Below are 144,179 nucleotides of genomic sequence, written 5' to 3'. Positions count from 1 at the left end.
TAGTTTTAATGCACTGTAGAAGTCAGAGTTTCCTGCAACACTGATGCTGTTGTGATCCTGCAGGTAGGTGTTGCTCTTCTTGGAGAACTTTTTTAGTCCTTTGAATCTGAATGAGAAAGAATTTCTTGGAAAATGAGACTTACTGTTCAGTTTGTGAAACAACAATCTCTTATATTTTTTAGAAGGTCACCAGAACTGCATGGCATCTTTTCGAAATCCTCAGTGAATTCTTTTTGCTGTCATTCTGAAGCTGCCGATGGATATTGAAACCAAAAAGCTGATTTCTAAACTTGATTTTGCACAAACTGTGTCTAAGCACTAAAAATGTGTAGCTTAAATTTTGTATATGAAAAACAATTAGCTCTTAATGAGATCTTAACACAACTTTTAGAAGAGAGAATAGAGGGTGAGTTAGAATTGCTGACAGCCGTAACTGTAGTTCTGGCTTCTCTGATTTCATTAGTGCCCACCATTACTGGTGGTCCTCTACCACCTGTGGTTCAGCATAGAGTGCACACCAAGGACTATGCTCTCTCTCAGCATAAAGGTGAAACAATGTTCACTTGGGTGGACAGCAGGTACCAAATACACATCTAGTGTGACATGCAGGGCCTGGAGTAGCACACCTGACCTCCAGCTGCTGTTGCAGATGGATGTGGATCACCTATAGATCTTGTGCTGTACCGTCTCTCCCTGTGTAAATGACACCTTAGGGAATCTCAAACAGCACTGGATGCTTATGCTTAGGCAACCGAATTGAGCCCTTCCCGTTCTTGGAGAATTTTTTTTTCATAACCTAAGTCACTTCTTGGACAGACAAAAATAGTTGGAGTGATTGGGATTTCTCATCCCGGTTAAGAAAACAAATACATTGACTTCAGACAGTGGTTATTCTTCTGTAAATGACTGAGGTGTATTCAATGGCAACATTCTGTTTCTTTGATGTTAACCCCAATTAAATCTATCATTGGCTGATTTGTTTTCACAGATCAAGTGATCTCTGTAAGGCCTTACTCTGTAAGGCTAGTGATTACAAAAATGTTTTAAAAATGTAAATGCTTGCTCCTCTAGTTTTTGTTTTGGTTTGGTTTGTTCTTTTTTGTAGGAATTTAAGTTCTTCACCAAGCTTTTCATGTCCTGAAAATACTTAATGACATGATGGTGCTTTGGTAACCTCCTTAAAATATAGAAAACAAACTAACATGAGAGCAGTTGAAAATATCTACCAGCGTAACTGGTAATAGCTATGACCCCATTGTGCCAAAGGTTGTGCAGGTGTTTAATTTCAAACATACATGCAGAGCTCTTATGATGGCCTCTAACAAGCACATTTGTAATGGGGACAGGGAGCCACAGAAACCTCAGCCAAAATGAGCCTTCTGCATCTTCTCACTTTTTCATGATTTTCTAAGTCTGTGGAGTACTATAACCTGCTTCAGCGAGCAAAGATATCCTCCAAAACCAGCTTCTCTGCTTGGCTGCTCTGTATGGCAATACTTCAGTGAAGTGGGACTCCTTCAGTACTAGCAACCTAGAGTAAAATTGTCTCACACCGCCGCTAAAGACAGATGGATAAAGAACTGCAGTGATTTTTTGCAATGGTTATTTTTTTAGGTGGCTGGTCCCTAAAAATGGAAGCCAAAGCCTTCCATATGCTTTCTCTGCAATGCTGTGGGGAGAACTAGTTCCTTTGGGGAGACAATCCAAAGACCCTGGTATTCATTAGGGAATTGCTAGTACCTCAGCAGTTACAAGTGGGAAATCCTGAGCACGGGAGAAGTCCAGTTTTTGTGTTCTCTCTGTAATTTAGGCACCACAGCTTTGCAAAGGAGATGCCACACAGCCTCCTCAGAGTTAAAACAGATTCATGCAGGAAGATGCCTAATCTGAAAGAATGGGAAAAAAAAAATGTTGTGCTAAAAACATTGTGATGCATTGCTTGTACAGAATAGCCTACTGGTTTTAACACTTAATCAGAAATACTTTTACACTAGTGCCTAATGCCGTGCTTGGGAGTGTGGCGTCCTGGAGTCTCGACTTGCCCTCAAGATTATTTCTTTTCTAAATCTATTGACTGATGAATGCTGTAGCTTGTAGCTACGTACAAAGTGTTCCCTTGTGCTGGAAAGGAGGAAAAATTCATATGGCAGGAGGAGAGTAGCTTTCTGAGAGAGGAGAATATTCCCGAAGCATACAAGTTAGTTCTCAACAGTTTCTGGGTAAATATTGCAATTACTGGACTACTGTAATGATAGATACTGCTGCAGCTGAGTTTTTATTAAAAAAAAGAAACTACAAGTGCATTTTGGCAGCATTTCTCCTTTTGAGCATGTCCCCCCACTGTTCTCAGAAGACATCTTCCAAACTGGGTGTCTTGATTTTTAGGCATTGCTCTATGTATTTTTTGGATCTCGACAGAGCTCATGCTTCAGGCTACTGGGGGAAGAAGACAGAACTGCACCTGCTTGGGAAAAAAAATTTGCCATATTTGTGTACAGAAAGGAGTTACTATAGCAAATATCCTCAGGTTTCTTTTTTATATGCACTTTTCTTTTTAATTGTGCATGAATATTCCTAAATCCTACAACAAACTTAGTTATAAAATTAACTGAAACACCTAGTGAATCTGTTCTCTAAGTATATAAGGAAGGCAACAAATCTCACAATCAATCCTGCAGGAATGTTAACATTCCTACTCCGTCCGCTCCACAGATGGGAAGATGCAGAAAGAAAAACAAACAACATATCTCAGCATCTCCAAGTTAATAATATTTCTTCTCTCTTTTTTTTTTTTTTTTTTTTTTTAAGGAAGGGGATAAAACGTTGGGGTTGAGATATGCATTTGTATTGAAAAAAAACCCACAAAAATAAACAGAAAAAGTATTTACAGACAAGTCCTCAGAGCCCTGGTTGTTACAACAGAAATTCCACGGCATGCAAACTGACAATAAACAATCTGTGTGCCTAATTCATTTTATTTGAGGGAAGACGTGAGGAAAAAGCAATGTACTGAAAAGTACTTTTGTTTTTGTTAAACTAAGGGAACCCCTTGGGATGCCTTCCCCCATTTATCAATTTCCTTTGAGAAGCCAGCAAAGCTCCGTAAGCCTGTGTGTATGTGTGCGTTTCTAATGTCTCTGGAACAACAGAATATCATCACATTCGAGTTTAGAAACAGCTACATTTCTTCATTGTTCTCCTGTCGCCTTTCCCCGGTTAAAAATACTAATCTGCATGATTTATATTTTATAACTGGGTACATTCTAGTTTTCACCATTGTGTTGCTCTGTTCTATGAAAAAGCATATAAATCCAATCATTCTCCAAAGAGTAAATTTTCAAACAAATATACTCCAAGCCTATCTTTTAGCTCTACAGATACTGAATTATCAAAATGGAAGAAATGGACAGCTACTTCCAGACAGTAAAGGTACGTAAGTGCATATTTTCTCATTTTTATATGGAAAAAATTCAATTTCTGTACCTTGGTAAAAGCAAGCGCAGCTTTAGTTAGTTTTAAGGTAATTTTCAGTAATTACGCATCTGATTTTGTTTTCATTGGTGCAAATCAGAAACAAGATTTCACTGTGAATGAAATTAGACTAATGTTAGCAGTTAAATAGATCAGGACAAATACTGCTATTCCTATTTCTAAAAAAAAAATTCTATCCAAAATGCAGAGTATAATTAATTATAGATGAAAGCTTCTACCAGGTCATGACATTGTACTGTACTAAGTTATTAATTACGATGGTTACTCTCTTCATCTGCAAGAGGATTGTAGTTCACAACCAGTCAATGGTTGTTTGTAGGTTTCCACTCCCACCAACTTATAGAAACAATATTGTTCTTCAGGGCAAAAAAAAAGAACCAATACTCAGTTCTGTACAAATTCATGTTCCCAATAATGAAGGTAGATGAGTTTCATTTGGTCAAATTCTGGATTTCTCCGGAACTGTCTCCCCTGGATGGCTTAATTTGTAGGAACAACATTGGAAATAGCATCTGCTCTATGCTGTCTGATGAGCTGCTGGGTGCAACTGGTTCAAGAAACCTGTTCTGGCTGCCTGTAACCCCAGAAGTTGTTTAATAAAATCAATGGAACTGTTTCCTACCTGCAGGTTACCTCTGACATCAAGGTTGAAAATGGCAACTTTTAAAAATGAACTTTCTCTATAATATTGCTAAATCTCATTAATAGAGGAACGAAAACACACTCCAATATCGTCCCAGGTTCCTGAGCGGACTCTTTGGGACTCAGCACTTCTCGTCTTCTAGACGATAAGCAGGGCGAGGGCAGAGCTGCTTTGTAACCACTGACTTTGTGAACCACAAGTGCATGTGAATCCCACATTTAACTTCATAATTTCACAAATTGTTTTTGATAAAGGTGGAAGCAAATGGCTAGAATATTGGTTGAACTTTGTATTTTTTTTTCTTTCTCTCTGGAGTAGAAATAAATGATTGCTCTTTGTTCCCTTTGTCCAGCAATAAGAAATAAATAAATGCATCAAAAGAACAGATGTTTTTCCTCTTCCTGAGGCATGCGAACTCTGCTTGTCCAGCCTACTGCACTTCTGTAGAAGATAGTTCTGAGGACCTCTCTCAAGTATTTTATATGACCCTCATTACAACAATATCAAAGTGCGTGACAGTCATAAATTGATTTATCTCTACAACACTGTGATAATTAGAGAATTAATCTTTTGTAGTTGGAGATCCAGAGCACAGAAAATTGTCCAAAGTTAAGCTGTGAGACAGCAGTGGGTTCTATTTCAGCTAGCGCCCCGTACAACAGACCATCCATCTTTCTCTGGTGTCCTGGTGTATCTTCACAATCTGACCTGGGCTAACTCTGCCTATGTCGGAGCACAGCAGGGTGCAAGGCAGGTGTAAAAGCAGAACTGTTTCATGCCTTTGGCTCAGGTTTCCACTCGAATCCATCATCTCGGGTGACACCCTCTTGCAGGAGCGGAGCTATCAAACCTGGAGCTGATTTGCATTTTACTAGCTTTGAGTGAAAGCAAAATTAAAGCCAGATGTTTCCACCTGCCTGAGCACACACTCTTGGCACAGACAGATATGCCAGGCAACATCTGATATTCCCAGGGATTAACCTCCAAGACTCACTTTAACATTAAAACCTCTTCACTAAGAGGAGTTCCAATTGAGATGTGTATTGTGTTTCTTGCAATGTATTCTGTGTAGCGAGCTAAATAATTCAAACTGTAGTGTGCCTTAAAATTGTCCACTTTGGTTCTTTATAAGTTTTTCTATACTTCAAGCTACCAGCAAATCTTTCTGGGTTAATTGTTCTTGGGCAGTCAAGGGAGATGACAGCACATTTATCAATAATTAGAGGTGTGTGTCTTTCTATCTTCAGGTGAAAAAGGGCAAATATCCTGCATATGAAATATTTTGCGTAACAGCAGAAAAGGAAACTGTTATACGCATGATCAGTTTCAGGAGTTAAACTCTGGTATGTGTGGACCAATGGAGATCATAAGTACTCTTTAAGTTGCAAAAGAATTGTTAACTACATTAAAAAAAAAAAAAAAAAAAAAAAAGATTTTACTTAGGTACATCTGGAAGAAAAAAAAAGTCGAATTTTGTGGACTTCTATTCTGATGAGAGACATTGTAGGAACAGGATGTTACAGGCTTCTGTGTTTTCTGATTTTCATCTGTGCTGCGCGTAGCTTTGTTTCTGCTTTTGAGGTTATAATCGAGGGGGTTGACAGAGTTGAAAATTAATAAAACACAAATTTAAGGGTTTTTGTCAACTGAGAGGAGAGTCACATTAAATCACCACTTTCAGTTTCTTCTTTTGCATAGCAATTTGTGGATTTGAAAGGTAAGTATTCATTCGGTAGCTATTCCTTAATTCCTAATGTACAAAGAAGCTTTTTCATTAGCACATGCAATTTTTCTTTGTTCATTGTATCCCTCTTTTTTGTTATACCATGGTTGTTCAGGATAGAGATAAATGATGCTATGCCCAAAAAAAAAGCAAACCAAACCACTTTAGTCTTGGCTAACGAGCAAAACTTGCACAATCACTTTTATTGCGAATACTTTCAATACTATTCAAGATAGGTACAAGTGCATGAACCTCTAAATATCTGTCCGTGCCATATTTTCTGTACTTTGATGTTCTGCTTTGGAAGTTGACCTGCATCCAAGGCCCCTTCGCTGTGCTTCCCAGCGTCAGGGTCGAGGCCCTGCGGCAGCAGGAGAGTCTTTGGTGATGAACTTGCGAAGTGACAATACTGCCTCCCGGTGGCTTCCTCTGTCCTTCATTCTTGTCGCCTTTAAATTTTAAAGCTGGTTTTTGGCTGAAATAAATCACGTTGTTTCTTTTGTGTTTTGAATGCTGAATGCACACAAGTAAGTACACTCCTTTTTTGCATGCAATAAGATACTGCTGCATCCATATGTGCGTTTGCAGGATGGTTTTTATGACTTTTTCATGTGATTATTCTACTACAGTTGCAGCAATTTAGAGGCTGAAAACCTCAACACGTTGTTTTCTTCTTATTCTGGCTTGGCAAGATTATTTCAGAAGATGCACTAAGTGGTGTGTTCCTGTCCTGGTTTGAGGAAAAAGTCAAATTTGGGTCCGGAGCAATTTCTTTTGCAGCGTACTGAGCGCTCTAATTGCTAGCAACTTCTCATCATTTTTGTAGAAGGTAAGCTTTATTCATGATTTAATGAGTCTGTATCCTTCAACTTAATTACATGCATTAGCTTTATCTTTATGTTGCTTATGGCTTTCCAAGAACACCCAGGTCCACTTGACCTGCCTGCACAAAGACTACTGAGTCACTCGGAGATGACCAGGTTTTCAAAAGCTGGAACTCACTGTGAAAAGACAGGTCAGCCTTTCTAAAGTTTGGGGTACTCGCTCCCTCCATCAGCTCCCACTGGCACATTCATGGCCGGGGCTTTTTTAACACTTCATGTACTAAGTAGCTGAAAACCTTAAAATGTGATCAAATTATAGGCAATTGTGACATATATATCTGTAGATAATGAGGTGAGACTTGTAGCTACGAATACGCACAGGACACGGTTGTGTGCAGAGGAACTTTCTTTGTAACCCCCAGAGAGTGAGATCTCGAAGTTTAAACCTGGAGCTGCTGTTTCAGAGCATTTCCAGGAGTTTGTCTCAGGAGCTGTCAGCTTTACCTGGCATGTGCTGGATGAGGAACGTGACGCTTTTCAAAGGCTGGTACAGAAGTCTCTGCTAGCCATTTCCCTTCATACTAAATGTGGGAAGGAGGAGGACTGATTGGGCAACAACTGGCAAATGTCCTTGGTTTTAATGCCTCATTTAAAACATTTCATTTAATGTTTCATTTAAAAACAATGCACTTCCATTTTGTCGAGCTATAGCCACTGTTTATGGAGGCATGCTGTATTAATTCAAGCAATGACATAAAACAAGCTGAGACGGTTATGCCCTTTTCCATGTATTTTATTCAATTATATGTGAATTACAAAGTCTAATTAAATGTCTGTCTTACTGGATGTAAAACGATTCTCCTTTTTTAAAGGTGAAATAAACAAGAAAACTAAATTAACTGTGTGAATTTAATATTACGGCTGTATAGTTAATTTTGAATTTTTATATTAATATTTTAGTTTGCTGTTGAAATCATAATGTATTTCCATTTGGAGGTGTAGTTTTGGGGGTTGCTTTGTGGTTTTTATTCTTTCTCACCTTAGGACTGTGCTTAGGATCTCATCTGGCCATGTGAGAGAAGCTGCACTGGATGTTCCACGCCCTGTAAAAGTTAGAGCCTATGTTTTTAAAGATAGTTACTGATTTTAGATAACCATTTTAAGCATGTTAGCCTAAAACTCAAGGCCACCATACATCCATACATTCTTGGCTGCACTTTCTTTTTCTGTGTGGAATTCTGTCCAAAAGAAAAAAAAAAAAAGAAGACTATAAGAATATGACCAAGCCCTCGTGTCCTCCAATTAGCAGAGATTTGCAGAGGCAAGCAGAGATGTTGTGGGTTGGTTGGTGTGTCTCATGTTGGGCTTCAGAAACTGAAGAGCCCAGAAGGGATGGTGACTTTTGTATATATGACCCATGACTGGGGTCAGCTGGTAATTACGGATTTAGACATCGCGTTAAAGACAGGAAAGAAATGTGAGCTAGCGTGAATCTGTATCAGCAGCAGTCTCAGTGGAAGAAGAGAGTTACTGGCACGGAAACGTAGTTCTGAGCTGTTTGCGCTGTTGTGTCTCCACGGATGGTGCAGGTGTCGATATGCTGAAGCTGCAGGGCAGTAAAGCTGGATGAGCCTGTGCTCATTCTGACCTCTCTCTGTCAGGACATATGCGTGCATCTTTACTGTGCAATAAAGATGCATTAATATTGCCATGGGAGAACTATTTCTTGCATTTTCTTTCACTGAAGCAATCCCCGATGACGGCTTTCCCGCAGTGTTAAAAACCCATAGTTGTACAATGATATTTATTTTGTGTTCTTCAGCATACGAGTGCCTGCCACAAGGCCAGGTTCTCAGCTGCTTTCTGTACTCAGCTTGCTGTGTGCCATCTTTGTGCGGTGGTGGTGTAAAACATGACAACGAGACTCGGTTTTTCCAACTCCACTTTGCAGAAAACACGGACGGGCGAGATACGTTCACCATGAGCCAGGTGATCAAAGCAATTAGGTCCCAGGTTTTCTTCTTATTATTGAAGCAAGCACTTACCAAAAAAAAGCTACAAAATTCAGGTCCACCAGTCTCTTTCTACATCTTTATTTGTGCAATTTCCTGTTGCCTTATTTCCTGTCATAGGATTGCTTTGTTTTGTACTCCAGGAGGAGGTTTCCTTCCTCGTCGGACTCCTTGGGAGAGGAGAGGCAATCCTTGTCATGCAGCAACTTTTCCTTTGTTAGACACTTTGTCTCTCTTGCACATTCAATTCACTTGTGCCCTGCGGTAAAGAACATATTGCCTGACAAGATAGTGCTGTTTAATAAGTGGTTAAATTTTTCTATGTTCATGATAGCTTGGCTTTGAGGAAGGCAGAAGGAGGGTATTAAAAGCTTTCAGTTACAGACGTGTGCTGGAAGGACAATCTTGGCACTGTACTTTGGTAGCACATAAAGGTTAAGTGTAAGAGGGATGTTGTGCGTTAGTGATTACTCAGTTCTGTTTGTGCAGGAAAGCATTCTGTATCTTCTAATAATCTTTCTCAGGCATTCCTGCCTGACTTTAAGTTTTTGGCAAGCTCTTAGTTTAGAGCAAGTTACATTTTTTTTGCCAGAGTAGGCAGTCCAGGTAAATTATGAATTTTCCCCCTTTTTACTTTACAACACCTGAGCCTCCGAGGCAGTATTTGGTTGCAATCCTGTCCTCCTCCTGGCTCAAAAGCTTTGTAGAATTGCTGTTACCAGTTTTCTGTCCTCTGCCGATATATTTGAAAAGCAGAGATGCTGCAGCCCAGAATCTAGGACCTACAGCATGTTCATGATGTCTATGACATATTGTCTGGAGCACAGCAGAGTTCTGGTAAGCATCTTGGGTTAAGAAAGATACATGCTGTAGCTAAAGCGATATTCTGTTGAAGAGACTGCTATATGTAAGAATCTCGAGTGCTAAAAGTTTTCCTTTCTAAGCTGTTCCAAATTAATTTATGACACTGCGATGGTCTGTGAGTGCTTGCTATGGCTTTCAGGGAGCTGGTTGCTCACATGATTTAGTCTAGATTTTTTTTTTTTTTCTTCATCTGCTGCTCCATGTGTCTCCATTCTTTTTGCAAATGACAGCTCTGAAATGTGTAAAAGTTCCTGAATGGCAAGAAGAGAAGAATCTAGGTGCTGATGACAAGAACAGACACTATATGGGAGCAGGAAGAGCTGTTCTTAAGGTGCTGCTTCCAGAGCTGTCATTTTCCAGAGAAAAAAGATGTCCCATGCAGGCAGGCAAGAGGCAGCCGGGCAGTATATGCAGAGGATGGTGGCGAAGAGGGATTCAGGGGAATGGACAGTATTTCCAGTGAGAAGGGACCATTTAATATGGCAACCTAGCTCAGACAAGATGAGTAGACCACAAGAAACCACAAGAGTAGAAAAAGAGACAAGGATCAGAGTGTGACGAAGCATATTCAGAGGAGCAGAGAGAGAGAGGGATGAACAGATGGATGCGGTATCAATTTTTACACAAAAAAGGGAAGCGAATTGTAGTATTACATTGAAGACATATCTATGAAAGCATACATATGTGTAAATATTTACTTATGCGTATGTATATATATACTTATATATAAAATGCATACATTTTCTTAATACTGTCTGTATGAACAACTGCTGCTGGTATAAAGTGATTCTTACGGTCTTAGTGCATAGTTTGAAAAAGCTGATGAACCCCTTTGCTGGGAGAGATAAGAGAGCTTCTGTACTTCTCAGCAGAGGGAATATTCCGTAGCGGTTTGATACCATTACCTTATTCTAGTCCCTCTGTAATTCTGTGAAGTGTACGTAGAGACTTGCATAATTCAAGTGTATGAGTTAATAAATTACAGTTAGAGTATATCCAGTTAGCATAATTGCTCTTAAATAATTAAACAAAGCAATCTTAAATAGGATACTGCTACACCGCACTAACTAGAGAGGTGTCATCAGAGTTCCTAAAATCCTATCCCTTAAGGTCCCATTCCACCGTGTACATAGAGTACAATTAGTGGCTGCTTTGTGGATCTAAAGAAATTGAGTATAAATCAAAGGCACAGAGTGCTTATAGGGAATTGAGTGGAATTTAATGACAAGAATTGTGTGGGTTATGGAAAATGTGGCTCAGTCGCTGACGACGATGTGTCAGATGAGCCGCCCAGCCTTGCGGCGACTCGGTTGACCTGCCTGTAGGATGACTGTAGCCCACTTACAGGTCGCTGTAGGAATTGATGCTTATAGAGTTCTTTCACACTCTTCAAAGAGGACACTACTTTTTAAGTCAACATCTGGAATAAAGAAGTTATTGGAAGACAGTGGGGTATATTGACCATGCTTCAATCAGGCCTTGAAGTCCTGATGAAAGCAGAAAGCAATGCTCTCGTAATTAGTTCCACTAACATCTGACAATTTACTTGCATAAGTGAAGGATACAAGATTAGTCCTTTGTTAGGACTCTTGCAGGTGCTAAATTTGTACTTGCTAGCAATGAGGTAATAATGGGCTGATTGATCCTTTGTGCAGACCTAAATGAAAATTTTAACAACCAGAAGCCTAAAGCAAAGGAAAAGGAACATTTTTTTTTTTTTTTAAATTCTCATCAAATTCTCATGCACATAAAAAAAAATGAACAGTGATATAAGCATAGTACTTTTCCATGGAAAACTAGAGAGAAAGTGAGTAAGGGCTACAGAGCATATCATCAAAAGTCTGTGGAAGAACTTTACTCAAAGGCTTTTACTGTCTGTGGTATTTCAGATGTTCTCACCGCAGATGGGCCATATATTGTGTTACTTTCTTTGAGAAATTGCAGGAAAGCAGCTGGTGAAATACCAGGTATCATCCAACACTTGTTTCATATAGAGTAAAGCAAAGCAGTAATGCAGGTTTCTATGATTTATGGATCAAGAGCCAACCATGTACTGGAGTGGCCTCTAGACAACTCACTCAGTGCTCTTTTAATAGTAATAACTGAGATTTATATAGTGCCTTTCATCCCCAAAAGCATTTTATGAACTCCTTTAAACACCCTTTTTGTACGAAAATACAAGGCCCATGAAGAAAATGTGACCACGGCTTGGGCGAGAAACAATTGTCTGGCAAAATATGCAACAGTTTGGGGCAGGAAGAGAAGGACAAAGGTGTCAAAACAGAATGGCAGATAGTATATAATTAGATATATTATAAATACATGGAGTTTATCTAAGTACCCTGGTACTGGAATCTAGGTGTTACACTGCAGGACTTCACTTCCCTTAGGAGAGGCATTTGTATTTTTTAAGCTTATAATGTGAAATCAATCCAACGCTGGGTGTTGAAATACTTTCCTATGTGTGCAGCTGCAAGGAGAATGTATTTTTATCACTGGTAGTTGCACTATCATAGTATCCAAAATATATCAGGTGCTGTTCAGTTGCTGTAGATATTGTTCTGGTACTAAAAAAAAAATCACAGGACAAGAAAAAGGAAAGTGAGGGATGCACAAGAAATTACAAGAGGTGATATTGCAGCTTGCTCTACTCCTTCTTTCACACTTTGGGTTTGTCTCGATCATCAAGCCTGATTTGTCATTCTCATTTTCAAAGAAACAGCTTTTCTGCTTCCTGTTAACCGGGAGGTTGTTTTCACCTTTATCTCAATCAACGAGAGCGGAAGGCAAGTGTTCAGTCTACAGTCAGATTGGGTCCAAAGCTGGTTTAACTTGTATGCCAAATAAATCAGCGAGGGTCTGCGAAGCATAAAGCAGGACAGCATTTGACATGCTGTTTTGTTTGTTTGTTTTTAATAAATATCATGATTTTGTCGGAGCAGGCTGCGATATTTTTTTTAATTCCTTTCCTTGCCCTTTTGAGTCTTCAGAAGCCCTGGAGGTGATGCCTCGTTTATTTACAGACAAGGGAAGAGAGGTTTATTGAGTAGTGAAAATATCATCTTGTTTTGTTGCTGTATTTTCCACTTTTATTCTGAGAGATTAACCTGTACAAGAAAAGCACTTTAATGGAATATAACTGCTCTATGAAGAGGGCCTGAAGAGATATCTATGCAGTATTTATATGCCGTCTCAATTACCACTGCAAAATAGTTTGATGATTCAGCAAGGGGCCTTAACAGTATCTTCAATAATTCTTTCCCGTTTAGGTCTCTGAAGAAGAACCGAATCTATACTATTGCTTGGTCTTTTATTCCCTTTAGGTCACACATTTCAGTACAGAAAGCATGCATGTAATCTTCTGTGAGCTGGAAATGCAGAGGAACCAGGCAGCAAGGCTGAGCTGAATGGAAAGCCGAGAGTTGGTAACACGGCAAGCTGCTCTCCATAAAATACTTTGAGGTAAACATTCCTGGTTTGCAGTTACATTAAAAAAAACGTGTTGGGGATATACCCCTTACAAGAACACTCACAGCACTCTCAACAGAAATGCAATGCAGCGAAGGAAATGTTTTCCTCCAAATTGTTTGTGCAGTTACTGTGCAAAGCAAATGTATAAATTTTCATTGTCTCCAAAGGCAAAAGCCCAGGAGTTAAGGCGAGTGAAGAAACCAAGAGCAGAAGTCGGAAAGAAATGGTGCACAGCGCTGTGTGGCGGATGCTGTAAAGAAGAATATTTTTTAACAGTGTCAGAAAGCACATCAGGGGAGTCGGCAGCAAGCGTCAGTCGCTCAGGAATACGCAACGAGCTGTTGTTAAGAATATTGTGACAAGTTATATGGAGCACCAAGGGATACTCCAGACTTTATCAAGAGTGAGGTGATCATTCCCACCACCATAAAAGTACCTTGGCAGGCAAAGACTATAAATGTGATAAAAGAGGGGGGGGGGAGGGGAAATGCTCTCTGTGCCCATAAAAGAGGACAGTGATTGTGTAGTTATAGTGCTTCATAAAATCCTTCAAGTTAGCAGGAAGGGAAGAAATTGGGTGAAAAGATGAGTACAAAGCAACCCGTTATATTTTTGCTGGAAGCTGGTAAGGTGGATGAGGAAAAATACCAATTGGATCCTGAGTCTGATTTTATACCTTTCTATAAAGAGCAGCTACTGGCCGCTGTCGCAGACTCAGCAAGGTGGACCTTTTCTCTCGTTCAGTATGGATATGTTTTGCATTTCTAGCTAAAATAAAGGATAGTAGTAAGACAAGATGATTTCATTAAGCACATACAGTGTTTTTACACAGTCTTAGACAAAGAGCCAGACAAAGGGCAGGGTGGAAGCTGCGAATGAGGTGACAACTCATTTCTGGATATCTCTTTCCCCTCTGGAAATCTGTGGCAAAAAAAAGAACAAGCAACACAGCTGCTTTTCTTGATATGATTCAATAATTGTCCAAATTGGCTTTGCATAAAAAACTTCTTATTACAGGTTTCCTTTCTGACCTAAACAATAACTTTCATAGCTAGCAAATGGATGATATAAATTAGATCGCCAACAATTTTTGAGAAAAACACTTTTATTTCAGTTTGCAAGAAGTATTTTGTGACAGTCCTTTGCTTTTTCCTCATTTTCTTGAAAAAGTCTCTGAGACTGAAATATGAAGTTCAATATATCTTGGATACATCCTAAACACTAACTTAGGTGCTGCTGAAAGATTTGTGGTTTACCCTAATTTATTCAGGCTTTATTCTGCTTCTGTAAGACAAGACATGGTAACGGGTAAAGATTCAGACTTGAAAATACATGCCTTTGGAACAGGAGATTTCAGTTGTTTAGATATAGCAGTTAATGAGAGTTGTGATAGCTCTCTGGAGATACATAAAAGACTACTAATGACTGGTTCATTTATAAGTGATGAAGATCTTTCAAGATCAAAATCCTTCCAAAAATACAATAAATAGAGAGCTGTGAACTTGTGGAGATCTTGACAGTCATTGTCACCCCACTGGTGAGATTTCTTTAATGCACAACTTTTAATTCAATTATTTTTTATTTGCAACATCTTGCAAGACATTTAATATACCTTCCTTCTTCTGCTTCGGATCTCTGCTTTGCAGAGCCCAATGGTTTATGGCTAGCATACATCAACATTTCCTCAGTTACATCTTTTTTCTGCCTGAAAATTTATTTTGAGTGGAGTTAGAAGATTTTATGCAATTCTGTGCAACTGCAATCTGTTCCGTGTCCCTTCAGACACAGGAGGACTCACAGCCTCCACTCCTTGGATGGTCAGCCCGTTTGAGAAATTTCAGAATCGTTGTGTAAACTTAGATCAGCTGGACAACATCCGTGCAGCAGGTCTTACCCGTGCTGAAACGTCAATACAGCTCTGCGTTCCTCTCTAGAAAATACTTATCAGAAATACTGCAGACCCCAGAGGTGAGTACGTGAAATGCACACGGCCCTCTCCAAAACAGCATCTAATCTCTAGGCACAGAAATACATGGCCATATATGAACACCGGAATGATACCTTTATGTATTTGTCTCTTCTCAGATTTTAATTTTATTGATGTGCCAATACTTTTTGAAATTTGATCACTTAAGCATAAAATATAAAACCCAAACTTGGCACTTTTATGGCTAGTTTTACTGGATAAGTAAACTAAATGATTATTTCCATAAATGTTTTGTTCTGTTTTGTTGATAAACAAATAATTTGTTGATTACCTGGAGCCGTGAACTTGGAGCAAAGGCTAACCAAATCTTACAACAAGAGTTTATCAATCAGAATCGCTGGGAGAGTTGGACGTGAAATGTAGGCCTGTGCTGTTTGTAAAGTACTTTTATGACTTGTGTATAGAAACTGTTCTACAAATACAGCTTTACTATTACTTAGTTGCCTTGAAGAATACTCAATGCAATCATGAGAAATAAATCTGTATGATTCTTTGCGTGTGGCTCTCTCTTCCCCACGTGCGATGGGGGGGTCAAAATCCATGATTTGAAAGTGAACTCAAATTACAGCGGACAGCATCAGTGCTTCAGTAGCTGCAGAAGCAGACGTTGGTTCATGACCTGAAAAGTATCAAGCATCTGTAACTTTCACTGAAGTCAAATTATAAATGCTTGAAACACCTCCCAGCACTTGTCCTGCTATTCTGAAATGTAGATTGTGACTAGAGGAGAGAAAACAGCAGTTTAGCAGGAATATTTCTTCAGGGTTAAGTAATCAGAAAATTCATCATCAGCTGAACTGTGCTATGGTGGATGGAGCAAAACTAAAATTTTAATATGCCACACATGGATTAAAAGGATTTTGACCATTATGTCACTATAAAAATTAATGTAGCTGTGAATAATAATGGTAATCCATTCCAATAATAGGAATATTTATATAATATTGCCATATGATAATGACTAGGTCAGTAAGGAGTTGTAATTACCACTATCGATTAAGTCTGAACTATGCATATTGATGACTAATACTGAAATAACATGTTGTTTTCAAAATCCCTTCTTCCACTTTTACTTACTACTTCTTTATGTCATTCATCTCTTCAGTCTTTTCCATTAGTTGGTGTACTTTTGAGGGCACAGACACTCACCTCTTATGGCTTGTCCATTAGGAATTACCTTAATGAGACCAAAAGCTACCATTTAACATATATTAAAAAAATTGAATTCCAGTCTGACTTAATCCTGATAACACAAAAGTAAATAAGATCCTGGATTAATAATGGTGCAAACATTATTAATAACAAGAATAAAAATGGTAAATAACTGAGTTACTGAAGTGTTAAATTATCCATTGGAATATCTGTTTTCATGAGTTGGGACCAGTTTGTTTGTTGCAGATGTACGCAAGGGCCTATTTTTTAAATGATGGTGCAAATAGTTTTCACTTATACAACAAAATACCCATATCTTGGGGGATTCCCGAAGTGTTTTGCACATGCTAACATATATCTCTTTCTCCATATTACTCACCATCTTTGAGCAATGAAGAAGAGGACAATTTAACTCAGACAGAGGGTCGTTAGAACAGTGCAACAGAGCTCAGATCTATTGACTGCGGTTGCCCTGTGGTTACTGGGCCTTGAGGTTTTTTGAACAGTAGCCTATTGACTCTTGTTGAATTAATTCAATATAAGACTTAAGTATCTACAAGTGGAGTTCCCTGATGCCTAGGGTTGCATCCAGATCTCAGAGGTTTGGCTTTCTATCTGTTGTACAGGAAGATTTAGGCCGAGAAAGCAAGTTAAGTATGTGCACTCTGAGGGTGAGGTTTCATGAAAAAGGCTAAACTAAGCCAGAGGTATAGTTTTTTTTCCCCTCCTCTCTCTTTATTCCCTCCCTTATGCTAGAAGAAAACTGCCCTAAGAAGAACGAGTGAACAGTTTTCTCCTGCATTATTGAGGTGCAAGGTCTCTCATGAATGTAAGATGCAATGAGAATATATAATCATAAGTAGACCATTCCTCTGATTATCATGAGCTATTAGATCAACTCAACCATTTCAGAGCTCAGGTTCACCTCTCACCATGTAGTCTGTTGAATCTGCTAAACATGTGGATGCATTTTCAACCCTGACTATCTTCCAGAATTGAGAAGTCTCAACAAAGGTCTTCCAGAGAGATTTACCCCGTTACTTGGAAGCTAGAGCCCAAAGTCTTTAGGATAAGCCCCTACAATTGTTCTCTGAAAAAGGTCGTATGACGGTGATTTAGTCTTGTCATTTAAAGTGGAAAGAGAAGCAGTGGTAGTGTCACTCCTTTATCTTCAAGACAAGTGGTCAGAAGCTCTTACCCACAAAGTGAGACCCTGGCCCAAGGCCTTTCTCAGCCACGGTGGTTTCAAAGGATTTATCTGTCCAAACATCATCCTACCCACCAATAGGGACAGAAATTTTTTTCCCCATCTAGCATAGTCTGCTACCTGGGAGGAATGTACTAAGTGATAACGACATATAGAAAATATTGGTAGTGCCATCAGGTATCACTGAAAATATACACCTTATCTGCAGCTTCCAGACAGCTGTTGGTGTTGCTGATTAGGTGACCCTGAACAGACCAGATGGGCTCGTCCAGACACTGTCGACCTACTTTGCTCACTCTTTTTACCCTGTCACGGCCCTGGTAGAAAGCAAGAGGTGGGGACCTGTCTGCTTAACCAGGGAAATTCTGGGCATGCACTGTGTGTTCACAGCCAGGAGAAGAGACCTGCTTTGCATGACCTGTTTCAGTGGTAGGTATGAGCTGAGCTGAGCCCCATGTTGGATTTACTCCTTCCACTTTTGTTTTATTATCCTTCTTCCCCTTCTCCACCCTCATTTGGCTCTTACACCAGTCATTTAATGAGCAGTGACCTCTGTGAAGCCACGGCCCATTTTCAGTGGTAAGAACCATTGCTCTCCCTAGTACCATCAATTGCTCTGGTGTCCAAGAGAAGTTTTAAAAAAATCCATGAATATAGATTTTTTAAAAGTGATGAAATATATATTTTACTAATAGGGTCAAAATCTTTCTACCTAGTTATCAAGAAATGTTTGATGAATCTAACCCAGATCGTAAGTTATTTAGAGAGAATAACATGTGGTGCAGTAGATATGAGAAGGAAGTGGTATAGACCTGTCTTTCAAACTCTCAACCCTTTAAGAAGTGAGAGGTAAGGGGGCAATAACCCTCTTCAAGCTGTGAAATATTAAAGAGACATCTGAAATGTTTCCCTCGCAAATTTTACCTAAAAAGTTGATTTATTAGTGCTTTAACGCTCAAGCATATTCAGTAAGTAAGACCACAGAGGTGGCCATATTTCTGACTTGATAAGCCTGATGAATTATGGGATATAGGACCTTTTATCCTGCATCCTGTGGTCAAAAGTGAATGCAGTGATCTCAGCCCTGTTTCTCATGGTCAGATGTCTACTTAGTGACCTTAATTGTTGGCCTCTGCAGTTCTTTCAGGTGACAGGATGACAGCTTACTTGTTCTGGAGGCATATTTGTAGAATAAATGGCCTTAATAACATGCTTGTCAATCCACGACAAAGAAGTTATCTTTTTTTATTCCCTGTGCTTTTCTTGTACTGTGCAGAAGCTGGACAATTCATCACCTTTTGTGAGAAATAATTCTGCCTTTAAAGGAAAAAGTTGCATTCCAACTTGAGTTAGCCAGTAGCAGGGTTTGATGTTCTATCACTACAAGGGAAAGGTAGTAAAGATATTTTTTGCTTTGTTCAACTCCCTTATCTCACCTGTTCACCAGTCTCTTTCCCACTTTCCTCTACACTATAGTGTAGGAGCACACCCAGGAACAGAGATTCTCAGAATCACAGAATGGCTGAGGTTGGAAGGAACCTCTGGAGGTCAAGCAGGGCCATCTAGAGCCAATTGCCCAGGATGATGTCCAGGCAGCTTTTGAATATCTCCAGGATCTGAGACTGGACAACCTCACTGAACAAACTGTTTCAGTGCTCGGTCACCCTCACAGTACATTGTACCTGTTGGACCCATCCGTCTGGAATTGTCTTCATCTCCTATATCCACTATTTTTATAAACTGCCTTAATAACATGCACTGCTGGCTACTACAATGGAAAGGTGATTTTTATGATCTATGATGGCTATAAATTTCACCCTTTTGTAAGCATCTCTTTCTTGGCATGTACATTTTCATACAACAAAATCATAGACTACTGTTACTCTAACAAGTCAAAAGTAACCAAGACCATCATCTGCCACTGAAGCTAATAGCTAGTGTCCACACTACTGAAGCTTTGTAGCTTCCAAACCAGGGTGGCTACACCCAAACTTCCTTTTAGGAGTGATCCCTGGTCTGTGCTAACTCCCAAAATGTTCTTCAACATTTTTGGGGGGAGTGCTGGTTGGCATTGGCCAAAACAGCACCAGAGACCGTCTGAATGATTTAGTGCTGACAGAGAATTGAATACCCGTGTCCGGGAACGTCCCTGGCACTGTTTAATGTACTGTATAGACATAGCCATAAATTCTGTGTGAAAGCTACGTTAATGTGGCTATTAGGTAAATAGGAAAAACCTTTGACCTTAGAAAACACTTTCTGTGCTACTCTGTCATTGAAAGTGTGTATCTTTTAAGTAGTTGTGAAAAATCAGCATTTGGGTAGCCAACCTTCTGCTACGTTTGCTGTGAGTGTTACTGGGGGATTATGGGGAAGGGGGAGAATTTGCAATGCAAACCTTCGACCTAAATTTAACCTCACAGCTGAGTTAACTCGATTGATATCGAAGTAAGGCAGAATTTCAGACAAATTCAGTGGAGAATCTCAGCGCAGAGAAATACTTCCCCCTTTTCACGCTTACTGGGCTTACTGCACACTGGGCTTTGAAGGTGAGCTGCTTTGTGAAAACTCACTGCAGTGCTGTGTTGCTGAAACCAACAGTTTGAAAATGTAAACTTTGCTTTGTTATAACTGATCTTTTAAGTGGCTGCAGAGACTGAACGCAAATCACACAGTTTCTTGAGCTATATCTGAAAACAGAAAACAAAACCCCAAACAAAACAAAAAAAACCAACCCCAACAATCTGCGTTGTGTTTCCCAGCTCTTGTATTCACTTTCGGGCCCTGCTCACACTTGACTTCATGTATTGATGAGACCCAGATGCCCTCTCTTTCTTCCCTTTATCCATGAACTGGGAAGGCAAACAGGACCCCAGCAGGACCCAGTAAGGTTCCCAGCCTGGAAGATCAGAGGCCAGGAGAAAATGGATGAGGCCGTGGAGGTTGGACAATGATGCTCAGGGATGAACATAACAGCCCTGCTGGGAATAGACAGGGAGAATTCGGTCTTTGATTGCTTATACGGCTTGACTTTGTTTCAGTCCTCCAGTCCAACAATAGCATCAGACTATGTTTAATGCTCACAGAAAAATATGAATAGATGTTTTGTTGTTGCAGGGGCTGATGGTTTTCCAAGTTTTACTCATTGGGTGTATCAGTACAGAATTGATGTCACACACAGCATGCAAAACGGTTGCATTTCTGTTCAATCTAAGGCCCTGTGCAATGGCATTTGTCGTATGTGCTAGTAATACAATTATTAACTTCATGTTAGAAAAAACTCTTTTGCTGACTTACAGGAATTAGTAAAAATGATTTGGTATAAATTGTTTCATAGTCTTCCTTACTTATACTGTCTCAATTCATCAATATTAAAACTAGCTACCATTTATCTTCATTTCATTTTGGAAATTTCTGTGAATTCACAACGGTTTATCCAATGTCCATTGAACCCAATGGGATATAAAAGGTCTTTTAACAGCGAATTAATTTTTCTGGTGGATTAAACGGCTTTAGGTAAATGGCAAATTAAGTAATGTAAATTTATCATTAGCCTAAAGTGTTATTCTAATATTATTAGTTTTACTATATGCAGATAACTGTTGATTTAGAGCTACTAAACTTTTTTTGAATGTTTACTAATGTAAGATATCAAAATCCAGACTCCTTGTCCTTCTTGGTGGGACTTAAAAAGCAGGTTTCATTTGCTGGTTTTCTAGGTGCTATTTCTGGTGCACTCTACAATAGTCACACTATTTTTTATTAGAGTCAGTCTTGTTGAAAGACACTTTTTTTTTCCCCTTTACCATTCTGTGCTCTTTCTTTGGAGAAGAAAAAAGTGAAGCAGTTGCACAGCCAATAGCTTTTTACCTCACTACTGATTTAAATCCTCGCTTTCTTCAAGAAGTTATTGAAAAAACCCAACCAAAGCCTGAGCTTTTTCTCCAGCTTCTAGTGAAAAGGAGCAAGAAACACGTAATTTCTACCACTATGGAATGACAATTCTTTAATGTCTGTCTCCCTGATAAAATCTAGGGGAAGTTTATTTTCCCTAGGTAGCCTTGTACATGCATAAATAACAGGGTTTATAAACAAGTGTCCTTATCCATATGGTCACCCATCTGGTGGTGAAGAATCCCAAGAGAGATACCAATTAGTGGGAGCGCAAACATAAAGTTAGGAAAAGCTAATAAGACTGTTATTTGTACAGTTTGTAAATGATAAATCCTGATATCCCAATGAGAACTAATGTGTTTCTAAAGTGTCTTTCATCTTGAACAACCCTGATGATGCTTTCCAAGGAGGAATTATTATAAACATAATTATATGATGAATCTTTGATATACAGGGGAGTTAAAAGAACTTTCTGGGGGGAATGCGCAGAGATTAAGGGTTGAGCACCTACATGACCCTGTTGTTAAAGACTTGTCTCCCTCTGCTTAAATTCAAAGCCTTCCCTTGGACACGTATGTTCGCAATTCAACAGGAAGGAGAAACCAAAGTTGTGGGAACAGCGACCACAGGAACCGCGTGCCCCTGTGTGAGTGGGTGAGTCACGTTACAGCAGCAAATCCCGGAGCCCTCTTTTTGATTATTTCTTATCCAATTACCTTTTTACCTTCCATCAGACAACAGACGAAGGAGCAGGGACCTGAGATCAGCATGAACACTTTCTGTGAACACACACACACACACACGCTCCTCCACCCCGTGTTCTTGGATATGGCAAGGCTTGAATTTGCCAAGTTGTTTGGAGTGTGTCTACGCTAATTGCCAGTGTGCTCTGGGAGAGCTGGTGGATAAAGCTTGACAGCCCTTTCTTAAACCTGTCTGCTCTTACATTTGGTTTATCTTTGGATTCTCAGTATTCCTGAAAAGAAACTAGATTGTGTAAGAAACCAGAGCAGAGGTCCTTTTATACTGTTTTAAAGCTGCGACCAGAATTATCTCAACAAAGTTTTTTTAATTGACAACACCTAGGTGGCTGCATTCTGAGCATAAATACTCTTGTCAGGTTTCTGCTCAGCACGGTAGCTGTCCTGAGCTTCATTCTGCGGTACGCTATTCCCTATGTCTCAGACCCAAAGTCCAAACACTCAGCAAAGAGTTCTGGATTCTGCCTAGGGAGAATCCGACCTCTAAATGTCATATATTAGCTTCCAGGCATAGGAGTCTCTTATTGGATCTAGCTTAAGAAGCAAAAAGTACACACTTCGGGGTGCACACTTTGTGGGGAAGTATTCATGTCCTTTTCAATGGCAAATGTAGGATACTGCCACTAATCATTTCTGCCAATTTTTATTACTTAGGCACTATTTGAATGTGATTTGAGAAAATTAACTAACTAAAAGACTCTCAACTGAATATTTTGGAATACAGAATGATTAATCTTCCAGCAGGATCTGAAAGAATTTCTGATGCATAGAGTGTTTTGATTGGCAGTCACGGGGAAGATTTTCAAAGGTCAAGACAGAAGAGGAATGCAGAATTTATCCAGGGAAAGACTGGAGTTTGCTATATAAGCAAGTTAAATTTACATCAACCTAAAGAGAGGTTAACAGTATTTAAATTTTCAGTGATGAAAAACGAATGACTGTAATGTATACTATTCTACCACAGTGATGCACTACATATGCAATAAAGATTAGGGAGCTCAAGCTGTTATTGTAGGTACGTATGGTTATTGCAAAATTTTGTATCATAATTTCAGTCTTTGAAAGATTTTCTGGGTACAGTTAGCTTATATAGAATCATAGAATGGTTTGGATTGGAAGGGGCCTTAAAGGTCATCTAGTTCCAACCCCCTGCCCTGGGCAGGGACACCTCCCACTAGACCAGGCTGCTCAAAGCCCCATCCAGCCTGGCCTTGAACACCTCCAGGGATGGGGCAGCCACGGCTTCTCTGGGCAACCTGTTCCAGTGTCTCACCACCCTCACAGTAAAGAATTTCTTCCCAATATCTAATCTAAATCTCCCCTCTTTCAGTTTAAAACCATCACCCCTCGTCCTATTGCTCCACTCCAGATGTCTGCATTAAAAAAGTTACAGCAAGTCACGTTTGTCCTCTGATTAGTGACTATAAAAGCTGTAACGTATCACTCCAAACGCACAGTGTTTCAGGGGCTTTGAGTCAAATGTGATCACTTTACCAGCGAAAAGAAATGTACTCATTTCTTTTTGTTAGCTGTCAGAGCTGGTAACTCAGTTTGGAATATGGCAGGCAAACCGTGCTTTTCTCTGCTGGCACTTTATTGCCGTCAGTAACAATTCAATAACACCTTCATAACCCTATTGCCATTTGCTCGTCCCAAAGTTACACCAAGAGAAAACTGCTCTGCAGAAAATGTCCTTGTAGGGATGGAAATTAGCATCATGCGGAGACAGTGGAACATAACCTGAAGAGAGTATGGAAAAAAATGTGACACCACCTTTATTGCCAGTAATGACAGAGAAGAACAAAACATCTGAGCCACATGTATTCAGTGGGTCTGGGTACCAGAGCTGGCTCTTGGGGAGATGACTCTGGGCATTTAAATACACACTATAGCAACCATGCCCCTGGAACACGGTCTCCAGGCCCTTGGTGGGTACATCCATGTGGCACTTGCAGTGGGAAACCCCAGCTCTGGTTACCAGTGTGGGCACAGGCTTGACTTTATAGATCTGGAAGAAGTGAAGGAAAAACCCCTCAAATTTTAAACTGAACATATTTTATATGAAAATAGCTGACATGCCATGCTTATGGAGCTCCACAGTCACTGTAAATAGCTATCACAGAATTTATAGGACTAAAATTATCTACAGCAAAACAGGTATAATGAGACAGTGAACAAAAAAGAAATCTGTGCTTGAATTGTCAGGATGGATGAAGGATGTGGATCTGTGTCTCTGAATAGCATGTTATTACTTATCAACCTGAGAGACATGTAGAGATAGCTCAGCTGTTATGACACCCATATTTCATATTGCACTTAATATGAATTCTCATCTAAATGTGTTACCAATTGTGATAATACAGTTTCATTTGGGTTTTTAGTTCTGTTGACTTACATATGACTATTTCATATTTGTTTGTAATAGTTACACATGCAAGCTCTGCTATGTGTATTGTGTTCTACCTCAGAATTTACCTGAAGATGTGAGAACTGTGGAGTTTAAATCTTCAGAGAATGAAGGGGTATTTGGTAGATGAAGAGAAATGCTTATGAGAAATCCAGGTGGATGAATGACCCAAAGAGGAAGGAATCTTTCTGGGGCAAGAGGAACTTACTGAGCTGGATGCTGTTTGTCTGTTATGTATGTCGATTTTTGAGATATTTGTGATTAACAATAAAAAAATACTATTATTGCAGTCTACTAAGGAAATGGTGAAAGAATCATGTTAGATCTGAGGAGGTGAGTAACCTTGAACGGCAGTCTGTACTGCTGGAATAAGGGACTCTTCTCCATAACAGCCAGAAACAAGGATTTTTCTGCTCAAAGGGTTTATTTGTGGGCAAGACATCAATGTGATTCTTTATAATATTGATTTTTCTCTGTGAAGCTGAGACAGTGAGGAGGATATTAGCTGATATGGTGGTAAGGACCTCAGATTACTTGAGTGTTGACACTAGCAGCCTAATTGAAGGAGTCCAATGTAGGGCCCATTTACAACCAGAGATGAGAGACACAGGAGAGCACCTGAAGTGCCATTTCCTGAAGAGAAACAGAGAGGTATGTCCAAAATGCAGTCTCCAAGCATGAACAGCCAACTGTGAGACGGTACACAAAAGGGAGCAGTGGTCAGTTAACTCATAAGCTCTTCACAGCTGTAAGGGTCATGATAATTCCTAATGCCTGGGAAGAAGAAGGGAAATGCCTTCTAAATTACTGGAGTATTAATATAATTTCCCAAGTTTAGAAGGCATAGTCTCCGTCTCATTCTGTCCTATTTTCATCCAAAGTGTTTTGCTTATTTTTAGGAATTACTGCCTTAAGGATCCAAGGGATCCCCACTGCTGACTTCCTACAATTTCACCAGCTTCAGTCCAAAAACTTGGATTAGCGACCTCTGGGCAACTTGGTTTCTCTTAACGATGTTACAGAATTTTGTCAAAAGCCTTTTGAAAAATCCAAATGTATAACGTGTTCTGCATCTCCATTAGCCGCTTGCTTACTGAATCCCCATAAAACTGTGACTGGATTGGTAAAACAGGATTTCCCTTGAGATAAGCCCTGAAAACGTTTCTCCAATGCATTGTGTTCATCCATGAACAAAGTGATCTTGAGTAACTCTGTTACAGCTTCAACCATCTTACAAGTGATAGAAGCCAGACCTACGGTGTGTGTTTCCCAGGACGAATGACCTAGAGGGTCTGTTATTCTATTGCATCTACACTTGCGTTTCTACAATTGTATCACATGAACTGGTGGGACAATCTCCTTGTCTGGAGATAAAAATTTCAAGAGGTGCGCTGTGGAGTGTCATCAACTATTGTTTGACATCCTTATGTGGAGAATACTCTGGGTATACAGTAGATTGTTGATACGGACAGATCTTCCACTTCCAGAACAAACAAAGGGTACAATGTTCACATTCTGCTGGAAAAATAATCGAAATAGTAATGGTGTGTGCTCCAAACTTCTCAAGTGGTAAACAGTACAGCTTCTACAACAAAGCAGGCTGCCTTAGGTCTCATAAGGCTGAAGTTACATTTTCTGGGTGCAAAAGCTCTCCACCAGGTTGGAAAAACGGTCTGAGTAGAAGTCTGTTTCACCTTCCCATGGGACCCTGGCTCTCTTGTCTGAGGAATCATAGTTGTGATGGTGGACAAAAGGAAATTAATACCTTGTTTTATGTACATTTGACTTCAGAGCCATTCTTCTAAGCAAGAAATTTACTGGGCTTTTGACAAAACCCAACCTAAGAGTTCTTAAAAAGAATTAGTTGGTTGGCACTGCCAGGAGCTCTGAGTGCCGCAGCTGGGGGCCATCTGAGCACCAGCGCAACCGAGGGTGGCCCCTTCCCTTGGGTTACTGTGAGGAGAATCTGCTGGGGAGCACCATGGGGAGGCCGTTGCCTTCTGAGAGACAAGGAGAGCTGCTTTACACTGCGGCTCTGGTGCTGGTCCCTGCCCGAGCTACAGCTCCGTTGGGTTGCAGCCCTGCACGTGCTTGGCCATGGGTGCTGCTGAGACAGGCCCTGACCCTGAACCATGGGCTACCATCTCAGCCTGGCCTTGTCCATCCCCATCCCCACAAAGATGTCTGATGGTCTTACCTGGGGCTGTGCCTGACTGTCCACCAGTCTGCCCTGCTTCCTGGCCAGGGGTGGTGGGACAGACTCTGGCTGGTGAGGCCCCGCCCTGCCCACCCCCATGGGGAGCCCACACTGCTACCGGCTTTTTTTTTTTACCCTCACAGCACCCTGACAGTTAATGAAGTAAAGAAATGAACATTCAGCTCTTTTAAGTAAAGAAACAGAGGCATCTGGGAAAAGTTGAGAACAGTGCATGCAGTTTTCAGTCCTCCAGTGCAAGAAAGACATCAACAAACTGGAAGGAGTTTGGTGGAGGACCACTGAGATGGTCAGGCCGGAGCACTTACCAGGTCAGCAAGGTTGTGCCATCTCCATCCTTGTAGGTTTTGAAGACAAAATTGGACAAAGCCCTGAGCAACCTGGACTGACCCCATAGCTGACACTGCTGCACGTTGGTCTAGAGACATCCCGATGTCCTTGCCCACCCAAGTTATTCCAGTTTTCTATTATTATAAGATGTTATTAATCATAAATTTTCATAATAGCACCAACCAAGAATGGGTCTGTTCTAAACAGAGCACAGCACAAATTCAGCATTGTAGACAGTTGCTTTGATTGTCAGCTTTATTTCTTGACACCCACTTGGCTTCTCTTGAACTTTGGTGGAATATTGTATTTCTCAAGTATAAGATGATGCAACTGTTCCAGTTGCAACAACATGTGACAAGAATGGCATACACCCCTTCAAACATTAAGGGAAAGTGTAAATTTTCTTATAGATAATTTAAAAATTAACTTTGCTCAAAACTTTCTGTTCTGGACCTTGTCATAGATCATTCTTCAGAGTCTTTCTTTGAAGAGTCTGATGTAGTCTTTCGTTCATCTGAAAAGTGATTATTTATTTAACAGATGAAAAATGCAGTTTATATATACGACATATACAGTGAGACAAGTCTTTAGCGGCATAAATCAATGTGCCACCTTTGAAATCCATGGAGGTATATTATTATGTCAGAAACTGATGTGACCATTACATATCATCTTTGCGTATCTGTGTAAGGCCTATTTTGGTCACATGCAAAATCTCATTTAAGGCCTCATTTCACTTACGTATTTTAATAGTTGCCAAAATTTATGCATGTCATTCAGTTGATTGCAAAAAGATTCATTGTGTATTTAAGCACCCTGCTGAATCATGATAAGGAAAACAGGTGAAGGATATAAAGGATAATTTTGAATAGTGGAATATGCCTATCAGCATACTGGAATGCTCTGAAGTGTATATGCTCCTTTTTCCCCAAAAAACAAAGAGAAGACCAAAAAGGTGTAACTTCTCTGCAGGGTCCCTGGTGAAGGATGTGTAAAGTCAGCAAATTTCTTTACTGTTTGCTTTTCAGTGCAATACCTTCACTTTTCAGTTGCTTTCCCTGTAACGTAGACCTGTTCTTTGTCGCTTGACCTCCTCTGTTTCTGCTTTTACAAACTGCTCTTTTTTAAAAAGCCCTTCTGCTCAGAAGATTGTCAAGTGCTGTGGTTTCTATTTTCAGCTTGCAGTTAAAAGCTCTTTGTTATTTTCACAATCCTCCCTTCTTGTGACTTTCACACTACACAAAGTCTACCTAATTACTATCGCAAGAATCTTAGCAAAAACACTCATCAAATTACGCCAACTGAACGTAAGAATAAATCCTCTCATTTGTAGTAATATGCTTGAGGAACTGAAAAAGAAAAATGCGTAAGAGGTGCTCAGAAAAGAAGCACAAGGAAAGGGTTTTTTTTATGTCAGTACAATATCGTCCTTCCACAGTTGTGGGAGGCTCCAATTTGCTAATTAAAAGAGCACCAAAGGAAGATTTCAGTGTGTTGCAACAGCACCGTCAGTAACTAAATCTGGAGCCACTTTGAGAAAGACATCTGTAACAGACCAGGAATCTTGTGTGAACATGGACAGAGATATAGTTAAATATATGGTAATTCATAGAATCATAGAATCATAGAATCATAGAATCATAGGGGTGGAAGGGACCTCTGGAGATCATCTAGTCCAACCCCCCTGCCAGAGCAGGGTCACCCACAGCAGGTTGCACAGGAACGCGTCCAGGCGGGTTTGGAATATCTCCAGAGTTGGAGACTCCACCACCTCTCTGGGCAGCCTGTTCCAGTGCTCTGCCACCCTCAAAGGAAAGAAGTTCCTCCTCATGTTTAGGTGGAACTTCCTAGGCTCAAGTTTGTGCCCATTACCTCTTGTCCTGTCGCTGAGCACCACTGAAAAGAGCCTGGTCCCATCCTCCTGACACCCACCCTTTAAGTATTTGTAAGCATTGATAAGATCCCACCTCAGGCATCTTTTTTCCAGACTGAAGAGACCCAGATCCCTCAGCCTTTCTTCATAAGAGAGGTGTTCCGGTCCCCTCATCATCTTGGTAGCCCTTTGCTGGACCCTCTGCAGCAGTTCCCTGTCCCTCTTGAACCGGGGAGCCCAGAACTGGACACAGTACTGGAGATGTGGCCTCACCAGGGCAGAGTAGAGGGAGAGGATGACCTCCCTCCACCTGCTGGCCACACTCTTCTTGATGCACCCCAGGATGCCATTGGCCTTCTTGGCCACGAGGGCACATTGCTGGCTCATGGTCATCCTGTTGTCCACCAGGACTCCCAGGTCTCTTTCCACAGAGCTGCTCTCCAGCAGGTCACCCCCAACCTGTACTGGTGCATGGGGTTATTCCTCCCCAGGTGCAGCACCCTACACTTGCCCTTCTTGAATTTCATAAGGTTCCTCTTTGCCCAACTCTCCAGCCTGTCCAGGTCTCTCTGGATGGTGGCACAGCCTTCCGGTGTGTCAGCCACCCCCCCCAGCTTTGTGTCATCAGCGAACTTGCTGAGGGTGCACTCTGTCCCCTCATCCAGGTCATTGATGAATATATTGAAGAGGACTGGACCCAGTACTGACCCCCTGGGTCAGTATGGGGTCAGTATGGTCAGTAAATATGACTTAATAAGAGCAGGCGCACATGTACAAAGAGATGAACCAAGCCCCGAATGCATGACATTACTCTGTAGGGTTTTGTTTCTGTTTGAAATGACTGGCAGATTATTAACAGTTTTTGCATCCAAGAAAATGAATCAGTTGTGCTGGACCTTTGTGTCCAGAGGCTTCTCCAGTGCCCAGTGAGTCTTGCTGGGTCACCTCAGTCAATCATTTGGGTTTAACTCAATGGAGAGAAGGGCAATTGTCCAAAAAACATGCTTTGTCAAAAACTTTACACTCTGGATGTTTTACAGTTTCTGTTATTTAAAGGACTATACTAATTTTATAGCTCATCCAACTTATATGTGTTATAAGTGTTTTCTCTTTGCAACTATGCACTTCAATAAACAGCAGACAAAGTTGCCAACTGATTGCCTGTGATTCACCTTCCTTTCAAGCTGCTCTTTAGAGTACACAGTATGCAGAAATACACAAAATCTTTTTTCTGACATAGGTTTGTTATGCATTATAAAAGATGGCATGAGGCAGTAACTGTGACATGGATGGGAATTTGGAAGCTCTAGATCCAGTTCTTGGTTCTTCACTAGAATCTATCCAAAACCTTTAAGCCCTTTCATTTCTCTCCACCTCAGGGATGCGCAATAATTGACTCTTTCTTCCCTTCTTCTATTATGCTTTTTGCTGTTGTTGCTCTATTTTTAAGTACATCTATGCAACAGCTCAAATAATGAGCTCCCATCTTCATTGCCTCACTCATCATTGATCAGATCACTCACCAAGTGATGCCAATACTGTGTTTTACTTGCTTTTTATATAATGAGAAAAATATGTGGGAAAAATTAGCACTGATTTATCCTGTGAATCCAGACCACACTTTTAAGACTAGGGTTTCAGCAGATCTGCTTTTTATATTATTCTCTCCCCTATTAACTACCATTTTTATCTCCTGACAGTTATGTGATGTCAGCACTTCGGCCGCAAAGTGTAGAAAAATATTTACTCTGTTTGCTACCTCGTCTTGCTCCCAGTTACAGCAGATGTGTTCGCATCAGTTTTCAATTCAGAGGTGCGGGAGAGCAGATTCAAGTTATGCTGAAGTCGAGACTCAGCTCTCTGCTGAACAAGTTGCTCTGCTTGCTGACAACTGTAGCTGCTTGTGAATGCATGTAAGAATAAAATTGGTATTAAGATTACAAGATTTATGGGGCAGTGAAGATGTCTTTTTCTTCTACTAGAACTTGTGTCTGAATCAAACAGTTCCATTCATTCACAGGGCTGTAATATGACCAGCGAGGAATCTCAGCGAGTACTTACTTTCAGGGTATGGTGGTTGGAAAAGGTTCAATTTTTCTTTGCCTTATTGTTGTTGCAGAGTAGGTTGAAGCAGTTTTGCTGAAATTGTATCAATTGGAAAAAAAAAAAACCAACAAAAACTCATGTGGAAAATATTTTGGAATTCACATATTTGGGATCTGGATTTTTTGGAAAACCTACTTTTCAAATTGGGTTTGGAATTTTCTATTTTGTTATTTTGTGGGCTTTGTGTCATTATTTTGATGTAATTTTGAAATAAATGAGAAAAAAATATCATTTACAACAGCGACACTGCTGCAGCTGGCTATGCTATTTCCCTGGGGGGGTGGTGGGGTTGTGGGGAGCGTTTACAATCTCCAGTGGTCCCACGACTTCAGACTTACTAAAATATATTGACCAGAAGAAGCGTCCCCTGTCTCCTGTCACAGTGAAACCAACTGATGCTTTGGAAGTTGAAGTCACTGTGATTCGTGGTGTAAACCTGCTCCAAAATGTAGACATTTCTACAGAGCAAACACTTGGATTTTTGACTTGAATCAAAACTCATGAGGTAAATGTCAGTCCATAAGTGTGCTCAATGACTAAATCTCACCGTTTCTGTGTACTGGAGGTGGGACACTTGAACTCAGTGGATATTTTGAAAGCCAATGAACTGTCTTATGTGGAGCTTCATAATTAGAGGTGATGCTTGTGGAGGAGATTAGTGTCTGCTGGACAAAGATTATTCCCCTGTTTAGAATTATAAACTTACCAGAATAAGACATCTGGCCATTCACCTTCTTGGCAAAAGCCTCGTGAAATGATTGATGGCTCACAGTCCGGCACAAACACAAGGGTCTGCCAGTGCTGTAAATTCCTCTGTTGTCTGTACATCCAGATTAAATCCTCAGTGCTGTTCCTACAGTCCGTGAACTAATAGCAGGCTCAGTCCATTGGCAGGAACAGCAAACGAACGGACACAAACTAAATTTGCTTAACTAAATTAAATGCATGGCAATGCTAGGAGAACTGAGTTAAGGGCCTTCAGAAAGTGTAAAGAAGGGAAAAAAAATATAGACTTGTTTCCCAGGGGGGGAAAAAAAGACAAGATTTAAAGGGAGACATCAGGAAAGAAAAATCTTTTAAATATAACGTGCATATGAACTGAACGCTTCATGTTTTTAACACATAATCTGGATTTGTTGTTGCATGGAGGGTGGGCAGGGATAAGTCTGAGAAGGATGAAAATAGAAAGCTTTCAAAGACTTAACCATGCAGTAGAGGGGAGAAAATGCCCTTCAGTTTTGTTTTTTTTTCCTTTCAATAATACAATTCTGAGAAACACAAAGTGGCAGAGAAGCACTTGGAAGGAAAATGCACGGTAATTACCTAGGCTTTGAGGTTCCATGGAGATTTTTTGCTGGACCAGTTTCACTGTTGAGACTCAAAGTGAAATTTATCTCTAAACATTAGTGATCCCAGTGTGGCAGCCACTATTGTCTCCGATTCCTTAATTATGCTACCCTTAACCAGAGAGAGTAAATACCCTTGATATTGAATCATAGAATCACAGAATCATAGAATTGCTGAGGTTGGAAGGGACCTTTAAGATCATCGAGTCCAACCTTTAACCTACCCTGACAAAAACCACTTCTAAACCATGTCCCTAAGTGCCCCATCTACCCTTTTTTTAAACACCTCCAGGGATGGTGAATCCACCACCTCCCCGGGCAGCCTATTCCAATGTTTAATAACCCTTTCAGTGAAAAAATGCTTCCTAATATCCAATCTAAACCTTGGATGTAAATCTATTGCCTTGGCTTGGACTGATCCTGCAGAAATTACATAGGAAGGGAAATCCAAAGGGGTCATATTTTTTTCCAGTCACTATAATATTTCTGACAGCTTCTGCAACTTTTTTTGTTCCTTTTCAGCGAGCGGGTCTGCTCTGCAGAGTGGAAGGAGAAGTGGTCCATGCCCCTGCCCCAATTCCCTCAGCACCTCTGCGGGAGAAGAGCTATTCACGGTCAGGTTTGTCTCTGGATTCAGGGTTTCTCACTTCTCCTTGCTGCTCTCCGACAGTCCTGCAGCTGGAATTATGCTGCCTCCAACAGGGTATTTTCCAGCCACAGAGAGTCCCTATAGCAAAGCAATAGAAAATCTGGGTGCACTAATAACATGCCCCATTTTCCCCAGGGCTGAAGGCTGATGGCTCCTTTACATCACTTATTCCGTCTCTTCCTGCCTGCTCAGATCTCCTTCTTCCATCCCATCAGCCTTGCTGTGAACTGAGAGCAGATTTTGCCAAGGACGTGAAGCATGGGCAAGCAGCAAGAGCAGCAACAGAAACCTAGAAATCTGTTGTTCCACCTGATTGTGAAAGTTGTGAGCTCTTCCAGGCTGCTATCTCTGGAAGCTGGCCAATTTTCAACCTGGCCGTCTGAAATGTATTTGTGAAATCATTCACATACAGCTTGTTTGGAAGAGTATTCTGACATGCAGCCTTTCTCCCAGTTCCACAAAGTGGTGAAATGGAAAAAGCTGAAATCTATATTTAATGAATTAAAATTTCACCCGGTGTAAGCAATTCCATGTCTGACGCAGCCAGCTCTTGCCAAGTTTTCAATAAAACAGTCGCTTTCACCTGACATTTGTTTCTTGAATAAAGCCGTACTTGAGATCAGTATGTTTTCATGCTGAGATTGTTAGCAAATGGAAAATAGACAGAAAAGTTTGGCCTTTCCAGCAGGATAGCAATACAGAATTTATTAACAAGAGCAGAGCAGGGCAAAAAGGAATCGTACGTGTACTCCTTTAAATTAAGGGGATTACTGTAATGGGACATCTGGTATTTTAAAGTGCAGATTGCAAACTCACTATGCTGTATCATTTTAATCCCCATAAGTAAATGCTCCCTTCCAGTTTCCACTCCTGCATTAGTTGTTCTCCTGCTTGCTGTCCTTGTGTATGGGAAGAACAAATTCAAGGGCAAAATGTTGAGAAGCGATTTGATTTTGTAGACACTTTGTCAGGCTCTATCCCCAGAACTTCTGCGGATGTGGGAGAGGAGTGAGGCTATGCTGCGTGGCTAAATCACATGCTTTAACATCTCAGCTTCAGTTCAACACGACGTGACTTCGGGCAGACCCAGAATTTCATATGGGAACAGTTAAATAACTGAGAACATCTAAAGCAGAGCAGAACAAAATCAGGCAGTGAGGGGTAAATGCCTACAGGCAGGCCAAGTCTACAGAAGAAAGAAAATTGCAACGCTGTATATTCAGCATAACAAAAGAAATGGGCTTGTGATGAGGGCTGGCTAAACTTACACTAGTTCTGGATAAGGGATAATAATTACTGCCATTGCAATCCTGGATAATTCCTCAGTATAATTATCAGCCTCACCAGAGTTTATTACGCACGTGGTAGCTGCAGATTTGTGAAGTCTGGATAGTTGCTAGCCTCTGGATCAGGCTAGCGTTCCGCTTTTATTTGTTTGTTTAAATCTGTTATTTCAAAAAGCAGATTATTTCCTCTTTTTAATTTTAAAGAGGACTCTTCAGAACAGATAAATAATCTTACTCTGGGCTGATAGTCCACATCTATGTTTGAAAAAAATATTTTGAGTTTTATTGCAAAAAAAAGACAGATTCATAATACTGATTGCTATCTTTATTTCTAAACATTCTTTCTGCTAAACATGCATTTGCTGTATAAGAGAACAACCATCTGTGAATTTCTGAATTTCATTAAACAGATGATAAGTGTTTAGTGATAATGATTTCATTAAACAAATGCTAGTATTTTGTTTTCCACAGTATTAATATGTTTCATACACAAGAATTATCATAAACTAGTATGGATTTATACAATTTGCAAACTGGAAATAGTCCCAGAACTATATTGTTTGTTTAGTCGATTCAGATTAATTAAGAAAACCAGGTTATAATTCTTAATTATTATTAAAAAAATCCTCTGAAATTACAAAAGAAAGAGACAAACAGGGTTTTTGTAACTTTTGCATTTATTTTGGAAATAGCTAGCACTGCTTTTAACATCATTTTGTGTGACTATGAGTTTTTTGTAAACACAACTGTTCTCTCACAAGGATTTAAATGAAACATTTCTTTATGCCTTTCAGGAAAAAGTTTCAGCAGAAAGGCTTTCAAACACTCTGAAAGTCATTTTGATGCAGAATTAAAAAAACGGACAAACGTTTTGGCTTTACTTATTGTGGCTGTTCAGGTGGCAGAGAGGGTCTGTCTGAGCCATCAAATCAGAGACACTCACCAGGTGAGCAAAACCAGAGGTGGGCACTGACGGCTCGAAGTGCTGCCGTGGGCACCCAGCACCGAGCGACTGCGGACAATGAGCATCACCCAGCACAGGGAAGAGGGAACCCTGGGGGCTTGAATAGTTGTCTACTGGTTTCTGCTGCCCACATTTGCAGAATCCATTTCTCTCTTCTACCATGATGTAGCTGCTGTGAGCAGCAATGACAGTTTGAGATGACCTTTGTTCCCTTCCTCTGACTTCTAGCTCTTCTCTCGTTTGCAAGAGCCTGAGTGGGAAATATCTACCTCCCTACTCCTCCTTGCACGTTCCTCTGAGACCACTGCACTAAGAGGAAGTGATGAATAAAACGGCTGAAAATAAATGTTTCCATTTAAATCTTCCCATGGTTTCCAGATGGTTCCACCTTTATTCCCAGTTAATAGCACAATTTTTTCTTGTTAGTCGGTAGTACATGACCTTGCATTTAGTACAAGTGAGTATCACCCCATTTCTAGTGTGGCAGGACTCAGACTGCTCCTCCAGATCCATGCAGTCCTGATCTGTGCTTGTCACAACTTTAGGTCAATAGAAAATTTCAATAGCCCTTTTAGGCTGTGTAGAGTAATTAAAATATTAATGGTAAGTCTGGAGGAGCCCTGGAGAACTTCCCTAATAGCTTCTCTTCAGTGTGACACCTCCCTGCTGGAGTGCAGTTGGCCACCAGCTCCCCTTAGCTAAACCTCTTCCCACTTTACAGATGTTGCGCTGATTCTCCATTTTTCTGCCTTGCTAGTGTTTTCCCATGTGGCACCGTGTCTAATGCCCTAGTTAAATGCAGACAGATTTCATCTTCTGCATTTCCTTTGTCTGGATAATCAGTTATGCTATCAAAGGGAGATATCTGATTATTGGAGCATTATCTACCCTTTGTAAACTATTTAGCATTTTATCTCATTTTCTGTTTACCTCATGTAACTAATGTTCCTCTTTTTTGTTTGTTTTTTTTTTTTTTTAAACTTATTGAAATATTGAAGCTGAAGTTTTGGACCGTAACTTATTCCAATCATTTCCCTTTTCCCTTACTTGAAGATAACTGTTCTGCAGGTGTACTGACATAAACCCCTCCTTGTCATTTAGTGCATCTTCATCCAACAGACCCAGAGTCTGGAGAAGGCAGTGGTCCAGCCTGCCCGCTTGACTTCTTTCCACCAAAAAACACATTGAGGTGCTGGAGCGTGTCCAGAGAAGGGCAACAAAGCTGGTGAGAGGTCTGGAGAACAAGTCTTGTGAGGATCGGCTGAGGGAGCTGGGGTTGTTCAGCCTGGAGAAAAGGAGGCTGAGGGGAGACCTTCTCGCTCTCTACAACTACCTGAAAGGAGGGTGTGGAGAGGTGGGGGTTGGTCTCTTCTCCCCAGTAACAGGTGACAGGACAAGAGGAAACAACTTCAAGCTGCACTAGGGGAGGTTTAGATAGATATTAGGAAAAATTTTTACACTGAAAGGGTTATTAAGCATTGGAACAGGCTGCCCAGGGAAGTGGTTGAGTCACCATCCCTGGAGGTATTTAAAAGACAGGCAGACATAGTGCTTAGAGATGTGGTTTAGTGATGGTTTTTGTCAGAGTTAGGTTGATGGTTGGACTAGACGATCTGAAAGGTCCCTTCCAACCTCAGCAATTCTATGGTTCTATGATTCTACCTCAGAGATGGGGCTTTCCCTTTCCATAACGTCTCATCATCCCTTTGCCCTGTGCACAGTGCCATCTTCCCAGTGGAAAATGAAGACGCTTTATTCCCAGGGGGCAATAAACAGCTCAGACAAATGCTTTCTGTAGGGCTCACCGGGAGTAAGATTTCTCCTTTACAGCTCTCTCCGTAGCTGTAGAGGAACGCGGCGCTGTTTTTCTTTATGTAAACAGGCCATTCTTTACATCCAGTCAAAGTGATCGCAAACAACATTTTGACTGTGAAAGCACAGAGGACTTCCCAGACTTAGATGAAAGTAGTTAGTTGAGGTTTATATAATTCTTGTTTAAATTCATTATACATGCATGGATACATGAATCTTGCAAGAACTTCTCTAACTATGTATTTTGGTGCCTAAGGAATACCATTCTGCAGAGATAAAAGCCCAAATCCAGCAGACCCTTGTAACAGAAATTCTTATCTAATTTTCAACATTTATAGAAAGATAATTACCTTTCTCCTCTCACCCCCCACTGTTTTAACAAGAAGTTGGATAAACTTCTTTTTCTTGCAGAGGATGTAGCAAAAGTTTGAGATCCAGTTCACCCTGACTGGTAATCCCAGTGCCTTCATTGGCTCATACTGGGATTCTCATCAGGTCACTTACATCAGCATTTTTCAAGGGTCTTTGATGGGCTGGTTGCCTTCATTTCTTATTTCTAATGTGAGAAAACAAGAACTTGGTTTTGGTGGCCCAAAGCCGTGTTACTGTGAGATCAAAGGGATGGAGCTGAGAGGATGCCAGGCTCCTGGCTGCCAGCTTATGCCCGCTGTGGGATGTACTGTTCAGAAACCCTTGCTGTACACGTGCACTAAATAACAGTAGTAATAGAAGTGATGTGATACACTGTTCTCTGGGGCATTACAATATACCATACTTTCATGTATCAGATGAATGAAGGGAAGATAGGAAATGATTACTCTGCAGGAGCCTGAATCAATCCCTCCCCACTCTCTACCAGACCTGGAAATATTTGGCTCTTGCAAATAATCTTTAATCAGATAGGTCACGCTATTAAAGTCAATGGCTCCTTCTGTGAATAAGGACTACTCAGCAGGCTAAGCATTTGCTGGACCGATTTCTAAGTCTTAAAATGCTCAGAGAAAACACAAAATGCATTTTATCAATTCTTGTTGCTGTACTTCACATTTGACTACAGAATGAAATTTTATTGCTTGTTGTCATTTATTAGAAAAAAGAAAAAAAAAGAGAGAAATATGAGCAGGACCCAGATGGCATTGTGCTTTTTACATAATTGCAAAATACTTTTGTTACAGGCAATTTTCATTATGTACTAATCAAACTTGTGTAATCCTGTCACTGCACTGCCAGTACGATTACCACATCTGTTTAACAAAAAGTTGAGTAACAATCATAAAGAAAAACAGATAAATTAATGGTTGTCTCAACAGAGACACCAAAGTGGAAAAGGTCCTGCCGCAGTTGTAGTTCTCAGCGTACAAGAAGTCAGGATGAGTTATGGCATCAGTGTGAAATACTCCGGAGAAAAGCAAGCGGTTTGACAACAATCAGACAAGATCACAGGAGCAGTTAAGCCAGCTAGCAAAGATTTTACGATGTCCCTTGTGAACATCTGAAAGTAGCACTCAGAACCTGCTGCGTTTCCTTCCTTTGCCATGCGGAGAACAGCAATACCTGAGAGCATCTTTGTTAGATGGGCTTTGGTTGTGAAGAACTTATGGAACATGAAGAAAGAATCAAAATATAACAGGAACAGTAAGAGATAGGCAGAGTGTTCTCGCAGCATCCCAGAAAAAGACATCACAGATTTAGCATCACGGGCTGTGCAGGAAGGAAAGGGAACCCAATTCGGATCTTGCAATGGCTGCACAAACAGGCGTTGAAACTGCGAAGTGCTGCTCTAGGATTAGCATGCCACAGGACAGAAGCGGCATCGATGGCTGACGATCATCACACAAAACCACTACAGTCACTCTCAAATCATGAAAAACAGTTACGGCTGCAACCTGTAAAAGCCTGCATGAAGGTCTTGCCTTGAATCTTGTTGACAGACTGTCTGCAGACTACAGTGACCACTGTTGGAATCTGGTATCTGGTAAGCATGCCTGCTCGTAGGAGGAATGATGACTGTCCCTTTACTTACACCATGAGGCTTTGTAACAACCGGTCAGAACAGTCTCCAGTTTCAAATTTTCAGTTTTCAGCCGATCTGCTGCAAAGCCCTGAGCTGACCATCTTGGGGTAGTGAGATCCTCTATGTTCCTGCCAGTTTGTGTCCCCTGGCAGCTGGGGAAGAGCAGATCCTCGAAGCTCTCTGTGCAGCTGGAGAAAAGGCAGGCAACTTGGATGCCCTGGCGCAACTGCAGAACCAAAGAAGTCTCTCTTTGGTTTCAGCCTGCCACTGCCCTGCAGTGACTGCCTCCTCCAGGGTAGCAATTTTGGCTGGAACCAATGTTAATCTCATCGATCCTTTGCCTGCTGCTGGCTTTCACATCCAGTCTCCCTAAACCATGCTAGTCTTATAAACCACTGAAGCCTAGGTGGCCTTAAAACACCAGCCTATCTTTTTAAGCATTCAGGACCACGTTCATCTCTTGTATAATCCCCAAGGCACCGAATTTCTGCCTGTTGACATTCACATGCTGCACAGGTCCTTGGCTGTAGGGGAAGCCCTGAAGTAGGATTTTCAAAGGCTTTTCTTCTGATCACAGCCGATATCTTACAGAAGAAACACCTGAATCCCAGGCAGTGTCTACTTTCTAGTGTGGTCACGGTGCCCATTCATGATGCAGGAGGTGTGGATTCGGTCTTTTATTCCATGGAGATCTTTGAACCCACACTCCAGGCAAGGAGCCGACCACGAGGCTACTGGATACTTTGGTGCTAATTTCTCATCTTTTGTTTTGGTGCCATTCCACACCTTTAGGAATGGATAATTTTATAGTGCAGTTAAGTGGTCTAATCATTTGTGTATAGATCTGGGATTTTTATTTCTGGGCCATAAAAGTTTTGTTATTTTTAGTGGGTAAAAAAGGAGGAGGAAAATGCATGGATATTATCTGGAGAGCTTTGGTAACTTCCCATTGAAGATTACAATAAGCTCTTACACGGATTTTTTTGGGAGAGTTTGAACAGGTCTATGTTTCATTATTCACATGCTTTTAAAAGACAGTGTGAAACAGCATGAAGATGATGATTTTTGATAAAACCTGAGCTGTTACCTACTATTGATAGTTCTGAAAATCTCCAATGTGAGTATTCTCAATGATGCCTGAACAAGAAACGTGGGTACAGGAGGAGACTTTAGCAATACACAGATTTTAGAAAAAAATATACCAAGCTGACTATGGATTCTACATGAAGCACTTATAAATAAAGTCACAAAAGAACACCATGGCAACGAAGAAAGAAAAGAGATCAAACTATTCATTATAAAAGACAAATCATATGCTATCTTCATTGCAAGCTTTATAATCTCTCTTTCTGCTGTCTCTTACAGCATCATAACACACAATCTTGGCTGAAGCACTGTGGAGCTGTTATTTTCCCTCCGATATAAAAGCCATCGTCTTGCAGGAAAATTTCACTGATAAAATGTATTCTATATATAAGCAAAAGAAAATATTACTTTTTAAAACATGGGCTTTGGCATATAAGTAGATAAATAAAAAGCATTTAATCCACAACTAACCAAACAACGAACACTTGAAGCTAGGAAACAAAATGTCAAAGCGGAGGAAAATCACCAGAGGTCAATAGCATGCAGAAAATTTGAATTGCTGCAAATTATTAGCACCTTCCTCTGAACTTGCTGCTTTTACTTTCTCATGTCTCTCTTGAGTTACAGCCATGTGCTAGTCCTTATGTATGGGGCATCTCTAATTTACTGCCTTTTTACTCAGAGCAACCTGCCACCTTAGAAGTCTTCAAGTTTTTTCACACATGTAGAAGGGACTATGGTTAACATCTTCTTTTGCTTTATATTCTGTCAGGACTTTCCAGAGCTCTGTGTTTGATGATATACTCAGTTGGACCATGCATGGCTAATGTATAAAAGATGCGTGTCTGGTAAAGCTGTTAAACTCCGGCCAGATCTTATAGATGAAGGTATCACTCCTCAGTTCTGGGAAGAGAACTGAAGAATGGCTGAAGAGATGGTCACCCACTTCTTTAGAAGTGCAGATGATCCATCTTTGTGCCTGGGAACTGCAGGTCTTCATTCCTTGTGAACTGGATGAGAGTGGGGGGCAATTAACAGGTTCTGCCTACTGACATATGACTCTCTTTCAGAACTTCAAATTTGCTGTTGACTACCCAATATAAAGAAAATGATCTTGACAAAATGACCAGGCTATTTTAACATGCTCTGATTATTACCTTTGCAAGTTGAAAGAGAGACGCACTGATAGGAGGTTTCATATTATAGTTAAGAAACATAATTTCTTTATATTGTTTCCCCTAGTTTTCTCACTTCTGTTTTTCCAATTATTTTGATTAAATTTACCCCTATGATTTTATTTTTTTCTTGGACACCTAATAGCAAGTTTAAAAAAAAATCACAGCTGATGATAGGGCAAAGAATTGCTGTGGTTTTTATTGGTTTATTTTTTCTTCAGAAGTTACAGCTTTAGCACTTTAAACACTACATAAAACATCAAAATTACTCTGAAATGGTGTAATAATATAACATAAAAAAACGCTACCCTAAATTAATATTTACATCTATTCTTGCCTCTGTGTGCTGATTCATTTTTAAAGCACTTGCAAGATTTTATATTTTTTTATTTTGAGGTTAGAAAATAGACTCCAGTACTCTTGAGGGAGGACACATTATATTCCTACTGGTTGACAAAAGAAAGAGAAAAGGAATTCACTTTTGTCACATAAATAAATAATAAAAATAATCTCTTGGCGAAATAGCAACGTCAGTTCATTTCCTTACATTGATCAAAGTGGTCACTTTCTCCCTCTTTTTGTCTTATTGGATTATTTTTTAGCCTAATCCTGATGTGTTGTGAGATAGTTCTGTTAGATTCTAAATTGTCTATGTAATGTGAATATCAGCTCTTCTCCGAGGTCACATCTATAGGGATCTATCAAAAAGACAAACATTATTTTTTTTTAAATAAATTTAATTCATAGTTCACGTTTTTTCCACTGTTAAGGGGCTGAGACCCTCCAGTCAGGATCACTCCTCAGTGCAAGATGTGGTGCATTTTCTTCATTAGCTGTCTTATTTATGAAAAATGCAACAAGTAGGTGTCACAGTCAATAGAAAGGCACAGGTAAGAGAGAACAATGGAGCAGGAGGAAGGCTGGATGTTCAGACTGATCATCTTTACACTTATTTGCTTGGAATTTAGTAAGTTAATGTCAGATGTATAGAATGAGAAAGACAGAAATATCCGAAGATCCTTGTCTTCTGACCAGTCCTGGTAATCTGTTACAGGAAACACAGGTGGAGCGCATTCTTGAAGAAACTTTGAAGAGGGACTTGAAAGAGGGACGGACCTTAGAGGTTATTCCTGGGCTATAGGTTAGATGACATAGAGAGTCTTGTTGAAAAGCATATAAGGGGTTCTGTAGGAGAGTATGAACAGGAGACACCTGGGAAGAGGGAGGTCATGAAAATGTACCAGGGCAAGTGCAACTATTTTTGTACAAGTAAAGATGCAGAGGTAACCTCCGTTTGAAGTCAGTGACTCACAGAAGGATTGTGAAGGGACTCAAAAAAATAGGTGTGGTGCCTATAAAAAGCTAACAGCATATCAGAGATCAGATTTAAGAGTGGGGTAGCAATCCAGAGGTCAGGGATGAAATCTAGACTAGCATACTTTCTGCAATGTGTATGGAAAGAATGGCTTGGGTAAGAGGCCAGAGCAACCGATTTTGCTTTAGGTACATCAGTTGCTAGCAAGGGGAGAAGTACCACAGACCACAGTTGGTGGAAGACGATTGAGAAGCATGCTTGCGGGCAGTAGCCTAAATTGGTTGAGCAAATCAGGACCAGTGCAGAGGCTGAGCTCCCGAGGACTCCATAGAAGTGAGGAGGCAGAAAAGTAAAATAGTGAAATCTACAAAATGGAAAGAGTAAAAGCATGAGCAGAAAAGAGGAAGGAGGATCCTGGAGTTACAGGCTACCCACTTACAGAGAGCCAGAAAAAGTCTGATTTTTAAGGAAGAATGTGTCTGACTGCGTGAAGTGTCTGAGGGGTCAAAGCAGATGAGAAGAAAATAGACACTTGAATTTTGTTATGACTAAGAGCTCTCTGAAGACCTCGAACAGCAGAGCAGAAAGAAGGAGACACAGACAACCAGAAATGGTCCAGAATCCAGAAGGAGCTCAACACCTCCTGTAAATACAAATAGATCTGCCTACCACAAATTTTATTTATCCTGTGGAGTCTTATAGTATAAGAACAGTATTTCAAAAATAGTATTTCATGACTGAGAGAAGCATCGGAGTGGGTTCTTGCCTGAGAATACAGCCAGACTCCCTGACATTTACAGGAGATATCTCAAGGTCATTCATAGCACTGGGAGACCGGGCACTTTCAGTCTCTGCCTTTTGACTTCAGCTCTTGTTTCAGTGACATCCTCTGTTGTTTTGGGTAATGGTAAGTGGCAGACTGTCCAGGAGCTCCTGCCTCCTCCCGCGCAGGGGACTCCGTGCGCTTTGTCTAATTACACATCTGGGCCTCCTTCGCTGTCCCTTGAAGTGAGCGTAAATCAGAAGTCAATTGTCTATTCTAATCAGATTTAGCCAGAATATATGCTACATGAAGTTTCAAGTGACTAGAATTAGTTTACACACAGTAAACATTTCAGGTCTAATCTGATCATTTTAAGTGAAAACTAGTGAGCTTTAACTGTAGGGAAGAAAAAGCCACGCTATAATCGATAAACAAGGAATGATCTGAGAGAGGCAACCAGCGTGTCCGATTAATCATCCTACCAGCTGATCAGATTTATGATATGAAGCAAATTAATCACATGCTTTCAAAAAACTTGGGTTTATACTATACAAACCTTAACCACAGCCTTTGCTGTGGTAATTTGATTTGTGAAGATTTCCTCTGAGACAGCAATGGGATACGTTTACAGCTGAAAAATATACAAATATTCATCATTCTTTTCTAATAGCTATTGTATTAGCTTTTTCCTGACCACTTTTTCTTGAAGTGACTCTCTCGTTACCTGGCTGTACGTTCTCTTTCTCAGTGCTTACACATGAATGAGAAGATGTAACGTGGACCCTTCACTGGAATTTAGTTTCTCAACACAAATCATGTTCTCATCACAATAATAAAAACAAGTTTTGATTCCACATTGATTTCATTTTTTTCTTTCCTTTGTTACTACAGTGTCTGCTTGTATGCAGTTTTTAGAAACACTTTTGCAAAGATATTGATTTTTTTTTACATGAAGCCTCAGTTTTCATGGTACGAACCTGTCCTCTCATACCTCCTTATAATGGTGCTTTCAGGGAAGGGGAAACAAGGGAAGGGAATGCCCTTTTCTAACATGATTTTTTTAAAAAACCCTGAAGTATGGACACCCTATTAAAGACCTTTCAGGTTTGTTGTTGTTGTTGTTTAACACAAATGGTATTTCTATATGGACGGAGCTCAATATTTTATTTCCCCAAAAAAGGCCAGAGCTGTACTCTACTAAAGGGTACAGGCAATTTAAGTCCAATAGATAGCCTAGGCAGCATGCATATTGCAAAGGGAATGTTTCAACAAACCCAAATACAACTTTTCCATAAACAAAAATACAATCCTTAATATGAATCAACTAGCAAAAACTCTGTGATCTGCTGGAGACAGAGTGATCTTGTGTTCAAGTTCAGATAAGCAGAAACTCTTTTTTTCTTAACTAAACAACGTAAGTTAATGAAGTGGAGAGAAGGAAGAGGTCAAGCAACTGAATAATTTGTTCCTTATCTATGAACACGTCCGGTTTTCTGCATTGTCCCACGCCATCCCTTTTGGCTTAAAGTCAGTATACATTTCCCCATATTATCCAGCCAGAATGGAAGTCAACAAACTCTTTCCTCCTGAATGCCCTGCAACAAACCAAAAAATAAACTGATAAACCAACGAAAAAGTCGGGAAGCCTCTCAGGCATCGCAGCATTCCTGGCAGACAGCATCCACTTGGGTGTCTGTGCTTCACTGCCGGGACATCCATGTTATGAATAAAGGGATGTATTAGCCTGATGCGGTCCCAGTACTGCATTTGTGCCAGTGGCCTCCTTACAGCCATCATGCAAAACTGGGGTAAAGTTTGCAAAGTGGCTCTTTCCTGTTTTCTCTGTTTAGTATCATCTCCTGCCTTTTCACAAACTGCTTTGGATTTGTCAATATCTCTTTAAAGTTATTATTATTTGGTGCTGCAGTCTAAGTCCCAATTTGATAAAAGGTCAAACTAGTACTAAGTGAGGAATAAACCATGGTCAGAACACTCTCTGCCAAAAAAGAATATCTCCCAACAACAATAACAAGAAGTGTTATTATCCACCTCTTACAGAGAAGGAGCTGAGGCACTGGCAGATTAAGTGGTCTATCCAAGCCTGCACAAGACTCAGCCAGAACTGAACAAAAGAGATACCATCGTCCAGGAACTACCACATTTTCCCTTTCTCTTTTGCCTGGAACAAGCTCATCCATGCTTTAGTCCCCTTACACTGCATTCCCTTATCCATTGTAGTCATGTCTATATTCTTATCTGTTCACATGATCTTGTACCAATTCAAAACACTGCTGTAAAAATTATTTTCCTCTTGTGGCATTTTTGACCATGCCCTTTTCCTCCCTGGTTCTCTTTTTGAGTTTCCTCCTCTCCATCACATCAAGTATCTGTTCTTTCTTCATTTTCAAGGTCCTTCACAGCCTTTCTCATGGTCTATCAAGGTGGCAGCTCCCTCCTTCCCATGCCAGACATGAATTGTCCAGGCACCGTGTTCACTTAGGAGTGTCTCCCTCTCAAAATTTCCAAAGTCATATAATTTCCTGCCTTCAAATCCCACCTTAAAATTCCTCTGGTGCCTATGACAAGCTTGGAGATGCTGGGCTGCAGTTGTGCTGAGACCAGGACCGACCAGAGAGGCAGGTGTTGGCGCCTTGGCTCCTTCCGCTCTCCCATCTGTCTGCACCTCCTGCTTTCCACTGGAAGCTCTTTGGGCACAGACCATACTTTTGTCCCATGCTGGTAAAGTACCCAGAACAAGAGGGTCATGGTTCATGAGAGTGCCACCTATTTCTAAAGCAGTACAAATACTAAATCAGTGTCATGACACCCATGATTAATTTGGTCAGTAACACCAGAACCAAAAGCAGTAAATCACTGCCACTGAGACCTAACCCAAGCCAAGCACAGTGAAAAACCTACTGAACATTTTTAATATATTGGACTTCCATGAATTCAACCCAGTGCAGGTTTTGCCTTTTCATGACAGCATTGCAGTATTGGCTTGTTTTTAATATCACATCCTTTCTAACCTCCAAATACTTCTGTGTAGTATTGCTGTTGCAGTCACTCATTTGAGGGATGATCTATTTGACTGCTGAATATTTTAACAATAAGATAGCTTGTGGAAATAGAAGCCTGGCCAAAAGATTTCTCTTCTGAAGGCATCCCTTGCCAATAAGCATCATCAAAAGCTGTCCTGACAGGACAGATACACGCATGTTGCTCTCTGACTCCAACACATTCAAAATTAAGTTGCCAACTTCACCATTGGAGTTCAAACTCTATAGGGGTCAGTTCAATGGCAGTGATGTCACAGCTCTACAGCACATAGGACCTGTCATTCCCCCATGAGTTTTTTCCCCAGGTCAGACCTATAAAGTCACTGATGTTAATTTAATTAGTTGGTTTTCAGGAGATTAGTCTCACCATGAGTTAAATTATTCTGAACATATGGAGACCCAGTCTGGCTATGAAGTATGTAAAAGGATGGTAGAGATTTGGGAATGCAGACGTTTTGGGTTGAGTGAATCTTGTGTTACATACTTTAACTCTTCAAACCACTGTTGGGACTGGTTTGTTTTTGTTTGGTTTTGTGGTTTTTTTTTTAACCTATGGCAATGCCAGTCACGGTAGTTAACTCCAGGTTAGGTCTGTAACAAGGCAGAATGGAGGCCAGGGTGTGCGTATTTATGAGAAATAGGATTTATACGGAAAACAATAAAACATGGAAGCAGCCAGATCTTGGAACAAATGTAAGCTAATGATGAAGCTTAGTCATTTCTTTTAGCAATACAGGAAACTCTTAGGCACAAAACATATATTTGATATCTGTATGTGTGAACTTCTGACATCAGGGACCACTGAACTCAGTTTTCAGGGATAAAAATCTCAGGTGTATCCAAGTGAGTGAGAAGACTTAAATGAAGGGAGTTTTTTTATTATTTTGTTATTGTTTTAGAGCTCAATCCATGGAAGGAGTTAGGTGTCTGCTTCATTGCCCTCATGGAACTTAGGCTGAGCAGCTCCTCTGTTGCTTAACAAATTCTGAAGGACCTGAAAATTTCTTGGTAGTACCATTGCCCAGGGTCAGACAGCTTGTGAATAACCACTGTCTATCTCATCCTTGTTCTCATTTTAAATTCTCAGTCAAGATGTTGTTATATTGCCAACTCTGTTACCTGTGAGGCCCATCTTCAAAGGCATTTTGGGGAGCGAGCACGACTGCTGTACAGAACATTTTACCCTATAACCTATTGATTAGAACAAATGCCAGACTTGGGAGATTGAGCATCATCTCTGCCCTCTGCCTATGAGATCTCTAACTCTTAGGAAAGAATCTGAACCACAACTGGAAGAAAGTGTATTTGTGGGTAAGCCTTTACAATCTCCATCTCTCCTGAAAGAGCTTTTAAGGAGTAGTTGAGTAATTGTTGAGTAGCAGTAGTAGTAGTTGCTATTATTTGCATCAAACATTAGCATTTGGTTTCTTTCTCTTCCCAATTGGTGACTCAACTTCTGCATTTGCAGAATTGTTGTCATGAGCTTTATCTCTTGGTGGTCCAATAAATATTTAGGGAATCTGATCAAAGTGAAACAGCTTAAATGGGAGAACTTTAAAGCTTCTTTTTTGCAGGATCCAGAGCTTCCCTTCAGGTCCTTTTTCTCTTGCTAGGCCACGGAGTCTTATGGCAAAGATGGGAATGAATGTCCACAGATGGAAAAGGAATATGAGGCTGGATCATCCATGGGACTGGTGATTGCTTAACCATGGGAAGGAAGTGACATCAGATTTCTCGGCACAATCTGGTTTAGGTGCCCAGTTTCCTAAAGTCTGGAGTTGGTTACATGCTCAGTCCTGGTTTGTATGGCTCACTCCAACCCTTTTCCTTGGTTAAGTACAGGGGATGTGAGGGAAGACAGATCTCAATCCAAAATTCTTGAGATCCTCGGAAATAACCAGTTCCCTGCCTGGTAAAAGCAATTTCAGTACCAGAAACTGTGTTAAAGCTGTCTCGCCTTTGGCAAATTTTCTGAAGCCTCACATTGTACAAGTTTTGGATTAGTTCTACCTCTGTGTCAAATGATTCACACTTACTGAAGTCATACAGGTAATTTGTGCTTTAAAGCTAATGATCATAAAACATTACATTCTTCAATCTTGCAAACAGATGCAATTCCATGTACTTCAATGGGCCGCATGTATTTTTTTGACAAAGAATTTGTCCCTTCAATGCTAAAAAGCACTCAGGTATCATGTAGATGTGATACAAGTCATACAGCTGATACTACTGTTTTTTCATCTTCCAGTTTACTTAATGCCTTTAAAATAAAACATAAGTGATTCCTAAATATGCTTTCAGCCAGCAGTAATCTTGGGGGTTGGTGCAAGAGCTCAGGTGGGACAAGATAAAAAGCTTACGATAATCTGCTCTAACTTCTTATTCCCTGAATCTACAGAAAACTGGTATAAGTTAAAGTCTTATGCACAACTATAAGGCAAAATCAAAAGGGCCATTTAATATCTTTTATTAAACACAAGGAAAGCCATTTCAAAAGAGGGAAGAGGCTAAGTCTTCTGCAAGCTCACCACAGGCTCCCATTACAAGGTAGTTAACCAATTATTTTTATTTCAGCATAGATGATAATTAATCAGAGCTATTGTCTGGGTGTGCTGAAGCCTGTCCATTTCACTGGTTTTGCAAGACTTGACAAAGGTTGCCTGCACAACCTGCTATCTTTTCAGTGCATACCAGCGAAAGTACATGCTACCTCAATGAGGAAGCTGTTAGACCCGTCTCTGCTGTTTGTCAGGATAATTCAATTGATGTTCTACCTAGAACCCTGCAGGACCACAGCTGCTGCAGTGGCTAGACCTTCGTTAAGCCCTAAGTTACTGATTTAACAAGCTGTGCTAATGAAACGGGTCTTTAATGAGGTGCTTTTAGCTAGGCTCAATGTATTTTCCTCTTCATCTCAGCCCTACATTTCCTGAACTTTTTTATAATATATCTTAGCAAATCCCTCCATTTTTCAACTAAAATGACCCTTGATATCTCATTTAATAGATGAACATATAATATTCAGCTATCCCAATTAACTTCAACAGTGGCTGTGGCCTTTGAGCAGCAACCACTCACCAGGCTAAGGAACATGATACTGGACTGGAGGGCCTTTAGCCTGACTCACTGGTAGTTCACATGTCCTCTGCTCACAAATTAGATGTAAAATGATACCTTTGATAAGTGGTATGTCTCATCTTCCACGGTGCCATCTTGCAGCATTTAGGAAGCTGTGTCCCTTTTTTCAATGACAAATATTAAAATCATGTTCTTTGACAGTAGTTTGCCAGAAATCAACATGTTTATTTATCAGCTCCTCAGTTTGATCCAGATTCACATAGTCATTAGCAGAGATAATGACAAATTGCCCCATGTGATTGGGATGTGAGCTGAAACCTCAAATAATAGAGAAGTAGTACACAGATCACCCAGCATAACTACCTTACTTGAAAGCTACTCTAATTTTGTAAAGCAAGCTGTCAAATCGATGTCTCTGCTGTCAAACAAAAATATATTTTTAAAGGAATGCCTCAAAAATCCATAGAGGAAACACAAGTGCAGTGCGACATTTGTTTGATTTCATTCCTCAGGCGATGCCGTAAAAATTGATCAGACCACATTTAATGGAGAAATCATTAGAAGTCTAATTCAACCAACTCCAGAAATATTTATGAAGAGCAGTTAAAAACCACTGATATGATACAGGAGGGTACTTGTTGTAGTATTATTAATAGCTAGGAAGACACAGCTTCAACATATGATTTCTGCAGGAACTCTGTCATGCATTTCCAGCAGCTTTTGTACAATGAGTTGTTATCAAAACAGCACAATCTTCCAAATTGCTGTTAGCTAAAGATGGGCTTTGTATGACTTGATATTTATCCATTTTGACCTTTAATGCCTTTTACAGTAATTGTTGATCCAGTAAAAATCTACTTTATCTGTCTTGTCCTCGTAGAAATATGACTGCAAGCTTTCACTAGTCAGCCTTAAGGCAGGCTGTTACTTAGTGTCATGCTTTTATTTAACTCTTTCTTCCCCATACGTTGGTCCTCCCTGGACTGTAATGAGCTGCACTGAATGATTTGCATGTATATGCCCAAGAGTAATTAAACTTGCTGATAAATAATGATTGCCATTCTCTAATACTACAGGTCTCTGTGAAACCTTCTCATCTGGGAAGCAAGTGTTTTCTAGTCAGTGCAGGGGTTTCTGATAAAGGCAACAGTATTTTTAGGTCTTTGAAAGGCCTTCTTGGTGATCCTCCTGTGTGTTTCAATTACTCTTTTCCTCTCCTCCCTTCATCAAAAATTTTACACATCCTTGAAAAAAACCCAAAAACCTATACAAGTGAAAGTGGATTTTTCTCTAAAGGGCTGTCATCGTAGTGAGCTTCTGCCAGGACTGTGGTTCAGCAGAGCATCTCTTGGAGGTGCAACATCTACTGTTAGAAGGGAATTCTCTGTTGTTTGAGGTAGGCTGCATCTCCTGTAATATAAACTGGACCAAGACATCACACTCCTCCTCTTCACAGCTGTGCTAGCGCCTGGGGTTAGACAGGAAGGCTCTGTGGGGTGGAGCTGTGATTATTTCATGCTTTTTCATACCTAACCAGTTCCAGAAGATGCTCATAGTAGAGATAAAGCCCTTCTCTTAGTCCAAGGACTACAGCTAAAAGATGGTTATGTACATTGAAACCTACATATATATACACACAAACACACATACAAAATAAAAATAATTGAACCAGATTCCCAGATTCTTTCATGTGTCTTCACACTCTTCTTAGCAGACTCAGCACAGCAGCTTGCCTGAAAGACGAGTAATATGACATGAAAAAAATTAACATCTAAAATTTAACATTTTAAATTTTATACTTTGATCTTTTGGCCCTAGCTCTATACAATCAGGCAAAGCCCTTGGTATTGGGAGAGAAAAATGGACATTACTTGTCAGGATTTTTATGTACATGGCAATTTTCCATTTTGATTTTTCCAAAAGGCAAAGTATCTCCACACACTTTTCTGTCGGTAACGCAGGGATGCCATGTATCCAAGCGTGCATCTTGCTTTGAACTGCACATAGCAGCCATTATTGCTTTCTTCAGAGAAATCTCATCTGTGACAGAGCTTTGCAGCCCTCTGGAGGAGCTGCAGCCATGTTCTGTAGTGCTGTATGTTGGGATATTCCAGTTGTCCCTATCTTATATCCTCAATGCTAAAAGAAAAAATCAGGAAGAAGGCACCAAACCTGAATTTACAGACTGGTGACTGAAGGGTGGTCTATCAGATCATCTTCTTGGAGTCACTAAGAAAAAAAGATCTTGGAGCACGCCAGGTGCAGCAGAAGACTGAGAAGACGGATAAGTCTGAGCAGATACATGGCCATCATCACATTGCATGGCCCAGATTGTATATGTTGCATAGGGTGGTGAAAACAGGACATGGCTCTCTGCTTTCCCTCACCCCATAAATCCCTTTGTCCTTGATTTGATCCTAGGGCTGGCAGATTGTTGATTAATGAACTTCTTCCAATATTTTTCAACAGCCCTGAAGGAAAGACAGAATGGAGGGCTTCCCTTACCAGAATAACACTGGTGATTTTGACACAAATATTTGCTAAAAATAAATACAGCATGGGATCTGCTTCCTCAAATGCATTGGAAAACTTGCCTTTCATCCTCTCCCCCTTTCACGACCCCATATCAAGTGAAGGCAGCTGCTTCTGTCCACTACCTTTGCAGAGCAACAGGTACCTACCCTCATCAGCTGAACTTGGCTCTGCATGCAGAAGGGCAAGCAGACATCCCACATGGACCACTACTGGTAAACTTAGCAGTCCAGATAGAAAGGCAACTCCTCAGAGGCCAACAGTTGCCTAAAAGGTGGTAGAGAGGGCAACGTGTCCCTAACCAGGATGCTGGGACTACTGCAACTCTTTGGGATAGCCCAAGACCCAGAAGCTTGTTGGGAAGTGAGAGTGCAAGGAGAGGAAAGATGCGGAGGTTGCATTAAGGTGTGAGGCGGAAGGAATTCCCTCTTCATGGGATATCCAGGGAGCTGAAGTCACTTCAGAAAATGAGGGCGATAAACTCCGAGAGGACTGTGAGGAGAGTAGAGTGCAGAGAGCAGAACGTAAACAGGGTGTCTGCTCGCTGAATGTTCACAGAGTGATGACAAATTGGGGACAAGTAGCTGCTCTGTGTGACATTGCAGGGAGAAATACTTTTCTTAGCCTTTCTGTACACATGTTGTTATTTGACCTTAGTTTTTCCTCCCCAAAATCACTCTCTGCTGTCCTCACTCTCTAAAAATGAAAATCCTCCTTGTCTTAGTAGGAAATACATCCATGGTAAAGGAATCAAGAGTCAGAGAATGTGGAGTGGGCAGGTTTGTTCTGGCCATGTGTCATGGTGAGGGCTCCAAGCAAACCTGTGAAGTTTACAGAGAACCCTCATATACCTCAGTGTGGCCCCTTCTGCCACCAAGGTCTCTCGTGTGTGTATGAAAATACATATAAACCACATTTATTTGATTGGGCTAATTTGAAGGAAATTGCTGGTCCACAGAGATAGGTCATACAGGATTTATCCACCTTGAGGTGACTGCCTGTTTTTAGCGTAACTGGATAATGTTGAGTCTTTGGCAAGAGATTCTCAGAAATTTTAATGCTGAAAATCATGTTAATGTGTGAAGGGCTGAGCAGACAGATATACATGTTGCAGGTATAAACAGGTACATGTGAGAACGAGAGTCTCCCTGCACCTCTTTAATATGAAGGATTTTGAGAAGAAACTACTCCCAGGAATCTGATGTAGTCACCTTCTAACTGATCATGCTGTAAATATTAGAGACATCTGCGAGTTTTTCTGTAGAACTGAGAAACAGTTAGGGGCGGATTAATGGACTGAATTAAATGTTGTCATCACTTGTAAAGTCAGGTTACTTAGGCTGTAATTATAAACTACCTGAAATGATAAGAACTGCAATGTGGTTTTGTGCACCCAGGCTGGGAAAGCAGCTAGCAGAGGAGAGAGTGGGAGGGAAGCTTGGATTCTGACAATGCCCATCGCCGCGGTGTGGTATGGCACAAAAGGGAAATTCTCCTTGAGCACAGCCAGAAGCGCATCTCTCTGAAGCATGAAGATTTGCAGCTCTTCAGATTTTAATGCCGATGAATACTTAGAATAGAACCAGCAATTTCCTGACAAATACTGTAAAATTGAGGTTTTGGTAAGGGGGAGAAAAAATAATTCACAAATGCTTGTTGAGTTTTGTACTTTTTTTTTTTTTCTTTTAAAAGCCTGTATTACATTGGAAAATGCAAAGTTTTATTTTCCACCCATACTTTCTATGGCAATAATGATTTAAGGAGATCGGCAGTAAAATTTCATAAGAAATAAATCTTTTGTCATACCGACTAGTACATCTAGAAAAAACTTTGTGGAGCATATAAGTGTTATATATTTTAGAAGTTTTAGATTAAAAGAAAATTATTTTAGATATCACTTTTGTTTTGCCAAGACCCAAGATGATCACATTTCTTTTTCATTTTGACTCAAATTACTTTTTACAATTATTAAATTCAACGTCAAATGAGAAATAAATGTACTTCATCTAGCTCCATACCTACTGTTTAAGTTCCATGTTATTAATTCATAAATCACTGAAAAAAAGGATTTAAAGAATACTTGTTTGTAAACTTGCAGTGCGTTTTGTTAGCAGTTGCAGCCAAATAAAAAAGACAGAGAATTAAAAAGCTAAACAGATAATTTCTAATAGCATTTTAAAAGTTTTGACATATTAGGATAAGCCAAAATATTTATTTCATGTAGATTTCATTAAGGAAATGTTAAAAAATTCTATTTCTTCCACAAGAGGCAATTCTCCCCCGCAGCCAATTTTCTCCAAACCAGATGAGTAAGAAATTATTTTCTTCACTACAGGCTAATACTACTGGTTTTGCTCATTAGTATCTGATCTAAAGTCGTTTAGCTCTGTGCAGTGCCATGTTGAACATGATGAGTGGTTTCATGTCATGTTTCAGCAGGAATTTTCAGAAACCTGGAGGTTTTTTCTTAATTCACCAAGGTAACGTTTTCAAAAAATATCTTAAGCTACTTTTTGCAATGAAACATAGTAGCCCTGGATGCACCCATTACCTTTGGATTTTTTCTAGAGCTTTTTTTGTTACTCTTATGTTATTTTTCAGAGGAATCAAACCAGGAAGTTTCGTTCCAGCAGCCCAGATTCACTGTTTCCTTCCATACAGATAAGCTGAAATACTTCAACTTTGCTTATGAACTGAGAAAATTGTTCAATTATAAGGCTAAATCAAACAAGAAAATATTTAGAATCATAGAATCATATCATAGAATGGTTTGGATTGGAAGGCACCTTAAAGATCATACAGTTCCACCCCGCCTGCCCTGCACAGGGACACCTCCCACTAGACCAGGCTGCTCAAAGCCCCATCCATCCTGGCCTTGAACACTTCCAGGGATGGGGCTTCCACAGCTTCCCTGGGCAACCTGTTCCAGTGTCTCACCACCCTCACAGTAAAGAATTTCTTCCTGATATCCAATCTAAATCTCCCCTCTTTCAGTTTAAAACTGTTACCCCTTGATCTCTTGCTACACTTCCTGATAGAGTCCGTCCCCATCTTTCCAGTAGGCCCCCTTTAGGTACTGGAAGGCTGACACAGGGTCTCCCCAGAGCTCTCTCTTCTCCAGGCTGAACAGCCCCAACTCTCTCAGCCTGTTCTCATAGGAGAAGTGCTTCATCCCTCTGATTATTTTTGTGGCCCTTCTCTGGACTAACTCCAACAGGTCCATGTCCTTCTTATGTTGGGGGACCCAGAGCTGGACACAGTGCTCCAGGTGGGGTCACTAACTGTAATGTTTCCCTCTCCCTTTCTGCAGTCTTGTATGTTTTTTTGGAACATCACACCTGGGGCAACACAGAAAATCAGAGTTGGACCTGCTTCACAGTAAAGAGTGACGTGACAACTGAAATCAAGGCAGTGAAGTGACAACTGAAGCCAAGGCACTGAAGTCTGAATGCCAAACCTTTGGCAAAGCAAAGGAAAACCAGCTAAGACGTAAGCATCTTGTCCCACATCAATACAAATGTATTAACGATATTGAATAATAATATATTTGATTTTAATTTTACTACAATGGAGACCAATTATGGGCTAAGACCATGTAATCAGACACCAGCTTTATGGGTCAGTTGGTGCTAGGGACAGTGACTCAATCCCTGACACTTGGTACAATTTTTTTTACCTACAAGTCAAGAGTTCAGCCTCTGATCATTTTATGTGTATCCTGCACCTGCACCTATACAAACTCTTTATTGTTCAATGCAGGGATACTGAGATCAGGGAGCAATAATTTGTCATACAAGCATTCTCTAAATGTTTTTCTAAAAGAACATTACAATATTTCTTCTGGCCTTTAGCAACGTAGACACAAAGTGTAATGGAGAGAAGAATACATTGGCTTGCTGCTTTATATTCACTGTTACAGCCTCCAACCCTTAGAGTATATTTGCTCAGTTTCCTTAGTTTTCTAGTAGTTGAGGACATTAACGAGTCTTATCTAGCCTAATTAAAATATTGCTGACCATTGACAATTCATTGTTAACTAGGAACAAAAGAAAGACTGCTATTGGTGGGATCAATAGAGATTGCTGCCCTGTCTTCCTTTCTCATGAAAGAGGATGACAGGAAAGTAGGAGGATTAGGGAAAAGGGCTGAAAAAATGTGTAGGTGAATGAATCAAGTAGAGATCATGGATTAAATATATGGATTAAAGAGATCATGGAAAAATAACATCATTAAAAAAAAATATAAGTATATATAAATATATACTGGGAAGTTGCTCCCCTCCTTGAGATTGATGTGAACATGTGTTACATGGAACTTATCCTTGGAGAGGCAATGAAATAGTCCTTGTGCCTTCAATTTCCAAATAAAACCTACCTGCTATTAAAGAGGCTGAAACCTGGATTGCAGTACAAGGCATCCCTCTGCCTGGAGGCATTGGAAGTGGTTTAGTGAAGCAACAGAGTGCATCTGAACTGTTGCAATGTCTAGGCTCAGACTGCAATTTCGAAGGAGACCCAAGGTAGGGTTAGGTCAGCAGTTGACTAGCTGAGGGGGTGACCCAAGGAAATGTGGGAAGCTGCTAAACTACAAGATGTAAATCCTCTACCTCTCTGTGAATCTGTGTGAGAATATTATTTGGAGATGTAAAGTGGAGGGAGGGAGAATATCAAGAACTATCGGTAATGCATATGGAGAGTCTTGACTTCAATGAATTTGGCCAATGATGTGTAATTTTTCTGTTTTGTCCAGGATTGCTTCTCCTGTACGCTTTGGATTTCCATCTGGGTGAAACATTTATCATAAGCCCAAGCTATGAAGGCATTTTGCATTAGAAATACCTAATGACCTTAAAAAATAAAGGAGAGTTTCAGGTAAGAAGTCACAGGATCTCCAAGAGGTGACTTCTGTGGAACAGCTATTCCAGGCAGGCCTCTGCAGGCACCCGTTCCTTCCATACTTATCAACCAGTAAAACAGCAATCTCAGCCCAGTACCTGGAGGCAGGACGACTGGTAGACCATGATGTGCAATGCAAACTCTTCTTCTGAATGAAGCTGGCTGCACCATGCCATCATTTTTGTTTACGGACACACCAAGGTTTTCATGAATATTATTTGTTGGGTGTTTACAGCTGAGGTTTAATATGTGGCTAAATATAGTCTAATAGTTCCTTCATCCTCACTCTGCATCATGACATGGCAAGGCTTTTGAAGAGTAAGTAGGCCATCCAAAACAAAAGCAGAAAATTAAATTCAGCATCCTTAATGCGTGGTGTTTTCCGAAGCTTCTGTTACTTTCATGACATCTTACCAGAGCTATTTATGTCTATGGGGAGGTAGGAAAAGGATCACATATTGTACAGAGAGCACAGTGTTAAATTTATGCAAAGTGAAGAAAAGTGTTATCTCAAAAAGTATTTATTTCATAGTTTTTGCCTCGAGGATTGTGCTTTGTTATATCTTTAAGGACAGCAGCGCTATATTAGCATCTGGTTTAAAATTCTTATAAATATTAAGAAGAGGTTTAATCTGTAACATTTATACAAAGCCGTAAATCAGGCTTACAATATTGTGCAGAAACACCTTTACTGCACCACTGCCAATTCTTCAGCCAGACTCAAAAGTTGGAAACAAAAGATACCTAAAAGAAAAGAAAGATGTTGAAAGGAAGAAGAAAGATGCTGCACTAGCTTCTTCGGCATTTTGTTTGCTTTCACATGAAATTTAATTACTTTGTGAGGGGCTTGAATAGTTATAGCAAAATTGTGGTAGTTCAGAGTGCAAAGGAAAAACGTCTGTACCTGCAGCAACAATAGGTTGTTGGTGTGTGAACAGCTACTCTCCTTGGATGGATCCCTCTACTTATATTTAAAATACTGCCTTGCAAAGGACCTTTTGCAGAAATGTTCAAGGACAACAAACAAAAAACCAATCTTGTCTCCAAGGATATCTAATTACAATGCACGTATCATTTTAACAGTGGAGTGGTTTGGTCTTAAGTAGCAACTCGCTTTGCTCTTCAGGGAAGTGTTTTAAAGGGGACTCACAGCGATAGGCTGACCTGAAGTGAAGTACCTTCCCCCAGTCCTCCCCGCAACCGTATGGATGCCAATGGCTTGAAGTGATTACTAACAGTGGGAGCGTTGGTAGGTGTCAGAGCAGAACAGTTTTATTTTCATAGCCCAAATTATCTGCACGTAGGCATAATTTAACAAGAAGCAGCCAAAACAATTTCAAAAAATATTAGTTGTCTAAACCTTCTTTTTTTTTGTTGGATTTGAGTTTGTTTTTTTTTATTTTAATCTCCATCTCTGGAGACACTCAAAACCTGCCTGTACGCGTTCCTGTGCAACCTTCTCTAGGTGACCCTGCTTTGGCAGGGGGGTTGGACTAGATGATCTCCAGAGCTCCCTTCCTACCCCTACCATTCTGTGATTCTGTGATTCTGTTATTTTTAGGAGTTTTCATTTCCTTATATGTCCCTTTGTACAGCTTCCATTAATGTCAGATGAATGGTTCATGCATAATTCCTCTGGTTTTCTAAATAGAAGCAGAATTCTATGTTGAGACCAGTTCTCCCAATGACTTTCTTTTTAGGAGTCACTGAAGGTTGGTGACCCCTGCCTCTTTGGGGGTCACTCATGTGTAGGCATCTTCACATAAAAAGATGCCAGGGTGTAACCTCTACCCATAGAGGATGCCTCAGAACATTAAATATGAGCGAACTTGGATTTCTGCTTGATCTAGGCCTACTACAGTCCTTCCTCTAATATTCACTTTTCTCTCAATAGAAATTATCATTTTATAGCAGAAACGAGGCTCTTCGTCCTGCTTCTCTCTCTCTTAATGGAATAAAAATCATAGACCCTACCTGTATATTTTCCGACAGACAGTTCACTATATTTTGTTCTTCAGAACCAGGAGGGAGCTCCCACATCTTCCTTGGCAGCCTGTGCAGGTGCCTGGCAAAAAAATAACCACCAACACAAACTCCAAGAATTTTCTTATGATTCAGTCTGCTCAGAAACTACCCAGGTTTTCAAGCCCGACCTCAAAACCAGTGGTCACTCCCCCTTTATGCATGTACAAAGACTGTCAAATGCCCAGCTGCCACACAGTACTGCTAGGATTTAGTTTATTGGACTGCTCTCTCTTCTTTTTTTGATGGGTAAAGCCTGAGGCATGGAGGAGGGGTGATCTTTGTATTCCGTTTATTTTGTATACTGTGAAAGAAGGATGTCATCCATCTTTCCTCCTTGTCCCTAGGCTACGGATGTATCATGGGAGCTGCCCTCCAGTACGTTAGCTGGCAATCAGCTGAGGAATCGTACCCTTTTCTGGCTACTCTTTGGCCCCATAAGCTTCCTATCCTGATGTTGCTCAGCCCCACATAGAAGAATAATGTTTCACTCATGGTGTTTGCTGAGTTTAAGTGTGGAACTACGTTTTTCCCGAGAGTAAACAGAAGGCATGAGAAATTTTCCTCTAGTCTAGTGTGTTTTGAGTGTTGTTCTTTCTGTTCACTGTGAGACCTAGTCACCTCTTGTACTTGAAACCATTTCAGCTCCTCACTCTTGATTTTTTAAAGCAGTATACATTCCTTCTCTCAATTATTTTGTTTTTCTGCAGATGCATTTATAACTTCTATTATTATTTTTTTATGGTTCATCACTCAGGAGAAGAAATAATCCCTTCTAGGCTTTGTTTTAAGAGTTTCAGAAACTCAGAAACGGCATAATGCCCCCTCTCTGTGTTTCACCGTGGTACCTTTTTAAATGCTAAACCTTTAAGGGGAAAGATCAGCAGCAGTCCTAATGCAGATGCAGACCTTTAGGAAGCACACCAATGCAAGCTATTGCTCTCAGGGCTTGCAGATTTGAACCCTGTCAGAGTTTATCTGCTGCCAGCTTCAAACTGTGGTTTGACATTTCTGGTCAAGAGGGGTGCCCTTGTGAGTCCCGAGAGGGGATGAATCTGAAAAGACAGAGAGGAGAATATTGTCTCCCTACAGCAGTACACTGCCAGCTTCCACTGCAGAGATACCTGTTACCAGCAAGACATTGCTTTGAGGAAGCTCATCACAGCATGATCTTACTTGTGCCTGCAGTAGCAAGCCGTCAAAGCACAGCCAGAAAGAGAGAGATGGCAGGAAGCATCAAAGGGGAACTGCTAAAGACTGAATAGGAATGAAAATAAAAGCTGCAGCCAGTGTAACTCCCTTCGCAAAGGGAGGGAGCAGAAGTGCAATGTAAGAAGGAGTGGTCACAGGAGACCTCAGGGCCAATTCATTCCTCCTGTAACCCAGCTGTTACAATAGGCTGGGAACTCAAGTGAGAAAATCATGAGAAAATTGCTGTGGTGCACAAAAGATGCTTGTAAAACACTGCAGCGCCATGTCTCAAAGCTGCTGGGGGGCTGAGATATTACATTGCATTTTTCCTGCTTTAACAGATGAGCTGTGGACCTCAAACTCTTTAGCACTGCAAAATCCACATCTGCTTTCATACGTAATAGGATAACGATCCCGTATGAAGCCAAGCCTATCAGGCCAGGCACATGGACTTGAAAGGGGCAAGGAGACTGCTGGCAGCCATAATCCACGTCATTGTCACCACCAAGCTGGGCTGCCCTCACTGTCTGGGAAAACAATATGAGGACTATTTCTCACTGGTATAAGAATGCAACTGTTTGTCTTCCTGTGGTTTAGGTATCCATGAGGGAGCCATTCCCAGAAGTAAGTTCCTTACTACTTTCAGTCCATCCTAGGGGCAAGCTTTCATACTTAGCTCTAACCCTTAAGCCAGTCAAGGACTCCCACCCCACTTACATCAGCCTTCAAGCTACGCATCCCTGTGACAGGGATTGAACTGCACCGGTATCATGCAGATGATCTAGGACCAAGACCAAGGCTTGGTACAATGGGACTAAATGTACTCAGCTGCAGAAATTGAGAGAGGGTCACCGGTCAGGTATACCCACAGAAATGAGTCTCAGAACGTTTTTCGCATTGCAAGTGCCACACCACAGATGATCCCCCCTGAGCCTGCCAGGAATTTGGACAAAGATCAGAAAACATGCCTCCTTCTGACCCTCAGCTAGAGCTTTGATTCCAGAAGACTACACAAAATCCCAAAGAGACTTTGTTATTGATATTGGTTATATGTGAGAAAGAGTCAAAATTTGCGGTGGCGATTCTTCTAGGCAGACTGAAGAGATTACCTGCAGGGTTATAAACCATAATATAGGCATAAATAACTCCCAGCAAAATAGAGAAAATGAGAGAGCTTGGTATGAGCACTTCGGAAGCAGGGGGAAACAAAAAATCATTGGGATGCTAAGGGAAAAATGACCAAATAGGAATGTTTGGAAAATGTGGGAAATATCTGAGAGTCTGTGGATTTGTCAGAAAATGGATCTAAAGACATTCAGATAAGAAACTAGGGGTCTCACAGGGAAGAAGAAAGAGAAGCACATAGCTATGCTTCTTTAACTTTTTCAACCCTAACAAACAGGCAAGAGAAGGCGTTTCATATTGCTGCCACAACAATATGCTTGAGGTTTTCTGTTGAAAGCATTTATGCACTAGTTCTGCAAGATGCTACATATTTATTGAATGTACTGCAAAAATAACTCACTTGGGCTAGTGCTTGAGATTTTAGGACTTCCCTTTGCCCTGAAGTTACAGAGTGTTAAACAGGAACTTTATGGATTTGACACGGTTTACAAACATGACTGTGGCGTGGCTGCTGCATCAGTGTGGACCGACATAGACTTTAGTCCTAGACTGACCTAGCTGCTGCCACATGTTATGGTTTACCATCTCTTTGCCAAGATCTTCTGTGACTTCACCATCACGATGTAATTCATTGGTCATGGGATCACTGAGATAATCTTCAAACTCAGAAGCACTTTCTAATTAAGGAAAATTTATAAGTGCTTGCCTGATTTCAAGAGGATTCTGTTATCAGGATTGTATACAGAGGATGTATTATCTTAGACTTCATCCTACTCTTCCCATATCAAGAGATTTGGATTCCATAGCAGGAATAAGTTATTGGGACAGTTTATGGAGCATTTCACAGAATCACATTTACATCATACAAATTTGGTGCCCTTTATCAGTAAGAATCAAAATGTATTCTTCACTTCAATGAAGCTGTATTCAGGATGAGCTGGCTGTCTTAATTCCCCTATACTGATTCAAAACTGTGTGCCTTCTGTGAAGTCCCATACATGTATGCTTACGTTTAAATGTATGTTTAAACTCTATTACAATCAATGGAGATTAAGCACCTGCTTAATGTAAACACACATTTAGGTGCTTCCTTGAATAAGGGCAAATTTGCCTCCTCTGTTTCAGGAAGGAATGCAGCTTAACTCAGGACAGGACTGATATTTCCCAGCACCAGTTGTCATTCTGGCCCCTTTCTTAAAGAAAATCTGCAGAAATAGTTCACCTGCTCTTGCAGCAGATGCTGAATCTCTGTAATTTGTTAGCTAGTGTTCTGAAGTAAATCAGGACCAATTTTAGCCTGTGAACTCTGGCAGTTAAGCAGCTGGGGCAGCCCAGGTAGTGGTGAGGCTGACCAGAGCCACCCCCAGGTGTACAATCCCTGCCTCAGACTCCTTACAGTACCCTTTTCCTGGGCTCTGTCTTGAATCAGAACTGTGAGTTTTACACTTTTGCATCTAATAAGCCTGAATATTAAATCAAAATGCACAGTCACTTTTAAAAGAAAACTCTGGTCCTGTTAGGTCTCATCAATCTTTTCAAACTGTCTTTCTATTGAGATCTCTCTGCTCTGATGTGCAAAAGTCAGACATAGAAAAAGATGGATGAAAAACTACCTCCCAAGTTCTTTTATCACTTTGAAACTATAGTTTATTTTTCCACCTTATTCTCCCACTTTGTGATAATCATTATTATCTCTTTTTCCTACATCTTTCTAACAGAATGACACCATTAATAGTTGAGTAAGTTTCCTGCTACCTATTATTCCTCTGCACTTTTTAAGGAACAATGCTCATTTAAAAATTAAAGGTGGCAACCTCCATCTGTGGCTCTGTGGGGCTCAGGGCTATAAACATGGAAGTTCCACTTTGCTTTTTTCATTTTTAAGTATGATAAAATACAGCTTATTTAGGTCATTGCACACTTTTTTTTTTTTTTTTAGTTTTCCTTTTTTGTGAGGGATAGAGATTCAAAACAAAACTTGCCACTGACTTCAGTCTTTTGTGCTGTATTGCACATGAATTACAAGCTATGTATCAAGGTTTTTCTAAGGTTAGCTATCACCCTGGTATTTGAACACCTTCTATATGATCCAGAAACCCGGTAAGGGTTAATCTAGGTCAATCTACCCAGCATGAGAAAAGCTGTCGTCTTATCGCAGGTTAAAATAGCAGTGAAAACCAAAAAGAAACAAATGGCAGTAAAGGCTTTTGTTTGGTTTGGCAGGATACTCTCTAAGGGTTTTGTCATGAGCTGCAACTGCTAGTTCAAAAGCAAGTGTCCTTGTCTATACAGTTGTTTTTTTTTTTAACTGGACTTAATAAACTGTATTAAGTCCATCTTTGTTTATCAATTTATGTATAACGGTGTAGATGTATCCCACCTATGCCAGCGTCGTCATGAGGAACAAAGCGGAAGGTTATTGAGGAGAATTTCTTTATTTACTTTGTTTCACAAGCAAGTAATAAGCACAAGTCAGCTTGCACATGTGGGGGAGTTGCCATGGGGGAGCAAAGTCAAACACATCAGTTTGCATTTTGTTTGGAAAGAGACTCCGATGGTGCTGGCCCTCCTCGTAGCATCCCCGTAGGCTTAGGGCGGCTCTTGGAGCCTATGTACATCCCCCCTGCTCAGTCAATGGACCATCGTGCCCAGGCTGCGTGACAAAACCCCAAGGTGTACACAATAACAGCGGGAACATTAGGCAGAGGACAAATCCCAGCCCATGGAGCATCACGTCACCTGAAGAAGACACAGGAAGAAGCAACATTCTCCAAGTCAGGTAAGTATGGCCATTAGGAGGCAAGGCCCGGAAGACCCGTACAATGATATATTTAAGGCAGAGGGGATAACTTTAGACCGTTTAGCTGGCAAACCAGCTGCATTTCTCACCAGCCTTTCAGCCTGCAGGGCACAGAGCTTTATTCCAAGGTGTTCAAGTTCAAAGGCTTCATAGCAAGACCTGTTTTCCTGTGCTCCCTCCCTTTTTTGTCTGCATTGAGGTATTATTTTTCATTGAAAAACATGCTGTATTTCTGCATTATCTTTATACTGCCAATGATTTTTTGCATTGATATATGTTGGAGCTGGTCTTTAAAGTAATAATAGCAAGACTTGGCAACAGTAAGTGTTTCAAAAGCAACTGGATCTGCCTTGGCACACCTCTAGTTTAAAAGATACCTCGCTGCAATTAATTAGCTGGAATCTAAGAGCTTCCAGAAGGAAAGTTTTATGAGTTACTTCTTTCCTCTGGGAAGGTATCATTCAAGCCAAATAGCTGTTAACTGACATATTCACTCTCGAATTCTTTCAACTCAGCATCCACTCAGACTGTTTTCTCTCTTCAGAGGAGAAGTGCCTGTGGAAAGTTATGCACTTTTATCCATTGCTTTCTGATTCTTTTCATTTATTTATTTTTTTTTCTGAAAAAGAGAGAAAAAAGTACATTTAATGTTGATGTCACTGCTCTTGACACCAAAGTTTTCACTCTGCCTGCAGAACAGATGGAGAGTTATAATGCCAGCAGGGCAAACTTCCCTCACTGCACAGTACATCTTCTTTTCTTCATTAAAGCCAGTGGAAAGAGTCTCCTGAATACCAGATGCGTAAATGGATGTGCTGGCATCAAAAGCATTTCCCCACTGCCCCTCCTCAGTGGGAAGCAGTGCCCCCTCTATTACCCACACATGAGAGTCCTCTCCTCAGTAGTATCGGCATTAGAGGAGTCTCCAGTCATCAGGACTGGTGCTGACTTCCAGCTAGCACCTCTGTGAGGTGTCTCATCCAGCACCTCTTCTGTTCTCCTCCTTTGCTTCTTCTGATCTGTAGGAAACTTGGAGCAGGTCCTGAGAAGATGGGTTAGACTCCAAGCCCATTAATCCATCTCCTTGCCCACCTGAAAAGAGGTGAACGGCCTGGGAGCAATGCTACGACAGCTCTGCCAGGACCCCATGTGAATTCAGGTGAAGAACACCAGTGCTGTAAGGGCTGAACCAGGTCCTCTTCTCCAGGAAGAGTCACTGAGCTCCTCTGGGCACTGATGTTTAGAGAATTGCAGGGGAAGCCGAGAGAAACCTTTCTGCTTTCTTCTCCTGTTGCTCCTCCCCTGATTTATTACAGCAGGCGCAAGCCTAACCATTATGGCCTTAATGGTAGTTCCATATTTTTCTCCTGACCCAGGAAAGCAAAGGCTCACGTGACTTATGTGAAAATTTAACGTTTCCTTTACCCTTCAAGGATCATTCAGGGCTGTTTAAGTTCAAGGCATGTAAGCTATGGTTGCGGGGAGATTCATCGCTTGATAAATAGCCATTCTCAACAGAATGATTAATACTAGGATTGATATTGTCAGTGGTTCTGTTTCCTGCTGCACACTGGCAATCGTGTTACCATTTTGCTTTGGGTATAGGAGGCCTCTTTATCAAACCACGCTTTTTCCTCTAAACCTAGGGAGTATAAGACAGCGTTGCATCATAAATTTTTAAATATACCCTGTTTGAAAGCAGACTGATTTCCTGTCTGACTTGCTCATCTATTACCTAGAGAGGATGAAAGTGAAGTTCTTCCTTGTTATGTAACCTTACCCCCGTCTGATTATTATGCATGAAACCACATTGCAAGCGCTTCGGTGTGAAAAAACTTGGGAAACTGTGATAGTAAACAAGGAGAAGCTAAACGCATGGATTGGATTCCATCAGGAACTCTTAACTCGAAAAGCCGCCACACGTGGTCTGAAATGTCACACAATTAATTATCGTTTAATTTATGCAGGAACTCATTATGGGTATGAGCAGGAATGAGCAAACTGAACAGAATTAAGTGATTCCCTTGGTTATAGACTGTATTATCAAAGAACTTTGGACATCAACCACAGCTCCAGAATTAAGCTGGGTTTGAAATTTCCCGGTGCAGCAGAGAAATTACATTTTTTATTTTTGTTTTTACTCTTTTGCCTTGAGAAACTGGAAAATTAGGAAGGATCAGCAGGCAAAGAAAATATTTTCAAGCTGAAAAGTAATGATTTAATATGCTAAACATCCAGAGACACCTCTTTTTTTCCCATGCCCTTGTCAACATGCAGCCATTTATTTACCCCAGGGTTAATGAGTAAAAGAATTACTAGATGAGAGCTGCTGCAGCTCATGCTCCCTTTGCGCCACATCAGAGAGGGACGGAGAAGAAAGGATAAGTATGACCTATATTCTGCAAAAGCAGGTGTTTGAGTCTTCTCGGGTTGCCTCTGGCTCCTCAGCATTTGTCCCTAGTCAAAAAAAGGCAGGAGAAGGACTAATTCACTTTTCTCAGGGCAGTGTACGTATGTCCTGGATGCCATTACTTTGCAGGAATGATGTGTCAAATGAGGATATGCTCCATATTTTATTTTAAAGTATGTAAATGTAACGAAATGTAATCACTTCATTCTCTATGTTATAGGTCTGTCAATGCACTCCGAAGATGAGTTCAAAGAGAAGGGTCTGTGCACTGATCTATAAACAGAACGGGAGACGTGATTCGGCTTCCTTTAAAGTCAAGGGGAAACTTTTCACTCACTAAAATGAGAGCTGCCTTAGGCAGGAGTACACATTGCTCAAAACAGGTTAAAATATCTTCCAGCTGGTTTCATACTACAGGTACTGATTAGATTTTCATTTTTGTGATGCCTGCAGCTTAGTCACCCACTACAGATAACTACATGTAGATGTCTTAAATTTGAGTTAAGCCCTGCCTGTGAATTGATAACAGTTGTTATCCATGGCTAATGGGATAAACTAAAGCACTTTAGCCATAAACCAACTAACTGATAACAGGAGCACCTGCACCTGCAAAGAATAAGCAACAGTAGTGAGGGCATAAAGCAATTATCAAACATTTCCGGCAAGATGCCTATTCCTTCGCTGCAATCTACCAGTTGTTTTTTTTTCACTTTGTTCTTCAAGGAGTATGATACGGTCTGCTGCAGCATCAACTGATCGATTGACTTTAGAGATGATATCTTGATTATTTTTGAAATGGCATGGAAAGTATATTTCCAGTTTGAATGTTTGTCTCCTGGTAAAAAATAATTAAATCTTTTTTTCTTTTTTTTTTATATTGTGGATTTTGAGAGAGAAACTTCCCTCCACACATCAATGAACATGCACCTTTCTAAAGATATTTGTACTGTATTTAAAGATATTATTATTATTATTATAGTGATTTCACAAACATCACCAAAACAAGCGTGCCAAATCTGTGCAATTTGAAAATAAGATAAAACTGAAAAGAAAACTAAGCGGTGCAAAAAAGAGGGAAAAAAATGGCTGCATAGTTATGATCAGTCTATAACAGCGTCTCTAGTTCTCGTTTGGATGAAATTGATTCCCAAGGATGTACGCTGTAGCTTTCAGTATTAGATAGACAGACTTAGTATAATAAGATTGATAAGATACCTTAGTTATGGCTGTTCATATTTAAACATATTAGCTTATTTTGAAAATTATACAAAACTTAATAGTGAGCAGCAATAAGCAAATTTTCAGATAAATCAACTTCCAATTTAGAAAGGCCTACGTTCATGGATCATTGAAATTAAAAGTTTCTATTCCTTTTCCAATAGTTCTTCAACAAGGAAATGATTTTTTGTGAAGAAACGGGGATTTCAAAAACTCTAACCAAATCAGTTAGCTCAGCTTGCATTGGGTTTGCCAATGTGTATTTAGGAATTAGCACTTAGCAACAAAGCAATATTGTTCCATCACATGCTTCTTTAATGTGCTAATATCAACAAAACAAAAATGCAGATTAACAGCAACATTTGCATTTCACACAAAGTTCACATGAAATTGTCAACAGGATGGAAATCTCTGAAAAAGATCATCCGCTAGACTGTGTAGATTGCATCAGAGTTATTTGTGGTGACCTCTCTGGTACTCTCACTTACCAGTGGAAGTTCAGCTTCCTTTCCACACTTCTCTTATTGCTGTGAGCTGAATGTAAGGACAAATTAACAGATCATTATGTTAGATAATTTACATCAAGTTTTTCCAGTTGTGCTCTTTCGGGGAAAGAGAATGTAGGACACTGAGAATCCATTATTCTGCATTTTAGAATAGGTTTGGAAGGCCTTAACCCTGGATTTCTCTGTGGGAAGAGCATGGTGGCTGCTGCTGAGCACTTGGCTGCAATCGAGGTCGGGTGAGTGCAGAAGAGATCACAGCCAGCAGATCAGGGATCAGCAAGAGTCGCTGACACCACAAAGCATAACTTAGCATTTATTTATTGGTTTATCTTCACTAGGCTTTGAAGCTGCCCTCTAGATCATGCCTGCTGTCCCCCTTTAGCTGCCCTCTAGATTATGTCCCCTTTGACAGTAAGCCTGGAAGTGAGGACTGGAAGGTGGCTCTGGAGAGGAGAAAACCCCATGCATGTGAGCAGGCTTTCAGACAGGAGCCTGCCCTCAGACAGACTGTTGACTTCACAGACAGAGAAGTGAAGATGAGGAGATCATGCTACACACACGACAGCCAAGTAGCTGACTGCGAAGGGTTGCGTAGACATCACTGCTTGTAGCAGCATGGTCACAGCAATACAACAAAGTCAACGGTGACTGAGGAATGTGCCAGCATGCCAGTGCTAATTTAATTTAGGTCATGTGGGTAAAACAGAGTCAAAATGTGTCTTTATTTCTTTTCTCTGACATTTTCTGCTCTGTCTTCTTTAACTAGAGCTGGGTGAGACCTTCTCACTGGAGCATGCACTGGTACAAACGTGCCTCTAAGTCAGCCCTGCACTGCTGTGGGAACAAAGTGAAGGATTTGTATGTGAGTATAAGCTTTTGAACACCCTTTTGGACTCTGAAAGAATAAGAAAATCTTGGTAAGCCTTAAGGGAAGATGAGGAGTATCCTGAGAAGAGCACTGATTTCACCTTTTAACTTGGTACCGTAACGTGCTCTAGGTGACCCTGCTCTGGCAGGGGGGTTGAACTAGATGATCTCCAGAGGTCCCTTCCAACCCTATGATTCTATGATTCTATGATATATGGGGAAGGATCCAAATGTGAATTTGGGGATTTTTTGATGTGTCTGAATGACTAGGTTGAGACTTGAGGGAGAAAGGTACAATTCTGAGTCTGTCATAAAATTCCCGTGTGTTTTAGAATGAGCCATTCAGTCTCTGTGGCCCAGACCCTTACCCGTAAAACAGAAACAATACTGGTTTTTGTCATTGTGTAATTTCATTGTCAGTGTCATGAGATCAGGACTAGCTCTTACTAACCTTTATACAGCTCATTGCAGAACGAATACACAGCACATTCATTTCCACGTAGCCTTGGTCTTTCCTGTGATGCATATAAATAGCTGATAAACATAGAGAGGAAGGAGGTTTGGCACCTCTTGTAAACTGAAATTCAGGATTCAGCTGTTGAGCTGAGCCCCTGGAGCCGAAGTCTTTAGCATGCTTTCAGGTCTACTCTACACTTGCTGTCTTTTTAATTCAGGCTCTTTAATCCAAGCACTGACTGATGCAAGGATATGTAGAATGTAAGGACATCTGGTTAACAGCTATCAGCATGAGACAAAGATAACAGACAAGGATAAGAGGCAGGAAAAATATTAAATTAAACACCTAGATATACAAGCCCTAAGGAAAACAAGAGATAATAAACAACAGCAAAGACATGGGCTCTTAAGGTCACTGGCTGAGGGGCCATTGAACAAATGACTCAAGCCTTTAGAGGGTTCAACCAGAATTTTCTAACTGATAAAGAAGGAAGGAAACAAGTCTCCCACATGTCCCATAGGAAAGAGCAAACTGATTATGGGCTATTTGCGGGGGCTTGTGGGGTTGCAAAAAGCTGCTTATGGAATGCTTTGAGGGAATTTTACAAATGCATGAGAATTATTAGGGGACATTTAGGGGAAGAGCCATATGTGAGAAAGGGAGGGATCAAGGTGGATCAGGAGGGAACAGGCATGGCAAAATGGACATGCATGGGAAACTGCAGTCTGTGGTCTCCTCTTATGAAATCCTATTCCCATTTTCTGTGTGACCTCGCTCTCTGTGTGATTCACGTATGAACATCAAGATGGACTACACAGCCAGCACCTGGAAAGATTCAAGCACACAGCTGACGGCTGAATAAGGAGCCCAGGGCTTGCGCTTACTTACTAGGGAGTTAAAAGTGTGTGTGTCCATTAGTGAACCTCAGTCCTGGTCATCTGTGTTTTTCATGCCTGTGTGAGTGCTGTTGGGTTTTAAGTGGGTGCCAAGTCAAAAATTCCTGGGTCCCACAGTCCAGCAGCTTTGGCGTTCCCTCAACAAGTGAAATCCAGAATGCCAAGGCTGCGGTTACGCTAGCAAGAGGTTACACCGTCAGGCTTTATTTTAACTGCGTTTTTGGAGTAGGGAAAACCCATGTTTGGAAACCTGAATCTGCCCCTGAAAAAGTCAGAGTTCGCCCCTCAGGACTTCCTCAGTCAAAACATGGTGACTGGCTGACTGCACAAATACAAACTGCAGCGCACAGACACACATATAGTCCCATTTGAAATATATGTATTTTTAAACAGATAAACTCTTTTGGTTTAAGAGATGTTATTAAACAATTCTGACCTAAATTGCTGTACGAGGGGTCCGTGCCCAACTGCCGGGCATCTCTGCGAGGGGCGGCCGGGGCTGCCCCGTGCCGGACACAGCCGGTCCCAGCCGGTCCCAGCCGGCTCCAAGGGCCCCAGCGCAGGACACAGCTGAGCCCCTCAGCCAAGCTGGGGGCGCCGGGGGGAAAAGAGGTTTGCGAAAGGGCCGAAGGCGGCCCAGGCAGAGGAGGAGGAAGGCAAGGAGGGAGCAGCAGCAGAGGGAGCCCCAGGGCGGAGGAGGAGGAGGGCAGGAGGTGCTGCAGGCCCGGAGCAGGGATCCCCTGCAGCCCTGCAGAGACCCCGCTGGAGCAGAGACCCCCCCTGCAGGCCGGGGAGGGCCCCAGGCCGCAGCGGGGGGATATTTCCTGCAGGAGCTGCGGCCGTGGAGAGCCCAGGCGGGAGCAGGTTGTCCCTGAAGGACTGCAGCCCGGGGCAGGGCCCGCGCTGGAGCAGGGAGAGGGGTGAGGAGGGAGGAGCGGCCCCGAGGGGCTGGCACGGACGGACCCACACCCCCAGCCCCAGCCCTGCGTCCCTCGGGGTGGGGAGAGGGGTCGGGAGGGAAGGGGGGAAGATGAGAACAGGAAAAAAGGGATGAGGACAAGGTTTTTTTAATGTTTATCTTTGTTTCTTGCTATCAAAACATTTTAATTTGCGATAGAATAAATTCATTTTCCGCAAGTTGAGTCTGTTCTGCTCATGACGGTAATTGCTGAGTGATGTCCCTGTCTTGATCTTGACCCACGACCTCGTCCATCCTATTTTCTCCCTGTTGAGGAGAGGGAGTGAAAGAGCGGCTGGGTGGGCAGCTGGCAGCTGGCTAAGGTGAAGCCACCACAGTTGTGTTATAGTTTAGTAATATAATACAGAGGTCTGGCTAGACAATAGTGGCTTGCACAGGATTCTGTAACTGTGTGATCTTTTCCTGCCCACAAACATGCTTTTCTGCATCTAGACAAGATCCTGGTAGATCTGAACTACTTTAGGTAGTGTTTGAAGATCTGCCGCTGAAATGGCTATATAAAAATAGTATACTAATAATAATTAGTATCTTAACAGCTCTATTTTTGGTTCTGGCTCAGCTCAGAATGATATAGACACATGAATAAATGAAGAGGGTCGGTGTTTGAACTTTCACATTTCTGAGTGCTGAATTCAGGCCATCAGTTAGATCGGGGCCTGTTTTATATGAGTGTCACGTGCCCTCGTCCAATGAAATGAGTTAAACCCAACAAAACTAATTTTGCGTGAATAATTATGCCTTACTAGGACTCAAGGTCATGCATCCTGACGTGAGTGAAGTGCCTTTCATAGCCAGTGAAATGAGAGTCACCTTGAGGTCATCTTCTTGCTGGTTTAGAGGGAGTGCACGATTAGTGACGGCATTTGAGTACATATACTGTGCATTTCTTCATAAAGAGAGGGAATGAGAATGCAGAGCTGAAAGGATGGCATACTTTAGGAGAAAGAGACCTGCAATGTCTTCAAAATAAAAAAGAAGAAAAATAGGAAGCATATTTTCCTAACACCAGGTGTTATAGAAAGTTTGGCACAAAATCGTCTTCCTTGGCCCTATGTTTAACATTACAGAACTGGAATTACAAATTTTGTTAATGGCCCAAACATCATACTGATCATTTCCAGGTTGTTACATTAATCAGCTGAAAGCATTAAAAAAACTGTTTGTGCCTTTTTATTTATTTTTATCACTGTTGTCCCCCTCCAGCTAATTGCAGTCTCTTTCTTTCTATACATACTTTCAAGCTCCAGCTCCTTGCTAACGATTCTGGTTTTTAAATCAGATCTAGCATTATTTTCTGTGCACAGAAGATGAGTCTTTTTCATTTGAGATTGCCTTGTTCCTGTTTCCTTTAGTTTCATGCATCAAATCAGAAGACGATACATGGAGCTGGATGAACCTATAGTCAGGTGCAGTGCAATAAATCTCATAGACCTTTTGTAGTTACTTTTGGAAGCACATACATCCTCACATAGTAAATAAAAAAGTCAAATTATTTACTCTGCTGCAAATAATTTATCTGCTGAGATAATTTAAATGCAGTAGGATTACACAGTTATTATTATTATAGAAATAGCCTGAACACTTTCTGCCCAGAAAAGTTGTTAAGCCGATAGGTGTAATCAAAAAAGATCTTGGATCTGAGAGTGTAGACAGCACACATGTTAATAACAGGAAACAGTGAATCTAAACAATTTGGTTTCATGGGTTTCATACTTTTTTAATCCATCTTCCTCTCCATCTCCCGAAATACTAGAGCTCACATTTGTGTGTTTCCTCAAACAGTTTTATTGTAGTGAGACCAGGTGCTGGAGGATGCTCCCCTCTCACAGCATCAGTTGCTTCGGAGCAGCAGTGATTGGTCCGTCGTTTCTTTGCAGGACTCGGCTCCCCAGCCTCTGATTTACAGAGAAACCCTTTCCAGGTATGAAGCAATTGACAAAAAAAAACCAAAAAAAAAAAAAAAGGAAAACAAAAGGAGGAGTTCCAGGCAAAGAACAATTGATGACAGTGTTTTCCTATGTCTTTTTGTCTCTTAAGTAGATTATCCTATGTGTAATAAGCCAGAAGTTGTGTCTAAAGCTTTCCCTGCAGCTTAATGAAGGTGGCAAAACTGGATTTTCAGAGCTTTCAGCTTTTTCCCCAAAAAAGGGGCACTACCATTCTTTCTAATTTAAGTGAAAATGGCCAACAAGTTCAGGAGTAGAGGGCAGAGGACTGGCAGACATCTCTGATAGGAAGACAAATTAAAAGTGTCCACATAGACCATAAGAAAAGAACCTCAGAAAGGAGCAGGAACATCTCCTCTGGGGTTCTTGGAGAAGTTCTCATGCAATGTCCTCTTTGCCAACTATCTTGTCTGCGGCCCAAGACATGGCTTTTTCAGAAAGCCATCTAGAATACAGGTAGGCAGGCAGTCTTTCACCTTCGTGTCAGCTTAGAACATTGGAAGTCAGCCATTCCAGTTTAAGCCTCCTATCCAGGCCCTAATTTGGCCCATAAAAAAGCAACAGAGCAACAAAGTCCACGAATAAAGAAATCAACAAAGTTTAACTGTCTTGTAGGGCAGAAAGCAACAGCCTAAAAGAAGGCCTTCTCCACTAAGGGATATTAGTATATTTTTTTCTCTTTTTTCCTGAGGTAGCAGACCCTTTGCCCAGGAAACAGCAGACATCTGAATACTTGCTTCTGTCAGTAGGCTGACTAACTACTTAAGACTGCCTGAAGGTAGTCAGACTTTTACTTTCTTTTAGTAGAGAGATAAAGGCTTTGTGAGGTTTTTAAGGAAGCTGTAAGTTCTTCACACACCAAAAAAAAAAAAAGCGTACTGAGTTATGGGTAGGAGAGATAACTTCCACAGAATCGCTGAGGGACCTGTGAAGATTGTGTAGTTCAACCTTACCTTTCTCAAAACAGGGTCAGCAAAAACAGGCTGCTCAGGCCTATGTCCAGTTGTGTTTCAAATATCTCCAAGGATGTAGACTCCACAGCCTCTCTGAGAACCTGATCCAGTGTTTGATCACCCTCACAGTGAAAAGGTGGGGTTTTTTCTTATGTTTAAATGGGATTTCCTGTAATTCTCTTCAGTTTTTGTGTTTTGCCTCTTGCCTTGTCACTGAAAAGAGTCTGATTTGATCTGTTCTCCGTGCTATCACATATTTATACACATGGATAAGATCCTGCCTGGACCTTCTCTCTCAGCCTCTCCTCATATGTCACATGCTCCAGTCCCTTAACCATCTTCACGGCCATTCACCGGACTTGCTCCAGTATTTCCATGTCTCTCCTGTGTCCAGTACTGATGTGTCTCACCAGGGCTGAGCAGAAGGTAAGGATCACCTCCCTCGACTTGCTGGCAATGCTCTGCCTAATGCAGTTTGCTGGATTGTGCTGAATTGTGTGCAGTTTGGTGTCTAGCGGCATGCTTTGCTCTGCAAAGCTACTTCACAGCTGGTCAGCCCCCAGTGTGTACTGGTGCATGGCGTTATTCCTCCCCAGGTGCAAGACTTCACATTTCCTTTTGTTGAACTTTATGAGGTTCCCTGCTGCTCGTATCTCCAGCCTGACTGGATCCCTCTGATGGCAGCACAACCTTCTGGAGTATCAGTCTCTCCTCCCATTTTTTTTTCATTTCCAGACTTGCTGAGGGTGCACTCTGTTCCATCATCCAGGTAATTCATGAAGATGTTAAACTGTACTGGCCTCCGTATCAACCCCCGGGGTACTTCACTAGCGTCGGGCCTCCAACTTGACTTTGTGCCACTGGTCACAGCACTTTGCACCCAGCAGTTCAGCCAGTTTTCAGTCCAGCTTGCTGTCCCTTTATCTAGTCCTCACTTCATCAGTTTGTCTATGAGGACATTACAAGAGAGAGCATCAAAAGCTTTGCTAAAGTCAAGGCAAAAAACATACACTGCTCTCCCCTCATCCACTGAACATGTCATCTCATTATAGAAGGCTATCAGATTGATTAAACACAATTTCCCATTCAAAAATCCATGTTGAATACTCATAATCACATTATCCTTCATATGTTTGGATATGGTTACCAGGAGGATTTGCTCCATCACCTTCCCAAGAATTGGTTTAGTAGGACCTGTAGTGATAGGACAGGAGGTAATGGTTTTAAACTAAAAGAGGGTAGATTTAGACTAGATAGAAGGAAGAAATTTTTTATGATGAGGGTGGTGAAACACTGGATTGCCCAGAGAGGTGGTAGATGCTCCATCCCTGGAAACATTTAAGGTCAGGTTGGATGGGGATCTGAGCAACCTGATCTAGTTGAAGATGTCCCTGCTCATTGCAGGGCGGGTTGGACTAGATGACCTTTAAAGGTCCCTTCCAACCCAAACCATTCTATGGTTCTGTGACTGAGGTGAGGCTTCCCAGCCTTTAGTTCCCTGGATTGTCCTTCTTGAAGATAGGAGTGATATTTAGTTTTTACAAGTCCTCAGAAACATCTCCTGATCACCATGACCTTTCAAAGGTGGTTGAAAGTGGACTTGCAGTGTAGTTGGCCAGCTCCCTCAGTACTCATGGGTGCATCCTCTCAGGTCCCAGGGACATGCATAGCTATAGACACCCTAACCTGGTCCTCCTCTACTGAGGGTAGGTCTTCCTTCCTCCAGACATTCTCTGGTCTCAGAGGCCCAGGATTCTCGAAGGGCTGTCTACCAATATAAACCTAGATGAAGAAGGTAATAAATACCTCAGCCTTTCACTGGTTCTCCTGCCCTATTCACCATCAGTTCCACATTTCCATATCATCACTGCTGAAGCCCTTCTTGCTTCCATCAACATTCCTTATCAATATTCAGCTTCAGGTGGGCTTGGACTTTCCTAACTAGTCTAAAGCGAGATTCATTACATTTTTGCAGGTGCTTGGATGATGCATCCACCTTTCAAAGGTAGTGTACCAAATGATGTTTTTCCTTTCCCAGAAAAGAGGTTAAACATGCTTGTTGAGACTCAGCAGAAGCTAGGAGATATTGTCTCAAAGAGGCAAGATGCTGCCAGAATTTTTACCAATAGTATCCAGCCTTAATGTGAGGTGGCTGGAGATAGGAGCCACAGCATTCCACAGAGCCCTCTCTCATCACGGTCTGTCTCTCAGCCCGGATTTCAAAATCTCCCTGCATACGGTCTTCATCACTTGTGGTCCAGACTGCTGATCTAATTGTGCTTCACAACTTTTGGTGAATGAGTTGTCACGCCATGACAACTGCTCTGAGTCCAGTTCTCTGGCCTTGCTCATCGTGCCATGATGTACAACCTTCAGACTGGTATTTTCACTTTGGAGCAAAGGCGTCTGCATGCAAATGTTAAGTACATGTCATGAACTGCATCTGAAACACAACACAAACGTGAGCAGCTAAGGAAATAGTACTTTAATATGACTGCTTCAGAGACATCATTAAGCATAAAAAAGAAGTGATAAAAATATCTTACTGTACAGGAAACAGAATAAAAACCAACAGCAGTGAAGCTTCTCAGAGCTTTGTCTACTTCCCCATTCCCCTATTCCTCCACGCAAATGCTACAACTAAAATGTTTCCCCACAGGCTCTATATATTGGTACTGTGCCATAACTTCTCTTAGGTTTAAGTCTGTCATGGTATGCTCAGGTCCCTGGTACCTCAACACCTTCTCATAGTTTGGGTTATTGCAAATAGAGGGAAAGGGTGTCTCATGCCTTTTAGCATGAAAAACTGGTCGTAATTAAAGAATAATTTCATTTCCATTTACAGAAAGGCCATGCAGGAGCAAGCTGGGAAATGTTCAGTCAATCATCCATAGTTACGAGTCACTCAGCAGCCTAGAAATCTTGCCATTACCACTCAGCGGGTCCAAATCAACACATTAGGTGGTACAAAGGAAAAGTGGAAAGGAAAGAAAAGAATGGTGGTAGGAGAACTGTGGTATGGGACATAGTAGCTGATGAAGGATGATGATGATGATGAAGCAAGAGGAAACAGCTACTGGATTTTGTGGGTCTCATCACATTATGATCAAATAGAAACACACAGAGTTGGGCCTATTAAGGAATGAGAACTGATAAAATTGTGAATAAAACGTAGTAGGGAGGAGAAGGTGGGAAGGAATGAATCTTTTAGATCTGTGTCAGCTAGAAAGGGAAAACGGATCAATTTGCTTTTCTTGTTGCAGTGGGCTTCTCATTAATTAAAAAAGGGGAAGAAAAGAAAGAAAAGAAAACCCAGCTGCCTAACAAAGCAAATGGTCTGAACAAAGAAAGGTGCTGGAGGTACTTCTATCAAAAAGCTCCTATTAGACCCAAGAGAAATCACAATCCAGCTCCACAGGATGAAGGAAAATGAAATTCACCTAGAAAATAAGAAAAAGAGCATGAAATTCCACACCACTTATTGCACAAGATCTCGTTGGTATTTTAAAACCTGCTCAAGAATTAACCAATCTCCACATTTTTGTACAGTGATTTCATTTGATTTCATTGTGGAAAAGTAGATCTTATACCAAGCAATTTCCAAATCCTGTTAGAGAGGAAATACACAACAGAGCTCATGTGAAGTCAGAGAATATGTTGTGGATACAGCTCCTGTGTATGAGCATTTGGATTATTTGATTTTTTAGTTTTCTCTAATGCAATTCCTTGTAATTCTTTCTTTATGCCTCATGCATGGAGCATCACTCGTTGTACACAGCTGTCTTCATTTTCAAAGCTGCCATTCTGTATGCTGAAACTTCATGGCAATGGAGATGGATTCTGTGAGCTAAGAGCTGACCTGCTTACAACAGCACCATATAGTGCCAGAGAAGAACTCAGATATTAGAGAACAGCTGGAGATAGACAGCACTTAAACATTTCTGCTCCAAAAGCAGATAGTCCTTAACATCTTGGTTAGAAGTAAGTCCATTGGACTAACAGCTCCTGGGTGAATTTTTGCTTTCAACTCTTGCGTTCAAACTGAACAGTCTGAACTTCTGCCTGCGACATCAGCATCCTGAACTGGAAGATAAAAGCAGGGCAGTGACCAGCAGTCCTTATGTTATATATGATTAAAGTAACAAAATTAGGTACATATCACCCCACTAAAGTTGGATCATCTGCAGTGTGGATATCTACATTGGAGATGACTGTTCACCTTTTCAAGTATCTATATATAAAGTAGGTATGTACTACTTTAGTATGAAATTAATCATAATGATTATAAACACAGTTGCATGCAATTAATTCAGATAAACATATCTACCTTTTGTTTTAAAAATGCTACTAAAAATAACTAGATAGTATAAAAATTTCCCATAAAACTATCAATACTTTCCTAGAGAGTACCTAAGAAATAACATGGCATATTAAAGGAGAGAAGTGATTAGTCTTTTCTGGAAAATAACTGCATTTAACAGTATTGCAAACATCCAAAATACATTTGTGACATTCCCAGATAGTCATACAGGAGGAAAAATATCTCCACACTGAATCCATGCTATTGTTTCATAAGTTTATGAAATTTTCATATCCAAGGATTGGCCAGGCAAGACATGAGGGGAAAATCATCAAGCATGCTTAGTTCAAATGATGGTATGTGAGAAGCTTATTAGGATGTAAGAAATGAGGATGAAGAGAGGGCAGGGGAGGAGAAATACAATGAGCAAGGTGAATGATGGAGTCATTACTCATTCTGAGCCAACTAGGGTGATAACCAATTCTGTCTCTGCCCCTGATGAGAGATTTCAGCAGGATGTTAACTTTGGGCTCACAAAGCTTCGGTTTCTGTCAGGAAAGGCAAGCTGACTGCACTGGGACATGGTACAGCCATCTGAGAGTTCTGCCCCTGTTTGCACTGGTGTTAGTTCATTGCTAGTCTGGCTTTTACTTTAGTCCTTTGATTCAGTCAGGCTGTTCTCTGTTGGAAGCAGGAGGATATCTGCATTAAGGGTGGTCAAAGACGGAGCCTTCAAGCTCTGCTGTTGGTGGTAGCACTGGAAAAGTTATGCTGCTTAGTCTTAGTTGGCTTTGTCCGTAGTGTGGCTAATAACAGTGACCATGACTGAATGAAATAGAAAACTTTATATGGGGCCTAAGTAAGTAGTGTATTATCTGTCTTGCTTCTAAAACCAGCTGGGACTGATTTAGTTCTGAGCATAATTTGGAGTACAAATTATCCCAGAAATTATGAAGAACCTCAACTTCTGGTTGTTATAGAAGTGTTATAAAGTCTCATGAAATGCTTGCTGGGAATTTTTAAACTTTTTTTTTTTCCTGGAGATTTCTTTTTTTCTTTTTATTTTTGGTCAAAAGTGTCTTAGTACACCAGCTTGGAGGCGTATGTGTGGCCTTCCCTTGATGCTAGAAATCTGCCAAAGATGGATTAAAATGTAAACTGTGGCTGGTATATAAAATAGAATTTGCCTGAAGCTTTTTGGTTGTTGGCTGACACTAACAGAAAAAAATGAATTGCTTGCCTCAGATTGATGACAAATGGGTAACATCATGGCAAGATAAATATGCAAATACCTAGCTGGTGATCCGTGTGACACCTAGACAGGAGATCACCGGTATAAGCATGAACTATGGCAGGTCAGTTTTTCTGGACAAATAAAAATGGGACAAGACTGCAAGGAGGCTTACCAAGACACATGACTGCCATCCAGTGAGTAGAGGTCCCTCTCTTTGCTGCATGTCTGGGGCAGAGGAGCACATCTGCTGTCATATCCAGTCAGAGTACCCCATGTAATTGGCAATTGCTTACCACCATCAGCATCGATAACCTCTCTAGTTACTTGGAACATGACTTTACTGGAGTTGCCACAGCAGGTAGCTGATGGACAGTGGTGGTTCTGTCTTCACAGGGCAGCTGGTGTGAAAATGTGCTGGCAGATCTTGTGTTTGAATGATTGCGGATGTTGCTGTGGTATACACATTAGGTGGGATACTGTTTGTGTATAACAACGATTACTCAGAGAAGTTGTGAAGGCCCCATCCCTGGAAGTGTTCAAGACCAGACTGGATGGGGCTTTGAGCAACCTGGTCTGGTGGGAGGTGTCCCTGCCTATGGCAGGGAGTTGGAACTAGATGATCTTTAAGATGCCTTCCAACCCAAACCATTCTATGATTCTATGATAACAAGCACTTGTAATAAGATTATCAGCAATAGTTGAGACATTGTTTTATGTAATAAGGGATGGTCTAACTCAATAAATATTCCTTGCATTTGTCATCATCTGATTCAACCATCAGTTTCTCTGTGGAAATTGAGCTTTCATTCCCAGAGCTGTAATGGTCTGTAACAATCAGGAAGCATGAGCAGATATAGAATGCAATTCCTGGTCAAAGTTAGAGAGTGACTCAGGCCAACAAAGGCAGACAGTGAAAAAATATCCCTTAAAGCAGGTTTGAGTTTGTTTCAAATCAGGACCATCTATCTGGAGGAAGATGTTACATTCTCCAGAAAACATAATTAGCTCCTTTGTGGTCCTGCTTTAACATTTCATATTTATACGATGCAAATCGACTCTAACCAGGAGACTGAATGACTGCCTGACAGACACTGTAGCTTGGAGATGAGCTGTCAGGTGGGAGATCAAATCCTAGTCATGCAGAGAAGGTATTTAAATTGTTATTCTTTCTGTGTGTTCTTAAGACCACCTGTTGGGGCCTTTTAATCCTGTTAGTGCCCTCCAGGCCTGGACACTGGGTTATAGTGAGATAGGATAATTCTCTTGGTGTATATTTTTACCAATAAAGTCTGAAAAGCCTTCTTTATGCGAAGAAAGAGAAATGTCAAAGGTTTATAATTTTCAAAAAGTTTAGGTTTTGCTTTCCAGCTAGCCTTAGCTATCAGGCTACCAGCTGACCAATTTAACACAGCATCTCAGCTGATTTGGGCTTCCCTGTTGGTATGAACAGTTCCCCCAAAAAGCAAGGGTGTTCAATCCCATCAGCAATTTCTTGCCGAAAGGACAACCTTAAACTTTTCTCCTGCAATACAGCCCTAGTTAAACTGTCAAAATGCTTCTTCGCAAGTGCCACTTCATCTTCTGGGAGTTTTTATTGCGGTAATTTTCCTTTGTGAGTCGCATTTCCACTTCCATTTCCTTGTCTTAGGCAATTACGGACACCTTGTTTGACAAATGCATTGGCTGTTTAGCAAAGTACCTCCTGTAACTGTTTTGCTTGTAGATGGTGGGTTTTAATTTTTCTGTGCATAAGGATGGGTAGGAGGGTCAGGGACTGTGCAGGAGGCAAGCAGCCCACACTTCACTCATGCTGTAATCACATCAAAGCAAAGTGCTCTTAAACACAATTTCTATTTTTATATCATGTATAACTTGTTGATGGTGCATTCTGATGTAATGAGGTCATTACATTGTCAATATGGGTCTGAAGACAAGGTCAACATTTCCTCCATTCTATTTTGTTATATAAGTTAAGTGCAGTCCACCGGGGGAATGTATAAACAAGGATGACTAAGCATTTAAAATGAGAAGAGAAAAACTTCCAAGATTTATGTTCTCGTGTATCTCTCATGTTGTCAGGAATAAATATCCTAGGAGGTATCAGGCAAGTGTACTTCCCCTTGATTATGGATTTTTTTTCCTTTACCAGGAAATCTTTAAGATTTTGTGAATCTGGCTTTAAAACATCAACCATTGTGCTTACATGACAAATAAAGTCCAAAGTTAAATGTCTTGACCACTTTAGAATTTGACACCACTCCAGGTATTCTGCAACTGCTTGAGACTTCTCACATTGTTGACATTTTGCCTCTAGAGTTGGACTGAAAAAGCTCCAACCCACTGGATTGAGTGGAAAATTCCACAAAGATTAAAGATGTCTCGCTCAAGACTCCATTACTGACTTTCACCACCTAGTGCAAAATGGGCCGAGGAGGTAGAGGGAGAGGTGATCATAGAATCATAGAATAGTTTCGGTTGGAAGGGACCTTTAAAGGTCATCTAGTCCAATACCCTTGCAATCAGCAGGGACACTTCCAACCAGATCAGGTTGCTCAGAGCTCTATCCAACCTGACCTTGAATGTTTCCAGGGAAGGGGCATCTACCACCTCTCTGGCAACCTGGGACAGTGTTTTACCACTCTCACAGTAAAGAATTTCTTCCTTCTGTCTATTCTAAATCTACCCTCTTTTATTTTAAAACCATTGCCCCTTGTCCTATTGCAACAGGCCCTGATAAAAAGTTTGTCCCCATCTTTCCTTGAAGTACTGGAAGACTGCAATAACGTCTCCCCGGAGCCTTTTCTTCTCCAGGCTGAACAGCCCCAACTCTCTCAGCGTGTCGTTATAGCAGAGGTGTTCCATCCCTCTGATCATCTTTGTGTCTCTCCTCTGGACCTGCTTCAACAGGTCTGTGTCTTTCCTGTGCTGAGGGCTCCAGAGCTGGATGCAGTACTTCAGTTGAAGTGAAGGATGAAGTGATGAAGGATGACACCCAGCTGAAGGATGAAGTGGAGAGGCTGAGGAGCATCAGGGAGTGTGAAAGAGAAATTGACTGGTGGGCCCACTCCCTGAGAGCAGGGGAACAGGTTGAGGCCCCGTGTAAATCGGAGGACCCTCTCCCCTCTTCTCACCAAGCAACAGGAGAGGATCTCAGAGAAGAGGGGGAATGGAAACAGGTCCCTGCTCGAGGAAGCAGGCGAGTCCCCTCCCAACCTCTCCCAGCTTCCCAGTTACCCCTGCAGAACAGGTATGGAGTCCTGCAGGAGGAACTGGCCGATGGAGAGGAGGATGGCACACCAAGACTAGAGAAGACAGAAAGTACATGTCACAGCGGACCCAACTTCACTACTAGCTCCAAAAGGAAAAGGAGAAAGGTCATAGTTGTGGGTGACTCTCTGCTGAGGGGGGCAGAGGGACCAATATGCCGCCCTGACCTGCTACACAGGGAAGTCTGTTGCCTCCCTGGGGCACGGGTCAGGGATGTGACGCACAAACTCCCAGACCTAGTAAACCCCACTGATTACTACCCCCTGTTAGTATTTCAGGTGGGTAGTGATGAAATGGGTAGGAGGAGGCCGAAATCAATTAAAAGAGATTTTAGAGCCTTGGGGCAGCAGCTCAAGGGGTCAGGAACACAAGTTGTCTTCTCTTCTATCCCACCAGTGGCAACTGTGAATAAAGAAATTGATAGGAAGAGGCAACAGATCAACTTGTGGCTCCGGGACTGGTGTTACAGGCAGGGCTTTGGGTTTTTCGAACATTGGTGGCTATATGAGACACCTGGCATGCCATTGTCAGGTGGGACACAGCTGTCCCAGAGGGGGAAAAGAATTTTGGGGCAGGATTTAGCAGGGCTCATTGACCGGTCTTTAAACTAGATATGAGAGGGGAAGGGGAGATAACTGGGCCTGTCAAGATTAAACCTGAGGAAAGCATGCCACGGTTTGAAGGAGACCACATTAGTGAGGACTCCCACTCTGACATTTCATCAGAGAAAGGTGATAGACGTTTAGAAATTACTCCTAGAGAACAATGGGAAAACCCTTTCCTAGAAGGGGAAAAGGGTACTAGGCTAAGAGTGAACAAAGCTCATGGACAGAGCTTTAAGCCGAAAGTTAAGGGGGAAGGGGATAAAACCAGGCCCGCTGGTAATGAACCTGAGTGTCAAGGGCCAAAGATGGGGGTGAAATCAGTAGCCCAGGTCAAGTGCATCTACGCTAATGCACGTAGCATGGGCAACAAACAGGATGAGCTAGAAGCCATTGTGCGGCAGGACAACTACGACATAGTCGCCATCACAGAAACGTGGTGGGATGATGGTCATGACTGGAATGCTGCAATGAGTGGCTATAAGCTCTTCAGAAGGAATAGGCAAGGAAGGAGGGGGGGGTGTGTGGCTCTGTACATTAGGGAGCTGTTTGACTCTATAGAGATAGACTCCAGTGATGAAGAAGTTGCGTGTTTATGGGTAAGGGTGAAAGGGAAGGCTAACAGAGGTGATTTTGTGCTGGGAGTCTGCTATAGACCACCCAACCAGGATGAGCAGGTTGATGAGGTATTCTATAAGCGGCTGGTTGCAGTCTCACAAACGCCAGCCCTTGTTCTAGTTGGGGACTTCAACTTACCAGACGTCTGCTGGAAATACAACACAGCAGAGAGCAGGCAGGCTAGGAGGTTCCTCGAGTGTATGGAGGATAACTTCCTGACACAAATGGTAGGTGAGCCTACCAGGGGAGGTGCCTTGCTAGACCTACTGTTCACAAACAAAGAAGGGCTAGTGGGGGACGTGGAGGTTGGAGGCCGTCTTGGGTCTAGTGACCATGAAATGGTTAAGTTTTCCATTCATAGTGAGGTAAGGAAGGGGGTTAACAAAACCTCCATCTTGGACTTCTGGTGGGCAGACTTTAGCCTGTTCAGAGCCCTGGTTGGGAGAGTCCCATGGGAGGTACTCCTGAGAGACAAAGGAGCCAGGAAGGCTGGACGCTCTTCAAGAGGGAAATCCTAAAGGCCCAGGAGCAGGCTGTCCCCATGAGGCGCACAATTAAAGGGCGGGGAAAATGGCCGGCCTGGATGAACAAAGAGCTCTTGATGGGACTTAAGGAAAAAAGGAAGGTTTATCACCTTTGGAAGAGGGGACAGGCAACTCAGGAGGAGTACAGAGATCGTGTTAGGTCATACAGAGAAAAAATCAGGAAGGCAAAAGCCCAGCTGGAACTCAACCTGGCAATTAATATGAGGGACAACAAAAAAAGTTTCTATAAATACATCAACAAAAAGAGAGTGACAGAGAATGTCCATCCCTTACTGGATGCGGGGGGAAACCTTGCAACCAAGGACAAGGAGAAGGCTGAGATACTTAATGCCTTCTTTGCCTCTGTCTTTAATAGTCAGACCAGCTACCCCCAGGGTGTTCAGCTTCTTGGGCTGCAAGATAAGAATGGAGAACGGAACAACTCCCCTGTAATCCAGGAGGAAGTAGTTAATGATTTACTTATGCACCTGGACACACATAAGTCTATGGGGCCGGATGGGATTCACCCAAAGGTTCTCAGGGAGCTGGCAGGAGAGCTCACCAAGCCTCTCTCCATTATCTATCAACAATCCTGGTCAACAGGAGAGGTGCCGGATGACTGGAGGGTGGCCAATGTGACGCCCATCTACAAGAAGGGCCGGAAGGAGGATCCCGGAAACCACAGGCCTGTCAGCCTGACCTCGGTACCGGGAAAGATCATGGAGAGGATCATCCTGAGTGAGCTCTCAAGGCAAGTGCAGGGCAGCCAAGGGATCAGGGCCAGCCAGCATGGGTTTAGGAAAGGGAGGTCCTGCCTGACCAACTTGATCTCTTTGTATGACCATGTGACCCGCTTTCTCAATGAGGGGAAGGCTGTGGATGTTGTCTATCTGGACTTTGGTAAGGCCTTCAACACCGTCCCCCACGGCATTCTCCTGGAGAAACTGGAGAATCATGGCATAGACAAGTGTACCCTCTGCTGGATAAAAAACTGGCTGGATGGCCGTGCCCAGCGAGTTGTGATTAATGGAGCAAAATCTGGTTGGTGGCCTGTCATCAGTGGTGTCCCTCAGGGCTCAGTTTTGGGGCCAGTCTTGTTCAATATCTTTATTGATGATCTAGACAAGGGGATTGAATGCACCCTCAGTAAGTTTGCGGATGACACCAAACTAGGTGGGAGTGTTGATCTGCTTGAGGGTCGTAAGGCTTTACAGAGGGATCTAGACAGCTTGGATCAATGGGCCAAGGCCAATGGGATGAGGTTTAATAAGGCCAAGTGCCGGGTCCTGCATTTTGGTCATAACAACCCCGGGCAACGCTACAGGCTTGGGAAAGAGTGGCTGGAAAGCTGCCCAGCAGAAAAGGACCTGGGAGTGTTAGTGGACAGCCGGCTTAACATGAGCCAGCAGTGTGCCCAGGTGGCCAAGAAGGCCAATAGCATCCTGGCTTGTATCAGGAATAGCGTGGCCAGCAGGAGTAGGGAAGTGATCGTGCCTCTGTACTCGGCACTGGTGAAGCCTCACCTCGAGTGCTGTGTTCAGTTTTGGGCCCCTCACTACAGGAAAGACATTGAAATGCTGGAGTGTGTCCAGAGGAGAGCCACCAAGCTGGTGAGACGTCTGGAGAACAAGTCCTATGAGGAGAGGCTGAGGGAGCTGGGCATGTTTAGTTTGGAGAAGAGGAGGCTGAGGGGAGACCTCATTGCCCTCTACAACTACCTGAAAGGAAACTGTAGAGAGGCAGGGGTTGGCCTCTTCTCCCAAGGGAATAACGACAGGACCAGAGGAAATGGTATGAAGCTGCGGCAAGGGAGATTTAGATTAGATATTAGGAAGAATTACTTTACTGAAAGAGTGGTCAGGCACTGGAACAGCCTGCCCAGGGAGGTGGTGGAGTCACCATCCCTGGAGGTATTTAAGAAACGTGTAGACATGGCTCTTCAGGGCATGCTCTAGTGCCCAAGATTATTGGTTTGTGGTGGGGCGTTGTGTGTGGGGTTGTGGGTGTGGAGTTTAGTTGGTGGGTGCTTTTTTTTTTTTTTTTTTTTTTTTTTTTTTTTTATGTGGTTGGACTCGATGATCTCAAAGGTCCCTTCCAACCACTAAGATTCTGTGATTCTGTGATTCTGTGATTCAGGTGGAGTCTCACCAGAGTGGACCAGAGGGTCAGAATCATCTCCCTTGACCAACTGGCCACGATTCTTTTGATGCAGCCCAGGATGCGGTTGACTCTGGGCTGCGAGCACACCTTGTCGATTCATAGAATCATGGAATAGAATCATAGAATCATAGACTTGCTGAGGTTGGAAGGGACCTTTAAGATCATCAAGTCCAACCATTAACCTACCCTGACAAAAACCACTTCTAAACCATGTCCCTAAGTACCGCATCTACCCTTTTTTTAAACACCTCCAGGGATGGTGAAGCCACCACCTCCCTGGGCAGCCTATTCCAATGTTTAATAACCCTTTAAGTGAAAAAATGTTTCCTAATATCCAATCTAACCTCCCCTGACATAACTTGAACCCATTTCCTCTTGTCCTATCACTTGTCACCAGGGAGAGGAGGTCAGCCCCCATCTCTCTACAGCCTCCTTTCAGGTAGTTGTAGAGGGTGATAAGGTCTCCCTTCAGCCTCCTCTTCTCCAGGCTAAACAACCCCAGCTCCCTCAGTCGTTCCTCATAAGGTTTGTCCTCCAGACCCCTCACCAGCTTTGTAGCCCTTCTCTGGACACGCTCCAACACCTCAATGTCCTTCTTGTAGTAAGGGGCCCAAAATTGAACGCAGTACTCGAGGTGGGGCCTCACCAGTGCCGAGTACAGGGGGATGATCACTTCCCTAGTCCGGCTCACCACATGTGTCCGGCTTTTCATCCACCAGTACCCCCAAGTCCTTCTCGGCAGGGCTACTCTCTATCCTCTCATCCCCCAGTCTATACTGGTACCAGGGGGTTGCCCCAACCCAGGTGCAGGGCATCTGTTTGGGAAGGGGAAGAATTTGGGAAGAATTGATTGGACAGAGAAGAAATCCCATTGCTTAATAGCGTTGAAACTTGCCTATCTTAGAAGGGGTAGAAATCTCTAAAACAAGGATGGGGCTGAAGAGGGATGCTGTCTTTGATTTCAGGTTTCTGTCACAGCCCTCGGACTCGTTGCCGCAGACTCCTTCCCTGGGTAATGGATATAATCTTCAGCTACGATGTAAAGGGCTTGTGAGGATTAACACATTAAATTTTCAAGTTTACAGTGGTTGAGGAACTGATGTTATGTTGAATATCAAGTCACCAGTGGCTAGGCTAATAGGCCTCTGAGCATGCCCACGGTGAACTGGTTGTTTCCAAAACCTTCAGTCTCACAGGCAATGATGTATTCTGTGCTCTCCCTCCCAGCTCCTCAGTGTGCGGTACATGTTAACATTGAGCAGTCTTAGATTATTTATACTCTGATTTCAGACCTCTGTCTTCAGAAATAGCTTCCCAGAAAATATGTACTGAATGGACCCTTTGCTTCCCTTTTTTTCAGAAAGCAGAGGCATCACCTCCTTTTCTAAGTAGCTTTTCTCAACACAAGGAAACAGCAGTCTGGGGTATTTATGCTGAGAGACTTGGCAGCCTTCTCACGTTTACATGGGCTGTAAAATAACTTGAGGCTCAGTTCATTATTAGATAAAAATTAAGCTGTTATCTGAAGGGGCATAGATATGTTGAAATGAGTGTTACTGGAATTTGCTATGGCTTGGTATAGACATGGTCTAAGTGCTGGAATTGCTGACCATACTCTCCAATATATATGACAGCAGTACTCAGCTTACACTCTCTGTATTCCAATGACAAACCGGTGATGGTAATTCACACCTATGTTACTTTTCATCTGGACAATGTGATAGGAAGGCTGTGAAACTCGAGAAACCCCAGGTGATACGGCCGACTGCAGACACCCCCTGGGTACTGCATACACACTTGTCCCCGCCTGTCGTACATAACCAGCTAACAGCAAACAAGGTGCAATATCCTCCCAACTGCTTTGGAGTGTGCAAAGGATAAAGTGTGAAGCAGCAAATAAGGCCCTGGCATGATATCAGGGGTTGACGGGATTTATTTTGGCAAGGAATTCAAGAGTGGTATAAATCTTTTGTTTGAGAAGCAAGTCTTTCTTGGGAATTGGTTCCTACCTGTAAAAGGATTCCTGGAGCATATAAGGACTGTGGAGAATATCAACTGTCTTCCATTTTAAGTGCAAACCATTTGCCTAAACTAGCAGGGGTGGGTTCAGACAAAGTCCCAAAATCCTCAGCACATCCACTGAGATGACCAGAAGCTCAGTAGTTTCAGAAGCCTGTCACTCACTCTAGTGTGGCACTATGACCAACCACCACGTCCTGCTGAGAGGCTTGGTCTTCACAAAGCAGAAGCACATTGGCTTGGGCAGACTACAATACCATCACAGCTTTACAGCTCCAAGGGTGCTGCTGCCTTGTGTCTGGCTAGCTTGAGGGCACAAGGATAGGATAGGATAGGAGAGGAGAGGATAGGAGAAAGGAGTAGAGCTCATATGCATGCTGTCCTCTTTCATAGGCTATTTTAGCTTTCATCTGAAAGATCCATGCAAAATAGCCTGATTTTGGTGCAGCTGAAAGTCAGAAGTAAACCCATAAATGGCAGAGGGCCCAGATCTCTGCTGCTTTATGTCTTGCAGATAGTCATCTGCCTCTCTGCAAGGTGCATGAAGAATTGTCCCAAAGCAGGTCTGTAACATCTAGCACTCACTTTTTTCAGGTATAAATCACGGTGCAAAATGCAATGCAGTGGAGAAACAAGCCCAGTGGAGTTGTTCAGGTGTAAAACTGGTCCAAGAGAGATCTGACTCAAGCCATACAGACGTAGAAGGAAAGGGTTATGAACATTAAATGACTTTACAAATGAATGGTTCAGAGAATCTCACCTTCCATAAGGTTTACTCATCCTTTATTCCTAGGGAACAGATTTTATTATTCCTGATAATAAACCCTCTATAGAGAGAAATGGGGAGGTAGACAGGGAAAAGGGAATTTTAAAAGGGAAGAAGGAGATAATTGTTTTCATGTTCTCTTGCCTGAAGAAAACTCTTTAATTTTGTTTTTCTACTACAGACAATGGAAAGGCTGGAGAAATAAGAAATTGGTTTTGGTGTGGTTTTTTTTTTTTTTTCTGCACCAAAGCTTACACCATAATTGGAGAAAAGCTAAATTAGCAGCCTTTTGTTAATGAGATATATGGTTGCATTTTAATAGTTTGACTAAATTGTGTTTCATGAAAGGAATACTAAATTTACCACCAGGAAAAAAAAAAACAACTTTGTTCTCAGAGACTTGTGTGTTCAAAGGTCATTGATCTTTTTAACTGTATTTCCTTTGTGCTGTGTCTTCAGAGACAGATAACACAGGAGCTGGGGGTTGGGACAGGAGCCAAACATTCTTGTCAACTTTATAAAATTTGGGTATATTTATTTTACTGAAGGTGACTTCTTTCTTCTTGAACTAAGAGATTTAATTCTCTGAAAACCCCTCAGATGGCTGTGGATCTTAGTAGCCACCACAGGCAACATCTGCTCTTGTATTTTTTAAATCAATGCAAAGAGAAAAAAACCAAAACGATCTGGGTTTGTATATTAACCACTCTCAAAAGTCTAATCACTTCACTTTGGTTGCTGATCAAGATAAGAGCTTTTCTGAAGACAAAAGCCTGATAATTGATTAACAGAAAAGTAGGCTTAGGTTCTTGATCAAGCCACAGAGGGGAAGTAACTTACGTTACCTTAAATTTCTCTTACCTTGCATTTACTGGGAGTTTAGAAGACGTGCATCGTGTGTCTGTGTCCTGACTTGCCCCTTCCACACTTCAAAGTAGATAAGTTCAGGTCTGTGAAATTTATCAATTATTGTTCTGTGGATCAGACCACAGAGTCATGCCTGTTCTCCATGAACAGTAGAGTTCTTCAGGCATAGCAGCTTTTCCAATGTGTCTCTGGTGTACTACTCTTACTCTTCCATAGAGTGCACAATATATTTGGGGGATACTCCTCAGGCAGTGTCTGCATTTCCGTGGTGCTGTATACAGCTGATAGGCATTTGGGAAACCTTTTGAAATTACCAGTCCTCTGCAGATTACCACTATGACTGTTCCTTTGAAAAACAGATGTTCTTGCTTGTGCATGATATTTTTAATATTAGTAATTTTGTCTCTTTTCCTTTTGGTGCCTATATGGACCATGGAGAGGTGGCCTCTTTTGGTGCCCAAGATTGTTCAAATGGTAAATAGGTTTTGCACACACGACCAAGTTCTTTCTCTTTGATTCACTTACTCCAAATTTTGTTTTCAAAACACTATCAGCACTTCATGGTTTTTTTTGCCAGGATATGCCAAGCAGACCATTTATTCTGAGTGAGAAACTCAATTATTCTGAGACTATACTGAGCTGCTTCTAAAAAATGTGCCTTTTTCAGACTTGTAAAAATAGGAAGGAAATAAAGAAATAAGGGTAGAGGAAAGGGTCATGTCTGGTTCAGTCTTCTTTTTCTTATTCTTTTCTTTTTCTTTTTCTTTTTCTTTTTCTTTTTCTTTTTCTTTTTCTTTTTCTTTTTCTTTTTCTTTTTCTTTTTCTTTTTCTTTTTCTTTTTCTTTTTTTCTTTTTCTTTTTTTCTTTTTCTTTTCAGTACTGGTATTAGAGTTGTACCTAACAGCCAGTGTCCCGTGCAATTGGATTCAGAAAAACACGTGGACAATGTTTGCCTTCCCAGAGAGCTGGCAGCCCTGGTGTAATGACGGCCATAAAGAAAGAGGTAGGGGACCCAGAGGGAAGGCTTTTTTCATGCTTCCAGAAGATATGCCTGACTCACAAGTGTAAATACATGCAGTAAATATTCCATTGGTCTGTATTTTATATTTAGACCTCTGTTTCTTTCTTGAGACTATTAAAATCAAATCCTTGTCCCTGACAGCCCTGCCTGTATTTTTTATTTATCTGTTAAATCTCATTTGTTTTCTTTCTTTTGCTTACTTTTTCTATGACTGCCTGCCTGCTATTAAAAATCCTCTTGACCAGCTCCCCCAGAAGAACACAAGCTCTTTTTCCTTCTGTCCTCCCATCACTCAGCCTTGTATTCCCAGCTGATCTTATTCACTAAATTTTCCTCTTCTGTAAGCCCTTTTACCATCCCCCCCCTCCTCCCCAGATAGGAATTACACTGGTGACTTTACAGAGATTGATAAAATACCCCTGGGGCAGGGGTTGACTGGTTCATTCTGCTACTTCAGCATCCCCAAGTGTCTAGGCAAGTCTGCACAATTAGCAGCAACAGTTTTGGCATAGGGAGAAGTCAAAACGCTGAATATAGTACATGTTATAGCCTCATTCACCTTCTTCTTCTGCCTTTCCACCCAGGAATGGTGGGTGACACAGTACGTGGCACTAATTCTGCTATCCATGAGACTCTTTGTTTACTTTTGGGGGTCTCAGAAGGAACTGAGGATGGACTAACCTATTCTTTCAGCAGTCATTGTAGCCATCTCTTGTCATTGCTCAGTCAATCCTCTTTGCTTTCGAAGATGGATCATAGGTTCAGTTCTTCACGCGACCATACAAAATACCAAAAAGCTCTGAAGGATGATGCATATCTGTTCCAATAAAAACATCTATAAGATAATCATCTACATGTGAGCAAGTGATCTAGACTTCCCATGTAGTCAAAGACAAGCAGGCAAGGGGTGATTCATCCCATAGAGAGCTAAAATAGATCAGATGATTCACATCCCGAGTATGCTTATTTCTTTTCATTGACTGTACTTGGAGCTAGTTCAGACAAAGGTATCTACATTGCAAACACTTAAAGCTGAGTGAAGGAGTCCTTCCCAAAGGGATTTTAAGTAGAGGTGGACTTGGCCCTTATCACTGACTAATTAGCTATATTTTGGATAAGCTTCCCAGGTTTGGGATAGGGTGATATCATTTGGGTCATCTAGCCTTCTGATAAAGATAAACAAGATCTTTTCTAGTTATGAGAAGGAACTTATATCGAGCTAAGGAAATCACGTGCTGGGTCTTTCTCTAGGGTCTGCCTCTTTTGTTAAATATAAACAGCAACAATTCAAGTTTTTTTTTATTCAGAGATTGCAGTTAATGGGGCAGAACTGCATGTTTCTGACTAAATAGTTTTCTATGGGATTGGAGCATCCAGTAGCCAAAAGTCTACACATAATTGGTTCTTGTCTCCTCTTTGGCAGCACTGGATATTCCTTTGTAACAGAGATGTTGTAGTTGGATATTTCCTTTGCACACTTAATGTACTCTTATCACAGATGTCCTGGCACTCACACTTGTGCTCATTCTTCAAGTCTACACCAGTCAAATTTGAGGACTTCTGTTTTGGCTAGCTGGTTCCTCCAGTTAGTTGTGTCTCAGCGTTATCTGTGTCAAAATTATCACTATTTTGCTTTATAAACAATAAGAATATAATCAGCTGTGTAACTTCCTTTCTCTATTTCAAGGATTCTCGTCACCTGGTAATGAGTTAACTAGAGTGTGCTTTCCTGCACCAGCCAGCCTAGGGGCTCTTCTGGACATACCCACTAAAAGACAATGAACTAGTAAAGCAGAGATCAGGGTCTGTTGCCTGTCCTTGGGTAATTTATTCTTATTTCCTAAAATAACTACCCTTCTTGAAGGACACAATTGAACTTCTCCTACAGTTAGAAGCCATATTCGATGAGATGGTTGGTGATTTAGGCCCTTCTAGAGTACTTTGAAGTGTAAACGCTGTGATAAGACACCATATCTCAAGGAGACTTCCGTAGGAAAAGTGTAAGGATCCCTCCAAGGGCATCTCAACAATAAGACCATTAAATCTAAAGTATTACAACTAGGTCATGGGGAATAAGGTCAGAGATGCAAGGCTTTCGTATTGTACAATGAATGTGAATGAGAACTGAGCCACTGAAGATAGTAGTAATAAAAAGCATGTTATCGGAACTAGTTTGTTACACAAACTAGCTGACACATCTCAAGAGTCAGCATGGGTATTTCAAGCATGAAAACTTGCTGAATGGACAGTACACTGATGATAAAGTACAAGATTGCAAATGATGCTTAATGATGGTTGAATAGTGTGCGCTCTCTTTATATATGGTTGGAGTTCTCAGTATGGAAGATGTACAGAGAGACATACTCACATCATAGTCACATAAGGGGAAAAAAAATAAAGCAAGCCCTCCTGCTGTCATTATAAGCCATAAAATGCACTGGTATCGATGTATTTTCTCTGCAAGCCAGGGGTCTTCCTTCAAAGCAGCATGGAGGAAGACGAGGAGATGGAATGTGGTAGAGAAGCAGATCATGTTCTTGTTAGTTTAATGATTTATGTCTAGGTTTATTTGTCTTTGGTATGATTAATTGCTTCCAATTATCTGCTACCACAAAGTCTGCTCTATATAGAAAAGATGCATCCTGTGGGTGGGATATCTTATCTTTGGATGAATCAACCCTGAAAATGTCCCAGTGATCGTGTCTGACACATTTTTGCTTGTATGGGACAGACTAATAGAAATTAAATCACAGGAAGCAATCTGAGAGGGAGAGAGACGACAGAGTGTACCAGTTTTTTTGGGTTTTTTTAATGAATTTTCTAATTTTGCGTGTGCTCCTTATTCTTGTGCACCTTTCCACACCTCCACTCCTTGTTTTAATTATTGCACACGCCAAAAGCACAACTGCCCTGTATTCAGTCACCAGGTTACAAATGTGGAAAGGAAAGAGGCAGCTGGAGCCTGGACTTGAACCAGGGCACACACAAGCTGTGCTGTCCCCCTCCTTAACGGTGCTTGGGAGGACCTGTTATTGGTGAACGCTGGCATCTAGGAGAAAAGACTGGGAAGTCAGGTGATAAACCTGTCATCCTTCCACAAGCAGTGTGGATGGCATTTCTACTCACACAGTGAGATCAGATCAGCGTCTTGCTTGGTTTTCCTCTTAGGTGGACAGGAAGGAGTTATTGGTGATATCACTAAATGAGGGGTTGTTTCAGAAATTTGTGACCCAGTAGATACAAAGAGGTGGGTTTGCAAAACTGCTACTTTATTTCTCATACACTGCTGAAGGAGGGGAAAAGGACTGATGTAGCTGCGCTGCTTTCTGGTTTTTACATCTTTTTTGACTGCGTTCTGAGATGTGATGAGGAATGAACCCTGTTGCAGGTCACTTTGTCTTGTTTCTTCTGGAATTTGCTCAGTGTTTTACTGTTGCTTCTGGCTTTTCCATTGACCTACATTTACCTTTGCTTTTGCCCTTCTGCTAGGCATATAGCAACACTTCCCTGCATGCCTTGCCCTCACCAATCCAACCTTCCTTCAAGGTTCTGTTCATTCACTTGTATTTTATCAGATAATATTAACCATATAATTTCACCGTGAATTGGGGATTTTTCGTTTTCTTTATATCAGGGAAATGCACCTGTAATCTAACAGGATTGCATGTCAGGTCTGATAAGGAGATCAGAACTTCTCTGTTTCACTCCCAAATGCATTATAGGCCACATTCTGACTCTGGTGGAAAGATGCTTGAATTTAACTCAGGGTAAAATTTAGCCTGTAGTATAACCTTCCTGTCAGAGCCAACACTTTACTATCTAGTTTGTGGATAGCATAAAATTAAGCAGAGCCACTATCCTAAACTGTAATAAAATCTATTGACATCCAAACTATGTATTATGCATATGTAGTCTATTATCCCTGAGGCAAAAATGTACAGAGGTTTGACAGCAACCTAATGAAGGAATGCAAAAGAAATAGGATTTAAATAAAAAATCTGCAAAAGGACAGAAAAGGTACCTGATAGCCAAAGGGCTGGTTCTCTTTAAGATCTGTTTCAAGAAAGTGCAATTCTTGGACTAGGAAGAGGAGTTATGGGAGCATGATGAAGAAGATTAAGGGGAAATGAACGTGCGTGAATGTGAAGATTTTTGTTGGGAAATGGATGTCAGGGGTACGGGACATGATGATGCAGGAGTAGTGAGAGCACAAAATGAGTCTGTGTGATGACACATTAGGGTGAGGAAAAGGAAGAAACCAATTGTATTCCACAGTGGGGCCAGAGATGAAGTGCCTGAAGGGGATCAATGCTCCTGATGAGTAGGACAGGGCTACTCCATTGGTTTAAGGAAATGCTGTTTGGTAATTTTACCAGTTCTGACCAGCAGGAACCGGTGCAGCAGTTTCTCTTTTGCCAGCCAGCTGGCTTCATGGCTGGGCATTGAGTTGACACAAAGACTACATTAAAGAATACAAACAACAGCAGATTAGACAGTGAGAGACTAACTAGCTCCCACAGGAACGGGAGCAGCAACAAATATCCAGAGCTTGCAGATCTCCAGGAAAATGTATTTGCAGTCTCCCGCCAGATTGTGGCCTGCCATCCTAAGAAGTTTTTTTTTGCTTTTTTAAAGATTCTTATCAATAGCGTAAAGGAAAAAGTATTGAGATCCCATCCTGAGGAGAAAAGGCTAACTGACTCAAGGAATGTTTTGGGGTTTTTTTTCTGATTTTTTTTAGCTCTTGCTAATCACTTCCATCTAACTTACTTATTTAAAAGTTAGCAGTCACCAACATTACCATCCTTAATCTAAAATGTGTCAACATGCTGAATCCTACTGGGATTTTACAATTTATTTTTAATGTGTAAATTGTCTTCGAGAATTAAGGGTACTATGGTGTTCATAAAAAGCATATTCTTGCTATCACTGGAGAAATAGAGCTAAATAATAAATTAAAGCCTTTCTACAAAAACATTAATTCTTTGCATACGTTTGTTTTTAAAGCTCCCTTGTTTGTGAGCAGTAATAAAAAATATTCTGCACACTTTTTTTTGATAGCGAGATGAGAAAAGTATAATAGGAAAGTAAAATTAAATTATATTTCATTACTGATGACAACCTGAATAAAACATGGAGAGAGCATTATCAGGCTTCAAGAACTTCTGGCACCTCAACAACAAACAGAACAAATCTATATCCACTTAAAAGCACCCACACATTAAAGTACCCCAAAATAATCATCTCTCTTTTCTTCAGCTGCAAACTAGATGAACTGGCAGTGAACAAAAGGAACGCATTTCCTCTTGAATTTTTCATAAGAGCTGTGTTTCAAAAGAAGCATATCACATAGTCTTCATTACTTCATTTCATACTAAGGCACATGTCAATGCTGCACTTAAAAATCTTCGAAACCTCCCTGGGGGAAAGATCCCCTGGCCACCTAATTTCAATCATATGCAGACTTCATCAAAACTGATCTAGATCAGGAGTAAACAACATACGAGGACATGATGTTCTTACTGATACACGATCTTCTGTTTGCTCTGAAAGTAACCACATGATGCAATGCAGCATAGTGACAGAAGTTAAATATCACTCCTTTAACCACCCAGGCAGCTCAAAACCCTTTCCTTTTTTTCTGTTTTGGTTTTTTTTTTTTTTTTTCCAAAGCACAGATGGGTAACCCCTACACAGGTTTAGGGGATGGCTGTGGAATCCTTCCACTCTGCTCAGTACTGATGCTACACATTGGGAGTGCTGTGTCCAGTGCTGAGCTTCCCAGGACAAGAGAGACTTGGATGTACTGGAGAAAGTCCAGTGAAAGGCAACAAAGATGGTTGAGACACTGGAGCATCTGACATACAAGAGGAGGTTGTAAGAGAAGGGACTGTTCAGCCAAAGAAGAGAAGGCTCAGAGGGGATCTTATGCATGTATATAAATATCTGACTGGGGAGTGTGGGGCTTGTAAAGAAGACAGAGCCAGACTCTGTGAAGAGTTACCCATTGAAAGGACAAGAGACACAGGAAACTCTGTTTAAACATAAGGAAAAAACATTTTCACTGTGAGGATTACCAGGAACTGGAACACGGTGCCCAGAGAGGTTGTGGAGTCTCAATCCTTGGATATATTCAAACTCAGCTGGACACAGATCCGAGCAACCTGTTGTAGCTGACCGTGCTTTGCGCAAGATCTCCACAGGTCCCTTCCAACCTTAGCAATTGTGTGATACGAGCGTGGCAAAGACTACAGCAGCTGGTTTCCTGTAGAGCACATCTCATTAGCCAGAATAACTATCCTGGGAGTGCAGCAACTCTGTAAAATACACCTTACCCAAAAAGAGCTGCTGGGCTCAGGAGAGTGATAGCGGTGAGAACTCTTCTGTTTTCTATAAGTTTCTAAGGTAATGCACTAAGAGTGTAAAATCCTCTGAGCAGAGATCCTGCTTTGTTTTGTAGGTGTTACCTATTGTTCAGGGTCATCTAGGTACACATTGTGCCGCAATAGATAATGGATAGCCAGTTGAGAGCCACGGAATGAGCAAGAATCACAAATTTACTGAAATTTACATTCCAGTAAATCTGGAACCTGCATTGTCCTTGCCGGAGTCTCTTTTAGGACAAAAACAAAACAGCTCCAGCAGAGGTCAGTTAAGGAAAACTTTTCTTTTGTTGAAAGACTTGCTTTGGCATAGACTGTGTCTTTGAAAGAAAAATAACAGGCTTTTTGTTGTGTTTAGGATATTAAAATATATACATTTCTTAAAAAGAAATAAAGGCACATATCCTCAAAATATTAGCTACTGTTTTTCCAAGTTCTTAAAAAATTTCCAAGCACTGTAAAAGTGAACAGAAAAGATTATTATTCCATCTTAGTTTTCCTAATTTGGGTTTATATGAAGGTTAGAGAGGTTCCAATTTAGTTTAAGCTGTCCTAGAGGATTGTTTCAGACTATGAGAGCTTTCCCCTTCCCTTCCACCCTTCTCCTACTTCCTTGGAAGGTCACAATGATGTAACTCTTCCCTGAATTGCCTCTCAGCCCCATTCCCCATGTTAGGGTCTTGTAGGATCTTATAGTTGTTGCCCATGCTGTGTTTTTGATCACATCAGAGGGCCCTCAATGAGGCAGCACAAAAATGAATATTTCGTCTCCTAAGAATTGAGTATTCCTGTGATCCAAACTAGTGCACAGCCAACCTCACAATCACAACTGATCAACATTTAATCCTTTAAACAGTAAACTGTAAAAAGTCTCAGCTGCATCTTCAATTCCAACTGAGGATGTGAAATAAGGAATAACTTTAAATAGCAGAATATATGACCCACACTCGTCTGTCTTGACTGCTAACTTCTCTTCCCCTATTTGAGTATTTTTCTTCCAGATTTTGTTGTTGTTGTTGTTATGAACCTACAATATATCTCCTTTAAGGTAAGGCCTTCCTTTCTTTTATGTTTGTTAAACTTAGCCCTTCACAGTAAATGAGCTGTGAACATCAGAGAAAATGGGAAAATGTATCAAAACTACTTGAATGAAGAGATTTGGAAAACATGGATAAGAAAATAGAACAAAACAGGAAATGCAAATTCAAAAAATCAATAAGATAAGTATTCAATACTATGTGAAAAAAAGAATAACTTGGAAAGTACAATTCTAAGAAAGATGACAAGAACTGTAAAGGACCTTGCAATGAGATACAGCAGAAAAATAGGCCAGTGCTTAGGTAAACATCGCTCTCCATACTTCTGGGATATGACTTCGCAGTTAAGTGTGAAAAAAATATCATCAAAATAATTATCCAAAAGGATCTGTTAAAGACTTTGAGAAGTAAGGGAACAATAAAAAGGATGAATAAAATTAAAAATTTGTATCTTGGATGAATTTGCAATGTAGAGGGGAATAAGCAACAAGAAGATGAGAATGATTCAGAATATCACTTGAAAGTATAAGTAATAGGATGAAATTAAGCTCAAGGTAGTATAAAATGAGGGCAATTCAATCAAATTCTGATGAATTGATGTTTTGCAGAACCACCTTCCCAGAGGAATGGTGAAACCATGTGAAAATTTACAGAACATAAATAAATGTACAACAGGGAACTTCAGTACTGTTGGAGAGATATATGTATTTATTCATCCATACCATCTATTTATTAAAGTGCTCTGGCTGAAGAAACATGAGGCAAACCTTTCCTATCTCATGTGGCAAAAGCAGGTACTACTGTAATCAGCATTAGACCGCCACCAGCAGATTAGTACTTGAGACGTCTAGCTCAAAAGCGGGACAGAAATGATGGATCTAGGAAGTGATCGATTTTTGAACTAATGTGTGCTGGAGAACCTGCTAGGAATACTACAAGCAGATACGTGGTCATGACCAGTGACAGGGGAAGGAATCCTTAAATAACAAATTGAGCTCCCGGGATCAAGCAGTAAAGGTGTTAAACAGTCTGGCAGGCTTTCCCAGGGCAATACATCACAATGAGAGTTTAGGAAGAGGATTGGGGGTTGACAATTTTGTATTTTACTTCTTTTTTTCTTTTATTTGAATATGTAACATACAAGCCCAAGATATTTATTCCAGAGAAATCTCTGCGTACATTTCAAAACATAAATTTAGCATTTTCTCTGACCAAAAAAGCATAAAGAACTGAAAGGCAGAGTGACTGTCAAGTACCTGTTCCCATATCACCGTTTCTAATCTGGCCACATTTACAATGTTGTAATCAGAAGGAACATTTAACACTGCCCACAGAGCCCCTCAGCGTTCTGATCCTCCCCTTCCATCATCCATACCTCCACACCGGTTCTCTTGGGTGGCTATCAAGTGATTGTCACTGAATTCAACTATTTTGTGGTAAAGCCTGTATGAAGAAATTAGTTTTGTACTGAGACAGCCAGCTCTGAATTTTGGCATTTGATTGCTCCGTGGTCTGGACCTGTTCCAGGAATGCTCCTGTTGTCCATATTTGTGTTCTGTGGATTTGCTAACAACCCAATTTCTGCCGATGTTGGTTTCTAGAGGAGAACAGGCAACACTGGTTGCTGATGTAATTTATTGAAGCAGTGGAAGAGATTGTGGCTTGGAGGAGATTTGTGGTCAATGACAGCCTGTGTGCTTTCCTCTATTTGGGACTTCTCTCCTAGGAGGCTACAGAAGCATCACTGGCACAGAATAAAGAAGAGTAATTCACAGGACAGGGAAAGACAGATTTCATCTGGAATAACTGCTTGAATTTCAAGATGGCCATTATTGACCTCCAGGTCCCATGAAGCAGAGGAATCACATCCTTAGCTTTGAGACCCACTATGGCCAAAAGTCCCTTTCAGTGCCAAGCTGGGTCCATCTAAGTTTTTTTCAGAGGGCAGCACACACTTGATGGATGAGGCAGAGATGACAAATGAATAAATATCATGTTCCCATTTTACAAGTGTTAACTAGGGAATTTAAAAGATCATCACTATCCTCATTCCTGATTCTTTCTGGAGTCTAACCAATGACTAGCGTCAGCCCGTGTCTTCACATGCCGCTATGTCTTCATATATTTGTGGGACAAGCAAAGATTTAAACTGGAGTATAGGTACTCATGTAGACAAAGGACCAATGAAACATAACTGAAAGTTGGAACTTAATTTTCTTAAGGGACTGACAAACCCAGTCTTAGTAAAGGAGGAGGAGCTATTTTAACTAATCCTGAATAGGTTAGTGGGTAAATTATTTGATAGCACTCGCACCATTAAGGCTCCCTGTCTTGCCTAGTCCACTATATCAGATGGCTATATCAGATGGTACAATGTTTTATGGAAGGTCATTCTTGCAATAAGGACACTTCATTCTTTGGAAGCTTTTGAGAATGTCTTAGGCAAATATCCATCAGCAATAGACTGGATAGAATTGATGCTTTCACAGAGCAGAGGTAAGAAATAAAGGAGTTCTGGGGGTTTTCTGCTGACTTGTTTTCTATTATGAACTGAACAAACTACATCTGAAAATCAGACAATTCAGCTGCCCCACAGAAAGGCAAACCAGCAGGAGTTTAGCAGAAAGTTTTCATGGAATTTACGGACAGGAATATTTTGAGAAGCAGCAAGAGAAAAAAAGAGCATTAGGGGATGGGAAAGCAAAGTTACATGGACTGTGGTATATTCACTGGAATGTAATTGGGCCTACAATAAGTTTGTAAGTTTGTTTCATTCAGCTTTTTTCTGTAAGATGTTTCCATACAAGGCATTTAAGACCCTTAGGAACTTAATTACTACCTAGTAAATGATAGTCGTACACAGTTAGTGTTGAAGATGGAGTCACTTATCAATAAGCAGATGAGATAAAGGCAATCAAATGTTACTCCTCCTTAGGACTTGTTAATGACCTAAGACAAATGTGTTGATCCCGGTTAATTTACAAAGTCAAAGTAGAAACCACACAAGTGTCAGCAAAAGTCCCCTCGCTACCAGGCAAAGTATAGAGAGTAAAGATGAATTTTAACTATTTTTTCATCCTTGTCTGGCCAAGGTGGAGACTTATTGACAGGTATGTGTGAAAAAGCTTCTGTTACTGCTGCTGCTACACCTGATTTTGTAAGAGGGAACTTCAATCTTAAGGGCTGTCAGTTTGGCACCTATAATGAGCATGATATTCATTTCAAAAGGAAATCTACCAAAAAAAAAAAATGACAGGCTGAACTTCGCATCTCAACAAGCAGAACTGTTGATCTCCCAAGATAGTGTTCCCAGCCCACACACCCCTCACACTACCATGTGCTGTTGCTTCTTTTCTTTTTTTCCCCAATCTTCCTCATTACATTTCCTTGGCAGAAATTCCACTGTGGATGCTAGCAATAGACTTGCCTTGATGCTGCTCATCACAATCCCCTGTGACAGCTTAATATCTCATTATCAGCATTAATAATAAACGTGTGTTTCTCTGAATATGCGATGTGAGAATCGAATATATATATGGGACTTCACGCTGCATTTATTTGAATGTGTAATGACTGGTACGAATGCAGCCCAAAGCGCTATGAGTGAAGGACGCGATTGGCATGCAGAACGAGGCCTGACTGAGAGCTGTGACATAGACTTCTTGTGTGTCTGAGGTTAAGTTATTTGACCCCGTGCACAGTCTTTTCCTTGTTTTTTAAATCCCTCTTGCACTTTTAGGAAATGATTTGTTTGGTGTGCTAGATATTGCAGTGTTTAAATACACAGTCCAACTGATATTGGCGTCTTAGTCTTTATATGAACATTGGATAGTTACAACTACAAACCGATAAATATAGAAATAAAAAAATCTGATATTTGCATTTCTGAGGATATGTATTTAAGAACAGTTAATGGCTTTTTTTTGCCTTACACGCAGTCTAATCATAAATGTGACTTTCCGGAAAAAAAGTAAACTTCTATTTTTATTCTAACACATTTTTTTCATTTACAAATTCCTATTTTTAAGTGTAACTTCAAGTACCAAAAGCTGACACACCATCAAAAACAATTTCATAGACTAAATAAAAAAGGCAGCACATTCTTGTCATAAAATAAAAACTGGGCATGAAAGCAGGTCTTAAAAAAACTAATTTCTGCTTTTAATTTCTGATAATATTTTTGTTGGCATTTCAATTTCTAGTAGCCAGAGTTGTAAAGGTTTTAAAACTGCCTATAAAAAGCAGTGGTCAAAAGGACCACTCCTTTAACAGATATTGGAGACTACAGCTCATTTGGCCTTACTGTGATGGAAGACATGCTGGTGGAAATAAATGCATATTCATAGTAGGGGATTCTGGAACTCCTCAAATACTGTTACTGAGGAAAACTCCTTCATCCATGCCAAAGGTAAATTCCAGCCCAAGGACAGCAGACTGTGCTAGCAAAACCATATGTACTCGGGTGTGTAGCCAGCAATGTGCTTACACTTCAAGCTAAGTTTCACAAGAAAACAAATATTAACCAAAAAACAAAATTAACAAGACCTGCTGAAGGTCAGAATATATGAAAACATTTCCATTTACTTTCTAATACAAATTGATAGTAGATACATTAATCTTAGCACCTGTATTCTGACCTCAGTCTATCCTGGCTGTCAAATTTTATGAAGCAAACGTGACTGCAAAAATGATGTCTAAACTCATGGAGAATATCTAGAAAACAATAGAATTAAGATGAGAATATGTCACTGTGACAGCTGTGTGTGTCCATAAGCATTTCCCAAAACAACTTCTCATATGAAGCAGCTCTTGCATAAACTTCAAAAAATTAGACTATGTATTCTACTGTCTAGAAAGGAGTCCAATCTAGAAAGAAAGGTCTATGTGTGCTTAAAGTGTTATGAAACATCAAAACGGAACGTTAAACTTTCAAAACAGAGAGGAGGATACACATAAGGAATGCTAGCACCAAGTATTTTATCTGCTCTGCTATGGGAAAATAAAAAGGAATAAGTGGTTCAAAGTACAGTAGAAACACTTTTTCAAGCATGAATTCAGTGTTGTTTAGTCCTTCACTGAAATAAAAACTCGGCAGCTTCAGTTTCATTTGAAAGATGACAAAAACAATAGAAGTTTTTCAATTTACTGAGTTAAAAAGTCAGGAAGGCAGAATTCTTCTCAGCCCAGATCTCTTCCCCACCCCTCCACTACCCTTTGGAATTCATTCTAAATAGGAAGCTATCATTGTTCTTTGAAATTGAGTCTGCAAGAAATGAAAGTTAAACAAGCACAAGTGAATCTCATGAAGAACGGACTGAATATAAACAAAAAATTGTTTTGAAGTTGTTGTTTTTCTTACTGAAGAACATTTCTCCCCTAAACTGTAACTCAAATCTAAAATTGTTTTCAGAAGAGAAATGTCTTCAGAAATATGCCAGAATGAAGAATACGTCATTCCTAAGATTGACACACAAATTTTTCAGGAAGCATCAATATGGTCAAGAAGCTGTAATTAGGAAGGTGTCTAATGCAGAAACACCACAAAAATCCATGCTCTGTGGGCCATGAGCTTGAAGGGTTTGGAAGAGGTCTTCAAACAATGGGATCAGAGAAAAATAAACAAAGATTGTTGGCTTGGACTTGCTCTTCACTGACATGCACAAGCTTCTGTTTCCCTTTATTTAAGTTCCTAAATAATAAACCAACTCAAATGATACTCCTTACATGCCCACTTTGTATGGAATTGTCCCTTTTATGGGATATTTAAAGCAGTTTGAGCTGTTAAAACTAACTTGGCATCCCAGACATAGGTACATCCAGGGCTGTGATGCAGCTACCCAAAGGAGATATTTCATGTCCTACAGAACAGAACCATTCTCCTCTGGCACATAACCAGCTCCCACAATGTGCCACCTTCTCTCTTCTCTTGCTTTAGAGAACTGGATAATTCCCAAAAATATTTCCTACATATTCGTCTCCTTCTGCTCCTTTCTAAGATCCTTGGAAGACTAGCTTCAAACTTACTGCCAGTGGCCTCCCACCAATGTCAAAGTCGTGTTAATTCATGTGATGATTTGCCTGTATCCTTACACCCGGAAAGCCTCAAACTGAAACAGGCTGAAAGCTGTGTTCTTGATTTAATCTTCATTTCTTGCCTTAAACTTTCTTTAAATCACAGACTTTTCAGAGCCATGTTTAGACAGTAGGATCAGGACTGCAGAGCTTAAACTTGCTAAAAAAGGACTAAGCTGAAAAACTACTGCAGTATAAACTTGGTTAGAGTCACTGAGTATCACTCTATTATGAATATTAAATAACAAAGATAATAACCCTGTTTTTGCCAATTTCTGTTCTGCTTCATTCAGCCCATGCAGAGTGTATTGAGATCTCCATCCATCCATGAAACCCTGGAATGTTTTGCTGGCTGGTATTATTATTAACAAATGAAAAGCATCAGGGAAGTGCAATTCTTGCTAAAGAAATTTTTATGAAAAATAAAACTAATGTAAAATTTTGACTTGCCTGCCTAAGGATCACAGTTTCTCCATCTGTCTCTCTCTGTCCAGCTGTCTGTCTAATGGTTCCCTCTCCTCTACTAGCAACAACTCCTGAATCCAGTAGCCAATGCCAAACCTCCTTGCCAAAGGAGTCAAGTCAAGTTACAAAGATATTCCAGTTCCACTTCTTTCATGGTCAGCCATTCTTTTTGAAGATCCATAAGAGAGAGAAAGTTCAGTTAGCACCACACTGAGGGAGGAGATTCAGGGCAAGCTAATAGCTCTCTTTCCTGTTTGGTCTGTCTTGACAACCAGCTTTTATGTGTAAGGTAGCCAACCTCCACATCTATGGCTGGGAGACAACTTCAGCACAGGTAAACTCTTGCCCAGAGAGCAGTGGGTGAGTGCTGAAGGGACCTGACAGAGCTTTGAAGAGGGAATGAGGACATCAAAGACTTGTTAAGGCAGGGGAAACCAATGTGTTTATATAAGTCCATAGAGACTGGGCTGAGTGACCTGCAGCTTAATACCAAATGAAACTAAGATTGAAATACCACAGTTTATTTAATGGTAAAGTTTTAACATGTTTGTCTTGCATCTTGAAGTGCTGTCAATAAGAATAATTTTACTACAAAGCCAGTACATTGGGTTGAAGAACACATTAATGACCCAGGGAAAGATAAAGTATGTCCCACACTTTCACCTTGCAGAAATTAGTAGTCTGAGTCCTATGAGTTTTAGGTCTACACTACCTACTTAATCCTAAACATCTATAATAATTAAATCGAACCTTCCTCTGGCATTGTGAGGAGGTGAGTCGTGTAAAAGGTGCTAAGTCATATACTTGTAGCGAATCACATGAAATGCGGATAAATATAAAAAGCATTTAAAAGTCTCTTTGTGAATGCACTGGCTGACTAATACTTTTGAAGACCCTCAGACAACTTCTTAACACAGAACCTTAAGTTCCTGTTAAAACACACAGGAGTTTTCTGTGGACTTGCAGCAGCGTCAGGATCACAGTACACACTTACTCTTTGAGCTGTGATAGCACAAGGAAGAGGTACCTGTTCCTTTCATCCCATTCCCATGCAGAAGGATGCTCTGATCCTGTTTTCCCTTGCAGATTCTGATGCCTTTGGCTCCTCTGTTCTGATGCTGACAAGCCAAATATTCCGTGTCATGGGAGAATATGGTATGCAGGCTATAGCAAGACTTGTATCAGACAGGGCACTGGTCCTACCAGTCAATATGGCAAGGATGCCAAGCGCTGCAGTGGAAAAAGAGAGAAAAGTAGGAAATATGAACAGTGCATTTTTGGCACGTTGCTGGAATAGGAAAAAAAGAAAAACATGAAAGATTAGACTAGAGTAGAATCAAGACAGACATGTTTTCCAGCAAAAATATAAAAAACTGAAAATCAGGACCCATTTTATTAGAAGACAAACTTCAGTTCATCCTAAAAGCATCATCTAAGCTGTTAGAGGAAGCCATCGCTGTTTTGGACTGGCACCTCATGCAGCTGTATTTTCGTAATGGTGGTTACACAGCAAATGCACTCAGCAGGTCTTTCTCTGCTGACTTGGCACTCGTTGGATCCCCATGGATCCTTAAGCACAGTTCTTATTCATCAGTCCCACACGCAAACAGTTGTGTGCAGCAAAGCTCAGGCTTCACAGAAAACAATAAATGCTTTTGAAATTGTGTTGCTTTGGTCTGAATGTTCATTAGATAAGTCTGCTCTGGAGCCAAGGGACACTTAATGATAGCCTCACATAGGTCTGATGTTCTCTGTTAGCTATACAAAGTAAATTTTAGGTTTTGTGCAAGGTCCCAGATTAACTGCTGTGGAGACTAACGTCTTCATTCTCTTCACAGAAGTCTGTTGAGACAGCAGAGAAAATTTTCTTCCTGTACCTTCTTTTGCAGTGAAAAGCTTCTATCTGTTTCTCCTGCTTTCTGTGACCCAGTCAATCCATGCATTGCACTTTTAGGGCAGAAGAAATATCTATTCTGACTTTTGTTCTGTTGAAACTTGTTCATTTAAAACCAAGCTGAACTTATGCATTTTGTGTGAAAAGCAATATATTCTGATCACTGAAGACCTCAGAGTCCTAGACCTCCAATGTCCTAGACAGGAAGTTCTGGAGGGATCATAAGATCAATCTGGTCTGGGTTCAACACAGATCCCAATTCCTATATAACACGCCTAACAGAAGCTAACCTACCCACAAACAGCAGGTTAAGGTTTATTCCCTCTTTTGAACTGACCTACTTATGGAATATGGAAATGGTTTGTTGTTTATCACCGCCCATGTGACACAGCTCTAGCTGGAATATCACAGTTACCAATCTCACCCATTCTGAGCAAGGAACTATTAATTGATCCCCCTGGACTTACTCTGTCTGTGAGTCTACTTCAGGCATTGATTTGTTCATTGCCCTCATCTACATTATTTCAACACTGAGTTTTTTCTTCCGGATAATAAAGTGGTTACAGGTTTTAAAGTCAATTATAGCCCTACATATGGAACAGTTAATATCAACAAAAAAAAAACCCAGATAATTTAAAAGGTAGCTCTGAACATAATTTACAACACATCTTATGTATTTAGATTGACTGCATCTTGGGATGCTTAAATTTGAAACAGATGGTCAGGTGATTTGAAAACCACTCAAGGAAATCTGGAAATCAGCTCACAGCAACGTGAAGGAATATCTGCTAGATTGAAAAGGGAAAAAAGACAGGGTTGTTGATTGGGCTGGAGAGTAAATGAGACTACAATAGGTGTTTGGTTCCATAGACTGGAAAGAATCATTTTCTGGGTTATGAATATGATATTCACCATGATACATACTTAGGCAGAGAGAGATGCATTCTGACAGGCAATGCTTAGTTGCAGGCAGTTTAAAATCAGTGCCAATATAGAAACAGGAAATGTATCTTATAAATAAACATGACTAAATGTATGAAGACTCCAGGAATTTGAAGTGACAGTTAAAGTGGCACCTTGTGGTTCATCATATTTGATCCCACTGTGTCAATGTCACAGTGGCAGCTGGTATCAAGAATTGCTGGTGGGGAAGAGGATAATAAGCTGCTCTCCTCATCCTCACCATCTTTCCTAACCACACTATTCATATTTATGGGGGGTGGAAACTGGGACAGTGGTTTTGAAAAGTAGCAAAAAGAAAGGATGTCTAGGTTCACTACACTCAGATCATGCCCTCACATAAAAAAAGTTAAGATGTTTCAGCAGCAGGTAGGGAGGAAGACAACAACATTTATCCCTCCATAGGAATGCCATTCTTCTCTCAAGTCCTGATCTTTGACTTCCTGCCCAGCTCTGCACTATTTTGTGTTGTATATACAATTTAATTGGTCTGTGTAGCTGATTACCTTGCATAATGGAGAATGTGGCTCCAAACCCTTCAGGCAGAGTCGAATCTCCCTTTAGCTAGATGACTGCCCCAGCCATTGAGTTATTGGGTGAGGAAAATGAACAGCAATGCCTTCTCCTTCTCCCACTAGGAGTCTGAGTCTTCCCAGGCAATGTTTGGTGTTCCTGATATACTTCACCTGGATGCTGAATGTTCCCATGGCTGAGCAGACCCCCGAAAATGAGGTGCTGCAGTACTTCGTATCAAAAGATTTAACCCTCCTGCCCCCTTCACAGTCCTGCGCTTAGAGGTGAAATTCATAATTTGGTAGCTCTGGGATTTCATATAAGGAGCCCATTAGGGAGGCACGAGGGCTTTGTGCAGTGTATTAACAGCCGGAGAAGGTAGTTGGCAGCTATATTACTACTAACAAGGAGCTACCTACCAACACCGACAAGCCCCTTTCGGCCTTTTGGCCAGCTCCACTAGATGAGTCAGAATTGCTTTCTTTACTGTTAGACTTTATTTTACTCAAGGAGAGCCCCATGTCTTGTTCAGTCTATGCACTAGATCAGACTTTTCTCTGTACCCCATAGTGAAACGCCTATGCAAGCGTGTTCTGAACACGGCTTAAAGTTCATCTTTAGCTTGTCAAAGCCTTAGGAGGTGCACAAGACTTTCAGGAGACAACACTGACGACCCAGGATATTTCTAAAATAGAGTTTTCCAAAAACTTTCTATGTATCAGCAGTAGCCACATAAAATGGAGATAGTTTGAAAGGAGCTTTCCAGTGACATCTGGAAACCAGCACTTCTAATGATGTTATCTCCAGCACTTTGCAGAAATGTCAGCACAGACCATAAGTCTGGGTCTGGGTGAAAGACACTCCTCTCCTTAAAGAGGGTACCTCTAACATTTGCCCCTTGACACCATCAGCACCGAAAACTATCTAATGGCTTTTCTCATTAGTACTGTATTTATATTAAAAGTTGGACTGCAACTGTTGGAAATGTATAAGTTAACTTTTCATCCTCTCCCAAATGTATTCATTTCATTGTAATATATACATGGCATTTGCATTCATCAGTATTTGAAATCCAGTCTTTAAATTGTCCTATGTATGCACATATATTTATAAGTTAATAAAAATATACCCTTTCCACATTTTTTTCTACAATGAAATAGCCTGTGAGCAAATTACATTTTCTTTTTACTGTTTACTCAGCACAGTGAAAGAATATATTGACTGCTAAGTTTCTACGACTTTTTCCTCTACAGCTTAAGAAAATGGACTCTCACTCGTATTAATTTCAAGTATTTTCCTTGCTGTCCCATAAATTGTCACTGCAGCTCTGACCTCTTTGCAAATTCACAGCAGAAAGAATTAAGACACCTATTTATTTGCAGTCATTTCCAAAACAGCTGTGCATCCACATGCTCCTCACAAAAGTTTTCTGCACTGTGGGTGTTTCAATCATAAAACCATGCGGCTGGCATATAAAAACAACTCCATTTCAAGAGCTGTATTTTTTAATTGGATGACTGGAGCCATATAATGGCCTGTGATCTAGATCTTGCTTCTATTAATCTTTTCCTTACTGTTCTGTAGTCACATGAATTGTGCCACTGACTTCATCAAAACTGTACATATGGAAAAGGATACCATGTCACATTGTTTGTTCCCATTTCAGTGCTGCAGTTATCTGCTGCTGGCATGTGAAAGATCCCACACAATCTGTCGCTTTTTTAATGAATGAATGCTGTAGACCTGGAAGCAGCCTGGTTCACCCTGCGCTGGAAAGATCTTGGTTAAGACAAACTGTTGCAAAGTTTTCAAATTGTTCCCATCTTCCATAGCTCAGCCTCATCAGAATACTTCAGCGTCTGAAACAGGAGAAAGAAAACTGTCTAGAATTTGTTTTCCAGTAATTCCGTAGTGTCACTAAACATAAAGATGTCATTTATACAAATTAACAAGACAGAATAGAGCACCTCTGCTGTGAGGACAGGCTGAGAGAGTTGGGATTGTTCAGCCTGGAGAAGAGAAGGCTCCAGGGAGACCTTATAGAGGCCTTCCAGTACCTAAAGGGGGCTACAGAAGGGATGGGGAGGGACTCTTTATCAGGGAGTGTTATTGTAGGACGAGGGGTAACAGTTTTAAACTGAAAGAGGGGAGGTTTAGGTGAGATATTAGGAAGAAATTCTTTACTGTGAGGGTCCCTTCCAACCCGAACCATTCTATGATTCTATTAAAATAACCTTGTTATTGGAATAAAAGTAAAAAGCAACAACAAAAAAAGTAACAAATGAAAATCAAGCAGGAGCATGACTCTCGTACAGCGTGGCAGAGAACTATCTGTTGGTATTAAAAATTAAAATGGAAAATAAATGGCCGACGGATAATTCAGGTAGCACACAACAGACACTCAACACTTGCATGGTAGCCACAGCCACCACCTGGCTAGGACAGAAACAGGTGGCCCCAACCAACATGAGATGACATTGAAGCGCTGGAGGGTGTCCAGAGGAGAGCTACCAGGCTGGTGAGGGGTCTGGAGACCAGGGCATATGAGGAGAGGCTGAGGGAGCTGGGCATGTTTAGCTTGGAGAAGAGGAGGCTGAGGGGAGACCTCATTGCCCTCTACAACTACCTGAAAGGAGGTTGGAGAGAGGTGGGTGTTGGCCTCGTCTCCCGAGTGAATGATGACAGGACCAGAGGAAATTGTCTGAAGCTGCGCCAGGGGAGGTTTAGATTAGACATTAGGAAGAATGACTTTACTGAAAGAGTGGTCAGGCACTGGAACAGCCTGCCCAGGGAGGTGGTTGAGTCACCATCCCTAGAGGTATTTAAGAAATGTGTAGATTTGGCACTTCAGAGCATGCTCTGAAGGGCAGCGATTGTAGGTCGTTGGGGTTGTTTGGGTTTTTTTGTTTGGTTTTTTTTTTGTTTTTTGTGTGTGTGTGTGTGTGTATGGTTGGACTCGATGATCTCAAAGGTCCTTTGCAACCATGAAGATTCTATGATTCTGTGATTCTATGACATTGATGCTGATCAACAGGAGAAAGGCAGGCAACAAATCGTCCACAGCCTCGCAGATGACAAAAGTGCTTAAGACGGCCTGTGCCACTGCGGCGGGGATGTTTGATACAATGAGACCTTTATCAGTTTAACACTTTCCCCACTGACAATACCAAGGCTACTCTCCTCTTTACAGTAACACCTTACCGAACCAAATCACGTTTGGGTTTTGAGCACTGGTTTCAGAGGATTTAATTTGTGTTGCAATGCTGACACAGGGCTGAGGCTCGCACCCACACCCACTGCTGTTGATGTTTGCCAGTGTGTTGGCCCATGCCACCAGGGATGCCAACTGGCTTGTCAGGATGGACACATGACTGGGGGCACTTGGTCAAGCTCATGTTCCACTGCCCCAGGCAGGATAAGCACAGCTGGTCTGTGGGCTCTCAGCTACGCACAGTACCAAAGACGGCCCAGCAGTACTTGGAAAATTACATGGGATTAGTTTCATGCCTAATGACTGCCTGGAGACAACGATCTTGAGGGAGGACCATCACAAACCTCATCAGCTTTTGCTAGAGCTGCAATGTCCGTGCTTTCACTAACATAACCATGTATACTGAAACCAATGAAAAAGCGCTTCTTAAATGAGGTATTTCACTCACTGTTTGGGAGAGCATGAAAGAGCAAACTGTGAATGTCAGGGGCTGGTGAGATCACTTACTGTGCTACTGGAGCCACTTATGGTAGAGAATCGGCATCAGCTGAGAAGCAAGTGGGCTAAGGACATGGTGTACTATGGTAGCGTTACTCTCAAGTGCATCAGTTGCGCATGAGAGTTTTTCAAAATATCAGGAAAATCATCAAATACTTTTTTGGTTAATATAATAAATGATTTCAACACAATTAAAAGGTGATAAAAAATTAGGATAAGGACAATACTTGATTTATAAAACGCCTACATGATTTCAGATGGGAAGATACGAACCCATACTTTTAATCCAGCATAGAAAACAGTAAAAAAAAATATTTTTTTTAATGACCTCATTCTTGAAGGCATTCTGCCATTAATCCAAAGTTGTGTTTGGGTAAATTGCACATTCCAGGGATTTCTGGTTTCCTGACAATTGAGAAAATAATAATTATTGTTACAGTTAACAATTACTGCTACTGTTAATAGTTATCATAATGCTCTTTCAGAGAAAATGATTCTGATTTAGGCAGAAGCATGGAATTGTCAACAAGGCAAAGTTTCTGGAAATGAAATGAGTTTTAGAAAAATTATATTTGCCCATGATCCAATGAAATGGAAGGAGTGTATATGCCAAACTGATTATTAGGCTATAAAAAGACTCAACAATAACTAATTCATATGTAATAACATGCATTTATTTATAAGGTTACAAAGCCTGAAAAGTTCTTAGTGTTACAGACTAGATACTTGAGAATGAACATAAGGCTGTCTGGATCACAGCGTCCTTTTAGTAACTTATGATTAAATCATCCTACAGATAGCAAATAAAGCTTTTATTACTGGAAAATTACTTCATCCAGCACATAAAATTGCTGGAAGAGTCCTTTCTCAATTACAAAGTTTACTTAGTTCTTTGGTACTATCATGCAAATGTTTCCTTAGAAGAACAAGCACTGCCAAACTAAATTAGAAAAAATGTCACAGGCTTATGAACTTTAAAAAATGGTCAAAGCAAGTTTTCAGAAATGTGTTCTAGGTGTAAGCCAGGGAAAAGCAATGAAAGACCACAGAGTCAGGTATGTCAGATGGCTATCGTTTGCTTTAGTGTTAAATGATCTTACGGTTGAAAATTGAACTGGGCCAAATCAGTTCTCTAAAAGTTGATCTATGGGTCTGGGGTAAATCATAACCTATCAGCCCGCCTTAGTAGAAACATCATCCTCCTTTAAAGGAAAGTCATGAGATATTTTCCTGCTTTGGTTAAAGACAAATATTAAATAAAACTAGAGTAGATCAGAATAGGACAAAATATATATATTAAAGCACCCATAATTTTCACAGCAGAGATGAACTTAGGCAAGTTTCAGCTTCTCTGTTGCACAGTCGAAGTTATGGTCTTAAATAGGATTCATCTGTTCTTAACTGGTAGAAGTGAGTTAAAGAAATAATTAAAAAAAAACAGCAGCAACAACAACAACAACAAACCCCATGTCCTGTAATGTTTTGGAGAATAAATGAGAAGTGTAACAGAGAGAGATCCCACGAGGTCCGGATACACTGGAGCGACTTTATAAAGGAGGAAGATGCCCATTTCATTATCCCTTGATTTGTTGCTGTTGCCATCTAGTGTTTCACAGAGGGCTGCTGGGAACAATGCTGACTTCTGCCCAGTTTTGTCAATTCCCTTTTAATCTAGCTCCATCACACTTTTAGATTCTCAGATCTGTAGAAATGATCCTTCTGTCCACACCTTTTCTGACAACACCTTCCCCAAGCTTCCCTATGAATAAAAATAAGCCCAGTTGACATCAAGCCATAATTTGCATGAGCTAGTTTTGCCAAATTATGGAGAATTTGCTTGGGATGTGTTCCAACACACGAGGAGCTGAGAGAAAGCATCTCAAGGTCAGCCCAAAGAAGGAGGGTGTAAGCGAGAGAGGTGTAACCAGACTCATCATCGGCATGTCTCATGTAACCAGACTCATCATCGGCATGTCTCATGCTGTAACAGAAGACCGAAAGCCCTGTCCCTCGCATGGCTCCGTTGTATAACTCACAACCCGGGTGGCCAGTACAGCAATACACACTTGTTCGTGCGACTGACTCATGTCCTCATACCTGCTGCTGCTGACACGGTCTCTGCCTTTGCAGTCCTAGCTGCAGCTGCAGGTTGCAGGTTTGGGTATTTTATACGGTCTGTGCCTGTTGTCACGAGAGGCATCCTGGAAAGTTTCCTTGCACGGTATATTCTAGCTGACAGGCTGGTCACGGACGTGCTGCCACTTCTGCTCCTCGGCAGCTCCTTACAAGATTGTTCCTATCCCGTGCTCTTGTCAAGAAGTGTCCTGTGCTGTGCTGAGTAGTTAAATGAAATGTTTCTACTGCAGTTGAAGACCCCTATGACAACAGAATCCTATTGACCATATTACGTCTAGGAGCACAAAAGCAGCTGTCACTCACAGATTTCTCTTTTCTAAAAGTTACTCTGTGCAGTAGCCTGCGAAGAAAGGAATTAGTTTTACGGTAAATGTGTTTTATTTCTTGCCTTTTTTCATCTGTCTGTAGGGCCCTGCACCCTGGCATGGTGGTAACTTGAAAGCACCACTATATTCCCTCATTGCATTTCAGAGAAAGGGGCCACATCCTGTCCAAATTTGAATCATACAGACAATTACCTTTAACTACATCCCACCAATAGTACTTCTGTTGCCTCACCTAGGAAGTGCAAGCACTATTGCTGGCACAGCCAGCAGATACCCAACATGGCCTTGTCTTAGCTCTGCTTACGTGTTTTGCTGCATCGATAAGTTAAACCCACCAAACATCATTACAAGAAAATCGCTACCTTACTGTCAGTAACATAGGAACGGATTGGCTTGTTCTTGTTTCATTTTGGGTTGTCTTCCTTTAGCTTGCTACTCAGGATATTGCTCTAGGTTGGTGAAACGTTTTCAATCACACCTGCTTTAGTGAGTGAGGAGCATTTCTGTCTGCTCCTTTGCCCTGGTAAACCCTGGGGCCAGGAGCCCCAAGTCAATCATCTAATCTAATGCACCAAAACTAGACCTCCAGAGCCAGAGCTGCCCCTCATGAAGGATGGAGAGCGTGTCCAGTTATGATCCAGGCAGTAAATCTGTTCAAAAAGGAATGAGTGAAGACAAAAAGAACAGCTTTATTTTCCATAAAGCACTATAGATCCCACTTAATATCAGGTTCTGTTGTTTTCAAAAACATTGGTGTGGCTTTGGGTTTTTTCCTTTTTTTAATCTGGCATTTTTCTGATTAGCAACATACACAACAATTTTATTCTTTGATTTACTTCATACTGGAGCTGGTGGCAGAAAGACAGCAGTGCAGTGTGATAATGGGACTCCTCAAGCAAAGAATAGGGTGATTTTAAGAAACAGATGAGATTTCCAAACCCCAACTGCATTTTTACTAATTATTTCCATACCACCCTCATTCAGAAAACTCCCATGGACTGTAGCCTTTATTATGGTATTTTGAATAGCAAAATGGACTTCAGGGGCAATTTGCAGGAGCACAAATGCATCAAAAGAAAGTGGCAGCTATGGAATTTTCTGAGATAAGGTAGAAAAGCACATCATTAAGTGACTTGATGATGGTGAGAAAAGTTAAAAGAGGAATATCCCTCCTTGAGATTTCTTTCTTTATCTAAGTAATTAATATATTATTGACCTCAAAAAAGGATTAGACAACCTTGTCGCTTACTCAGAGCAACCTTGCTAATAGTTATCTTGCCTTGGGATAAGCTAACATTTTAGATTTCTCCAGCGCTTTTCAGCACAAAAGTACCTAGTTGGCAGTCCTTATTGCAACCGCTAGGAAGAGCAAAATCCTCAGGCACCTTTGAAGGGCAAATGTTTTGGCTGGGACATAGAAGTTAATTAATATTTCTCTTGTTCACAGTGCTGCAGTGTCCCAGCCAAGGTCAGGGCTGCGTTGTGCCAGGCACCACATAGACTCATGGAAGGAGCGAGTTGCTGCTCAAAGCTCAATAGAAAGGAATGATAGAAGTTAGAGGGTGGAATGGTTAGCGCATTCAAGACAAATGCAAAAAATAACTCTTGCTGCATAAGTTTTAACCTAGGGTTCTGCTGTGCTGCTTCATAGCACAAAAAACCCCACCACGTAACACAAAATTCAGTGATTTTTGGCTAGCCTCTAAAGAGGTGCAATGGCAACTTAATTATCCTCCTGAAACAGTGGTTGATAGCTGTAGTCAGAAATCAGTTGGAGCTTACAAGTGGACAAAGTAAACTTTATGGCCTTTGCTAAGCTGAATGTAGCATTTTTTTATTCACAGCAGAACACTTTTAAGTTGCATGTGTGGGAATTGCATGGTTTCCTCAGACTGAACACTCTTGCGCTGAAATCCTGGCCTGAATAAAAATGAGTTTTGCAAGCAATATTGAAATGGAGATTCTTATATAATGTATATCTCTGGGAATCTGGGTATACATGGGTAATGAATGTAATACAATTTTAATGAGAATTTCATTTTATGACTCAGGATACAAGAAGACATAACTTCTCCTAATATAATTACCTTTGATTAATCTGTGGGAGTTATTAATTTCAGACAAAAGTTTTGCTTTTTCGAATGTCCAGACTAATGAAATTACTCTTATTAGTTTGAGGGTAGATGATGACACAGATATAACAGGCACTGAAACAGAGATGTATTGGACAGCTTACTGGAAATTGAAATTACAGCAAATGAATATTGCACATTGACCCATGAGCACAGTGGGCCACTTTTTCAACAAGAGTTCTTTTATCTCCCCTCTGTTAGCACTGTTAACATACATGCTACAAAATCTGCTTTAAGCTATTACCAAGCACCTCTCTGAAACACAAACCAGGAATGAGAAGTAAGGACTATTAAAAGAACAAAAGTATTCCGCCCAGGCATATTAACATTATAATTTATATTCTGCTTTCTGATAGTGGCCGAGGGGGTGAAAGAAAATTGGGCTCCATTATGCGAGGAGTTGTTCAGACTCTCAAGAAAATAAAGTCTGAGCTCAGAAGAATTCAGAATCTTATTTCCAGCACCCAAAAAAAAATGATTATAAGAAACAGTAGCAGGGAATTCAAAGAGCTCTGATGGGGGAGACAGTATTAAGGAAGGACACGCTGATGGATTGTACAACTGTTTAATCTCCTTGCTTGCAGTCTGCTCGGTTTCACTACATGTTCTCTTCTGCTGAAAAGGGGTGCGGGAAGGAAAGCTGTTTGCCTGCCTTAACTGACAGCTATTCCTTGTGTGATGTGGATTCACTCTACATTCACATGGATTCGTGCCCTTCCTGAGAGCAACCTGAGTGAAGCAGCTGGAGTGCAGAGCAGAGGCAGGGCAACAGCAAACCTGCAGCAAAGACAGAGACTGGTAAACTTCTAAAGAACAAGCAAAAGAGACTTTTTCAGGGATGAAATGCATCCTACTCATACAGTGTTTGTTACAGTCTGGAAAGGTACTGAAAATCACTGGACTGAGCCCAACACGGTAAGAACCAGACCTGAAAAGTTCAGGTTCAGAGACATGTTCAGAGACAAAATCATAGAATCATAGAGTCCTAGAATGGTTGGCGTTGGAAGGGACCTTAAAGATCATCTAGTGCCAACCCCCCTGCCATGGGCAGGGACACCTCCCACTAGACCAGGTTGCTCAAGAAGGGGAAATCTGATTGCAAACCCTTTTAATTCTATTGCATTTTACCCAACAGAGCTTTGATTTGAAAGCTCATTTTAAAATTCCATTTTCAAAGCTACTTCTTGTGTTTTCATAAGCACATCTGTGACGATGGAGAACCTGTTTGGTGTTTGTGGTGTGCTCTCCATCCAGCTCAGAGCTCTGACTTACTTCAGGTCCCGTCATGCCCATGTACATACCCAAATCAGCTATAAAGCAAAAGTTAGGGGTGGCAAATAATGAGATACAGAATTTCAGAATGTTTGTAACATGCTCCCACACAATGCATGGAAAAATCCAATTAATTTGATATATTTCATATGTAGAGGAGCAAAATATCTGGTTAGAAGATGAAAGCCCAAATGAACATGTTACTAAATGAATTTGTCTCTGAAATAAGCTAAATTCTGAAGTCCTCCCTTACATAAAGCTTGCACTAAATTTTAACAAGTTTGCCTATAAAGGGCTGGGAGAAAATCGAATATTATTTTATTGGATTTAGCAGTGGATGAATATTTCTCATTCTGTCACAATAAGATTATTTACTCGCAAAGAGGTACTAAAATAAAATATTATGAAAGATAAATGCTTATCTGTAAATGGCAAATACTTTCCCTATATATTCTTACTTTGGGGCACAAACATTACAAATGTGTCTTCTCTTTTAAGCATTATTTTTCCTCCAACATTTTTACCATTATCTTCCTATATTTATCATTGCTAGCAAAATCCATCTCCAGTTGCATCTGTATTCCTGGATGTCCTACTTGCAATATATTAGGTGAAGGCAATATATGAGAGTTAGGTACTTGCTTTTTTTCTGTATTTCATACTGGAAGCCTTCTTTTGGGGTCTACTACCAAAATCACCAAAAGAGGTATTTTGTTAGTTTCTCCTTGTAGTTGCACTTTACTTATTTTAAAGTTATCTAAATTTCAAGAACTTATGTATGTGTTTATAAATGAACTGACTTATAAGTGAGTTTCTCCTTACAGTTTCTGGGAAGGGAGTCCAAACATACTTTTACTGCGTTGATGAGTGCTATGCCTTGTGGAGCATGGATTCACGGACTCTGGCGGGGTACAGACCAAACACCTTTATTGCAACAATCTGACCGGCTTTATAGCTATACACACTCTCCACGTGCAAGTTGTGTCCTGCTGATAGGTTGAAGGTCGACTGCCACGTGCTTCTCTACTTCTTCCGATTGGTTTCCACTGGCTGTTCACGAGGAGCAGCAACTTCACTCTCCCACAGCAACTTCACTCTCACGTCCTGTTTCTTGCTGATACTCCCTGATACTTGGTTTTCTGTTCTCTCAAGCCCTCTCTCAAGGACGCAGCTTTATCTCATCAAGGTCGAACAGACCTCCTATGCTGCTCTCTATTCCCACAATGCCTTGCCCACCTTGCATGTCAGAGCTGAGCTTTGGAAGGTGCCATCTCATTTTGAGCCCAAGAATACCTGGAGACTGGCACACAGCTGAGACAGGGCAACAACTGCCCTGGAGCTCCTCTGACCTTGGTTTAATTCTCACATGCTTTCCCAGACTTCTTGTATGGTTTGTTTGTTTGGTTTTTTTTATTTTAATTAATGATCTCCCCTCTACAAAGTGGGAACTATTCCACACTTCTGCCCCAGTCCTTCAAGTTCATTTTGCCTCAGCAGACAATGCGCTCTGCAGAGCAGGAACATCCACTCCCTGAATGAGAGCATCTACTTCAGCAGGTTTCTGCCCATGACTCTATATGTTGTTGTAACACACGTAATTAACACAAATAAAAGCCAAATATAATCAGGAACTATCAGTTAGATTTGTACCGTTATGAGCTTCTTATAGGCATCTACAATAAAAGATGAAAAGAACCATCCAATTGGTAAATAGTAAAGATCTTTCACTTCTACCATTTCCCTAATAAACATCTCACTGGCACTCTCCCTCCTGACTTTTAATTATGGGTCTTGCTAAGTTCATAAGCATTAAACAAATATAATTTCCTTACTTAGGCAATCCTATTACAAGTGATTCACATGTACCTCACAACTTTGTGATAAAGGCAATTGTGCATTTTCCTTGTCAGCCTAGAAATAAGCATTGTATAGAACAATCCTACTCTGTTTTCCAAATTACAGTGCAATAATAGGCTCGTAGTTCCCAGTCACGACTGAGTTTCTGTATCTCCTACATTGTTTTCTTCTCTCTTTCATTTCCATATCTACATCTTCGCTTTAAGTTAAGAGCTGAAGAATTATTCAGCAGCACAAACCAACAATTTCTCTTCCCTGTATAACTTTCTTTGCCATTTTAACACACTATTAAAGATGCTGGGAAGTGTGTGCGTTAAAGACTGTATGTACAGAAAGCCAAATCTTAAATCCGCTTTGCAGAATTTGTGTCTGCGCTTCCATGTCAGAAGACAACAGACTGGCAACATTTGGTTCCTGAAAATAGATGGTGAGAATCTGACAAGTGGACTTAGCTGCAAACCATGTAGATATTAGAATGGTGAAAAGCATAAGAAAATATACTACTTTTAACGTACCACTCTGATAAGTGTGGCCCAATGACTAACTAAAGATGATCCCCATTATAAAAAAGCACTACTCTGTATAAGTAATCTTAATGAGCAATGAAATTAGACGGTGAAGCTCAAAAGAAAATTATGATATATATGCAGAAATCTCATTACTCAAGTGGTATGGAACATTCAACATAGAAACAGATCTGAAAGTAAGAGAGTAATAATTTATCTTTAAGTTTTCCCTTCAAATTAAAACTTTGTCATATACCAATTTTCTGAAGACATCCTGAAATGCATAATTGGCACCATACCACCAAATGTGTAATGCCACTTGTGATAAAAGGTGTGTAATTTTGTGTCCCACAGTGTCTCTCTGCATCATAAAATTAGCCAAGGATTATGTATTTCAAAGCAAAGGACTGAGCTCCAGCTTATCGAAGCCATCTGCTGAAAGAATCAGACAGAAACTGCCACAATCACCAAACCACTAGATACTGCCAGCTTTACCTAAAAGGAAACACAACATGTCACACTAGTCTGACATTCCCTGTTGTCAAAGAATATGACTCGCATACTGATCCAGCAAGCATCTGAGCAGCTTTAAGCACAGAAATGGTTCAGACTGATTTTGTCAACTGGATTGAAATAGAAGAAAAGGCAAAGGATCTAGGATCAAAGTGTTCCAGCTCCAGATTGCGGAGCTACTATTCTCAGCTAATATTCTCAGCAAAGGCCATTCATTTTGCATGCCCTGGTTCAGACAAAGGTCTCAAAGATGAGAGTCTAAAATAAGTGACAAATTTATCACCTTAAAAAAAAAATTTAAAAAAATTATACTATTCTGTCAAGGCACAGTCACCAAAAAGGATCTGAAATAAAAGCATTACGCTGAAAAGAGATTGCCTGCCTTAATTATGACAGGTTTACAATATTGGTTCTTTCAGTTTTGTCTATACTATAGACTATGCATGGCCAAGACATGGAAACAAAGCTGGTCCATGCTTAGCCACGCTTTTTAATGCTGTAGTATTCCTGTGGCAGCCTGCACTTTTTCCTGACTCATTTTGGGAATAGCATCAGTCAGGGACTCTTCCTGTTACTAAGCTTAGATAAGGTCACCCTGTTTGAGAGGGGAAGGGGCAGAGACTTTATCCAGGCAGATGTGAGCTGTGCCGTGCTATCTGTCCTCTCAGCCAAAATACAGGCCCTGGCTTTATCGGTATGTATGGTATATATGGCCTTGCTGGCCATAATGAGAGGAATTGCACACGTGCTTCTATATCATATTTCAGTGGTACCCACATCCCTGAGACACTGTAGGTGAACTTTCCAGGCATTGATGGGTGAACCTCCCAGGCACTGATGGAGGCTGTAATGTGTAGGAGGACAGTATCTCTGACTTAAGGAAATAACTTGCTCCCAGAGTTCTCAAGTTAGAGAAAACACAAATTCCTTACATTTCAAGATTAAAATGTTATTTGTCTACAAATCAGTAAAGAACTAGAGAATTTTCCAGTCTTTATGCATTGTTCCAGTGATATGGTTATATATACTCTGGAAAACAGTGGTAAATTGACTGAGCACTGAAAAAATGGCTTTGTTAGAACATTAGCTTTCATTTGCAGCACAGAAGCTGGCCATCTTGTGCCTAACACGATGCTGGACTTTGTCTTCTATCCTGCAAGCAACTGGTGGTAAACTTCATGTGTCTTAATTTACCAAGTAACAGTGTCTTTCACTCATTTTTGCCCTAACATGCACCCCTAGGTAAAAAAAAAAAAAAAAAAAAAAATCTGTAGAGAAGCACCATTAAGGGACCCTAAGAAATGGGATGCAGAACTCTGCAAGCCAGGGAACTACTGAATTTGAGGCACACCTGTAGTTCTCAATGGGCCTGTCTTGTACTCTTAGAGCTCCTTCACATCGTGCATCTTGTTTTTTTTTTTCCTTTCCATAAGTCAAGATTTCTTTTCTGCAGTTATTCCTCTCATCATGTCAGTGAAATAAAAACATGGAGCTATTGCCATACGCTGTAGGCTGCCAGCACTCTTTGCTCTCCGTGCATTACACTCTTAGCCTCACCCATGTCTCTGTTTGGACTATAAGTTCTTTGGGGCAAGGACGTTCTACCACTCTATGTTTGTAGAGTGCTTAACATAAGAAAACTATATCAATCGTTAGCTTTTAGGCATGACTATAATAAACATAATAAATAATAATAACCTTTTTAGCGGTCCACCAATTACCAGAGATCAGAGTAAAACCTTGCAGGAAATGGGAGAGAAGCCTGCCCTGGGATAGTTCCTGTGCCATTCTTAGCACAAATTAAGACCAAAAAGAAAATTGTTTATAATGAGCTCTAGATGAAAGCCTTCGCAGGGAGGGAAGAACTGTACCAGAAACTGGGAGGAGGGTTCCTCCTGGCCTCATCTTTGCTACAGGCAAATGGTCTTGGCCTAATTGCAATTTTGTCTTTCAGAATTTGACAGTAATTGTGGCACAACAGCAGTCAAAATGGGCTATTGTTAGTGGTGGGCTCTTTTCCCTTTTGCCCATTTTTTTGGAATAGGGTTGTCTTTCTTTTCCCTTTTTTTTTCTCGTTCTCTCCGTCTCCCCAAACAGCTCTTGCAGTGTTCTTTTCCTCCTTCCTACACGCTCTACTTCTTCCTCACTTCAGTCTCTCACTCTGCACCCCAAAATCATCACTCACACCCCCACACGACACGCAACCATCCTCCCCTCCGCTTTTTCTCACAAAAGCTCACGTACGCCTGCTCTGTGTATGGTGTTCCCAGGTGGTGATTAATGAGAGCTCTAGCTGGAGCTAAAAGCTGTGATGAGTGTCTATATAATAACAAACATTAGTGCGGGCGAGGGAGGCAGAAGCATGCGTGTATCTTCCCCAGGCTGCCAACACACTTACTATTTCATAGCAACTGATTTAAAACATGGAGTTCCTGGGCCTCATTTTAGCCGGAGTCCCCTAAAGGTCCCGTTAACTTCTGAGGTGCAGGAAAAACCTCAGGAGAAGAGTCAGGCCCATGTTATGTCAATAGGAGAGGATCTGCATCTCTCCAGCTTGATTATCATGTTAACTCTGTGATATCAAAGGGATTTTCTTACTGTTCAAATGCCACCGCAGGAAAGGTTTCTGCCTCTGCTGGTAGCAGTGCTAGTGGGACATCCCTCTTTCCATAAGATGCTGCATGGGGTTCTGTCCCAGGGGGTATGGAGGTCTCTGTTGCAGCAAGAGCTGCCACAAACACCCTCCTGCCATTCTCCCCTAGCGATCTTGTTCAGTGCGTCTGCTTGTATTTCAGGCAGAAACCGCTATGTCCTTTGACGATGTGCTTTGAGGAAAACCAAGCAGTGTGCAAACAGAGCAAGTGACATTTAATCTCTACTACTGTACTTTTAACCAAGAAGCTTGCCAATATAATGTGACTGGGTAACAATTCAGGGAGAACTATTGGAGGGGAAAAATACAAAGAAAGAAGTCAAAAAGGAAAAAAAAAACCCACAGCAAAACAACTGTGATCAAAACTAGATAGGGCTAATTTTATGCTGAGCTGGGGAGGAAAACTTTAGACTGTTGTGGGGCAGCTACAGGGGAACAGCTGAGTTTCCGTATCATGAAGAAAAGTTTCCCTGCAGTTGCCCTGATAATAATGACTTAAATTAAAAGTCATGATGTCAAGAAGCTATTTCTGTATAAACGTTGTAAAATCTAACAGGACAAAAACCCACAAAAATCAGGACGAGATATTTTAGACTGCAGCTTGCATTTAGAAAGTATTTTAGATTTACATTTTACACACCTTTGTAGCTGCCATTAGAACTAGGACCCGGCTACAGTAAAGCAGTTCCAGTGTGCAGTACAGAGTGCTTAATGAATGGCCAGGCTCTGCCCTGCCTGATATCCCATCCAATCTGTACACAAATGAAGACAGAATGTGACTTAAAGCGCCAGCCGTTGTTCTGGATTGCCTTAATTTGACTACATTAGATCCTCTCACATCATTTCTAATCTTGTTTTCCTTTGTCTAAATTTGTCATATGTGTTATTGGCCTCTGTCATCTTTGCAGTTTGGTCTCTTTTAGCTAACCCCTATGCCTCCTCTTTTTTTTCCCCCCACTTGCACTCACTGCTGACTTCGGAACATGGATTTGAGATAAATGAGGAGTGAGCAGAGATCAGAGTCTATGGTGCTCGTTAAAAAAACTTTCTGACTGCTTTGCTCTTCAAATAAATAGTGTATAACAAGCAGTCTGCTAAAAGATGAAGATCTGGGATAATAGAAGACCTTGTGCTGTTGTAAGAACAGTCAGCAAGATGATGAGTCATTGTTTTAGCCTCATAGCAAGGGACATGTAACTTAGTCTTAGTCTGTATGTCACAAATCACATACGCACATGGCTCTACCCAGGCTGATCCTTAGGATGGAGTAAGAGCCAAATTACATCCTTCTTGAAGAATGTGATGGGGTCACTGGACCTGACCTTATTATCCCAAGTGCTGTATCATTTATTCTCTCTCATGAATGTATCAGGACTCATTTTGATTGCATTTTGGTTTTCTGCTCCTAATAATCCCATTAGGAGACAACTGTAGAAGAAATCTTGCTGGATGTTTGGGTCTCAGACTTTCTCTCCTCTGCATATATACTGGATGCTTTAGCTGTGGGGATCTGGGATGGCTGTAGGACTCCTCTGCTTTCTGCTCTTGAGCTACCCGAGTATCATTCTGCTCCTAAAACACAGTCCCTTGCTACGTCCCACTCTTCAGCCTTCTAGCAGAGAGATACTGAGGGAGGAGAAGCCAGGAAGGGAGAGAAATAGGCTAAGCATTACCAGAGAAAAAAATATTGTCGCCTCTTTGAGGAAGATATGGCCTGGCTTGAGTCTGAAGGTAGGAGAAGAAGGGGAAATTTGGGAACATCAGGGCATATCTGGAGAACTATGCAGGATCTTCTTCGCAAATACCAACTGCATTTTGTCAGCCATTAAAGGCCTAATTGTATTGAGAATGGAGTCAACACCTCAATTAAAATGCTTCATTTCCAATTATTTCACTGTGGAATTGTTCATCCGGTTCAGGAGAAAAAATTTTACCCAAGTCTGAGAAGTATGGCCTATACTGAGCAATTCCCATGCCAAGAGTTATGCTGGACAAATACCCTGCCTCAGAATGCTTTTCTCTTGATAGCATTTGACAGCTATTCTAGTGCATAAAAACATATTTCTACAACTTTTATTTAGACACATCTCAATTTAAATCCTGAATCTGATGGAAACATTCTCTTCTAGGCAGATATGTTCCAAGCTGAACTTCAGCCCAGCTGGAACATTTAGTTTTTCCCCACTGAGTTATATGATCTTTTTAATGGAAATGTCATCTCCACCTTAATTATTGCAGTACAAGGAGAAGATGTTATAATATTCATGACAGCAAGTAAAAAATAACTAGATGTAATATACGGGTATATCTTTTTTCCTAAGATTATTGATCGTTGTGGTAGAAGCTCTTGGCAACATCCAGTTCTGGAATTTTTAACAGTAAATTTTAAAGAAAAATAAATGGAAAGGCAAAGCTTTATGTAAGCATCCGGTTTGTAAGAATTCAATCCAAGATGACACTGTGTCTTAGTATTTCTCAGAATTGGGCATTAAAACCCTGGAATTCTTTTCCCTGTGGCTTGAACCCTATTTTTATGAGTTCCTCCTTTTACTCCATTGTATCTCCATAGAGAATAAAGATCTACTTTTTTTCCATTTCAGATCCTAAATTCTGTCTCTTTTCATTTATTATGTCCTGCTTCCCTTAAAGACAATGGCATATGTTACTGAACGTGTCTCAAATTGAAATAGAATCTTAATATTTGTGGACTTTATACTTATAGGGTAAATATTTATTTTCTAGTAATTCTGTATCCTTTGAACATTGCTGAATTTTTTCCTTATGTCTGACATAATTTTGTTTTCCTTCCAGCACTTCAAGCCCGGTATTTCCAATCCCATACTTTCTCTTTCCAGATTTTAACACTGTTATTTTGCTCCCCTCAGTCCTATACAGACAAAACATTACTGGTTCACTTAGTCCCTCCTCGTGGACCATTCTTTCCAGATCTCTGTTTAGTATGATTTCAAAATAGTTTTAGTCTCCCACCTGCTGAAAAATCATCCAGAAGCAGCTAATAAAATTGTCCTTTAATGAAATTGCCCCATGAAGTTGCTCTAGAATAAGCTCCATAGCTGAAGAAGGATTGAAGCTTTATGAGTGTTTTGGGTTAAATTTATTTTTAATTTGAGCATTTTAAATAAATCATTAAAGAGAGAGTAGTGCATGGAAAGGGAAGTGGAAGCTGCATAAAGGTTCTATACTAATAGAGTCATCCTACCACAGTAAAAGAAAATCTGTTCCTACTTTTTTGTGCAGCTTTATTAATCAGTTATTTGAATAAGCTATATCGGGAGCAGCATATTGAATCTTTTATTAAAAAGGTACCACAGAGAAGCATATTACATTAAATCACACAGAAGATTCTCCCAGATAAACAAATATTAAAATACAATGGACATGAAATACTATTTCTCATGTATGTATAGTCCATGCTTATTTATCTTCACTTCATTATACAGGCACTCCAAACAGGGGTCAATATGTAAGTTTTGACTGGACATGGTCTATATGATTAGTTTCCAGTTTACTCTTTATGTTTTCCTAATTGGTAATTTTTCAGACTTCTTCTGTTTCAGATACCAGCTATGCTTTTCACTGGAGAAAACACAGATCCTTCAGAGTGACTTTAAACTTGTAAACTACAGGTTGACTTCTATTAGTCACCTTTCATGAAGACTATTTAGGAGTAGCCCATTAAACCATCAGATTTCTCAGATCACAGGTTTAAAACTGTCTGCAGACACAGTCTAATGATAAAGCTCATCGAATCTAGTTGGCAGATAGTCGTTCATAAGTAGTCGAAACTAAGACATCAGCACTTATGAAAAAGTTAGGAATGTCTTTTTTTTTCAGGTTTTTTCAACCTGCTGTTCTTACGGGCATCACCTAAAATCTGACCTTACACAAGGAGACAAAAAAGTAAAATATCCTTCCTGTTATCCTGTTTGCTTTGTGTTTTTAACAACACTTCACCATGTGTTTGCACTAGGAGGGCATCTTGGGTCACCAATCTATCAGCTAGTATAATGAACAAAAAAGGAAAAAAAAATTAAACGCTACCCCAGATTTAGCACAGGTATAACGCAAAGTGCACCAGGTACATGATCTGGAAAGATAAAGCAGGCAACAGGAGAGATGGCGGAATCGAATAATGGTGAATCGTCAGTACTCTGTACTGTCTGCTGGTAATTTGATTTCCCCTCTTGTCTGTGCAGATCTTCCAGCATTTCTAAAGAATAAGAAAACAGGATCACAAAAATCTGCAGTTGGCTGCAGACTTTATCGAAGACCTCTAAAAGCCTAAAATGCACACACAAACAGAGCATAGGTCATATACATAAATATGAATGTGAAAGCGCGTGTATACATTTGACTCACAGAGCATCCTACACCCATGTGCACAGCATTTGTATACCAAAGTGTATATTTTGCAGAGGGAGTAACTCAACAGATTAAGTTCTCACAGAAAGGAGATGCTTCAGTAGCCTCTGTCTCTGCAACCTCAATTTATCATGCAATAGTCAGTTAAACTTGTACAACTAGCTCTGTGTTATCATGTACTTTTTTTGCATTTTACTGATAAGTAGCACATAGACACCCTCTTTTGGTTGTGCTTATACACCCTGGACTGGAATATCAGACCTTCATGTTTCTGCTTGAAATGCTGACAAATTGAATTATTATGAACCACCTTCAGGAATTTCATTGCCTGAGTCTGGACAACTACCGATGACGCTCAGGGATTGACTCTAGCACGAGGTGCTCAAATGGTTTTAAATCTCTAGCTCTCCCTCCTTCTCACTTGAAATATAAATGGTCAGCTGAACTTTAGTGCAGAGATAATCAATAGGAATCAAGCAGAAGGGAGGAGGCCATGGCAGGGTGGATGGATACTTCAAAAGAGGCAATGTCAATACACTTATCTTTTCTTCACACCGCAAAAAGACTAATCATCTGCCTCATAGACATCAGAGTATTCTCCATCATGAATTAGTGTCTCATAGTGTGGCCCTTCACCTTTTAGCTTGCTAGATAGGGTTTGCAGTGATGTTTGTTTAGCCTTTGGAAGTTAGGAGGCATGTACGTGCTTTGTAACACTCAGCTTTTCCTGAAAATATTCAGAGTTTCAGGCGCTCTCACTGCAAATAGAAATCTCCAAAACTGTGGACAGTTTTGAAGAGTGTGGATTGCATAAAAACTCCAGATGAACCGGTCTTGCTTTTTAGTTGTCAACATGTCATATTTCTTGGGTGTAGAATTTCTCCTTTTATGTCTGGATATTTATTTCTACCCTTCAAGATCACTTTCCTACTGTACAAAGAAATTAATCTGTGAGAACTATTAACATGAGGCCTGTCTTCCATCTTCAGGTATGATGTTCATTGAAAACAAGGCATGTTTGCCGCAAGTACACGGGCAAGAAAGAGTACCCTTCAGTGATTTCCCCAGGCCAAAGTTATTTCTGCACTGATGTACCAAAAAATGTACACCAGAATAGCAAATGCAGACATCTGCCATGCCCAGGATGACAGATCCTCTTTTCTCTTCTGCTACCTGTCCAGGAAGAATATTTGTAAGGTACCTACTCTTGACAGTGATGTTTATTGACAATTCATTCCTGTTGCTGTGGGAGCAGACTAACAGTACTCTTAGTCTCCCAAATGCTGCTGAAATATGAGTTCTCCTTACACTTCTCCCTTCATCAGCCCCCAGGACTTCAAAGTTTAAATTCTGGCAGACAGAGATGAAATACAGCTAAATAGGACCGAAATTCCAACCTGAATATATCTACATTTTAGTTATGGCTTTGCTTTCCTACTACCACAGTGGTATGGAGATGAGAAGCCTTCTTTAAGTTATCCTGTGTTTGGGTGTATTTAGACTAAATGTGCCTGCCTTTACTATTGTGTTTTTTCTTGAAGTTCAGATATGCACTATCAACCATTTATTCATGGGTATGGAAAATACAGGGCAGAGGAAAGTCAGCAGAATGAACTACAAAAGAAAGGGTCATATAGCCCCCAAAACCATGTCCTTAGTTCTAGTTCATAGAATACAACTATACAAGGGTTGTAGGGGCAGGGGGAAAAATGGTGTCAACATGGCTTTCAGTTTTGCCGCAGCATGGTTATCTAGCATTTTTTAATCATGCCGTGGATGTCTTACCATAACTGGCTGGGCAAGTAGTGAATATCACAAAATTGCCAATGTAAATGTAGAATCTGTTTCTTCCTATCCTCATAAGGCCTCACTCTTCTTGCTCTTCAATGACCTCCTCCTCCTCCTCCAAAAGCATAATAATGTTTTCTTCCTTTGCTAACCTCTCCTGGCTGCTTCTTTTACCCCCTGCCAGTAAGTTCTTTAAAGTATCCAAATGACTCTCCCTCTTTTTATTCTCTTTGTGAACCTTTTAATTTATTTTTATTATTCCTTCCTGAATCAAGGGGTCATTAGAAAAATACCCAATGCCTCCTACTTCTTCATGTTGGCACACTTTTCCCCTGTGAAATGTAGGTGACCAGATTAGGAAATGAACGAATAATGTTCCTCTGTGTACCCTGCACTCCATCCAGTGTGTGCATTGGGAGGTACAGACCTTCCACCAGCGAGAGATGAGGCAATGGCAGTATCTCTTCAAGGGGCAGCACATCTGCCTTGAACGCTCTGAGATCTGAAGTTGATTTTGCCCTTTCGTGCTTTTAAGAGAGGGTAACATGAAAGTGTAGGAACAGCTATATTGAGTCAGACCAAAGGTCTCTCTGGTCCAATATTCTCTATCCAACAGTGGCCAGGGGATGCAGGGACATGCAGGGACAGCATATACGATGTGCCCCAGGACACCCTTACAACCTCTATGTCTGCAGCCCCAGACTGTTTGAGAGAGCATCCTTACATTTCCTAGTCCTAGATATGTTCTTGTTAATTTGTCCAGCTGTTTGCTGAAGCAAAGTTAACTTCCAGCATCCACACAGCAGTGAGAAGCTCCCATGCTATGGGAATAAGCAGCTTGCTTTGGTTTCTTTCTTTAATCTGCTAGTTTCATTTGATGCCTCCTCCAGCACACACTGGAAGAAACAGTGAACAGTCATTCCATATTCATCTTCTCCTGTCACTCGTGGTTTAAAGACCTTTATCATACTTTCTTTAACTCACCTGCCTTCCAGCCTGAAGAGCTGGATCCTTTTTATAAGGGACAGAAGCGTTATCATGCGTGGGCCCGCACTAAGGGGCTTTGCTGAGAGGTGCAGTGCCATGCTGAATGTGGCAGCTGCGGGGTGGTCGTGTGCCCAGCGGCCAGGAAGCAGCCTGAGGCTGTGGTAGCAAGTAGTACAGCTTCACCACAGTAAATCCAGGCTAGGATTTTATTTTATTTTCCTTTTTTGTTGGGTACATTAGGAGATAGACCCAAGGTGGATTTACTGTGCATTTTCGGGATGGGGGAGGTGCCTTTAGACAAACTCTGTTGTAATCCTGAGGATGTCGTGGATCGCTAGTGGCCATAAGCCACTGGGTTAATTCTTGGAGCCCATTGCCAGAGTATGGCACTGGGTAATGGTGGGGGAACTTCCCCACAGCTATCAGGGCACGGCCTGTCCCACCATACTCAGCCAGAGTGCAGGGCAGGCCAGGGGGCAGCCGGGGGCAGCCCCAGCCCCCGGGAAAAGGCACCTCCCTGGGGAGGGGAAGGGGGTGAGTCTGGGAGAGGATATCAGCACAGGGATGGGGTCTACGAGGGGTCCAGGCCCAGGCCGCTGCTGGGCGGCCTGTGTGTGGAGCGGCCGCGGCTGCCCCGCGCCGGACACAGCCGGTCCCAGCCGGTCCCAGCCGGCTCCAAGGGCCCCAGCGCAGGACACAGCTGAGCCCCTCAGCCAAGCTGGGGGCGCCGGGGGGAAAAGAGGTTTGCGAAAGGGCCGAAGGCGGCCCAGGCAGATGAGGAGGAAGGCAAGGAGGGAGCAGCAGCAGAGGGAGCCCCAGGGCGGAGGAGGAGGAGGGCAGGAGGTGCTGCAGGCCCGGAGCAGGGATCCCCTGCAGCCCTGCAGAGACCCCGCTGGAGCAGAGACCCCCCCTGCAGGCCGGGGAGGGCCCCAGGCCGCAGCGGGGGGATATTTCCTGCAGGAGCTGCGGCCGTGGAGAGCCCAGGCGGGAGCAGGTTGTCCCTGAAGGACTGCAGCCCGGGGCAGGGCCTGCGCTGGAGCAGGGAGAGGGGTGAGGAGGGAGGAGCGGCCCCGAGGGGCTGGCACGGACGGACCCACACCCCCATCCCCAGCCCTGCGCCCCCCGGGGTGGGGAGAGGGGTCGGGAGTGAGGGGGGAAGGTGGGAATGGGGAAAAAGGGGAAGAAAGGTGTTTTGTCTCTCTGTCGGGTCTGTTTTGCCCATGACAGTAATGGGTGAGTGATCACTTTGTCTTTATCTTGACCCATGAGCTTTCTCATCTTATTTTTTCCCCTTGTCCTGATGAGGATGGGGGGTGAGGAAGCCCTTAGCCCTTGGCCAAGGTTAACTACCCCACAGGGTCAGGATCAGGCCTGGTGGGGAGAAATTAGGTCAGACATAGCCTGGGGTGGATGGACAGGACCGTGGGGCAGAGACTGACAACCTTGGGCAGGACTGAAATGGGGCCTCTGTACCCATGGGCAGGGACGCGAGAGGCACTGGATGAGGCAAATTAGTGCCAGCATGTCCCGTGAGTGCCTTCAGAGCCAGGACACACGCCTTCCAATTTAGTTACATTTGGAAAGAACCCAGCTCACGCCCTCTGGGACCTCTGCACAATGCAAACCAAAGGGCACTAAGTGGAAGGAATTAGGAGGTTTGCTTTAAGAGCATGCTCTCAATGTAAACATGCTAATGCTCACACTCCAAGCTGTTTGGATATGACCTCATCCATCCATCCATGTGTGGCCACAGCATCTCCCAGCTGGTCTGATCAGAGCTGTGCAGTGTCCCATTGTCAAGGCTAGGTCTATCGAGCATCACCATGCTCTAGAGCTGTTCAAAGCCATTTAAAACAGCAAGCATGTTCCCTTAATCTTACCTGCCATAGCAAAAGTGCAACAACATATTTCTTCAAAATAAATAAAACAAGCCAGCAGCAACAACAAGAATTAAATCTTCAAATATCAGAATTAAATGAAAAAAACAAACAAACAAACAAAAAAGAATATACCACAAAACAAAGCATTCCACCAAACACCACCCTGAGACTGATGATAAGCAAATAAAGTGCATATGAAAAATATTACTTATGTTTCTTAGTGCACTTCTTGGAGACACTCATGCAACAGGGGGAATGGTCTGGATGCTGTGGCTAACATGCCTGCTGTCAGCAGAGGAAAAGTGAGATGATAATAACCCCTACTGATGTATAGTCAAGGGACATGAGCTGACAAACAGGAGTATGATTCATGATCCTTGTGTTAGAGGGGAATGACAAATGATTGATAATGTGTTTCCGCGTTGCTTCTGACAGGTGGCTTGTGGAAGGAAAGATCAATCCCAGTTGTGAAATGTGGAAAGATCTCAGCACAAGGTAAGAAGGCAGCAGCTTACATGTGAATTATACTCTACCATGCTTGAGATCTTCTAAGCAGCAACTGTGCTTCCCTTTGGGCATTTTATATGGTAAACGTTCTATCTTCCAAGGCATTCAACATCCTCTCCTTTTCCCTGATACTTCTGTGTGTTTAGGGTATTGAATATCATACCAGAATGGACCTTCAGTAGGCCATATATTTTTTAGCAGGGATTTTAAATAATTCACAGGATCAGGCCCTAAATGTGCACGATATTAGATGAGAATTTTTCCAGTCTCTTTACCCTGCAATTTCAAATGCAAAGAGACTCTGGTTTCCGTGTAGCAGCGTTTCAATCTCCCAGACATATAAAATGCCTGCCTAATTGGACTGGTAGAGGAAAGGGGGATTTTTGTGTTTGATAAATTAATCAGTGAGCACTGCTGTACATTTCCCACCAAAATCCTTAATTAGACTTAAAATGCCAAAGAATGGGATTCTTTATTTTTAGCCAGGAGTTTAGTTTTTAATTGAAGGGATGACTTTTGATCCTCCATTAGCGAGGCGAGAAGAAAGCCTTTCAGACGGAAGCAGCACCCCAGCTGTTGCTTAGCGTCTGAGAGGTTCAGCACTGCACTTCCACGAATCCCAGGAGCCTATTGATACTTAGCATAAACACACTAAAAGGATCAAATTGACATTCATACAAACCAGAGTCCAAGAAATCACAAAAGCTTTTAATCCAAGCCCTCCGTGTAAAAGGATAGCTTCTAATTAGCAGTCTAGGCTAATCATCAATGTTTAGCTTATAAAAATGAAGCTATCAATAAAGAAAGCAAAATCTGAAATGTTGGTAGAGGCCAGGCATAAGCTGGAAGATCATTTAGTCATTCACTGTCCATTTCTTCCCTGCTCAGTTTTTCAGTGTTTTCAGAGCTTTTGTAACCGATGAAGACAGCAAAATCTCTGAAGCTTCATTGGTTGCAGATTTCACACACCAAAAAAAGGCAACCAGGGCAACAGCCAGGGCAAATGAGGATATCCTGTAAGAATTCTCTATAGATCTTTACTCCTGCCTTGTACTTCTCAGATGGAGCTATCACTTAGCTGGACCCTTAGGCAATGTTATAGGGCAGCTGCAAGTCAAGGTGAAATGCCACTTATATTCTTTCATTAACCCTCCCGGGCCTGTCATTAAATATGGCAGGCTTAGCATTTTTCACTTCAGATGAAAAAGCACGGCTAATCCCAGGAGGCAGATTTTTTCGATGCCTAAATTGATGAACAAGACAAGGTCAGCAATTTTCAGTTTATTGACAGAACTCTATTTACTTTTAGAAGTATTGAAATGGTATTTCAGATGCCCTAGAGCAGAACCGTGACCAAAACGAAAATGGAGAGGTTTATGAGAACCATTGCCATTATGCTACCTGAAGTATTGTGAGTGGCTTTTGTTTAACTTGCTGAAGCAGAAGGAGATATTTTGTGATTAGAAAATATTTTCATAAGAAAAGAACTTTAATAAATGTGACAGCACAGCATAGATGGAGACAAACACAGAGAAGCAGAACAATAGAGAAAGAGCAGAAACTGCAGCCAACCAGCCATTTAGAGTTAAATATAGGTTTTGATGCAAAAAATGTGTGTGGGCTTTCTGCTTTGTTTGAGGTTTGTTTGTTTGTTTGCTTAGAAATGATTATCGCTAACAAGCTGACTAACTGATCTAGATTTCAGTGAGAGAAACAGAACTGACCATTTAAAATCTGTCCGTCATTGTAGCAATTCACTAATGACAGTTACTGAAAACCGCAGCTGAGCTCCACTTTTGTTTATAAAGCTAAATAACCTCAGTTTATTCATAATGAAGAATAATAATAAATAACCCTATATTGCTGCAGGAGCCAGGACACAGTTTGTAATAACTGGATTTTCTCTTTAACCATTACTGGAATGGGTTTTCCCTGAAAAGCCCTGCTTTCAGCCAGAAAAACAGGTGTGTTTTTTTCAAAAAACAAAACAAACAAACAAAAAAAAACCCAAAGCCAAAACAACAAAAACCAAGTGCAGATTATCTAAAAGTAGGCCAAAAAAGAAATTAAGAGAAGGCAGTAAATGTTACTAATAAAGACTAGCAAGTCTAATTAAAATCCGGAGCGTACTGAATTTAGTTCAGCCCACTAAATCAGTGGCAGACAGCTCTGACCTGAGCAGGGACTTGCAGCCATACAGCTGTGACTGCATCTCTGCCACTTAGGCTTCTCGGTAAACCGACACTCAGCCTTTGTTACAACTGCCAAAAACCTGTTACCTGTCTTGATTTTACTGTGAGTGAACTAATTTCTGCTAGCTAATATGAGGAACACATCTTTTTCCCCAAGGATAATGGAGTTTAAGGACATATATCCTTCCTACATTGTGTATAGTTTGTTTTGGGGAAAGGTGAGCTGGGATCCTACAATAACTATAATAACAAAATAAGCTAACTCCCTCAGGGGAGGTTTTATTTTTGGTGGGGGTTGGCCTGCAGGCACCCAACCTTTCCTAACCAAACTGATCTGGTTACTAAGCCTTTGAAGTAGGCAGCATCTCTGCATTCCGAATAAATCCCAATATTAGGATGTCTGGAAAAGAAAATGGGCGCCAACAAAGAAAGAAACACCAAACTTTGGAGGAAGGTAGCTGGGGTTGGATCTGTCAAGGCTGAAGCATGCTTCCAGGGCTGCTCTCCCACTTCTTACAATGGATCAACTACCTTAACTGGGGTTTGAAGTAAGTATGGCTGCAGCCTTTATTTCTGCATCTTTGGCAAGTGTCCTCAAAGCTACTGAGGACATTTAGAGCGAAGGATATCTACCTTGGTGGGTCTGATGAAGCTCTGAAGAAGCCAAGCTGCTAAGAGCCAGCAGTTTAGATTTGCACAGAAGCTGAACTTTCTTGTTAAAAATGTACTAACAGGCACTAACAGGCATTAGGCACCAAGGGTGGCAGACAACGTGTGGGGGTTGCACTTTTCCCCAGTTTGCCCTTCGAAGACCCCAGCTGGTGTTGAGTAGATGTGTACACATGGAAAGCGCCAGTTGGCTGTTAATCTCAGAGGGATTTCTGAGTAGGAAAACATTACTTTTGTCTTAGAAGACCAAGGACATGAATGATACAAACTGAATTTCTATGTGATCTTTCCAAGTAAAATTCTTGTAGTTCATCAAGACTAGATTTGCGATTTTTAAAAAGTGGTCAACTCTTGTAAGGGATCAGTACCTGATTTGTGTACTGTGAGCAGGGAGTAGCTAGGATTTTGTTGATGATCCCAGGGTTTCCTAGCGAGAGCTTTCTTTATGTCAATGATTCATGTCAGTCTTAACTAAATTCTCATTCCATTTACCCTAGAGTACATCTGTGGGGGTCCATGTTTTTTTCATGATATTTTTCACACATGTATTTACCAGCCTGCTCTCATCTGGCTGCAAATATAACTTGGCACTGCAACTGTTAGCCACCTAGTGATATTCACATAGACACCAGAAAATATGCCCAGCATCCCTTCCACTTTCTTAGTCCTCTCTCCTAGTCCTCTCTCCCTGTGTGTCAACCTACATTCCCCATTCCCACCAGCAGTGCCCTGGGTAGGGGATACAGGAGGTTGCTACAGTGGAACCTTTATGCACAACATCTATGCACAGCAGTAGCAGGTGAAAGACGGTATTTCTCTGACGTATTGACATAGTCAAACCATCAACACTAAATCAACCACAGACCCTCATTTTCGCCCCCTGCACACAGTCACTAATGCCTTCACCCCAACTTCCAGATGTCATACCCACCTCACCTCTTTGGGCATTTTGGTGTTACTCCATGCTGTTCTATGGAAATCTTGGTTCTATGCAAATTACTCATGGTATGCAAATCAATGCATTAAATAACTAGCATAAAATGACACATACGGAGATGTGCATAACTTGGCAGCTATAAATCTGGAATCATTCCACTGACGTCAATGGTTTCACTTCAGATAGGCTCCAGTATGGAAGGTGTTGAAATCTGGCCCTGTGATATTTTCAGTCAGCTTCTAAACACAAACTCAGGATGAATGACTACAAAGGTGTAATTATTATTAATGCCTCATGGTTGTTGTTATTTCTTTAGGTTTGTACAACTAAATATGCATCCAAAGGTGGATTGCAGAACATACTTAATTTCAACTAAGCTGGCACTGGTCATAAATAGAGAATCTGTGGTTTATCAGATCTCCAGGGAGTATGAACCTGCTCCACTTTGGTCCTAATCGTGAATAGTTTCTCTTGTAAAATAGCCAGGACAAATAATGCAGGATTTATGCCAAAGGAAAAAAAGGTTTCAGAGGCAGATGTACACCCTAAAGTGTTTCAAATCAATTTAGAATGGGGAATGACTATAGATCAGTTCAGTGCTACATGCCATGTATTTTTGATCCGGGACTGGGTGTCTAGAAGCATATGTACCGTCTTGTGTAACCACCCCCTGACAAGGATCTGCTGTTATTGTATGCAAGAAAAGCAGAACATGGTAAAGGTTAATGCTGCACATGGCAGAATCACAATACTGAGCAGGGGCCCCGGTTGCTGACTGCTTCAAGTGCTGTGCAGTCATTTACACATTTGCAAATGTCGTTTTCACATGGCAGAATTTCCACCCACTTTTGCCTGAATGTAAATGACTTCAGGAGACGCCAGGCATTAAGTGTTCTCACAACTGCCCCCAACATCCCACCACTCAAAAAATAAGTTTCAAAATACTCCTAGAAGACATCGTAAGGCTTTCAAAAAACATTGTTTATGTTTATGAAACTTCTTGGTCACTAGTGGGGCTCGGCTGAGATTTAGGAGGATACTGAACTACAAGACCTGTGAATCGATGACAAGGAGATTCAGCAAAGTCTGATAATGAAAGGCTTTGGAAGAGTCAGGCTCTGCTCCTGCTGTCTATTTGATCTATTCAACTCACCTTAAATTCTGTTGCATTTTGCATGAGTAAAAATCTGCAGGAGGTTTATATGGTATGAAGAAGCTTCCAGATTTCTTATTAGTTAACTGAACTAGCATCAGAGATTATGTATATAAATATAGCAGCAATCTAAACTGTGGAAATGTCAGTGTCTATCTGTACGTACAATTTAATGTTTATCAAGTGTGTATCACATTTGTATTGATATTTCCTTTTGGGTTTTTATCTGTTGGGTTTTGGAGTTTTTTGTTGACATCGTAATCATGATATCTTTATGTTTGTGTTGCTGTAACTAACTTCTACTTCAGCTGACAAAATTAGACCCTCTTATTATAGCTATCACTTTGGGAATGTTTTTGAATTTGTTTAGGTTTTTCTTTTTTAATCATAACAGTCTCCCCACAGACCTGAACTGACATCAATTTACCACTGTCTTGACGTCTTAAAGTTGTTTCTTATAAAATTTGCATTGGTGTCATTTTGTTTCAAGCTGATATTGTGACAATGTCTCCCTGGATTTATACTGACGATTTATTTTCATTTTGACATAATGTCATCCCTATAGCCCTTCGCTGGCATCTATCATAAGTCTGTGGATTTAAATGAAAAGTGGTTTCATTCTGTAAACTACAGTAACTAACTGAGCTTTCTCAGTAGCTTCTTTTCTGACCTCAATATCTAGCTATTGATTGCACCTAGGTTTTTATAGAAATGCCAAAAGTCCCTGCCCAGTGCTTTAGGCAGCTCTTCCATATGTACCAAATAAGGAAATTAAACAAAAGCTTCCCTCGGAAATAAATAATAATTGCCAATAAGAAAGGGGTGAATGTGTGTTTCTAACAGCAGCATCAAAAAGAACAACAGGGCAGTGGTGGTAACATCGCCTTGAACTACTGAAAGGTGCTGATCCTCTTTCTCTTTTGCTGAAATGGTAGGGACATCTTTTTGGGACTGAATATTCAGGCTGTTCGCAGGCATTCCCTTGTCAAACACAAAGTTCTCAATATCTGTATTTTTGATATGCTGTTGTTATTTTATTTAACTACCAAAAATGATAATAGGCAAGCTCTGGTGGGAGCCAGGGTGAGGGGAGATTTCAGGAAAATTCCTGTGTGGCAGGTATGTCTTTGATCCTGCTTTTTTTTTTTTTTTTTTTACATCTCTCTCATTTTTACATTCAAAGAGACAAGTAGGACAGTGTGCAGTATCACAAATGCCTTGTGACCCTTCTTGAAGTAGAGTCATTGTGTGGTATAGCTAGAATCCCCAAGGGCATATTTGCAAATTATAAAACAAATTCCTGTCTGCGGTTATTGAATATTCTTAGGATTATCCATGATCCTGACAGAGTGGCTTGTGTATGTGATTTTGCAAAAGCTATTGTTCATCAGAATACGAGCATGGCTTAATGAGGTATTTGCAGCAGTAACATCATTTATATGTCCTAGTATAAAGGGTTCAGCTCCTATACAACTTTGTATCTGGTAAATCACAGTACAGGTACAGAGGAAAGGAGCCCTCAACAGGAAAAATTGTTCATTTTTGATGAATCAGCCCATCAATACTAAGTAATGGCGATGGTGACTTGCTCTCACTGAGTTGTCTCACCAGCAGTGCCAGGCGGAAGCTATACGCCTCATGGTTTAACCAAAATTAAGAACTCAGAATTGAAACTTCCATGCATGTGGGGGGGGTTCTTTATTCTGCCCTACTTACACAACGAAGAGTGCAATTTGATTACCTAAACAGGGTAGTCAAATATCATTTGCAAAGGCTTCCAGCTCATCTCCCAGAGGTCCTGTGTCAGACCTGTCAGTCTCATGTGGATGTTTAGGTACTGCAACAGTAGATTTCTGTCTTCAGGCAATGAGATCAAGCCCGAAATATGACAAGATCAGGACAAGAGACGTTTTAACAACGGTGCAAGTAAAGGGAGATCTGGGAAGATGGTGTGTGAAGATGGTGGGAAAGGTTTATCTTACAACTCTTTGAAACAAAAACGATTACTTTAATATAAGTTTAACTGACACTGAAATTTAGATTGGAATTAGTTTTGAACTTGATCTCCAAAATTCATAGGGGAACCTGAAACTACATAGGCAGAAACTGAACACAGCAGTTGCACAAAACGTGGATAAAATATTAGATATCTGTATGAGCAGTCTCAATTCCTATAGATGATTTAGATAAGGAAAAACCATAGTATATAAACCAATCAGTGAAGTTTCATCTGAATCATGAACTGTTTATTGAGTATTTTTTTTACTCCCTTCCAATACTGAAATATGCTGCTGTTGCTAGAATTAACTCAGTATATTTTTGTTATCTATATAAACACTCATCTTTGTTTGACTTCAGCAGAGTTACATAGTCTTAATTAAACATTGTCTGTCAGATTGGAATGTCTCTGTCAGTAATTTTTGTCTGAAAGGGAAACACCACCACTGGAAATAGCACTCTCTGTTGCAAGCATGGCAATGAGCACTCATATTAGTCTTGCATTTCAACTCTTCCAAGCACTTCTTTTCTGATCTTAAAGTTGGTCTTACTGAGTAGATGTTTTGAAACTAACTTTGGTGCCTGTCATTGCAATCCTGTTTTTCACATATGTCGATGACCTATAAGTGGTGTTAGCTCCAAACAAAGTTTAGGGACTTCAGCATATTGCACAGGATGTCCAAAAATGCATGAAACATTTTGAAAATATGGATTTACTCAGTTTATATTGAGCTTTCTGTCCGTTAACCATGAGTATTAATACTAATTTACTTGCAAAGGATGCTTTGCGTCTTGCTATAACCTGTATCTGATGACAGAAATGCTAATGAATTTCTGCTAGCAAAATCAGGGATGACGAAGATTGGAAAGCAACTCAGAAAGTTTGAGTTTCCCAAAAACTTGGTTGTTCAGAGCACTGAGCAATTATCATAGCCAGCCTCACCCTACCAGTACCAGGGGAGTTCTGTGGCCTCAGAAGCAATTAACACGGGACCACAAGACGTTAATACCCCCAGTTCTGGGTTTCAGACCTGTGTAGCTAGATACAGGTGAAGGCTGGTCCTGTTATACTTCCCACAGAGGTTTCTCCAGGGCTAGGGTTTATTGTCCTTAAAATACACAGCTATAGAGATTGCAGTTAGCTAGTAATTAACTGCTCTAACTCTTGCTGGGAGAAAAGAACTGACAGAAAGGGTTTGCGTATCCTGTCTGTAGAGGATACAGTCCCTTTATAGAAATTTCGTGCTGTCCTATGAAGTGAGACGCTTAGAGTTTATGCTGATCCCCAGGTTTGGACAAGTTTGACTACAGATTTCTGCTTCAATAGGCATGAAGGATCAGTCAGCTATTAAACCAAGGGCTGGAATACGACTAGCTGTGGAGAGCTGCTTGATGACAGTGTTTTATAATGCTTGGATAAGTACTGAGATGTTGCTATTCTTTCCAGCATGAAGAATCTGGACAGGTACAAATACAAGCACGTGTATGTACACTGTACTTCTGATGGTCACTTGATAAAAGGAGAAATCAGCTGTAAAAGAAAATGAGATAAGGTGAGTTTATTTGGATGTGCTGACAGCTCTGTGAAGGATATATTGAAATCTTGCATTTAAATTTTGATATGCAATGGTAATAGGAAAGTGCATGAGGGCCATTTGAAGATCTAATGTCTACTTACTACTATTTAAGTCAACCATAGGCTTCAACCGTTATTTATTACATTTTTAATATGCATTTGTTGTTTGGAGCATGCTCTATCTTTCAATGGTGACTGAGTACAATCAGCATCTATTTCTCAAGGATTTACGTATCATGGTCTAGAAGTTTTAACTTTGTGAAATTCCTTTACATAATGTGAACAAACATTCCAGATGATGTGCAGGAAGGATAGTGTTATACAATTGCACATAATATCACTTTAGCTTCTCCCTATCCCATTACTTAAAAACTGTGCTTCGATTAAGTATTAAGAAAATAAAAATGTCTTGGACAAGAAGAATAAAATCAACAGTAATTAATTGCTTCAATATTTCTCACAGCCATTCCCCCTCCATAGGAAATTAATTTCCATTCATACTACAGACAAGATACAGGAGATGGAAGGGGAGAAAATTAATTTGGCTGATGGCATTCTGTAGTTTAATCCCAGCATTAATATCCTTTGTGTAGTGACTGGGAATGATATCTGGATTCAAAGGTAATTCTGTGAAATTTGAGGTTTTACAGAATTGATATTGTTCTGGGAATGAATACGTTGCAATCTCTCTACCATTTGCAATAGCCAGTGAAAGTGAAGAATCAAATGAACACTAAAATTCCTGTCCCTCTCTCTGAAATACATGGCTGTCATCATCTCCCACTCCTGTTTTGTAATGATCAGATAGACTTGCCAAGATAGTCACGTCTATGGTTGTCTGTGTTTTGATGGATGAGCCCTTAAAAAACAACAAAAAAAGTTGTAATATACCTGAAGGCAAAGAAGTGAACGGCTGTTTCTTTGTGCAGAACTTGCACTGGGTCCTATATTAGAGAAAATTCTGGCCAGAGGAGAAGAACTTCAGAGACATGCCGGGGTAATGGATAAATTTTCTTTCCCATGTACAGAGCTGTCAGGTCTTACGCCTTCAGACAGAGACTCACAATTAAATCCCATTTCATTTTATCCACAGACAGGAGGAAAGTTTCTGTCTACACAGTGACACAGACAATCTGAAGACCACTCGGAGAAGGAATTAGGAAAGAGATTGATTTGGGTTCCTACCTGCATCCTACTCCAAAGAAAACTTCCTTAGGAAGTGCAGTCTCCCACTGCTGAGTGGTACCTTGACGCAGCTGGTGTTGTGCACCCCAGTGCATGCTGCACGCCTGCTTGCCTGCTTAACCATCACTGGGGTTTACACACGGAGAGTGAAAGAAGTCATCTTCAGACATGCCACACCAGGGAGTGGGGGAGTGTTGCCAGCTGCTGCTAGACTGGGGCAGTTAAAATCCCAGAGGAAGAACGTGGCTTCAGTTTTAGAAACTAAGAAATCGTCTACAAATTTCAAGTGTCCCACTGCTGCGATCACCAGAAGTTTCATAGTGTGAATTTAATGCAAACTGATTAAGCTTTCTTTTCCTGAATCTGAAGAGAGCCTAAACTCCTACCTGAACTTGATTTCAATTCCATTTATTATAAATGCTAGTGTTTGAAGGATAAATCTAAAGAGACTTCAGTTCTATTTGCTGGAGAGATTGGTATGTCTCCTTCTGACATTCTGACTTTAAAAAAATCATCTTTAGACTCAGTGTATCTATTTCTGTGTTCATTTTATGGAACATTATAGGGAATAATTGTTCAGTGAAAAGCATTCTCATTTACATTATTGTATGTTATTTGACCTTCCTCAAGAGCACTGGGACACCTCCAAGCACACCACTCAGCTTTGAATACTGGCACTTGTGAGCCCATTCTTACACCCTGGTAAGATGATTAATGTACCTTGGAAAATCACCTAATGGCCTGATACACTTTCTATGCAGCCTCTTGTTGGAGAAAAACAGGATAGTGTGAGATGTAGTTTATGGGTATGAA

The sequence above is a fragment of the Larus michahellis genome, chromosome 2 (assembly GCF_964199755.1).
Source record: "Larus michahellis chromosome 2, bLarMic1.1, whole genome shotgun sequence".
Taxonomy (NCBI): domain Eukaryota; kingdom Metazoa; phylum Chordata; class Aves; order Charadriiformes; family Laridae; genus Larus; species Larus michahellis.
This window is presented reverse-complemented; position numbering follows the sequence as displayed.